General features: G+C 41.6%; 5 protein-coding genes across 7 annotated transcripts; 3 read left to right on the forward strand and 2 right to left on the reverse strand.

The window, feature by feature from the left end:
• The first annotated feature begins 15,740 nt into the window (after positions 1–15,740).
• PRKD3 (protein kinase D3) lies at positions 15,741–74,240 on the forward strand. Its single transcript, XM_035108303.2, has 19 exons — positions 15,741–15,922; positions 20,078–21,100; positions 43,181–43,319; positions 43,826–43,957; positions 44,939–45,096; positions 46,508–46,697; positions 48,001–48,078; positions 50,928–51,111; positions 52,981–53,104; positions 56,820–56,897; positions 57,689–57,965; positions 59,581–59,633; positions 61,653–61,725; positions 63,279–63,385; positions 63,776–63,937; positions 65,217–65,315; positions 65,735–66,002; positions 67,899–67,984; positions 68,953–74,240. The coding sequence occupies exons 2-19, from the start codon at positions 20,810–20,812 to the stop codon at positions 69,124–69,126; spliced, it is 2,673 nt and encodes an 890-aa protein (XP_034964194.1). The 5' UTR covers positions 15,741–15,922; positions 20,078–20,809; the 3' UTR covers positions 69,127–74,240.
• NDUFAF7 (NADH:ubiquinone oxidoreductase complex assembly factor 7) lies at positions 72,206–85,323 on the reverse strand. Of its 3 annotated transcripts, none has more exons than XM_035108304.2 (10): positions 85,217–85,323; positions 83,550–83,713; positions 81,888–81,968; positions 79,489–79,599; positions 78,164–78,371; positions 77,733–77,791; positions 76,289–76,402; positions 75,487–75,630; positions 74,929–75,102; positions 72,206–74,637 (listed from the first exon to the last, which is right to left on the reverse strand). In XM_035108304.2, exons 1-10 carry the CDS (start codon positions 85,296–85,298, stop codon positions 74,422–74,424), a joined length of 1,353 nt encoding a protein of 450 aa, XP_034964195.2. In that variant the 5' UTR covers positions 85,299–85,323; the 3' UTR covers positions 72,206–74,421. The 3 variants fall into 3 exon arrangements, 2 of the variants coding, with proteins under 2 accessions (XP_034964195.2, XP_060128879.1); XR_004692132.2 differs by having other exon boundaries at positions 74,500–74,637; positions 74,929–75,059; XM_060272896.1 differs by lacking the exon at positions 74,929–75,102.
• A 275-nt stretch (positions 85,324–85,598) lies between these two features.
• On the forward strand, positions 85,599–103,061 carry CEBPZ (CCAAT enhancer binding protein zeta). Its single transcript, XM_035110521.2, has 16 exons — positions 85,599–85,734; positions 86,502–88,039; positions 88,993–89,224; positions 89,408–89,573; positions 90,351–90,439; positions 91,713–91,766; positions 92,289–92,391; positions 92,485–92,553; positions 94,788–94,854; positions 96,244–96,344; positions 96,736–96,796; positions 98,587–98,774; positions 99,523–99,606; positions 100,605–100,666; positions 100,751–100,832; positions 102,868–103,061. The coding sequence occupies exons 1-16, from the start codon at positions 85,618–85,620 to the stop codon at positions 103,005–103,007; spliced, it is 3,153 nt and encodes a 1,050-aa protein (XP_034966412.2). The 5' UTR covers positions 85,599–85,617; the 3' UTR covers positions 103,008–103,061.
• Positions 102,665–107,022, reverse strand: CEBPZOS (CEBPZ opposite strand). The gene is made up of 5 exons (XM_035108301.2): positions 106,883–107,022; positions 104,828–104,953; positions 103,330–103,374; positions 103,055–103,139; positions 102,665–102,968 (listed from the first exon to the last, which is right to left on the reverse strand). Exons 2-4 carry the CDS (start codon positions 104,931–104,933, stop codon positions 103,057–103,059), a joined length of 234 nt encoding a protein of 77 aa, XP_034964192.1. The 5' UTR covers positions 104,934–104,953; positions 106,883–107,022; the 3' UTR covers positions 102,665–102,968; positions 103,055–103,056.
• A 1,618-nt stretch (positions 107,023–108,640) lies between these two features.
• Positions 108,641–115,352, forward strand: SULT6B1 (sulfotransferase family 6B member 1). The gene is made up of 7 exons (XM_035110641.1): positions 108,641–108,836; positions 110,587–110,699; positions 111,432–111,521; positions 112,051–112,177; positions 112,880–112,974; positions 114,193–114,349; positions 115,222–115,352. Exons 1-7 carry the CDS (start codon positions 108,641–108,643, stop codon positions 115,350–115,352), a joined length of 909 nt encoding a protein of 302 aa, XP_034966532.1.
• The last annotated feature ends 28,827 nt before the right edge of the window (positions 115,353–144,179 follow it).

Here is a 144,179-nt window from a genome sequence, read left to right on the forward strand (position 1 = left end):
CATCTGCTTTTTGTGCAGAAGGTCCCTGGTTCTCTCCTTAGCATCTTCAGATGGGGCTGGAAAATACCCTTGCATAAAATCCTGGGGATTCATTGATACTCAGTGTTAATACTGAGCTGGATGGTCTTACTTAGTATGAGACAGATTCCCAGGTTCCAATGAAACAAAGCTGGTACGATGGTCCTGGTTGTGAAATCAAGGAAGAGGAAAGTTAAGAGGCTAAGAGGAAAGTTCTGTCTCATGTCATGTCACACAAGCTTCCCACTCCTTCCCCTACTGCAGGCCAGCTGGTCCCTTAGCAGTTGGATTACCCTTTTATATGCAAATTCTGTATCATCTTTTGCAGGAGGAAGGCCCAGAAATTAATCAGGGACCACACATAATAAGATGTCTGACAGATGGACTAGCAACAGGTGAAGATTTCCCCATAATTGTATTTCCATGCTGGAAAAGGCTCTGATTTAAAAATGTCTGACTACTACCCCTGCTCTGCTTTTCTCCAATGCCACCTCTAAACCATGCCAAGAACTGAAGTTACATGAGTTGTAAAGCAGTTATTCAAAGCCTTATACTGTACACCTGCCGCCAAGATACCTGAGGAAGCACCTACCTGCTTAATTACATCCCAACTGTTGGGGCTCAGCAATTAATCTCTGCTGTGAATGTCACCTACTTTTGAGGCTAAATTGTCTCCCTACAATTTTGTCGCAACCCCATGTTTACTGCTTGAGATCCACCCATTCCAAGTGCTTGGCTCAATTAGACAGCCTATTATGTTTTCCTTTAACAGCAGGCTTTTCACCTCCAAGTCTGATGGCGTATACTTGGGTTGCCATTATTCTCCCTGCTGTGAAGATAATGCTGTTTACATTTTTTTCTTTGGGTTTTGGTTTCTATGGCAGTGGTCTCTGCTCTCAACCAGCTTTGTCAAGTCACGCAAAGCTCCTGCTTACCAACAGATTACAGTGGTACCTTGGGTTACAGACGCTTCAGGTTACAGACTCCGCTAACCCAGAAATAGTACCTTGGGTTAAGCAGCGACAGCAGGAGGCCCCATTAGCTAAAGTGGTACCTCAGGTTAAGAACAGTTTCAGGTTAAGAATGGACCTCCAGAACCCGAGGTACCACTGTACTTGTACTTCCTTAGAATGGGAAGAAAGAATGTGTGGTCCTTAATACATTGTTGGACTTCAACTCCCATCAGCCCCAGCCAGCATGGTTAATGGTCAGGGTTCATGGGATTTGGAGTCCAACCATGTTTGATGGCGACCCACAGGCTTCCCATCCTAACTGTACAATCCTTTAAAGTGAATGGAAGTCTGACATGAAATATGACCCATTGCTGTTGCTGCCAGACATAAAGTCCAACCTAAAGACATTTAACTTTATCTACAAAGTGGAAGACAGGAGTGCCTGGCGTGCTCTGGTCCATGGGGTCACAAAGAGTCAGACATGACTAAACAACTAAACAACAACAACAAATTACCTAGCAATCAATGGGCTGCAGAGGACTCATTCTATGAGTAGGGAAAGGTAGAACTAAGCAGTTAAGCATCCCCTGGAGCAGCTCTGAGACCAGGATCTGAAAAGCAATTACAGAGTAGGAAGATTTCTTTTAATGCATCACCCTAGCATAGATTATAACTAAATTGCTGCATATGCAATCTAGCATCCCTGCAAACAAGCTACAGATTATTCCATCACATCTAGTAGCTGGTGTGGGAATTGGATGCTTTCCTTCTAGGCTGATAATTCCATTTAAAGTGGGAGAATTAGGCAATCACAAAGAAGGGAGGGCCCATAACTAAGCTGCAACTAAACTGCCTGTTGTTTGTTCAGTTGTTCTGATTCAACATCCTGTTGTGGATTTGGCTGTTTTGATCTCCTTGAATGCAATCTTAAACAACTCCTCACCCACAATAATACAACCACCAGACTTAACATGGACACTGGTACCAGAGCCTGCAATAAACCCAGATGCCAACTTTGCTGCCACATACACCCGGACAACACCATTACTGGCCCCAACAACATCCAACATACCATCTCAGGACTATTTAATTGCTTATCTTCTAACATAGTGTATGCCATCAAATGCTAACAGTGCCCTTCAGCTCTCTATATTGGACAAACAGGCCAAACCCTATGCCAAAGGATAAATGGACATAAATCTAACATCAGGAATCACAAGACAGAGAAACCAGTAGGAGAACACTTCAATCTCCCAGGACATTCTATACAAGATCTCAAAGTAGCTGTCTTATTACAAAAGAATGTCAGAAATAGACTGGAAAGAGAAGTTGCTGAATTGCAACTTATTCCCAAACTTAAAACCACGGAGAGACCTGGTCTGAATAGAGACATTGGATTCTTATCTCATTTTATACATGATAAAAATGCTATTTTTAGCCATCTCACCCCTTGCTTTTTCCTGTAAGACCAACCAGTCGTTAACAGTCATTGACCTGGCATTACACAGCAGCACCTTAAGGTCATGTGGGTCACCCTTGTTGATTCTAGTATCCTTCTGGTCAGGCCCAGGCCCGGAGGCAGGGATAGTCCTCAAACAATGACTAAACCTGCCTCCTCGGCAATGACATGGTCTGGTCCTAGCGTAACTCCTCCTCCTACCCGTGGCCACTGAGATTGGGTGTCCTAGAGCATCCCCCCAGTGGAACCGGCCCCAGCCATTCCGCTGGCTAGGGCCCAGGGCAGCCCTGAGCCTATCGCCTTAAAAACAAGTCTTCTTATACAAATTAAAAAGCAAACAATAAGCCAATATAGAATAAAAAAGAAACACAGTTTGCAAGTACAAACAGATGATGGAAAATGATAAAATTATTTTTTAATTATTTTTAGTAGAAAACTAGCACAAAACATTCTTGAGTTTTAAAAATACCTTGCTTGATTGCTGTTCAGTGTAATGTTACAGTGCCACCTGATGGATACTGAACAAAACAACTCTTAGAACAAACATATTTTATATTCTTAGCCCTGAATACATTGTGGTTTAGAATTTTCTACCATCCCTGTCTGTAGGTGTAGTCAAGATTTGCTGATTAAGATGAGTCCCTGAGGTTCCACCACACTGCTGCATGACACACAGCAAAGGGACAGGCCTGCAGTTGAATGTCACACGCAGGTTCAAAAATCCGAGAGGTTGGCTGGCATATGTCTATCTCAAGAGACAATGGAAGAGTTGCCTTTGGGGGTGAAGTCAAACCATTGGAGAGTTACAGCACCTGCAGTGACTGTAGAGACCAATATGGGAGTGAACTGTTTATTACAGATGGGGCAGATGAAGGCATCTGATGCAGGTGTACCATGGCGTTTCTTCTTTCTGTGCTCTTCCCAGCTTCATTCCTCCTCTGGTCCCTGCTGTGGATGTACTTGGTATCTAAAATTAAACAGCATAATAAGTGCTTCGGCATCCCACTGATTTAAATGGGACACTTAAATACATGCAGTGATTGATTCCTAATTAAAATCAATGGGGCCCTTGACTGTACTGCTCTATAAGTCTATTTTTGCAAACACGGTTCATGCGATAGCTGTGAACTCTCAGGGTAAGAAGATACAATTCATTCACTTCTCTTTTCTTTCTATGAACTGAGACTAGGCAGAGATAACTTTTCAGTTTCAATAGACAAGTGCACTGCAGGAAACCTCAAACCGCGTCGGTGTCTTATCAGGAAGTGATACTTTACATTGCCACAAGCACATACAACAGAAAATAAATTTTCGTCTGGAGAACCAAAGGATTGTTCTAAACTTGGATACCAAAACAATTATTGATGCTATAAAGTATTTAAGTCACAGTGGCCTGAATCCTATGATAAGTTACCATAAGGAAATTTGCAGAAGGAAGCTTTAAGCTTTAAGCTGCAGTCCTAAATTTACCTCCCAGGGAACAAGCTGCATTGAATTAAATACGACATTTATGAGTGAGTAGATGTTTAAGATTGTGCTGTTACTGTCCCTTTGCTGCCTGCAAGCTAGTGAGGGAAGACCTGTCCTTGCAGAAGACATGCTGGCTCTGCTTCTATATGCTTGGATACTGTATTTTATTTTAACAGTACTTTCCATCGGTTTTCCTGGGACAGACGTTAAGCTAGCCAGCCAGCAATTTCCAGAATCCCTCCTGGATCCCTTTTTTAAAAAATTGTGCTGCATTGGCCACTTTCCAGTCCTCAGATATAGAGGCTGACCCAAAGGACTAGTTACAGATTTTTAAAGAAGATCAGCAATTTAACATTTGAGTTCATATCTGGTCCCAGTGATTTCTCAGTGATTATTTTGTCTGTTAGGCCTAGACCGTCATCTCTTATCATCACTATCTGCTTCTGTTCTTCAGACTCCCTGCCAGCAGAAGCTAGCTAAGGCTATGGGATCTGCCCCATATCTTCCTCTGTGAAGACAGATACATGTACAGGGCTGCACTGTGTGTATCTGAAGAAGTGTGCATGCACACGAAACCTCATACCAAGAACAAACTTAGTTGGTCTCTAAGATGCTACTGGAGATTATATATATATATATATATATATATATATATATATATATATATATATATATTTCTATTAGGGCTGCACTCACAGTCACCTTTATGTAAAACTATGTCGCAAGCAGCTTGTACATAGTGTGACTTGAATTAAATAACTAAATAAAACCTAAGCAAATTAAACAGTCCAAAACCAATGTTATTTAGGACCTGGGGCAAAGGGAGAGACACTGTGGAATTGTTATAAGGAACAATGCTACACTAAGTTCCATGTGAGCTGACCACTTTAATTTCACTTCCATCTAATAGAGGAAGAACACTAAAGAGCCAAAGTGTGGGAGCTATCTCCAACCTATTTGTATCATAGCAACCGAGGGGGCTTCCAGATGTGGACAATTTAGCAGTAATTATTTCTGTTCCTTAAGCTGGAAGTGAAATAGCAGCTCGGCTTTCAGACTTCTTGCACCTTTTCTCCAGCACTGGATTATTTTGGAATATGTGACTTTCCTTAGGATTTTTGTGTGTGTATATTTTGTTAAGTATTTGTTACTGAATTTCTGATCGTAATCCCTGCCTGCTGAAATTGGGGGCAAGGGGAGAAATAGGTGTAACGGTACAGTGGAACCTCGGTTTATGAACACCTCGGTTTACGAATTTTCGGTTTACAAACGCCGCAGACCCATCTGGAACAGATTAATTCACTTTCCATTACTTTTAATGGGAAAGTTCGCTTCAGTTTATGAATGCTTCAGTTTATGAACAGACTTCCGGAACCAATTATACCCATGCTTTGGGTTAAGTACGCTTCAGGTTGAGTACTCCACGGACCCGTCTGGAATGGATTAATCCACTTTCCATTACTTTCAATGGGAAAGTTCGCGTCAGTTTATGAACTCTTCAGTTTAAGTACTCCGCGGACTGTTTGGAACAGATTAATCCACTTTCCATTACTTTCAGTGGGAAAGTTTGCTTCAGTTTATGAACGCTTCAGTTTATGAACAGACTTCTGGAACCAATTGTGTTCATAAACCGAGGTACCACTGTACTGCTATTTGGAAAGGGAAGGGATAAAGTGATAAAGCTGAGAGGCAGTCCATAAAGCAGGCACCCCCAAACTTCGGCCCTGCAGATGTTTTGGACTACAATTCCCATCATCCTTGACCACTGGTCCTGTTAGCTAGGTATCATGGGAGTTGTAGGTCAAAACATCTGGAGGGCCGCAGTTTGGGGATGCCTGCCATAAAGGAAATGACTAGCTAGAGCAATCTATGGAAGCCAGAATAACAGCATGAAAGACCACACACAACAGTAGAAAGTTTGCAGGTATTGCATTGAGTTTAAAAAGCTGGATTTTTCTTAACTCTTTTTAAGTTGGAGGAAGGAAGCTGAACAGAGAAAAAAGTAAGAAACGTATGTTTTGCTCATGGCACTGTGTAGATGCCTTGTAAAAAGTGAACAAAGTGTAGGTAAAGTAAAGGTAAAAAGGGACCCCTGACCATTAGGTCCAGTCATGACTGACTCTGGGGTTGCAGCGCTCATCTGGCATTATTGGCCGAGGGAGCCGGCGTATAGCTTCCAGGTCATGTGGCCAGCATGACAAAGCCCCTTCTTGCAAACCAGAGCAGCACACGGAAACACTGTTTACCTTCCTGCTTTATAGCGGTACCTATTTATCTACTTGCACTTTTGACGTGCTTTCGAACTGCTAGGTTGGCAGGAGCTGGGACCGAGCAATGGGAGCTCACCCCATCGCGGGGCTTCGAACCACCAACCTTCTGATCGGCAAGCCCTAGGCTCAGTGGTTTAGACCACAGTGCCACCCGCGTCCCAAAGTTACTGTATTCCACAGTAAATGCCCACTGTGGAAGCAGCTCAATACAACTTGCACTACTGAAATGGGAAAAAGTTTGCCATGCTTCTCAAAGTAACTAAGGTGTGTAGTAAAGGGAAGGCTCTCAGAAAGCCACTGTTGGTGATCTGTTCATGATGTATATGAGGAACAATTAAAGGGCCATTTGTCTTGCACAGGGAAGCAAGAGACTGAAATGCATAATATGGGGAAAGGGTCAGTGGTGTGAGGGCAGTGCTAAGGACCAGCCCATGCCAACCCAGTTCCTTCCAGACATTTTGGACTCAATTCCCATCAGCCCCAGTCAGCATGGTTGGGGCTGATGGGAATTGCAGTCCAAAACATCTGGGGGCACCAGCTTGGCCAAGACGGCCTTAGGCTGTGATGTTCCTATGGCTACTCTCTTCCTTGTTGCTTGACAGTTAGTGGAAACAAATGTGAAATACTGGGTTGGTTTTCAAGGGAAAGTAAGGGGTTGGTATTGTCAGAGCACAGGGTAAAAGTAGTCTTGCCTGGTAGTGGTGATATGTGTGCACAAAGAGGAGATGTTGTATCAGGAGACAGAAGTCTATAAATATTTAAATAACTTTACATTATAATATATTTTGCCTCTGGTTTCAATGTATTCAGCAGTGTCTCCCTGAATGGTTTCATTATGGTTTCTAAAAACATTAATTTATTAAATTAATATGTAAAACTTTAAGAGGGTGGGAAGAGAGAGAAAAGGTCATTTCTACACATGCAGAAGCAAGCTCGATCAGATACTCAGAAACTGATAATGGTCAAGAATGCATTAAAAAAATAGAATATTGTAATGAGTTTTTTGAGGGGGGCTAGGTCCCCCTAAAGGTGTTATGATTTAGAATTAATCCAGGTTTGATTACCGGTAAACTTTGCCAAACACAGAAACCCCCTGGATTTAGTTATGCTAAGGAACCAAGCCAGTTGGCAGAGCAAGCTGGATGGGCCAGTAGCAGGGGGCAAAGGCTGATGGTCTGTCAAGACTGCCAGGCAAGGGGGATCTTTTGCAATAAATAATTGCTGAATATTCTCTACTAGCAAGGCTTTTCCTGCTCTGTTCCATTACATGAGGATGGATGTGACTATAACGAGTAAAAAGCTAAGAGAAAATGATATTACCTTCACAAGAAAGGACCTTTGTCTGCAAAGTAGCTCGGGCAGCAGTTAAAGTGGAGATTTTCTTCACTGGAAGTAACAAAGTAGCTTTCTGTATGTAGTCACAGTGAAGCTGTGATGTTGCAACCTGGCAGGAGCTCTGTGGGTACCAGAGGCAACTGGTGAGGGCAGACATAGGTTCGCCACAAGGACTGCTGAGACTGCAAAGAACAATGTGCTGCCAAAAGGGATTGGGATGACTTCAAACAGCAGGATACAGAAATAGAATTCTGTGGGGGGGAAATGCCAAGGAACTTAAGAAAAACAAACAAGGAGACAATAACTCTTCCATTTGAAGAGACAAGGATTGACTGATACTTCCTTGTACTGTACCGGCTCCAAGACCAAGTTGCAGATGGCCATGCTTGCTCATCTGAAGTGTTATCTCAGGTTTATTGTACATTACATTATAGTATGGTAGCATGGGAATGTCTCATCTGGCTAGCACGTGCCACAGTAGAGTTGCAATAAGGATAGCAGAAAAGGATAACCTCTGCAGGGTTTTTAAGGGGGAGGAAGTACAGTCGTACCTTGGTTTTCAAACAGCCTAGTTCTCGAATGTTTTGGCTCCTGAATGATCGAAACCTGGAAGTGAGTGTTCTGGTTTTCAAACGTTCTGTTGAAAGTCAAACATCCGACAGGGCTTCTGACTGGCTGCAGGAGCTTCCTGCAGCCAATCAGAAGCCGTGCTTTGGTTTTTGAACGTTTTGGAAGTAGAATGAACTTCTGGAATGGATTCTGTTCGACTTCCAAGGTACAACTGTAGTTTTGAAAGAAACCAAGGTAGACATTTGGAATCTTGGCCATTTAGCAAATAATGGCCATTAGTGAAGTATTTTTCCACTACAGTATGATTCACACACATCCATGTTTGAATACAGGTAGGAATCTAGCTGTTGTACTAACAGTACTAGAACCTCCTTAACCAGAAAAGTGACATTGACACTTTTTTCCACAATAGAAAGGGTGGTATAGTTTGATGGAGGGGTGTGGCAGAATATTATTTGGTGACAAACTACTCACAGCAACATGCTTAGTTATTACCAAGTCCTTTAGCAAGTGAGTGATGTTTTAGTAGAAAAATAAGTGACCAAATAATTGTATTAGAGCTTGCGGGGAGGGATTAAGGTTGCTTTATGGTTTTAGATAAAAAAAATATGCAGCCACAAAAGGGAATGGTAGGTAAATGAGCAAATATTATTGTGAAATAACCATTGTGATTTCACATCATTGAGGTTTATGTCAAACAAATAGGCTAACCATAACTCTGTGAAAAGATAACACTGCTACCAAGTATGTTTGAAGTACTTGACAAGTCACTTCATAATGTTATTACAGAGTTGAGCAACTGTGTACATTTTCAAATATGGATGGAAATATTTGTTCCCAGTGTTAATGTTAATACTACCACATACCGTAGTGGTCAGGTTTAGCATGAAGTGTGCTTGACAAGAAATAATTCTAGGGAAGTTGGAAAGAATGGGAAGCCCTCACTAACCGCTCAGACTTTGCCAGCTCTGGAAGCAAAAATGCCCCAGCCTAGTATTTGTAGTTCCAGTGATCAAATCATTAGTAGTGCCCCTCCCCATAAAATCTTGTGACAATTTGGAGTTATGTTTATTTGATTCCTGAGTCTTTAGGATATTGCACTTTCTATTGTTTGCAACAAGGTGCCAAATCATACTTTTAACAGGCAAGGCTTGCAATCTTTTCACCTGTATGTGCTCTGTGTACATAATTATATTACATTAGCTGGCCCTGCCACACGTTGCTGTGGCTTAGTCTGTGAAATGGGCCCTCAGAGTCTCCCTTCAGACCCCCCTGTAGGCCCTAAATGGGCCCTCAGTGGTTTAGTCTGTGAAATGGGTCGTCAGAGTCCCCCTTCCAACTCCCCTGTATGCCCTAAATGGTCCCTCAGAGTCCCCCTTCAACCCCCCTGTGGCTTAGTCTGTGAAATGGGCCCTCAGAGTCCCTGTAGGTCCTAAATGGGCCCTCAGACTCCCCTATAGGCCCCACTTTGGCTTAGTCTGTGAAATGGGCCCTCAGAGTCCCCCTTCAGACTCCCCTGTAGGCCCCACTGGGCTGCTTTGTGTCGGTGGGGAGATCTCCACAGAGGGCAGGGATCGTGGATTGGGCGAGATATGAGCAGAGGGCATGGATTGTGGATCGGGTAGGATGGTGAAGGCCGAGACCTATGGGGGGGAATCTCTGGGGAGTGGGGGGATCTCTGAGGTAGGTACCTCCGTGACGGGAGGGGGTCCTTGGGGAGCGGGCTACTGTTGGGGTGGCCTGGTCCCTGGCAGAGATTTATTATCCGGGGTGGGCTGTGTCCCGGGGTGGTGGGGTGGATGGAGAGTGGCCGTTATTTTGCCAGTGGGCAGGATTTAAGGTGTATGTTTGATTTTGTTTGGTGGGGTGGGTGGGGAGTGGGCGGGATTGGGTGTATGTTGGATTTTGATTGGTGGGGTGGATGGGGAGTGGGCAGGATTTTGGCAGTATGTTGGATTTTGATTGGTGGGGTGGATGGGGAGTGGGCAGGATTTTGGCAGTATGTTGGATGTTGTTTGTCCACTGGAGGGGATATTTTTTTGTATACAAATCCAGGTTTCTACCTGTCCTGGGTGTGTGTATGGACAATGTAAGTGGATAGAGACACTCTCACATGCGCTCCCAATGTTGTGGGCAAATTTAAGGACGATCGGGTTGTGGAGAAAGGTTCGTTGGAACAAACATGCACCCTCTACATTTATATATATATAGATTTACTATTATAATTTGTTATGGCCTTTGACTGTACTCTTGCTGCTCTCCTGATCTCATGGATCCTTGCATGACACAAAATTGCAAAGAGACAAAATACAAAATGATGCAACTGGATGTCTGGATTGCTCACATCCACCTGGACTTAATCCTAACTCATGTACAGTGGTCCCTTGATTTACGAAGGCACATTCGTATGTTGAAACATTCGTAAGTAGAAACGATGTTTCCCATAGGAATGCATTGGAAACGGATTAATTCGTTCCAGGGCCTTTAAAAAGGCACTTTAAAGGTAGGCAGCAGGCCCGCGAGGGGCAGCAAACGCGGGGCTGCAGAAGGCTGGCTGAGCGGCAGCAGTGGCCCGATCCGGCCATAGGGCCGATGTGCAGGTAGCGTGGGTGGCAGTAGGCGGGCGGCGGAGGCAGCGTGGGCGACGGGAGGCCAGCGGCAGCAGCGGAACCGGCGAGGGCCCGATCCCGCGAGAGGCTGGCAGAAGGTTGGTCTAGCAGCAGCGGCAGCGGAGCCAGCGAGGGCCCGATCCCACGCGAGGCCGGCAGACGCAGCGACCGGGGCAGCGAGACCGGCAGAAGGCCGGCAGAGCAGCGGCGGCGGCGAGGGCCCGATCGTAAGTCGAAGACATTCGTAAGCACGCCCCCATTTTTCCCCTTCGTAACTCGAAAAATTCGTATGTCGAGTCGTTCGTATGTCGAGGTATCACTGTAGTCTATAGGACTCCTGATTTGCTACTCATTACCAATCAGGGGAAAGAAAGTTAAATGGAGGAGTGTTGTGTCCCAACATCTTATGGAGTCAGTCCTGGACACGTTTTCAATGGACGAAAAGGAATTCCTTGTTAAAAATGTGTTTTCCAACCTCATGGGGATGGGGTGGGGCCTGGAAACAGACAATGATTGCTGATTGGATGCATGTGTCTGCTGGATTGTGGCAGATTGTCCAGCAGAGACAGCAGCAATAATGAGTGATCTGAATAAAGATTACAGGTAGAACTCGGAAAATTAGAATATAATCGAAAAGTGCATTTATTTCAGTAATGCAACATTATTTTTTATTTTTATTTTAATTTTTACAAATGCTTTCTTTTGGAAATTCCACAGTAATAAAACAAATAGTTACAATAATACAAAAATAAACATCGCTATTACATTTCATTAATTACATTCCATTTATAATTGACCCACCTAACGACAAATACAGTAATTACAATTACAACAAATAAAGGCTTGACACATGTTGCTTTGCATGTCATGCATCTATCTCATGTATTGGTTTCACCTTTTAAGTTGCATTTTCACCTGTATGTGTGCAAGAGGGTATGGAGAGTGAGCTTACCCAAAGGTAAATTTCTTGCTACCCCACCAATGAAACAGTATCCTAATAAATAGCATGATTTCAGTTACATTGTACAGTATAAGTGCATACATGACCTCTGCATTTAGTTACATGTAAAGGTGATCAAAAGCTACAATGAGATTTAATAGTAAAAACAAAATGTCCCCTCTGGTTTAGTAATTCAGAACCAGAAAATAGCCAAACATCCCAAATGGATGTGTTATTTCACAGACTATTAATAATGATTTTACCTAATCCACTCTCAGTTCTAAACTATGAAAAAGCAGCTAGCATAGTTTAGACTTAGACATAGCTGCCAAGTTATCCCTTTTTTACAGGGATTTTCCCTTATGCTGAATAGGCTTCCTCGCGAGAAAAGCGAAAACTTGGCAGCTATGGACTTAGAGCAACAAATTAAAGAAGCATTGAATCTAGTGGATGTTACATAGCTAAGCTTTACAAAGAAGCTTAATTGCAGCCCCAAAATGGTTGCAGTAATACCCAATATCCATCTGTTATTATTCATAAACTGATATACATTTGGGAGTGTCTGCAAAATATTATCTGTATACAAGAGAGATTGCTTAAAATACTGAATCCAGCTTTGCCTTTAAATCTGTTTATACAACCGACCCTGATGATGTTTCAAATGCTGGTGTGTGGGAGCCACATTCAGGGTAAAAAAGGAAAGAAACAAAGATTGCTCCAAACTATTTAGCATAGCACTTTCGAAGCAACAATAACATCTGTTCATTGAACATACATCATTAAAATGAGCCCAGAAGGCATTCACTTTTAAATGTACAAAGCAACATGCCTCTACAAATGTTATTTAGAATACATCAGGATTTCAACAGCTCAGTGATAAATTCTAGGCAAATTATCTGGTTGTATAGTTGCAACATAGGTTTGTAAACGATCTCTGACTGTGGACTGTAATGGAATAAAGTATTCTCCCCTCCAAGCTCCTTGGAATATAAAAAACCATAACTTTCTCCATTCCCTTGGTGTGACATATTTGTGAGAAAAATGGTATAATGCTGATATTTTGGGGAAGTCTTTCTTTAAATTATGCATTCACAATGCTTTGTGTTCATGATGGTACAGTACTAGGATGGCTAAAACACTGCTCTCAATTTTGTTGGTTCCTGCAAATGTTTTAGGGGACACATACTGCTTCATTTCCAATTGCTGCATGTCCTGTATCTTCCTGCTGAAATCCTGTAACCTTGCATACACAAATGTCCCAGTTTTTCTTGGTCTGCTTTCATTGCACTATGATTATAGTGCAAGAGTGCCCCTCCAGATGGCAATAATCCTGTAACAGTGGGGAAGCACCACTGGGGAAGCCCCACAGAACAACTAGTAAAGCTGAACGATGTGTGGATAGGTCAGTATAAATCCACCACTAATGCAATATTATTGAGCCAATTACATGTTGCAGAATGCACCCACAAGAAAAACCCAGTTATATTTTGCAAATATGATTTTTGCAATTGAATTTAGACTTCTAGGAGCGCAAATACAGCCATAGGCATGAGGATGAACAAAGTTATATTTGCCTACTTTCATTTTCTGCTAGGTATTTCAACTGTTAATAATTGGGAGTTTGTTTGTATTTTGTATTTTAATGGATTAGATTTAAATGGGCATATTATCAAAACATCAGAATCTATATGGAATAGCGAAGGAAAAGTTAAGATACCCTACAACAGGCATGTCAAACCTGCGGCCCTCCAGATGTTTTGGCCTACAACTCCCATGATCCCTAGCTAGCAGGACCAGTGGTTGGGGAAGATGGGAATTGTAGTCCAAAACATCTGGAGGGCCGCATGTTTGACATGCCTGCCCTACAATGTATTAAACAAAGCCTCCAGTCATTGTTAGATGGGGTAAAAAACACACATCTTTAATATTGCTCATTCCTAATTACTGTTACCTTAAGAGAATAAAAAGTCTAAAAAAGAAAGGCTTGCAACCTTGTTGGCTAAAGATTTCTCTCACCAATTAAATGTGGCCTGCAGCTATGGCCATGATCCAGAAAACCACCAAGCTAGTTCCATGATTCCAAGGTAGCTTTACACTTGCCTTTCTTAAACAGCCCTCCGCAACATGACAAATTGCTTTTGAAGCTGAAAAGTGTTTCAAAGGCTGTTTGAAACTGTGTGATGGCATGGGGTCAGCTGTTCAAATAAAAAAATACACTGGGCTAATGTAGGCTCCTGTTATGAGTCCAAGCAGCTCTTTAGATCCATGGCTAACATTGTGGAATGATTAACCTGGCAATTAAATCTTGCCACCTTTGCTTTTCATCAAGTGAAAGAGTGTCACACAGTGTACAAAAGTCCTTTTACAAAAGCAAAAACGTGCACAGAATCTGTGCAAACTTGTGAGGAAAAAGGAAACAGTGAAACATATAGAAATGGATCCCGTGACTAACACTGAGCCTTTTCTCATCATCAAACAATTCCTTCTATGGGCGGGTGCATGGAAGTGTTGTAATGGACATGTCTGGGCCATCTTATCTTAGTGTAACACAAGATAGCAGTGAGCCTTGCGCCCTTTCATGCACTCCCTTCCTCCCTCGCCTGAGGCAGCCACCTCACTCTGCCTAATAGCAGGGCTGGCCCCAGCACAGTTCCATCACCCTGGAGTGCAACAAGAGCTGGCTGATTGGAAAGCCTTTCCTATTGTGGCTGTGAAGTGAACTGCATCAATGTATTTTCATTGCTGCCAGGGCAGAGAGAGAGAGACCTTGTGGGACAGATTGCAGGATAACCCACAAGGTCTCCCTCTCTCTTTGCCCTAGTAGCCAATGAAAATCTGGGCAAGGGTTATTATTGAGATTGCAGCTGACTGCTTTGGAGGTGCTCTTATTTAACCATAATATCTTTTAATATATATTTTAAAATCTATATTAAATTTTACCCTTTTAATATGCTAAATTCTACATAGGTTACATGTGATCAATGTAATATTGTAAAGATGGTAGGTTTTATGCAGGATTCTTCCAGGCACCAATGTGATTTTTATGCAGTATTTTATACTCCTGGGTTATCTTATATGTGAATGGCCTATGACCCAAGCATTAATAAATGACATCAATGTAAAATCATTAGTAGGATTGGAATATCACTTGTAGTTTAAAGTTGAATTCTGGACATAATGGAAGAGGTAAAGGATTTGGATTATCATAAAAGATGCGGGAGGAAAGATTGAATAATAGGACCCACAAATGGGAGGGTGGAAGTCCAGGGGATTCCTTGGAATCTTGTTTTTATTATTTATGTTTGATATATCTCTGTAAAAATTTTAATTTGAAAAACCGAATAAATTTATTTTATTTAAAAAGGAACCAAAAATAATAATATAAAAAACAAACGACATAAATGTGACGAGCTGTAAGCATCAAACCTCTGGGTTGTTTTCGGGGTGGTGGTCGTGTATTTTTTTTTAAGGGTCTCGAATGACCACGAACTTAGCTTGTCCTCAACGCGGCAGTCCAGGGGAAGCAAAGGCATTTTGGTAGAGGCTCGGAAGAGAAGGGGGTGTGTGATCAAATGCGCTTGGAATTCGGGACGGGAACAAGCCGAGCGCTGCTTTCTGGCTTCCTTCACCAGAAGCCGAGCTTCTCCCGAGCAGCAATAATGTGACGGAGCCTTGGCGGGGCGCCTGCCTCAAACTTATGTCCTGAACAAAATCAAAACTTGGCGGTTCCTCCTCGCACGTTTGGTCCACATTTCACCCCCTCCTTTTTATATATATAAAAAATTGGTGCACCTCCAGCCCCCTTATAACCTCATCCCGCCCGTTTCCCTCTGCCGCTCATTACTTTTCTCCTCCGCCTCTTCCAGCGACTCCCTCCATTCCCCGCTCCCCTCACGCTCCCTCGCGCTATAGCGGTTCAGAACACCAACCGCCACAGGCACTAGAAGTAACGGAAACTCTGTCCGGCGGCCCCGCGCCTGCGCCGTCTCAGCCTCTTCTCCTCGCTCTCGCAGTGGCCCCGCGGTCGTTGTAGTTCCCTGCGCCGTTCACCTCAGGAGGGAGGAGGGGGAGGAAAAACTCCCCTTCCCAGCATGCCTCTCGGCCCCCCTCCCACCACTCCACTCCTCCTGTCCCATCTCGGGCGGCTGAGGCTTCTCAGTGTGTGTGTATGTATATGTGTGTGTGTGTGTGTTTGTGTGTACAGTAGATGGTGCGTTGCTCGAAGTGGGAGCGGCGGTAATGAGATGCGTGTGAAACCGCCCAGTCCCGGGAGGAGACGGAGTTTCGCCGAGACGCGAGTGAGTGGTCGGGAGTTGGAAGGATGAGGGGAAAGAGAGGGAGTCCGAGGGCGGGAGGAGGAGGCGGAATGGGCAGAGGGGGCAACGTGGAAAGTTCCTCCGGTCGCGTCGGGGGCAGCAACACCGCCCTTCCCGGGTGGGTGGGGAGGCGAAGTGAGGGCAGCAGGGGCGCCAGGCTCGGGCTGAGTCCCAAGTGACCCCCTCCTCCCGCGTTGAGCATCCTGTGGTCAACTGAGGTGGGGGGGGGGTCAAGAGGAGGCCGGGTATGCCCAGATGTGGAGGGGCCGGTGACTCCCTGAAGGCCACATCATCCCTGCCCCCCGCCCCAGCTGTGAGGGATGCTTCCCGTCAGAGGCTGCCCCATCTTCGGGGTGGGGGCTGGATTCGCCTCCTTTCTGAAGCAAATAACTTCTCGCCCAGAGCAGTCGGTGCCCCAGGATAGAAGTGAGCCACGCGCTCCCGTCCTCATCCTCACCTCCTCTGCAGCTGACGCCCCCACGACTTTTTCGAGCCTTCATCTGGCCACCAGCTTTCGCCTGGTGCTGCAAAGGAGGGTTCAAAACGCTGGTGAGAGGGATCTGGCTGGGGGAATGACCAATCTCCCACTCCCCGTTTCCCGCAGCAAGTTCTCAGCCTGGCAACCTGTTGGATTGCGAGGGAATTAAGTAAAGATGCCCATGTGGCTTTAATGTGACCCATGTAACACTTCAGTGCTTTTTTTAAAAAGTAAAAACAGTTGTGAACTCCTAATTTCAATGGGGGGAAATGTTCTCAAGCGAAGGGGCACTGCTGTAACTGGCTTGTGAAGCATAAAATTTAGTGTGAAGAGTGTAATTAAGAGTTTTTCACTTAGTGAAGGATTTTTGGGAATTGATGGTAATCTCATAATAAGGAAGTGGGTAATGTAGCCTTGGGGAGCAATGGAGGTGTAACTAGAGAATGAAGTGAGTCAGTTCAAATTGTGCCTGACACCCACAAACCGCTTGGGGATTATGTTGTTCCCTATGGCGATTGCTGATAGTTTGGCTTTACCAGAGGCTATCGGGGTGTCTAAACTGCAAAGAGGACCGCAGTGCCCTGGAATGCTGTGTTTTTCAGCTGGTTTCTGCAGTTGCTGAAACCTTTCTTTCTGATCTTTTGACTTTAAGCCCGACATGTACACACAGGATTTTATTAACAAAGGGGGTTCCCTTTTGGATAGGTTGCATCTGTTGCAATTAGGTCCACAATGTGTTCAGCAGTATAGAGTACAGTAGCCTGTCAGTGTGCCAAGTATCTTCCCAAAACTAAAGCATACTGTGCATGCTTTCTAGAAAGTGAGAATTGTTGAATTCCAACTTTCTTTCAAATAAATTTGCATAATTTCGGTCTGTACAGCCCCATTGTTAACTGGCACCCCTTTATTGTAAAACTTATTTCCCTGCAGCTGGTGTAGTGCTGCATTTTGATTGCTATGTGTTTCAGCTTTAGGAACATTAGGAAAAGCTTCCAGAATAATCAAGGCAAAAAGTGTGGTTGTCAGCACCCTTCTTCTGCCATTGGTGGTTTGGTCTTGTGTGGCTCCTTGCCACTCTTTCTTGCTCTAGGTGCCTTGGCCTCATAGTGGCTAAGGACACTCTCTGCCTCCCATGCCACTTTGTCTGCCTTGTGACTGAGGCATAGCAATCAAACAACAGCCATCTTTCCTCCCAGCCACAGAGCTGCAACTACGAAGACAATTTCGGCTGCACCAAGGTTTGAAGGAAGGCTGGGCATGTCATGTTTGCGAGCAGATGAGTGTGAAGAAAGAAAATATGGAAGCCTACTTGTGGCTTTTGAAAGTAGTTTAGGCAAAAGCAAATAGCAGGGCAAATAGATCAAGATCTGAACTAGAGTGATTACATAAGGATTTGCTAGCTTCTAACTTTGCAACTGATTCTTTGAAATTTAGCTGATTTTTTTCTGAAGAAGTTATTAGGAATGGTTACAAAATGATGTTTCCTAAGTTAATCATGCCTTTAGTCGTGAATGAGTCAGTTTTGGTTGCTATTGCAATTTAGAAAGTGGAAGAGAGCCATTTTTTAATTGAATGTATAGTCTGATCATTGTGGTTCTTCATCTCATAGTCCAAATTAGCTGGTACAAGATTTAGAGCTGCACTGAAAGTCCCTTTAGGTGTAAAAGTAAATCTTGGAATGGTGTAGGCAAACTCTTTCTTGACCCCATTTCTAACAATTTCTCTTTATTTGACCACTTACCTTTCTTGCTTAACTATTTTTTATTTGGTCCTTACACTTGGAGTTCCTTTCCCAAAGTTAAAACTGCTGCAATAATAACCATGGTACTTAAACTGGAGCAATTTGTGGTAATTGAAGAAGCATTCTGAAATTGTTAATTTAAATAGCACAGTGCATTCCTCCTTTCTTTTGTTCTTCGTTTATTAACTTGATATTGCCATGCCAATGAGAAATGACACTGGCTTCCATAATCCTAACAGTGTTCTCATAACCGAATTTGCAGTAAGATTCATCAGGCACTTCTTTGCATTTACCACTAAAAAGCTCTCTATATCTTCCTCCATTCTCACCTCGATTATTGCAGCCTCCACCCCTCCAGCTGGCTCCTTACGTTTTATTCAGTTCAGATTACCACTGCTAAAATCATGTTTTTCTCCTGTTGGCCAGACTCACTGTGTAGACTTTGTCATATTTTCTAGAACAGTGTGACACCAAGTAGTAGTTTGTTACTTACAAAACACTGATATTTCAGATTTTCACCTCTGGATTTGCTGGAGTTTTCACTGGCAGTTGCACAAATATGTTTCTCTGGCAGCTACTTTTGTAGTTATATTTTGTAAAGGGATGTGCCATTTTTAGAGGCCTTGAAATGTAATAATTCATAATCAGTTTGTGAAACATTTAAGAATTTACAATCTCTTCTGCTAACACTACGTAGCTTTGTCACTTAATCCGCTAAAGAGAAGCTTGTTCTAACATTGTATATAGATAGTATCAATTGAATCAGCATTTAGGATTTGATATATCTGCAGTCTTGTTCTTCTAGCGGACTTCTGTTCAGTGATGCTATTCCTGAGAGCATACTGCTGTGCCAAATACCTTGTAAACTAATATATGCCTGGTTTTCCTTTGTGTCTTAGATAAAATGGCTACTAATGAAAATACCTCTGATGCATTAGTTAGAAATTATATTAGCACTTCTTCAAAAAGGTTTAAACAAAAACATTGCCAATTAACTTTGAAAATTAAAAGTAAAAATGAACATGAAATTGCATACTGTTTTAGAAGAGACCCACCATACTTTTCTTAAGTGTGCAGGAACATTGAGCTATGGTAGGGTAAAGCAGTGGTGCTTAACAAATCCTTTGGACCCTTCAGTAGTAGTCATTGTGGGAACTTTATCAATGGTTAGCTACAAGGAGCTGAACAAAAAGAGGAAGTGTAGGTATGTTGTGTGTGACTTCCAGTGCTAGTGTAGCTCACAGCACACATGAATATGGCATGCATCTTCAATCCTTCATGATTCTCTTAACATCTGAACTACAAATGGGTGAAATGCATGTGGAGGAGAGGGATAACATCCTACTTTTTCTGCACTATTCCTTGCACTTTCTCTTTACTGCACATGCACTAGACTGAAAGCACAAGGTACTCCTTTTCAGCCCTGGATTTAGCACTGTGTTTGAGAGACACTTATAATTTCACTGAACTTTTCTACATATATTTAACTATTCCATATATCTGTACTGTATTCCAAACACCTTCACTGTGGACCTCCCACTCCCTGATGTTAAGACTTTTTGAATATAGCTGTTTTCAGTGTCCCTTCACAGCAGCATTATTTTTATCAAACAGCTCTGCAATCAGTGTGTTGAATATTATTTTTCTGCTGTTGCTATGAGCCATGCTAGATTAGATGTAGCAGTTATGTTGAGGAGGTGCAACATCTTGTTCTTGATATAATATACATGACAGCTCCCTAAAAGATAGAAGAATAAAGTCAAGTATCTATGCCTTAAGGAAATTAAAGCAGAAATAGGTTGTGGCATATGCATTTGGCCTCCCAGTATCATTTCTGCTTTAAGTACCGTAGATTGATTGTGGCGTTATGTAACATTTCTAGCATGTGTGAAATGTATCTTTTTTTCCTTTCTACTAGGCAGTACTTAACACTTCAAAATGCTGCAGACTACCACTGTGAACCCAAGAATTCTGTTCCTTTTACTTGTATTCGTAGAAATTTTGTTCCTTCATTTCGTAAGATAAACATCTTCCAAAAATGACGACTCAGAGACCATTGAGTGGAACCTTACTTTTCATCTCTATTAAATGAAACAATAACGTCTGAAAGTTGAACAAATTCATTGAAGACCGTACTTTTGATCCAGGACATTATCCACATTTTTTAAAAAACTAACAAGAATATTGACACAAATTTGTAAGTTGAATCATTGAGTGCAATACTTCGAAGTGTGCTGTTTCGCAGGTTTTTCTCCTCCCGCTGAAGCAAAGTCTAAGGTTGTCCCAGAAGTAGTGAAATGAAGAGGCTGTGTGAAAAAACAATGTCTATTTCTGTTTCTGAAGAGAACAATTTCATAATGATGTAAGCCTCTCCCAACATCTGGATGTGGTGCTAAAGGCAAAGCATTTTTGATCAGCTGACGTGAAGCTGTGCAAAGAGGACCTTCATTAAAATAGCTTCTTGCCAAAATAATCTTAAACATCATCATGCACAGTCTGAAAAGAAAAATGAAGATGACTTAGATATGAGGATGTTTCCTTGAACCTTGAAAGAGAAGTGTGAAATTACACTTGCAACATTGCAGGGTAAAGAAAGAAAACACATATTCTTGACTATTAGACAGGTCTTGACAGATTTAAATCAAGTCAAATGTCATCAAACGAATCTTCTCCTCCATCCTTACAGAAGTTTTCCCCATCTGCGTCCCATGTTGCTGCTCCACCTACCCCTTCTTTATCTTCAAGTCCACAATCTGGACTCTCAGGCCGACTGTCCAATGGCAGCTTCAGCACACAAAGTCTCACCAACTCCAGGGGCTCTGTGCATGGCATCTCCTTCCTGCTGCAGATTGGTCTCACTCGCGAGACTGTTACAGTTGATGCTCAAGATCTCTCCCTTTCTGTTGTCAAAGACCTAGTGTGCTCCATAGTTTATCAAAAGGTACAGTACAACATAGAACATTATTGATTTTGATTATATTATTCCCACCATTTTTTTGCCCTCAGGGACTTGGGGTAGATATCTTCAGGCTTAAAGTGGGGAGGGGATGTGCATGCAACCCTCCCTGTGTCTGTCACCTCCGCTTCAGACCTTCCAGTGCTGAGCAGGAATGTCTTTAGGAAAGGTCTAAGCATATTCAGGCAAACTCCTGAATAGGGCTTAAACAATCAGAAATGTCTGCATGGGAGTTCAATGTTGCTCTGAACCTAGAGTGTAATTGTTTATTTATTGAACTGTTTGTAAAATTATAATTTGTCAGAGGGAACTAATGAATGTCAGGTTTTTCATCATTAAGGTATGATTACCTCTTTTGTAATTTGAGTGTTAGCAGCAAGTTTTTACATTTAATAGCACCATCACAGTATGATTTGTTTAGAACATTTGATATTGTATCCTTTCCTTCTTCTAAGGAGCTCAGAGTGGTAAGTTAGCCTCACATCTAGCTGGGAGCTGACTCTCAAGAAGGCCTGTTTCTATTTCTGAGATGTTTCTTATTCGGTTCTCCCCCCACTCTTCTATCTGCAGAAGAATGAATTTTGGGTTATCCCTCTTTCTCTCACTGTGGAGAGAAGTTAATTTCCTAAATCATAAAATCTGACATTCTCCCATGGTGAAGGGAGAAAGAAATGGGTGCAGAAATTCAAGGTCCACTCCCAATTTCCCCCTGAATAAAATCATTGGGGAGAATATATCAACTCAACAGGGCTGTGGGGGCTTGCCAAAAACCATAGAGAAATGCTTCATAGCAAGTGGGTATTTGAATGGGAGCTTCTCACGTATGAACTTGACACTCAGATATCTGCATTAATTATGCTAGCTTTTTGTACAGATGAGAAAGACTGCAGCTTGTGTGTTTCCTAGTACCGTGAATAAATTGGGCATTGGAATTCTGGAAAACTGGGGAATGAAAATGCATTACATTGTTCTTGAATGCTTTTGACCCCCCTACATACTAGCTGTAGAAGGCTTGGATTTGCTTCCCATGTAGTGTAAATCTGCCCTGCTTATTGCACAGTATGTGGCTGATTAACCAAAATTCCATGTCCTGTGAAAAGGACCTGATGTTGCTTACTAGGATATGATTTTTGCATTGGGTTTGACTACTTGCCAATAGAATCTGAGTTGAATTCCTAGTAATTGATCTCAATTGAGTACAGCCAATACTTTCTTTTTTGATCAAAAATGTATTATCAAGCCCAGCTTTTAGAAAACGAATGAAGCAACATGAGTAATAGATATAGTGTATTGATTATTTATTTTTCTAGTTACTCTATGCTTTCCTGAATTCTTTCTGTTGTGTAGACTTGTTAAATTTAATATGCAGGTGCCTGTTCCTCCCTGCCCCCGTTTTTAAAAGTTTAAAGTGACATTGGATTTATAGAAATTCAACTCTTTTCTCTCTTAGTTAGACAATAGTTTCTTTTTTGTCAGTTTAGAAGCTTGCATCAGCATTTTGTTTAGTTTATGCCCAAACTTTGACAGCATGCTTGGTTTTTATTGTATTTTATTTGCATTGCAGGCTAATCCATATTTCTGCCTTTAGAATAGTTTATGTGTGTGCACACATGTACACTATCTTCGAACACTTGCTTGATCTGCTCTTCCTTATTTTACTGACTTCACATTTGTCTCATGTTTTTCTTTCTTGCTTAAGTCTTTTAAGTTTGTCTTCCTGTCTGTTCTTGGCAACATCTGCTTGAATCAACAGAAGCTCAAAAGTACAGTACATTATATAGGGAGCCAATTGTACTGTAAAATGACTAGGACTTCAGATTCTGGTCTTGTCCTGTCCAATTGGCTTTAGTACAGCTTTATATGAAGGAAAGCTCTGATTATGCAGAGTGAGCACATGTCCTATCCAGGCAGAAAACTACTGATCAGGAAATGGGGAGGAGGGATGCTTATTTGTGGTGGATTTCTTTTTCATAAGTACTTGTGCAGCTGGTGCACAGGTGGCAGTATTACTCCAAGAGCACCAGCAGATTTTAAAAGTGCATCTGATCCTTGGCTAGGTCTTTGAGGCACATCTATAAGTCCCAGTGCAAAGATCTAAAATCAGATTATAGGCAAGTATAATATAAAGACTCCAACTTGAAAGCATTTCTCTTCCAAAAAGAAGTTGATAGCAATTCTGTAATGTTAAAGGCTCCTATGTCTTTGCTATTCTATTGCCGGCAGAGGTCTCTTCCCCCTTGGTGCTGATTGCTTTGTCAACTTTCTGGCAATTTAGGACCTGGGGATAACATCCCTATACTTGCGTTTTTAAAAATGTATGTAATTCAATATTCATTTGTGTGCATTATACTTATAGCCCACCCTTTCTCCCAAGATCTCAGGATAAAAGTTTCCACACCTTTATCCTCACAACAACACTGTGAAGTAGATTTGGTTGAGAGAGTGTGATTGGCTCAAGGTCACCTAGGGATCTTCCTGGCTGAGTGCAGTTTGAACCCAACTCTCTGTGACCCAAATTGAACCTCTCTACTAGACTAAGCAGGGACCCAGGTGGCGCTGTGGTTAAACCACTGAGCCTAGGGCTTGCTGATCGGAAGGTTGGCGGTTCGAATCCCTGTGACGGGGTGCATGGGTGTAGACAGGGGGGGCAGGAGGGGGCAGCTGCCCCCCCTAGAAGCAAAAAATTATTGTATTTTACAGACCATAACCAATACTTTGCCCCTCCAAAAACTGAAGTGGAAAGGGCTTTGCTTTAGCAAGAGCAGCTCTCCACTTGCTGGGGGCGGGAACACAGCTGTAACAAAAACACATCAAATAAATAAAGCAAAGTGGCTACCAGTACTTAAGCAGTTAAGACAATGGAGCAGAATATCCCTTCAGGCAAGGTCCACCCTATTCACCCTATTGTTATTCAGTGGGAGTTGTTAATTGGCGATTTAATGAGGGTGCAGAGGATTCAATTTGACTAAGGTGGCCCTGCAAGGCTAAAAGGAAGTGAATAAGAAGGGGGGGGGCTGTAGCTTTGATAGACACAGTGATGTTTATAAAAAGCATTGGTGTTCCAGTCTGCCCCTCCTCCTGCATCTGTATACTGTAAATCAGGGGTGGCCACCTCCCAAGAGACTCTGATCTACTCACAGAGTTAAAAACTGGGAGTGATCTACCCCCTTTTGGGGGGTTCAGGTCAAAGCTGTTGAGTTTTTTTAAGGAAGGGAAGCCCTGTTTTGGGGGGTTTAGGTCAAACTTGTTGAGCTTCTTTTAGGAGGGAGGGAGGCCCATTTTTGTTTAGGGCTTCAGGTCATAGTTCAGCTTTTTTTAGGGAGGAGGAAAAATTTGGGTGAGCTTTTTTTAGGGGTGCCAGTGATCTAGCAGTGATCTACCACAGACATCCAGTGATCTACTGGTAGATCACAATCTACCTGTTGGACGTGCCTGCTGTAAATCAAGCAGAGAGAAAGCTGCTTACAAGGCTCCTGTACAGTTGTACCGGTATCTTCCTCTTGCTGCAGAGTTCTAGCATCACAGCGTCACCCAGAGGCACCCACAAATGTGAGTTATCCCTCTCTCTATTTCTTCCTTCCTTTCCTCCCTCTTCCATCCTCAATAAAATACTGGGGGGGGGGGCAGATAAGCCCCACATAGAAAGCCCATCAACATGGGGGGGGGGAGGACTCTTTAAAATACAGTATTTACCAGTAATTTCTTTTGGGGGGGGAGGCACCTAGGCCTCTAGGAGTTGGCTGCTATGCCTAGGACAATTCAAGAAAGCAGAATGATGCATATGCTATGGTAATATATCAATAGAATCATGGAATTGTAGTCGGAAGGGACCACAAGGGTCATCTAGTCCAACCCCCTGCAATGCAGGAATTTTTCCCCAATGTGGGGCTTGAACCCACAACATGGTTGAAATATTATGCTGATATGCAGCAACGCCTCGGAGCCATCGAGACTGCGGCCCTGTCTTGCCTCGCCCTCGCCTGCCCTGCCACCCCCTCTCCCCTGCCCGACCCTCCCATCCTCTTGCTGCAGAGTTCCAGCTTCACAGCATCACCCAGAGGCACCCACAAATATGAGGTATCCCTCTCTCTATTATTCCTTCCTTCCCTCCCTCTTCCATCCTTAATAAAATACTGGGGGGGGGCAGATAAGCCCCACATAGAAAGCCCATCAAAATGGGGGTGTGTGTGTGACTCTTTCAAATACGGTATTTACCAGTAATTGGGGGGGGGGAGAGGCACCTAGAATGATGCATATGCTATGGTAATATATCAATGGAATCATAGAATTGTAGTCGGAAGGGACCACAAGGGTCATCTAGTCCAACCCCCTGCAATGCAGGAATTTTTTCCTAAGGTGGGGCTTGAACCCACAACATGGTTGAAATATTATGCTGATATGCAGCAACGCCTCGGAGCCGTCGTGACTGCGGCCGTGCCTTGCCTTGCCCTCGCCCACCCTGTCACCCCCTCTTGCCTGCCCGACCCTCCCGTCCTCTCCAGCCAAGCAGGGTAGCCGCCGCCGTTGCCAGCCCCAGAAGCACAAGGTGGCCGCTGCCGCCACCACGATGTCGTCAGGCCAGCTGGCCCTGTAGCCCCGCCCACGTTCCCACTTTGTGGCCCCGCCCCTGAATGATCATGGCTTGCCCCCCCCTAGTTTTGATCCTGGCTACGCCCTTGACGGGGTGAGCTCCCGTTGCTTGGTCCCAGCTCCTGCCAACCTAGCAGTTCGAAAGCACGTCAAAATGTAAGTAGATAAATAGGAACCGCTACAGCGGGAAGGTAAACGGCATTTCCATGTGCTGCTCTGGTTTGCCAGAAGCGGCTTTGTCATGCTGGCCACATGACCTGGAAGCTATATGCCGGCTCCCTCGGCCAATAATGCGAGATGAGTGCGCAACCCCAGAGTCGGTCACGACTGGACCTAATGGTCAGGGGTCCCTTTACCTTTACCTTTTACTAGACTAAGCAGTTCCTCTTCACATTTTACTTCCATGGAAGGCACTGAAGGAGGAGGAGTGAGATTACACTACTGCCAACAACACATGGCCATGTTAGCTCTGGTGTCACCATTTTGAGCACCAGTGTCTGTAGAGGCATTTGTATGCATAAACAGCTACTCATGTACAGTGGTACCTCGGTTTATGAACACAATTGGTTCCGGAAGTCTGTTCATAAACTGAAGCGTTCATAAACTGAAGCAAACTTTCCCATTGAAAGTAATGGAAAGTGGATTAATCTGTTCCAGACGGTCCGCGGAGTAACCGTTCATAAACTGAAACGAACTTTTCCATTGAAAGTAATGGAAAGTGGATTAATCCGTTCCAGACGGGTCCGTGAAGTACTTAAACTGAAGCGTTCATAAACTGAAACATGGGTGTAATTGGTTCCGGAAGTCTGTTCATAAACTGAAGCGTTCATAAACTGAAGCGAACTTTCCCATTAAAAGTAATGGAAAGTGAATTAATCCGTTCCAGATGGGTCCACGGTGTTCATAAACCGAAAATTCATAAACCGAGGTGTTCATAAACCGAGGTTCCACTGTATAGTGGTTGCTTTTAGACACATACTCTGTGGTTGATTCCAGGGATAGTCCTGCCACTTCTACATGAGAGTGGTCTTCATGCAAATGAATTGTGTATCCCGTAGAAACATTTTTTTTGTAAAATGTAGGACTTCAAGTGTCTGACTTATAATTAGGAATGTGCCTCGATGGTGGCTCAATTACCTTGAACTCCATAGAATAAAACTTGCAGGCCATGTTCCCTTTAGGAGTAAAGTAATATTATTTCAGCATCATTTTTCATTATTTATATTGCTGTAATGTGTGTTGAGGTGTTTGTGTGCAACAGAGCACTCTAAATTGCAGCTGTTTTTGTTCTAGCAAGAACAAAGTTGGGGCATTCTGATGGCAATACTACAGAAGAGTTAGTGCTTAAATTCCAACCTGATCCTTGTTTTGTACATTTGCCTGAGTAGCAACAGTTGCTTTTACTTTTTTTGAAAAGGCTCCTCGCTTCTATATTTCAATCCAATATCAGTTCAATTGTCTGCTTCCACTGGTTACTCTTGCTCTTCTTTCCATTCTTCTATTTTCCTATTACTTTCACCTGCCTGTCTGCACTTTGAACCAGATTCCAATGTTCTCTGTGGTAACTCACCAAAGCTTCCTACAGGTTTCTCTACCTTTGAGAAAAAGAAGTATCAACATGGCACAGGAAAACAATGTAATACATAAATGTTTGTTGAATTCAAATACACTCAGAATAAAGTAGCCGCTGGAGTAGCTAACATGTTGCCATACAGCTGTAGTTGGACTACAGCTCCCATAATTGACCATTAGCCTTTCTAGATAGGGCTGTTGGGAGGTTGGAGTCCAGCTTCTAGGGGGCAGCATGCTGTCTACCTTGGAAGTAGAGTAACCAAAATAAAATGGAATGGATGTTTCTCTGGAACATTGGAAGCTGTTGTATACTAAGTGAGACAATTTTGCTATCTATTTCTCACTATGGTCTACATCCACTTGCAGGCTGTGACTCTCATCTTGAACTTCTGCAGAATCTTTCCTTATCCTACCTGGAGATGCCAGGACAGAATTTGGGACTTTTCGGATGCAAAACTTGTTCTTTATGACAAAGGTTCCTCCCCAACTGTGTCTTTGATCTGTGAAAGGTGAAAGCTGTAGATGTAAATTAGGAAGGTTCCAGTTTGCACTGCAGTTTGTAGTTTTAATTATACTGTACCCTAATTTGTGCAGGGTGATTAATAATCCCTTGTTGTTTGTTACTGTGGTAGACAATGGGGTTTTAATGATAGCAATCTGGTATTTCAGAATGGGAGACTTAAAAATGTGTGTGTGTGAACATTTTGGGTGTTGAGTGTCATGTGAGCAGGCTTCTGCAACTGGACTTCTCCTTCCTCTCTCCCCCCTGCAGCCCATCAAATCTGTTTTGAAGTATTTTTCAACCCTTGTTCTGATTCTGGTGCTGTGAACTATGTCATGCTTTGCCCTAGGGGCAGAGGTTTTCAACCTTTTGGGGTCCATGGCTCCCTTGACCAGCTACCGGTACATTCTTTCTGTAGCATCCCTGTGGGGCTCAGGAGCCCAGCTACGTCACCCCTTGCCTGCAGAGCTGGCAGCCTCTCGCCCCTTTTTGAACACCCTCCTTTGAGTGTTCCCTCAGCCTCCTCTCTTCTCCCCTCTCCTTGGGAGTCCTCTGAGCAGCTGCAGCTGCCACCCTTGGTCTCTGAGCTGCTCCTCTGCCCCAAAGAGAGACGCCTCCTTACACTGCCCCACAAGGGCCTGGGAAGTACCCCCTGGCCAGCCCCAGAGGCACCATTCGCCTGGGGAGCTTGTAGCCAGGGTTGCTGCAACGAACAGCTGTGCAAGCCTTTGGGAGGCAGAGATGCAAGAAGGCATCAGAGGACAGAGGGAAGGAAAGAGGGACAGAGGCCAGTGTTGCCCACGGCACCCCTGACCATTATTCAAGCTGTAAACCAGAAACAAACCTTGGTTCCAGCTCATGGTTTGTCTGGACTGAGACAAACTGGGGTTCAGACAGTATACTAAACTAAACTATACTTCTGCCAGTAGGTTCAGAGAAGGAGCAAAGTGGCCACAATCTCCTTTCTGGAAGCCCACAAACTGACACTAAGCTATGGTTTGGCTTAGTGTTATGTGCAAATCTAGGAACTGTTGGATGTCAGCCTTTATCTGCTAGCTGGCTATTCATTCTCCATCCCACCCTCCCAATCCATAATTGTTATTATCATGAAGTTAGATTACAAGTATTATTTGTTTTTCCTAAGAATTTCTGTAGCATTTTACATTACTCATCTTTCCCTGATTTGCCTTCCATTTTTCATTGCATTCTGGCTTTTCTCTTATCTTAACTAATGGCTCCTACAGTGTTTCCTTTAATAGCTCATCTTCTCATTTCTGTTTCTGGCATCCCTTAAAGTGTTTTTCTCCATTATCTGCTTTTTCGCCCAATCTTATATGTGCTCTAATTTCTTTGAACTGCCAGCACTCATCTGATTTTGCATTCTTCTGGTTTCTAGCCAGCCTCTCCCTCACGATTCAGCTTCAGCCCTGCATTGTTAGAGCAGCTTTTTGGCTTCTGCTATTTATCTTTAATTAACTTCCTCAAAAAGTTAACCTGCTTCTAATAAACTTATTTCTATATCCATTAACAATTTCTCATTATGCTGTCTTTAAGACCGGTAAGCTTCTTTTCTGCTGCTGTGCTATGTGACTCTTCCTAATTTTGCTTTTTCTCTCACCTTAATCTTAGACTAATCTTCTGAGTGAGTCTCTCTCTCTCTCTCTCTCTCTCTCTCTCTCTCTCTCTCTCTCTCTCTCCTGCTCTTGGTGTGCATATGTGAAATATAGAAATGCATTTTATTTGGTTTTAAAATTGATGGCCATAAAGGAAGATCAGTTCAGAACTTCATTTTACCCTTCCAATGTGTGCTATCATGTGGTGAACAGATGCATTCTGTGTGAACTAAAAGTTTAGTTCTAAAAGATGGAGAATTGTAAACTTTTACACATTCTAACTTCTTCTGGTAGGGAAGTGTATTTGATCATTATTAACAGGAATGGCTTCCTTACCCATTCCATGCTGTTTTCCCCTGAATGTGAGCCTCTGCCACACAAACATCTCTATCATATTGGGCTTGTGTACTCATCCCTCTTCTCTTTCCACATGTCCAAGAAGAGAGCTTTTCTTTCTGTTTTAAAGAATTTTGGCTTAGCCTTACATAAGAGCTAGTAATCCTGGTTTAAAATAAACTTGCAAGTTATTAAACAAGTCAGCTTTAAACCATGGTTTATGAACTTGCCTTGTTTTAACTAACCTTTGTTTTAAACTAGAATTCCTGGGTCATTTGTATTGCTAAGCCAAGTTTCTTTGAAATGGAAAGTAAATTTGAGAGAAGTCCTGCTCCTGGCTGAGGGGTGAGCGTACAAGCCCAGACTTGTCCATGTATGCTTTAGCATCACATGTGAACTAGGCTTTTGAATTTCAGGAAGCTTTCCTGTGTAAATGGTGAATCAGTTTGATTTCTCGGATATAAATATTTACACTCTACCTACAAAGTACAGATGGGGCTCATCAACCTTGGAAGGTAGCCCATCTAGGAGACGGAAAACTCTGATCCTAAACTTCCACTGCCTTGCAGGACGTCTTCAGGAGAGAAAAAAAAGGCTAAGGAGTAAACTCTGCACAAATCGGGAGTGGAGTCCATAAGATTTGTTTGCCTCCTTCTGGCATCCTCTGGCCAAATGTATTGCTCTGCTTTTATTTGAATCATACCAGCAAGGTTGAGAGCGGGGTCTTGTTATCTGGACTGCCCAGGACCTCCATATATACAGTAACCAGGCTTGTGCCCTGAGAAGGTCACTTTGGTGCTTCCAACATAGTGATTTGACTTCACCCCCGGAAACACACTCCATTGTCTCTTGAGACATATGTCAACAACAACAACCAGACACAGGCATTACATTTTTACCTGCTGAAAACAAAACTCCTAGTCTGCCCAGAAGCTGTCAGACTTTGCTTTGTTCTATTAATCCTGGTCTCTTCATCTTTGTTTAATATTTGCTTCTTTTGTGAGAGTAGGGCTGGACCAAGGCAGAGTAAAGCAGAAAAGAACAACACTGGAAGGAAGAAAAGACAAAATTGACCACTGAAAAGGTTCTTATGCCCCCATACTTAAGCTGCAATAGGTTCCATTGATAGGATTGCACTGTTAATACTGCAAAATGTCATAGGCTTTTGCTGGCAGACTGCATATGGGAATATTTGAGAGACATTCCCTCTGTAGGTAAAAGAAGAAAGCGTGCAAAATGTATTCAGTGAGACAAACCAAATTCAGGGCCAGGTTGTAAAAATGAAATAATACTCCAGTTGTAAACGAACCACAATTTAGTGGTTAGATTTGTACCATTTTTTAGGAAATATATCAAGAAGTATCAGTGGGAAACATATTTTAATTCAGTTATTTAAATGGGGCAACAGAAGAAATACATTTTTGGTATCTTGTATTTTCTGGAATCAATATGACAACAGCTGTCTTTATGATTGCCTCATCCTCTCAGATTTCCATTAAATGCAATGTTTTCAGATACTTTAAAGTGCTTTCTCTTCTCCTACAGAGGCATCACTCTTTTTAAAATCTATCTCACTGCATCAAAGTTGTTTCTGTGTGCTGTTTCTGCTTATGTCTGAGTATAACTTCCCTATCCATTTAGCTGTGTCTTTGAAGCTGCCTTCCATTGTTGTCTATCTTTTTGATCATAATGTCTTCGGTGCCATCTGCAAAGAATACATTTCAGACATGACCTATCTCTTTTTCATCTCATCTCATGAATGTTAAGTTTTCCCCTTAAACAAGCATTCAGCAATTTGTGTGTGTATTTGTATCTATCTATAATTGCTAGATACTTATAATTAAAATAATTTTTGCCAAAATCATAAGCAGACAAAGCTGATTTTAAATGTATGTAGTTCGGAAATAATTTAAAAAGCATAGTATAAATTAGCAGAAGTGTCATGCTTGTTTTGAGCTTGCATTTTAAGCAAGAATCGTTTCCTTTTTAAAACTGAATTAGGCATTTAGCTTAACCTGCAGTGATTTGTCATTCAATACTTTTTGTACTACAACTGCTGATTTCTATTTTATTTTTTAATGCAAAAAGCACATTCCTCTTATTGTTTTAGCTGCTGTGATCAATCAAACATGCAGAGTTGGTTTCCCCTGAAGATTGTACTTTTGAACAAATTGTGCTGAGTGTGGTTTCATGGCAGCACCCACTCTCAAACTGTGTATAGCATATACAAACGTACAGAACTACCGGTAAATGGGGATGTCTGAGAAGCTTCTTATAGTTGGTTTCAATGATGGCATGGACTCCTGAGAGTCTGAGGTAGTATACCTTCAGGAAGCAAAAAGAAAATCAGTAGCATGTATGAATGCAAGTTATGAGAATAATGATTGTTTATATATTTTTATCCAATAAAACAATTGCTTCCACCTTATTTCAAGTTAGGAGATTTTGGGGATGCTGTGCTTGCCTACATTGGCTCCCTATTTGTAGTTTACTTGGCAAGTGGTTCCTGATAGAATAAATTGTTAGAGCAAGTAAATAAACTGATATAAGGAAGGTATAGAAATGAGATATAGAAAGGAAATTTATAGATTTTTATATAGAACTAGCTTGCCAGGCCACGCGTTGCTGTGGCTCATCCCTGTGATTCCCCCCACTCTGTCCTGATCCATTACCTATCCCGTCCCCTCCTGCCTCCAACCCACACCCAGGCGAGTCCCCACTTTCATTTGGCCTAGTCTGTAAAGGCGAGACTCCATTTGGCCTAGTAGCTGCAGTATCAGTGTAGCCTTCGATAGAGGGCTAAGGTTTCTAGGTGTAGTACTAGTTTAGCCGCCGCTAGAGGGTACTGTGTTGCAACCTCTTCTGCCTTCTATTTCCCAAGTTCCCTGGCCCTCTGAGTTCAGGGTTCCAAACCAGTGGGTTTTACCTGGTTTTCGTGGCACAGGTGTGACATGTGGCCAATCTATGAGCATGGAAACACTCGCCTATACCCATGTGACGTTGTGGCCAAATTTGGCCGCGATCAGGCAAGCGGTTTGGGAGAATGCCGCGTTTTAACAAACTTGGACCCTCTCTCTCTCTCTCTCTCTCTCTCTCTCTCTCTCTCTCTCTCTCTCTCTCTATATTCTAATGTAGAAGGCATTGCTTACTAAATTCATAGATCACGAGAGCACAGACAAGTCTAATTTCAGTTTTTATGTGACACTCATTAATGCTTCACCAGTATAAATTTTTGGCTATATAAAAAGGATATTAAAAGGTACTTGTTGTATTTAGAAACAACACTTTTATGAAATGTGCTCCATGGTCTATAAATCAGCTAAGCCAAAATATATGGTTTTCAAGATAACATAATATCTTGCAACAAAACGGTCTGAAATGGAGTTGTAGGTAATTGGTTGGGGTAGCTATCATTTATTCTCAGAACTTTAGGTTGCAGTCTTAATACACATTTAACTGGAAGTTTGCCCCATTAAACTCAATGGGACTTACTTCTCAGCAGACAAGTGTAAGATTGCATTGCTAGTGTGCTTGTGTCTTTAAACAGGATCCGTGACCTCACCTGGAAAGTCTTCTGCCATATCTGATGGCATAAAATCCTCCTGGGCTCCTCCCCAGACACTGGAGTCATCTTCAACTTCCATATACGTTTTGGCCGAAATGCCTACTTCAAAATAAAAAGCAGCCCAACACTATCATTTTTTGATGTGACTCCCTAACTGAGAAGGTGTGGGAATTATTGAAACTAGAAGCTGCTTTCTCCCCAAGGCTTCTGTAGAATCCATAGCATTGTAGTTGGAAGAGACCTAGAGGGGCATCTCGTCCAGCCCCCAGCAGAAAGGAGCATAGCTACCTGCTCTGCTGTTTCAGTTGAAAGTCCAGTTAAAAAGCTGATTCTCCAGCTTCTTGCTCTGAGGAAACACCTGTGGGCCATTATAGTGAGAATTACAGCTGGTGAACAAAGAGTAGAGCTCTGGCTGATGCATTCCAGAGACTGGAGGCGGGAGAGACGGTACTGGACAGGAGGAAATACAAACAGAATCTATTGTGAAAGCAGAGAGTGCAGTTTCAGCTGAAGAGCTGAGATCACAAAGTGAACTTGACCTAGTTGTCACAGAGGCGGTAAAACCATTCCTGAACTGTACTGGTTGACATTATAGGTATCACATAATTTAATTCTGCTTGCTGCAGAAAAATGGACTGCATGTAGAAAACTAGATATTGGGAAAAGGTGTTCTAGTTTTCTAAACATAGGGGGGAAATATGGGGAAAATATGAATCCACTTTCAGTTATGTGAACCCATTCTGCACTCTCAGCGCATACAGGCTTCTCAACTCAGTGAGCGAAGGCTATTTCTTTGTTGTCCAGTAGCTGTTATTCAGACCCGTGCTGCTTCTGTCCTGGAGGCATGACTAGTAGCCATTGATAGGCATGTTCACGGAGAGTAAGGCTAATCCCTTTTATACAGTGTCTGTATTAAATTGTGGAAAATTTCATACTGCATGAAATGAATACTGCACAGGCTATTGCTGGTATGCTTGGGAGACATGTAACATGAAAAATAACAAATATAACTAAGGATTGTTTGATCTGCATTTCAAAGTGAACTGACCTCTTGGGCTAATGTGCAAATTGGAATGCAGTTATTCTCCAAATTTTGCAATGCAGTTCTCTGCTTAGAAAACTAACCAAAATGTATATTTTGGGATAAAATGTTTAGCAATGTATACACCGGGATAGAATACCTTCCAAACTATGATTTTAAAGATAATTTTTGTGCATTTTTTTTGTAGATTATACAGAAATAAGGCAGAAAGGATTTGGGAATAAATACCTACAAAACTGACATGGACTGGAGATGGATGACTCTATCCATCCCTAGATATAACCCTTAGGCAGGTAATATTTTATGATGCTCTAGAGATCTTTCAGCTTCTTATATGTTATAGGAATTATGTTCCCTTCTTAGGTTTACTGTAACTTGTTAATCTTCATGCATTTAGTGCAGTCCAACGTTGGGAACTGCTCATGTACTGTTGCTCTAGGTCAGGCATCCCCAAACTTCAGCCCTCCAGATGTTTTGGACTACAATTCCCATCTTCCCGACCACTGGTCCTGTTAGCTAGGGATCATGGGAGTTGTAGGCGAAAACATCTGGAGGGCCGCAGTTTGGGGATGCCTGCTCTAGGTTGTGAAAAGAGCTGCTCAATGAGCATCAGCTATGGACAAGTGCTACCCTCTTTTCTAAACCGAAGTTTTTGGCACTTATTTCTGAAACTCTTCAACTTAGGCAGACTAGCAGGTTTATTTACTCTGCAAGGGAAAGTGGTCAGGCTTTCTACAGGAGGCACTTCATGCAATCAACACTGCTGCTTTGGCATGGATCTGGCTTAGGACCAAATTAGACATTGCATTAAACATATGGCTGGCTCTTGGATGCTTGGCTTTCCTTTACTAAAAAAAACAGGTGAAGCTGATCCAGATTGGGAACATGGCGTGGAGGAGAATGAATTTAACCCTTTGCCCCCATTATGAATGGTGTATGGAATTAATACTCTTTGATTTCGCTTATTCCAGAGGGGCTTTCTTATTTTGTACAAATGATTCAGCTTTCAGGGTTTTCATCTGTATGTATTTAACTGAAATTCATTGTACCTAATGCACTAGCATCAAAAAAACTGATTATGAAATTATTTAACTGGGATGGGCTTGTGAACAGAGAGAGATTGGCTTGTTTTAGTTAACATGTAGCTTATTTTGGACTGTACTTTTGTTTTCCTGTTAAGGAGGGGTGTGGAAGAACGTTGGTACATAGACTTTTAGGAGTTTGGAGCTTATGAAAATAGTATCATATTTTTGCACCAAAAGAAAATTAGTATTTTGCTGTTCAGTTTCTGATGACCCAGAGTTGGTCATTAGTGTATTGTGCAACTTTGAAGCAAAACCTCACCTTGCCATTTGCCCATTTTACTGCTTTTAAGCAGAGACAGTTGTATGAGGCAATTTTACCCACCCTGGCCATTGGACTATTATATATATTTCCTGTGGAAAATGTGTGGTAGCTATACTTCCAGCAGCAAACACTGCCCCTCACAGTGTGTTCTGATGTGATCTTTGTTTGATTGAACAATATTTGGTGGCAAAGAGGACATGATACAATATGTATTTTGATTTCTTGCACTCAGTGGTTGCTCACTGAAGTGATGGTGCTTAGATGGGTGATAGTGTGTGTGTGAAACAGTAGAATTTCAGTTTAAGCAGACTGTGATTTCTGACCTCTATGTTAACTTCTGAACTTTTGAGAGAACTAAGTTTTTAAATATAGTGTGTGTACATCTAACTGTATTGGGTTCAGTTTTGAACTGAGTATCTCACTTTTGAGATACTAAATCTCCCAGTGTTGTAATACATCCTACTTGGGTGCCTTTCAGTGATGGGGGTGGAATTGCTGGCTGAACTACTTATCAAACATTACATTAAGAAAATGGTTAAAAAAATAAAACTTCTAATATCATAATATCATCATTAAAATCTATTGTGTGACTGCCCTTGGTATACTGTTGACAGTTTTGGCTACCACACCTCAAAAAAAAGATATTGTAGAGCTGGAAATGGTTCAGAAAAGGCCAGCCAAAATAATTATGGGGCTAGAACAGTCTCCCTATGTGGAAAGGTTACAAGGTGGGGACATGATAAAATTGTATAATATTATTAGGAGAAAGTTGATAGAGAACCGGATCCATCTAATGAAGCTAAATATTGGAAGATTAAAGTCAGAGAAAAGTAAGTACTTCTTTACACAGTGCATGATTTATCTGTGGAATTTGCTTCACAATATGTAGCGATGACCATTAACATGGATGGCATTAAAATAATTTAGACAAATTTAATGAGAATTTAATGTTGGGGGCAGTATGTCTCTGAATGCCAGTTGCTGAAAATCACAAGCAGGGAGACTCAATTGTGCTCATGTCCTGCTTACAAGCTTTTCATAGTTGCTTTGTCAACGTGAGAACAGAATGCTGGGCAAGATGGGCCTTTTGATTTGAACTCTTGTCTTATGTCCTTAAGTTGACTGTTGTGTCCTAGCTTGGCCTAAGACTCCCAGGGAAGGCCTGGTGGAAGAAGTAGCACCTATAGAAAATGACACAGTAATGCCCATAAAACAGTAACAAGTCTGATGGTCAAGTTGATGGTAGGCTATACCAGATCGCAATTGGCAAGAGGAGGGAAAGTATGGTGTGTCAGGACCTTGGACAGGTCACTGTGGCAGGTACTGGCTGAAACTCACCCAAGGGGAGCTGCTATCTTGGCAGCATATGAACACTGGCTGGTCTGGATTGGCTATTAATCCTGACCCCTTTGAAGAGCTACCGTATCTAGATTTTAAAAGAATATTGTCTGATTTTGCAGCTGCCGGCTCCTACAGCATGGGAGCCGTGAGGACTGCATTGTGCAGGACAGGTCATCTTCTGAGTCTGAAGAGTCTGGTCTTGATAGTTCTGTAGTGAGGGATGATTACTTCCTAGGTGATGCCTCTGAGTTAGTGCGGGGTTGATACCAGAGAACATGACATTGCATGCTGAAGAAGAAAGCAAATCAATGTTGAATTTGCACAAGAGCCATACACATTTGTTTACTGTTGTAGAATTCACTACAGATATCTTTGCATCAGTTCTTTTTTGAGCTGATGAGGAGGCGATAAAGCAACAAATGTAAGAAACTACAAATATTACACTAGGAACTGCCTTCTGCACAGCATTCTGTACACCTTCCCTGCCCATAGAGTTTACATCCTGCCTTTAACTTTCTGCCTTTTTCCTTCCCACCCTATTTAGGTTACTCTTTTACCATTTCCCCCCTTTTCTTTCCCACTTCCCCTAGTTCACAGTATTTTTTGCATTGCGGCCAGAGAGTTTATGCCACAATGAGTTTAGCTCTGCAAGAGGACCATGTCTTCATCAGTGCAGTGAAGTTTCTTGAAGCCATATTTAGTGTTTGTACATATGCAGAAAATAACTGACATGTAACTGGGGGATCTGGTAAGTGTTAATAGTGGTTTTCCTTCGTTTTCCATTTGCATGTATGCAAACTTCCAGTCTTGCAAAAGTCAAATATTTTAATATTGAACACAAGAGAAAACAGACTTTTCTAAGACATTAAATTTTGTCCTGGTGATCTGCATAAAATATGTATTAGGGGAAGACCTCAAAGTTGGAAGATACCATGATGAACCTCCTGATATTACTTGGTACTTTCCAGTTATCTGACAATGAAGAACTAAACATGTCAATATACCTGCTGGAGGTGGTTGGAAGAACAGGCTTTGTCAGTGGTGTCTTGTTAATGATCAGCATTTGGGGATCTAAGGAGTTCAAACAGTTGTTGATTACTTACAGCAGTTGCATTTCACATTGCCTGGTGAATGTCCTATTTAACTATTAGCAATATGTGTTGTTTTTCTAACTCCCTTTTCCTAGTTCTGCTTATAGGCAGCTGTGGTGAGTTGGTGTGAGAGTAAAGCATATTCTTAGCCAAAATATGCATACTTGTTAAGGCCAAAGAAAGTGCAGATGAGGTAACTCTTCTTTTCCTTACCTAAATAAATAAATAGTGATCTCATTCAAACCCCAAAATATACACAGCAACCAAGAACCAGAAGTCAAGTGGTAAAATTTCAGGAATACTTTTCCATAATTTGCAAATAGATGAGTAAAAGATGGAGAAATCAGAGTTCAGTTAGCCAAACCCAGGAAATATTCCGGTTATCCTCAGTTGCCCTGTGAGTTAAAAAGGTTTGTATCCTTTGCTGTGGGCAAAGAAAGGTGACATAGAAATATGAACTCTTTCTGTTCAACACAGATTGGGCAGCTATGTGAACATTAATGGATGGTGCAACATGATTCATAGGAAAGTACTGGTTGTTGAGTTGTATATACAGGGAGCCATTCTGAGAAGAGGAACTAGTTAGGGCAGTGGGAAGAGAAGTATAAATGAGAGAAGATTCTGGTTTTATGAACTCTGCCAAGAAGCTGGAATTTGAGTTGACCAGCCTGTTGGATGAAAACATGGTTGCAGCTGTGTCATGCTTGGGTGCCATTTTTTTAAAAGAAGGAAATGAACTGTTATACAAAAAATGCATATGTTTTTTTTAAAAAAATCATTCAAGCCTTATATCCACAATGAAAACTGCAGTAAGAAATAAAACAGAGCCATTTGTCAAGATGAATTAATTGTTAGCCGGGACCCAGTTCTTCCCTAAATTCCATCTGTTAATTTACCAATTTCTGCCAAATTAGTACATTTTGCTACCTGTACTTGAATGGAAGAAAATTGGGCCCAAACATTTCCACCAGCAGTCAATAGAAATATTTGGTATTGTTTCTTCTATTATATTGAATGACATCCTTGGAAGGTTTTAATATCCTATGTGAAATTATATTTGCTTCCAATAATTTTGGGTCACCTGACATTCCTCCCACATATGAAGCTCTGTATGGGTGGGACTATGCATGTCTAACTTATAAAAGCAGCAACTCAGAGCAGGATTTTTTATTTTGGATGTTTCTATTCTTGTTGAAATATGACGGGCACCTACTACTTGCACTTTCTGGAAACAATTGAAGACATTTTTGTTCTGAATGGCTATTCCAGCTTGTTAAATGGTCCTTTACCATGAGTGTCTACTTTGATCGAGTTTTAGTCTTTTTTTGAAGTTTTTGTGTTTTTAACTTTTTCATTATGTTATTTGTAAATCACCTTGAAATGGTTGTTTAGAAGGCAAGTAATAAATTGATGATGATGATGATGATGATGATGAGGGAACTGAGAACAAACAATTATGCCTGCCTGGTGTTGAGCATCAGCATAACAATCATTTATATTGCATCCTGGACAGAGAGACTTCAAGCTGGTAGCCTTAGAGAATGAAGAACTGTTTCATTTTGGTTCTTATATTATAATTCCCAGATCTCTTTTCTGCAGCTCCTTTAACTTTTACCTACCTTTTTCCTTCATACTGCTAGTTAGGATGTAGAATGTAGAGATTCACCACTTATATGTCAAACTTTTCGAGCTGTATAGGAAGGTCTTAATTATTCATTTGAAAACAGCAAAATTATGGGGTTGGGGGGGTAAGTGGGGAGGGGGGAAATGAAGCTATCTCTCTGGGTTTGAGCAAGCTTCTGTCCAGATTATGTCTCCCCATCTACTACCAGTTCACCAAATGCTGACACTTTATTCACTTCTCAATTGTGCAAAGCATAAAACTGACCTCTCAAATAAAACTTTTCACATCTTACCACAGGTGCTAATGGATACATCCTTGGGTGTTATTTTTTTTATATGTACCCCTTGTTTTCATAAGTTGTTGTACAATTAATCTCAACTCTTCTTGGTAATCTGTTTCATTCTTAGAGATCCAAGGGAGCACTTCTAATAGGATAGCAATGCAGTTGTTCTAATTGGTACCATGTGTTTTCAGTATTTTCTGATGTCTCTGAACATAGCCAACATAATAACTGTGTGGCTTCATACCGTAGTATACTAACAAACTTGGGACTGTAAATCCATCCTTGTGCATTGGGGCTTGTTTAGTAAGAGCCTTCCTCAATCCTGTCCAATATCCCCTGCCAATTTTCCAGCTCTTGATCATCTGAAGCAGTGAAAATATGACTACAAATAAAACTTAATAGTTGTAACATTTTAATTGTACAGATTAGATAGTTTGTTCCAAAATGGGAAGTGAAAGTTATGGCTGCTTTGTAGAAATAATATTTCTATGTAATTTTAATTTGAGTTGTGTTTACCTGAGCCCAATGGCTTGGATTCAGAGGAATGCCAGCTGAAGGGTGTTGATGGAATGTGACTTTCCCACCCCTGTAAAGCTTCTCTTAAGGATCCTGGCTGGGTTGAGGGAAAAGGTGGATTGCAAAAAATGAAGCAGAAACACTTTCCATGAGCAGGAGATTTGTGATTAGTCATTTGGTTTAGAGAAGTAGGTGTAGTTCAGGGAGATTCTAATCAGTAAATAGAACATTGCTCATTAATGCTGGGTTTTCATAACCTCCTCAAGGACAATAGAAGGCTCACCAGCTTAAGCTAGTGAACAAATTTGCGACAAACTGTTCCACCTTGCAGTGTTTCTCTTTGTCAAAAGCAACAAGGCCTTTGAGCAGCATGCATCCAAGCATTTAAAGGATGTGCTGGGGCACAGCCCATCTCCAAAAGTAGTTTAGGGAGGAGAAGAGGCATATTTCTCCAGGTCTACCTTATTGTGGGGCTGGAGTTTGGAGGAAGCTTCCTCTGGTGGGGCTGGGGATAGATAACTGGAATTCTCTTCATCTCCCACTAGCTTCAACAGTTCTCTGCTTGGGAACCATCATGAAGCTTGGCTTTTTCTGCCACTAAAATTCCTTACATCATGACTATTCAAAAGTCTCTCACTGATATTGGCATGTTCTCCTTCTCTTGAGGATTGAAATCCATGTTTTCCATTTGTTGCTGACCTTTGATGATGTACTGATTTATTTATAAAAGTACCCTGTTTCCCCTATTTTAAGACGTAGTCATAAAATAAGCCAAAGCAGGACTTTTAAGCATTCAAGGAATATAAGCCATACCCCGAAAATAAGACATAGTGATAGGCGCAGAAGCAATGCCGGCCACGGTAGAAGGAGGAGGGAAAAAAATAAGTCACCCCCTGAAAATAAGCTATAGTGGTTTTTTTAGTTTGTTTTTTTAAGGAAAAATAAATATAAGACGGTGTCTTATTTTCGGAGAAACAGGATTATTGGTTGAAACAATTTTGTAACCATAAAACCTAAATGCTCTTGTTAGTATAAATAGACCGTGATGCCAAGGGAATTAGGTAGCAACCAAGGGTGTGGTGATAACGGGGACATTCTGTTGAGGTGAGAAATGTAGTCCTATCTCATGCCCCATCAAATGGAAATGATCCCATCCCTCATGCTGAAGGGAGGAACCTCTAGAACAGCAAGTGGGCTGCAAAGGTAGTACAACATGGAACACTGCCTTGTTGCACACAGAGGAAGCAAGCCCCTCCCCCGCCCATGCGCTGCCTTCCTAAAGCTATCTAAGTGAGGTTCAGGGCTTTGGGAAGGAGGCAGAAGACTCTGGCAGGGTCCTAGAGCCCTTCTACCGTACTTCCTCCCCAAAGCTGGGAAAGCACCAATTAGGCTTTGTGAAGGAGGTGGGAGCACTCTTAAGACCCTGTCTAAGCCCTCATGCATGCTTCCCACAGCTCAGCATCTTGCTTACCTGGCTTTGGGAAGGCAGTGTGAGGGCTGGTGTGTTCTGCCAAATGTTGCTGAGGACCACCAAAAAGCCTCAAGGGACCACCCTACTCTAGAATATGGTGCAATGCAAAACACAATATTCATTCATCAAATCTGGTTGACACTTTGAAGAAATGATGCAAAAACATCTTGCCTATAGTTTTCTTTATCAGAAACAGCAGCTATTCCATCAGGCTGAAAGGCTCTTTTGGTGGCTCCTCTCCTCAAGTTTTTCCCATTCTAGCTGGTTGTTCCTCTATAGTAAGAGGTTCCCCCCCCCCCAAAAAAATTCCAACCACTTTCCTTTTTTTTTATTACGTATCTTAGGTTGTAAATTTGAGGGCAGGGATTGTTATCAGTGCCATTTGTAAGCCACTCTGGGAGTCATCTTTGGCAGAAGAGGGGGAAGAAAGTTCCTTAAATAAATAAAACTAATTTTACAGATTGTTCAGAAAGTTGTCAGGAAAGTATATGTTTTGTAATGTAGAAAGGTTCCGACCTTATCTGGAGTTCATGCACCTTATAGAATGGATCTGAACACTGGAACATTAATCATACACACTTAGCTGGCTTCTGGCTGTTTCCCTAAATAAATAAGAAATGGGGAGGGAGAGAAATCTATCTGAATCCTCTAGTCAGTATTTCTTCTGCCTGGTTCACATACCAATAGTAGTATGTGCCAGGTTTCACTTGCTATGTCTTCTATCTGAAGAGGAGAGATTATGCATGTTTATTCTATGGTTTCATTACGTATATTGAACATGGTCGTGTGTCCCATCTAACCTGTAATTAGATTTGAGTATGTTTGAGATTGAGAAAACACATTTCACCTCACTGCTTTAAAATCTTACAGTATTAGCAAGGCAAGTATATTTTTTGTATGTTGTAGTTCATCACCAACTACTCTATCAAGGCCAATGAGAAAATAGCACAGAAACTTTATATCATTCAACATTAGGCAGCCTCTATTGCAAACCTTTTAACTTTCAGCTTATCTTCATCAACACATCCATTTTTCAGAAGTTATTAAGTTATTAATAGGTTTGCTGTGTTCTAAAGAATGCATGCATTCAGGTTTCCTGTAGTAGCAATAGTTGAAGATTTGAGCAAATTATGACATGCTATAATTTGGAGTCTGCTTTTTTGTTGTTGCAGTTCCCAGAGTGTGGTTTTTTTGGCATGTATGACAAAATTCTCCTGTTCCGCCATGACCTGAACTCAGAAAATATTTTACAGCGGATTACATCAGCTGAAGAAATACGTGAAGGTGACCTCGTTGAGGTTGTTCTCTCTGGTAAATAGGTTTTCAATGTGGTTCCCTTGTTGTTACATAATTACCATTGCTACACAATGGTTGAAATTTGTGGACTGCTTTATAAATATTAAAGGTTACCTGGAATAAATTAGATGAAATGACATCTTACTGAACCAGCTTCTGCAGATGAAAATGGTTGAATTTGTGTGTAACAATTGGATAATCTTAATTATCTTCTGAATTTTTTGGAATTAGTAAATTGTCAGTTACCTGATCTACAATAGCAATCACTGTGTTCTAAATAGTGTAGAAAGTTCTTCATGCAACCTTTATTAAAAAGCAGGTTGTTTTTTTAAAAAAAATGTATATAGTTGTATGTCTTACAATGCATGCTTTGTAGGAGTTGAGCATAGTCATCAGTTTCTACCAAAGGCAGTTTGCTGAGGCTACCATTATTTAAAAAAATATTTTCAGTCAATCATACTTATAAATATTGCTGCAATCAAGTGGGACTCACTTCCGTTTTATAATGTATTTTTTAAAAGCTTTGGCTACAGTCGAAGATTTCCAGATTCGTCCTCATATGCTATATGTGCATTCTTACAAGGCTCCCACTTTTTGTGACTATTGCGGAGAGATGCTTTGGGGCTTGGTACGACAAGGGTTGAAATGTGAAGGTAAGTTTGTCAATAAGTGCATCTTAAGTATGACATGTATCTATGTCCATGTATCTATTGTCCATGACATTACACACTTTCAGTGATTTTGTGTATTGTACTTCAGTCATATTTAAAAATAAAACATAGTAGGTAACTCAAACAGCAAGACATGTTATTATTTGAATTTGTTTTTCTAAAAGTCTTACAAAGTCAGCAACCACTTCCTCTCCGATAATGGCTTTCTTCTGTGGCAAGCAAAATTTCTGTTTGACAGTGCTACAGAGATATAAACAACCCAATCCTAAGGGTTTTAGGGCTGTCATATTAGGTTCAGGGTATGCAAAGCCACTGTCAGTGCAACATTGGAAGCTGTAGCATTATGCCAATGCTGCAGACAAACATGCTGGTACAAATGTTTTGGTCTGGCATGTTGATTATAGAAATGTTTCCTTTTCTTGTCACAGCTTTTTATAACATGCAAATAAAGTTCTGAATGGGCATACCTTTTCATGTGGCCCTTGTTCAGTTGGCTGCAGTACCTTCCTCAGTTCTCCTGTCAACAGGCTGTTGTCCAGGTATTAGTAACACGACACTTCATGCTTATTGGCTTTTACTCAACTCCTGTGGTTCCAGCTGAGCCAGGAGTACATTGTTTAGATAGTCTGCCAGGGGAAAGAGAGCTGAGGAAGATCAGCAGCAACATGTATTGCATAACAGTCCCCGTTTTCAGGCTTTAGCTAGGGTGAAGCGGGGTCAGAAAAGCAAGTATTCAGGCCAAAAAAATTCCATGCATTACACAGATCTGCTGATAATTACACCACCACCCCGTTGTTCTAGGAGATTATTAAAATTATATTGAGAGTCAAATTCACCATGTTTGGGCTTGATCTGTCTTTTCTGAAAATATGTTCCTAATTTATTACTGTCAATTCTATTTAAACGAATGGTATCATTCATAATAAGTTGTTTATCTCCCTTCCCTAATGCTAATTTTATTAGGGTGTGGATTAAACTACCACAAGCGATGCGCCTTCAAGATCCCAAACAACTGCAGTGGTGTAAGAAAGAGGCGTTTATCTAATGTATCTTTACCAGGATCTGCACTTTCAGTCCCAAGATCAGTGCAAGCTGAATATACAGTCACAGTCACAGAAGAGGTATTTAGATGATTTTTTTCCTCTTAAGGTGGGATTCCATTCAAGTTGCATAAGCTACTGTCATGTGTCAAGGCACATAACCCCAAATCCTGCATTCCTAAATATGTGGGGCTCCTGGAGCTCCTTATCTGTGTTCTGATTTAATTTGTGTTGAGGTTCAGCTGCTCAAATAGCTTTAGAGTAGATTTTCAATTCCAGAGATTTGCCCTGGAAAGTTTGTTGCTAAGCTTCTAAAGCACTCTTCTACAAAATATCAAAACGGATATATATAAAAAATATAAAAGCATAATAAAATAATAACGTATAGTCTGAAGTCGTATGAGGACACCATCTTGCTGGAGCTCAGTAGGTCTGGCTCTGGTCAGTGCTTGGATGGCTGTCTTCCTGGGAACAAAATTTATGCCACCTTGGGTTTCATGATGGAAGAGAGGTGGGATATAAATGTAAGAACAAATGGTTTAATGGTTCAGATTTGTGAAGTAATTGTGACAAGATGCTAAACCTGTAAGCCATACACTTACCAATACATGACATAATTCCATTTTTAGCATGGTGCATGTTGCCATAAATCATTTGAAGAATGTGAAGCAAGGTATAATCACTAACAACTTCCCCTTTCTTATTCTACCCCTCCAAAGTACAGCAAATTTAATATGGTTTTTCTCTTTTGTGTGTTGTGTGTTTTTTTAACCAAATCAATCACTTAACACTAGGTGGTAAAGGTTAACAATGGAAATATTACATATATATTAGGTAAAAGTAGGATTTAAGAACCTGATTTATTGCTATTCTGAATGTAATAGGATGAATATATAGTTCAGCAGTGCCCTATTGCTTGAAAGGTGGATGACTTAATTCATAAATATAGATGTTACATTAAATTAAAAATCACCCTGTCTGCAATCCAGTAAGGGCTAGATCAGGTTAGATCAGGCCCTCAGTCTGACTTGAACCCTCATCTCACTCAATTTAAGGAATTAAACACCAGCTGGTGGCCATAGCAAAAACAAGGCATGGAGCTTATTAAAAGTGATGGCGGATGTCTTCTGAAGTATTAAGGAGGGCTGTTTAATATCACTGGTAAATGCCAACTATTTGGTTTCAGCTCACACCTAGGTTGGTGTAGCAATATATGGCCTCTGTGTTATTTAGATTCCTTATTATGGATACTTTTTCCAGGCTTAAGTAGAAACATAAGAGGAGTCCTACTGGATCAGACCAAAGACCCATCTAGTCCAGCATCCTGTTCTCACATTGGCCAACCAGTTGCCTTTTAGTTTGCTATAGGCTTATTGGTGAAGGAGGCCTGGAAATGATTGGGGAACTAGGAATGATAGGAGCCTAGAGAAAATATCAGGAGAATTAGGACTGCACCACAAGTTCAAGCCCTGATGTCTGCTTTTCTTTTCAGCGTCCCCTTCTAGAGCCCAGTAAAAGGATTCCTTCCTGGAGTGGGCGTCCAATATGGATGGAAAAGATGGTGCTCTGCAGGGTGAAGGTTCCACATACCTTTGCTGTTCATTCTTACACTCGACCCACCATATGTCAGTACTGCAAGCGATTGCTCAAGGGTCTCTTTCGTCAAGGAATGCAGTGTAAAGGTAAGAGTCTTCACTGCTGCAAGGTTAATATTGTTATTCGTACAGCTTTTTCATATTCTTAGCCATAAAACCAAAGCTTGAGTTAAAATTCTTTCAGCAAGAAGGGATGCAAGCTTTGAACTACTCCACTAAGTCCTCTTTGTAGTTTTTTTTAAAGAGAAGTAAAAAACCAGGCAAAACTACTGCGGTTTTTCACGAACATAGAATATCCCAAGTGCACAGAAACTCCTTCATTCTCACATTCACTCTCTTAGTATTAGACAGAGGACCACGAACTTTTCAATTGATATACATAGCATCATAGAATTGTAGAGTTGGAAGGGACCCAACCCCCTGCAATGCTGGATCACAGCTAAAGAATCCCTGACAGATGGCCATCCAACCTCTTAAAAAATCCTCCAATGGAGATGTGAGGGACCCAGATGGGAGGCTGGGGTGTGGTCCAGCAGATTAACCTCCAGTTGCAGATCCCTGTTGTAGGCTATTGGCAAAGCAAGTATTTATAAAGCCATGCCCACTTTAAAAAAGCTGTTTGCATTTAATTTATACTCTTACTAAAACTTTAAAGAGTGTATAAGATATAGTATTATTATACTTAGTTGAGAAACTCACTTATTTTCCTAAGTCTCAAATGTAACCTGTGATTCAACATGGCAGTATAGTTTTGTTGTTTATATGTCATCAATAGCCTGTGTCTCCAGATCATGGATCATCTTTTTTCTTTCCCCCCGCAGGCATATGCCTCAGTATATTTACTACTTGGTATGAACCCTTGTCTTATATTTTCTGTGTAAAGTGCTTAGTTACTTGTGGCACTCAATAATACGTTGTTTGTGTAGGGATTAGTTTTTTAGTTTCATAGCAGTAGAGATATTTTAAGGTAGAGAGTTCAGTAATGAAGTTTGCAAATTAATACACATAAATCTTTTATGTACAATTTAAAAGAAACAGTCTGGGGACATCCTTTTCAATAACATAGCAGTGGCAAATAAGCCTGCAAAAAGAACCTGCTGGGGCCAACACCCCATTGCTTTTCTGTGCTGCCTTTCCTTTGTTGGCGTTTTTCTACTGGTTTTTCTCCACTGGCAGCCCACTTGGTTTCTGTGGAAGGCAGAGAGGAGGGATGGTTCATACCCCTGCATGCAATTTCTTGTTGCACATGGCTACTTGGTGAGTGCTTAGATACAATGCTAGGCCAAATACACCCCGAAAATAAATAAAATGTAAGTGTCATGTAAGGGATATTTCAAAGGAGTTTCTCCATAAATGTGTGACTGAAAGAAACCATTTTTTCTTGCTTTAGACTGCAGATTTAACTGTCACAAACGTTGTGCTTCTAAAGTACCCAAAGATTGTCTTGGAGAAGTTGTGTTCAATGGAGGTAAGAGCAAACATGTTCTGAAATAGTAAAGAAGATGAGTAATGAAATTATTTCTATATTAATTTTCAGTGTGACTTGCAATATATTTAAAAGGTGAGATAGAAGTACTTATATATTTAAATTTGGGTACTTTGTAATGTTCTTACATACTTGAGTTGACTGAAAGTGCTCCCCTATCTTTGTTGAAGTGAAATATATTAACAACTTTGGCCTCCTCAGCAAAGTTGATAGTGACTTTCCATTGGAAGAGTATTCAGTCTTGTGGTCCCTAGGAGAGTGTCTCAGGAGCCATAGGATATTGTGCTAAGGTAGGCTGCAAGCAAGATACTCTGGGTAATTTATGCTCGGCAGCACCACCACCATTTCCCCTTTAGGTATCACTAGTTCTGGCAATAATGAAATCTAGACCTGAAGTGTTTATAGTATTCTGAGAGCGTGGAATGCTTTTCTAGACTCCTGCCTTGCTTATGGCAGCAGTCCAATATGTAATTCTCAGTTTCTCTCCTTAAAAGCATAGAGGGTGGGGAAATGCTAGGCAAGGTGAGTAGACCAGATCCCATAGCTATGCAAAAACATAACCAATCCCAGAATTCAAATTACAAGAGTAGATTTATTTAAAGCACTTGAAGAAATAGAAAGCTGTTTTAAATATAAGGAAACTTCTATTTGCTATTCAAGGCAATCTTAGTAATTTTTTTCAGCTGACATGCAAAACAGCATGGGTCATCCCAGGCAATTCATAGAAGGCATTCAAGGGAGAGATGGAGATCATTTAAATACCTTGCCTTTAAAAAACAAACAAACAACTCTGAAGATTCAGTTGGGGGTGGTGACAGTTAGCTGTCCAGGTAGGTAAGGTATCCACCAACCAAGGGAAGACAGTTCTACTTGGCATCTTTGAGATTCATCACATATGCAGATAGAAGGGATAAGAAGTGTGAATGGGCATATTACCTGATTTCCCCCAGCCCTACCCCGTGGGGTCAGAATAGGGTAAGCAATCTCATATGTATGTGAGGCAGATGTTTTAGATGTGACTTATGTGTCCTAACTAAGACCACCAAACCATCAATTTCAGTTGGGCATCTGCGCAGTTCTAAGTGGGATTCAGTGTGGGTTAAGTGGAGGATGCACAGTGGGGAATATACTGTTCCCTCCAAAGTCTTGCTGGGCTATGCAGGCCAGGGCAGGAGGTGAGGAAGGGGCAGACCTTACCCAGTGTTTTCCTTTTACACAGTTTTCCTTCACATTCTATTCTCTCTCCCTGCTCTGCCTAATTTGTTTCAATGATGGGTGTGGTTTTCTACGGGTCCCTCCTCAGGGTACCTGGGCTAACTCCTCCAACTTCTCCCACCCCTCATACTGGTCTAACCCCCCCAATGTCTCATGATATTAAGGCCCAGTCCAGGGTCTCTTTGGAGAATGAAGGGTCTTGGATCCAATGGATCCAAGCCTCTGTTGGATCCTTCAGAATCCCAAGCTTTGGGGCATAAGTTGCTTTAGGGCCTAGTTGTTAATGGAAACTGTGTTGGTAATATAAACCTATTGCGCCTCTGCAGGCATAATAGGGGCTTCTGCAGTGGTAGTGCCTGCCCCCTTGGTAGAGGTCTGTGGGGGGAACCTACCTATGTGCAGTTCTGGACCTTACCAGCCTTGGGATCTGGGGATTGGGATCGCTCCATTAAATATTGAAATTGAGGGAAGAAGATGTTTGGACAGCATATGCTTTCACTGGTGCCTTCAGCATCCCACTGCTTCACCCCTGTTGCAATAAAACTTGAAATAATTCTTCTGCTGTAGTCAGTAGAAGACTATTTTCAAGCATATTACAGTGAGTGGGTGTTTGGATTAACCTTTGTATGCTGAGCTGTGACACTCCCCTGGCCGGCTTGAAAAATCAGGGTTTTAAAATTGACTCTGATACAAGGTTTTTTTCAAGCTTAATAGTTGGGGGTGAGGCATGATCTTTATTTTGGGAGGGAAGGTTAACCCTAACAAATGGCAGGGTGGAAGTTTGAATGTGTGCAAGAGTGGTTGTGGTGCGCAAAACAGTTTCACAGGTTCTCAGATTTATCCACAGCCTGCAAAAGTTGGGCAACCCAATGCCAGAAGTTGATTCTGGAGCCTCACTGTAGCTGCCATTGATGTATTATACCCTTTGCACTCTGATGGAATTGACTTCCTAGCCTTATGTTTGACACCTCTCTCTTAATTGCTAGCATTACATAACTCCTAATTTCCTTTGTACAGGGGAGAATTTGCAGAATCTTTTCTAAAGCAGAAATGTTGGAGAGCATATCTGTAAAATTCCTTCATAATTTTGTCTCTGTGCCTGTCTAAGGATACTAGAAAAATCAACCCTGTGTGTGGCTGCCTATCCTTGACTGCCCTGCTCTGTTTGAAGCAGCAGGAAGTTGGATTTAACTTGCATTAGTATTGAACCAGGTGTAAAGGGAGTTCTGTTCTCTGATTCCCATCCTGTCCACACCCTTCCCTGGAAAGACATAGTCATGATGTTCTTGCATCAGAGGAGAGGGAGCTGGCTGGCACAGGAGGTGGAAGAACTATGATGATGCCAACTTTCCACTGATGGAGAATTGCCCTGTGTCAGGAAGTACCTACATAGCATGAAGTGGCCTTAGTAAAACAAAAACATAGCCCAATTGTTTTTACATTTTCTCCTGTTTTGGCTATGTTTGATTGTGTATATTTGATTTTGTTACATATGTACTGAGGGTTGCAACAGATTCCTAATTCATTCCTGACTAAAATTGTGATGTAAATGAATTTTCTAACAACCTGAAATGAATAAAAATATTTTGGAACCTTTTGTTTTTATATGGAATAAGAACCGGCTAGTCCAGGTCAAGATATGGATATGCCAATGGAGGTTGACAGCAGTGAAATGAACAGTGATGGAGGTAGGAGCTTGGATGATACAGAAGAACCCTCTCCCCCAGAAGACAAAATGTTTTTTATGGATCCAGCAGATCTAGATGGGGACAAAGATGAAGAGGCTGTCAAAACTATCAGGTTTGTAAAATCAAAGCACTGCATTGTAGGTCTGTGAAGCTCCCTATTAAAGACATTTTTCTGTTGAAAGGAGAATGAATTTTGCTGTTCACTTTTTATTATTTATTATTGGTTTTACAAGAGATGCTTTCTCACTCTTCAGCATAAGTGAAAAACAGCAATTAACAGAATTGATTAAATGTGAAAGTATGTAGGCTTGAACCTATTGGAAGTAGAATCCCCTGTGAGCATCAACATGGAAATAAATTACATTATTGAAGAATGCTTAGCTATACTGACTAGTTGATGGAAAATGTTATGCTGACCTAGATTTATAGGGCTACTTTATTCTCCTAACCTTAGGCCAAACTCATTCCAGTCCTAATGCAAGTCAATTGATTGAATGGGGTTACATAAGGAATCAATTTTGCTCCTTGTATGTGTTGCAAGTTAGGTTAAAGGAAACAACTTTTGGCTCATTGGATGTGACCTCTAAAGGGTCATGTGTTTTTACTTGTATATGTTCTACTAGAGTAAATTATTTGAATTACAGCTCACTGGAGGAGATCCAGTGTAGTTTATGGAAATAGAGCAATGGACTTAGAATAGTGTTCAGCCATGGACTCATTAGGTGGCCTTAAAGAAATACTGTAAAATAGGAATAATAAAGACAGATTTCACTGGGATGTAGTGAGAATGAAAGGGAGGATTGCAAGACTATTTATCTACCTAAAGGTCAATTCATGTCTACTGTGCGCTTCAAATCATTTTCCTCTGTAGCAGAGTGGGGAACCTCATGCCTGGGGGCCAGATGTGGCCCTCCATGCCTCTCTATCTGGTCCTTGAGACTCTTCCCAGCCACAGCTCCTCTCCCAAGGCCACACCCCTCTGCAGCACTGCTTTCACCCTCCTTGAGTGTTTTTGTGTGGAGGGCGTATGTCCTTAGATTCCGATGTTGCTTCCTGCTTGCCTGCATGGAGGATAGAGAAGAGTGGGTGGATGTGTGTAAAAACTAGTCTACCATACAAAAGTAAAATTCATGTTCACCATCCCCTCTTTTGCTTGTGGCCTCGCCTCCCACCAGCATGTGATTCCCAGAAGGTTGCTTAGAAGGGAATGCAGCCCTCTGACTGAGAAAGGTTCCTCACCCTCAATGTATAGACAGGGCCTGGATTCAGTACATGGCAACCAGAATGCAGGGCCCTGCTTGGTACCATCTTTCTTATGCTGTGCTTGTCCTCTCTTCCCATGAGAAGATTTCAGAGCGGAAGTAGAGCTGAGTTCCTTTCCTACTGGGCACGATTTAGGGTAGCTGCTATAGTACTTATCTCTCCCTTCAAGAAAAATAGGAGCACAGGAAGATGGTTTTAATTTAGGATAAGACTTAATTTAGGATAAGATTTTTGCTCTTTGTTACTGTCTCTGTTGCTGTTGGAGGTGTATGTATGGGGAAAGAGGACAGAGTTTATATTCAGGCTTGGTTTGATGAAAGAGATCCTCCTAGGACCCCTTGTTTTCTTGTATTGGTTCATAGGGCAGGTTTGGGCTTTACTGTGACCTGCTGCCCAAGTGTTAATAAGTCTGCCTTGGTATCTTCTATAATGTTGTAAAGGACTTTGACTTCCTTATTTAAAACTATGTCATAGCCCCTTAATAACGTGTCTTGCCTAATCTGGGTGGTGGTGGGGTTAGTGATTTTAAAAACAACTCTCTTGTCATCTGTATGATCACGATGTGCCCTACATAATGCTTTTTCTTTAGAAGATTTTTGTTTAAGATACAAGTAATAGGCAAGAATATTCTACTTGAAGTTTATCCTGAATTATAGCACAGCTATAGGGTGTGCTGAAATATGTATGATTAGAGACATGCATTTTCTTTTTCCAACAGCCCATCGACAAGCAATAATATTCCATTAATGAGGGTTGTGCAATCAATCAAGCACACAAAGAGGAAGAGCAGTACAATGGTGAAGGAAGGATGGATGGTTCATTACACTAGCAGAGACAACCTGGTCAGTAATTTTACCTCTACTTTTCAGTGTGATATTTACATTTAGTTATTTTAAGTCTGAGATGGGGAAACTGTGGCCCTCCAGATACTGTTGGGCTCCCAACTCCTTCAAAGCAAGCTAGCTTGACCAATAGCTAAGTTTATGGGAATTGTAGTCCAACATTTAGAGAACCACGGATTCCTCACCTCTGATTTTAGTTTTAAAAATTGCTTTAAAACTCTCAAGAAAGGAAATAATCTATGCTGCTCTGTTTATGCAAGCAGGGCTTCTTCAGTACCAGCTACGAGAGAAGGAACTCTCTGTGCTGGCCGAGCTCTGTCTGCCATTATAACCAACAGAAGCCTTGTTTGTATGTTGGGTTCAGGATCACAGTGATGTGGTTGTTGTTGTTGTTGTTTAGTCGTTTAGTCGTGTCCGACTCTTCGTGACCCCATGGACCATAGCACGCCAGGCACTCCTGTCTTGCACTGCCTCCCGCAGTTTGGTCAAACTCATGTTCGTAGCTTCGAGAACACTGTCCAACCATCTTGTCCTCTGTCGTCCCCTTCTCCTAGTGCCCTCAATCTTTCCCAACATCAGGGTCTTTTCCAAGGATTCTTCTCTTCTCATGAGGTGGCCAAAGTATTGGAGCCTCAGCTTCACGATCTGTCCTTCCAGGGAGCACTCAGGGCTGATTTCCTTAAGAATGGATAGGTTTGATCTTCTTGCAGTCCATGGGACTCTCAAGAGTCTCCTCCAGCACCATAATTCAAAAGCATCAATTCTTCGGCGATCAGCCTTCTTTATGGTCCAGCTCTCACTTCCATACATCACTACTGGGAAAACCATAGCTTTAACTATACGGACCTTTGTCGGCAAAGTGATGTCTCTGCTTTTTAAGATGCTGTCTAGGTTTGTCATTGCTTTTCTCCCAAGAAGCAGGCGTCTTTTAATTTCGTGACTGCTGTCACCATCTGCAGTGATCAAGGAGCCCAAGAAAGTAAAATCTCTCACTGCCTCCATTTCTTCCCCTTCTATTTGCCAGGAGGTGATGGGACCAGTGGCCATGATCTTGGTTTTTTTGATGTTGAGCTTCAGACCATATTTTGCGCTCTCCTCTTTCACCCTCATTAAAAGGTTCTTTAATTCCTCCTCGCTTTCTGCCATCAAGGTTGTGTCATCTGCATATCTGAGGTTGTTGATATTTCTTCCGGCAATCTTAATTCCGGCTTGGGATTCATCTAGTCCAGCCTTTCGCATGATGAATTCTGCATATAAGTTAAATAAGCAGGGAGACAATATACAACCTTGTCGTACTCCTTTCCCAATTTTGAACCAATCAGTTGTTCCATATCCAGTTCTAACTGTAGCTTCTTGTCCCACATAGAGATTTCTCAGGAGACAGATGAGGTGATCAGGCACTCCCATTTCTTTAAGAACTTGCCATAGTTTGCTGTGGTCGACACAGTCAAAGGCTTTTGCATAGTCAATGAAGCAGAAGTAGACGTTTTTCTGGAACTCTCTAGCTTTCTCCATAATCCAGCGCATGTTTGCTATTTGGTCTCTGGTTCCTCTGCCCTTTCGAAATCCAGCTTGCACTTCTGGGAGTTCTCGGTCCACATACTGCCTAAGCCTGCCTTGTAGAATTTTAAGCATAACCTTGCTAGCGTGTGAAATGAGCGCAATTGTGCGGTAGTTGGAGCATTCTTTGGCACTGCCCTTCTTTGGAATTGGGATGTAGACTGATCTTCTCCAATCCTCTGGCCATTGCTGAGTTTTCCAAACTTGCTGGCATATTGGGTGTAGCACCTTAACAGCATCATCTTTTAAAATTTTAAATAGTTCAGCTGGAATATCATCACTTCCACTGGCCTTGTTATTAGCAATGCTTTCTAAGGCCCATTTGACTTCACTCTCCAAGATGTCTGGCTCAAGGTCAGCAACCACACTACCTGGGGTGTATGAGACCTCCATATCTTTCTGGTATAATTCCTCTGTGTATTCTTGCCACCTCTTCTTGATGTCTTCTGCTTCTGTTAGGTCCTTACCACTTTTGTCCTTGATTATGGTAATCTTTGTACGAAATGTTCCTTTCATATCTCCAATTTTCTTGAACAGATCTCTGGTTTTCCCCAGTCTATTGTTTTCCTCTATTTCTTTGCATTGCTCATTTAAGAAGACCCTCTTGTCTCTCCTTGCTGTTTTTTGGAAATCTGCATTCAGTTTCCTGTATCTTTCCCTATCTCCCTTGCATTTTGCTTGCCTCCTCTCCTCCGCTATTTGTAAGGCCTCGTTGGATAGCCATTTTGCTTTCTTGCATTTCCTTTTCCTTGGGATGGTTTTCGTTGCTGCCTCCTGTATAATGTTACGAGCCTCCATCCATAGTTCTTCAGGCACTCTGTCCACCAAATCTAAATCCTTAAACCTGTTCCTCACTTCCACTGTGTATTCATAAGGGATTTGATTCAGATTGTATCTTACTGGCCCAGTGGTTTTTCCTACTTTCTTCAGTTTAAGCTGGAATTTTGCTATAAGAAGCTGATGATCTGAGTTACAGTCAGCTCCAGGTCTTGTTTTTGCTGACTGTATAGAGCTTCTCCATCTTTGGCTGCAGAGAATATAATCAATCTGATTTCGATGCTGCCCATTTGGTGATATCCATGTGTAGAGTCGTCTCTTGTGTTGTTGGAAGAGAGTGTTTGTGATGACCAGCTTGTTCTCTTGACAGAACTCTATTAGCCTTTGCCCTGCTTCATTTTGAACTCCAAGGCCAAACTTGCCAGTTGTTCCTTTTATCTCTTGATTCCCTACTTTAGCATTCCAATCCCCTGTAATGAGAAGAACATCCTTCTTTGGTGTCATTTCTAGAAGTTGTTGTAGGTCTTCATAGAATTGGTCAATTTCACTTTCTTCAGCACCGGTAGTTGGTGCATAAACTTGGATTACTGTGATGTTAAAAGGTCTGCCTTGGATTCGTATCGAGATCATTCTGTCATTTTTGAGATTGCATCCCATTACAGCTTTTGCCACTCTTTTGTTGACTATGAGGGCCACTCCATTTCTGCTACAGGATTCTTGCCCACAGTAGTAGATATGATAGTCACCCGAACTGAATTTGCCCATTCCCTTCCATTTTAGTTCACTGATGCCCAGGATGTCGATATTTATTCTTGTCATCTCATTTTTGACCACATCCAGCTTACCTCCACTCATGGTTCTTACATTCCAGGTTCCTATGCAATATTTTTCTTTACAGCATCGGACTTTCCTTTCGCTTCCAGGCATAGTGATGTGGTAGAGTCTCCCTTATCCAAGACAAGCTTCCTGAGCCAACTCTGTTGCAGCCTCTGAGGAGGACCTAGAAAATGGAGTCACAGTATTATCCTCCCCCTTCCACCGTTTTCCTGCTCAGATCTCTTGAGTCCTAAAGTTACCCTCTTGTGCCTGATGGGGACTGTCCCAAAGTGCTGGGACAGTGATACCTGCTGCTGCTCCCCTGGGATAGGATGTAGTCACAGAAAAAAAAGGAGGGGCACAGGAGGAACTCAGAAACATCTTGGTCCTATGCATTGCTGCACAGACTTGAACTTTAGAGTAGGCACTGTTTGAAAAAGCATAGCTGATCGTACCTTTAAATGTCATCATCAGTACAGGCCATTGAAATTGCTAACATGGATTCTGCTAGAGGGTACCAATGTCTGTGTCTTAAAGAGAAACACTCTCATATTTGTTGCAGAGAAAAAGACATTACTGGAGGCTGGATAGTAAATGTCTTACACTATTTCAGAATGAATCTGGGACAAAGTATTACAAGGTAAGTGATAATACAATTCTCATTTTTTTCTTACTTATGTCAGTTTCCATATAAAGTGTCGTTCCCCTAATGTTAATCTGTAGTTGAAATCCTTCATTTACATCCTTTTATCTGCACAAGACTCTATTTGTGTATTAACTGTTGAAACCTGAATATCATAGGTATGTTAAAATTGAGGTGTTCTTTTAATGAAACTGCACCGTGTCTCTTGTGTACAGTTCTTTATCTGTTGATTTGTGTGTTACAGTGCCCAGCAATGCATGGATATTTTATGCCCCTTGAAACCACACTAGTGAATGTTTGAGGGACTGGGGTAACAGAAGTAGAATACTTCCTGAAGAAAAGGATAGCATATATGGGAGGAGGCAAAGGATTGAGAGAGCCAAAATTGATCCTGTCCTGTGACATAGCTGGGAGTAAGAAGGCTTACAAAGCACCTGACAGGCTGTAAAATTGAAAATAAACAATTATGTCTGCTTGCTGAGTGGATGGTGAAAGGTCTTCTCACTTTGGATATGGTATGGTGATTCTGTAATGATGAACTGGGTCATCAGGCTTCTATAGAAAGATTGATTCTATGGACAATGTAGCACCAGAGATGAAAGGCAATTCTAAACTGTATCATGGGAGGAAAATGCCAGTTGGGTCCAGAGCAAAGACAAAACTTTATTAGCAGCCCTAAAGAGGGACTAAAGCTAAGGCCACTCAGTGCTATCAAAATATTTCTAGTTGAGTTCAGTAGCATACATTTTTGTTATTGTTGCATATTTAACACCTTTTGTTTCCTTTAGGAGATTCCGCTTTCTGAAATTCTTCAGGTGACTCCGCCACGGGACTTCTCAAACGTGGTACAAGGCAGCAACCCACACTGCTTTGAAATAATCACTGACACCATGGTGTACTTTGTTGGCGAGAACAATGGCAGCAATCATCATAATCCTGTTTTGGCTGCTACTGGAGTGGGACTGGATGTAGCACAGAGCTGGGAGAAAGCTATTCGTCAAGCTTTGATGCCAGTCACGCCTCAGGCTAGCATTTGCACTGCTACAGGACAAGGGAAAGATCACAGTAAGAGCAGAGAAGCACTCTCTTCTTCCTAATGGAGATCTTTGAAGTTATGGGCCCTGGTTCAACAAAATATTTTATGGGTTGCTTATGCCTGCAACATGTCATGGGGCTGGCTCTGTATTTGAATTAGACCTTCAACTGCTGCATATTTAGCATTAGTTAGTACAGTGGCACCTCGACTTACGAACTACTTGACGTCCGACGTTTTTGACTTACGAGCGGAAAAAGTGGCCACGCGCTTACGATTTTTCCGACATCCGAAAGGAAAACACGTTCACGGCTAGATGTGGTTTCCTCAACTTACGAATTTTTCCGTTTCCAATGCATTCCTATGGGAAACCGCTTTTCCTATGGGAAACTCGACTTATAAAGTTTTCGACCTACGAGTGTGCATTCGGAATGGATTAAATTCGTAAGTCGAGGTCCCACTGTACGTCAGTGCTGTGCCTCTTGGAGTTGATTCCTGTCTTGCTAATTCTACATATGTAACAATTAAGGGCCTGATTTTAAAACTGAAACTGTGTGGAACACCATATGAGTAAGTAATGCAACTCTTCCTAGCCCGGTGTTGAAAGCAGGCCTCATGCTGCTAGTGTAGCCTTTCCAAAAATTATTTCCCTTGCTGTGTGAGTTGTAGCCATTTACTAAACTCACCTGAAGTCATGCCATTTATATTCTAACTATAGAGCAAGTAGGACCCTGCTTGTAGAATGCTGACGTGTAACACAGCTTCTGTAGAGGAACTGAGAAGTCAATTTGGCTTACAGAAAAAAAACATGCAGAGAACTGTTGTCCTAGGAGCAGGAGGAACTGTGAACTGATGGCAGGAAGAGAGAGGGTGGTGACATGGGTGTTGACGGTGAAGAGGAGGATTGGGATCCTGGGAGAAAGAGAAATGAGTAGGCAGTGGGCTAAGGAAGGCATGACCTGAGGGAAGAACAGGTGGAATTACAACATGCATGCTTCATAGCCAAGAACAGTGCATTTGTGTAGGGTGGGGGACAGGTGGCTAAAAAGAAGGGTAGTGGGGTGGAACAGCTTGGACTGGATTTTTCATGATTTTCCTTGTATTAAAAATAAGGCTGAGTCCTGGCACATTGCAGCTCTGAGCTAGAGGCACAGAATGGAAAACTTGTGATGAAAAGCAGGACTGGGTTGCCTGACTGTTGAATTAAAGGAGATTCTGGCAATGCTTAATGCCCCAAAGACTGGTGTTTAGGTTCAGACCTGTGTAACAGTCAAGCAATACCTTCTGTAAGCCTATTTGACTTGTACATAAGAAAAACGTATGTGCTTACAAATTCCTTAGTTCCTTTGAGATGGAGACATAAGGAGAGAGAGCAAATGTCTTGAAGGATGGAGGAACACGGGCAATGTTGATGGCCAGGAACAAAATAGAACTGAGGAAAAAATTGTGGTAGAGTTCAGTGCAAGGGAGATTTTGAAAGCTGTCTGTTAGGGGAACACAAAGAGGTGTTTGGAAATGTGATGCAGAGTGCTAAGGCTACATTTCACATATTACTTGGAATGTCAATAAATGTTTGGCTGCTAGGACATTGGTCTTTCATTGTAATACTGCTTCCACATTAAGAACATGTATATTTTCTCATTGCAGAAGAATTATCTGTCAGCATTTCTGTTTCAAATTGCCAGATCCAAGAAAATGTGGTGAGTCACAAAATGTAAATACTATTGTAGCTGGATTGTTATCAGTTGTCCCCCGATGGCTATTTTATATCAAAATAATTGGAGATAAAGACAAATGAAAAGCTGAAGAACACATTGTTCCCATTAGGCAACCTAGCTTATTTAATACAATGACTTGTATGAAAAAAAAATCTATATATGGTAAAGTTTCTTAACCTTTTTAGTAGTGAGCAATGCAAAAAGAGAAGCCTTGTAAAGGATACTTTTTAAGTTTGATCCCTTCCCCCACTTGATATGCAGGAATTGAACCAAATACAATAAATATTACTGCCAAATTTTGAACTTATAATTTAAAGCAGTTATCAGTTGTTGGATGAGAATTAAGGCTTATTATTATTATTATTTTTAAAATACTATTGTTGGGGGCTGCCTTTTTGATAGTTATTTCCCAAAAGGAGGAATGACTTTGTTTCCCAAGCATGAAATGTGCATCCATGTTCTGATCTAAAACCATACTTCAATGCCTTCTTATAGTAGGTTATCTGGGGGAAGGGAAACCCCATAATCTAGGTAGGAAAACAAATGCTGCTGTCCTTTGCCCAGTTACTTGAAAGCAAGCCTCATTGAATTTGACAGAACGTCTAAATGAATATGTATAGGATTTGTAGTTTTGGTAGAACATTGGTAGGATAATTGAAATGTTTTGGGATGCGGGTGGCGCTGTGGTCAAAACCACTGATAAATTGCATTTCCATGCACTCTGGCTTCCATCACGGTGTTCCGTTGCTCCAGAAGCGGTTTAGTCATGCTGGCCACATGACCCAGAAAGCTGCCTGTGGACAAATGCCGGCTCCCTCAGACTGAAGCGAGATGAGTGCAGCAGCCCCATAGTCACCTTTGACTGGAGTTAACTGTCCAGGGGTCCTTTACCTTACCTTTACCTAATTGAAATGTTTTATTTTATTGGTAGTTTAGGTGATGTGTGGTTTGTACTCTGCTTCCTTAGTCTTTTGTTTATTATATTAGTGATATGCCTGCCAAGTTTGCAGGATAGAGGACCTATGTTTCTTCTTTGTGATCTCTGGGCATTCACACATGTTGGTTCAGTGCCTGTTCAGAGCTCTTTGGGAAATGTCTCTAGCTAGGCTAGAGTTTTAGTACGTGTCCTGTCCCCCACCTTTCATGTGCCCATATCAAAACAGCATGGCTTCCACCTTTGTGCTCAGTTTTCTTTCTCCCTCATCTCCAGGCTGACTTTTGTTTGCGAGGCAGACAGGTTCTTCTAGTCAAGCACTGCTTAGTGTGAGGTCAGAATGTTCTCTGGAATGTGTCCAGAAATTCTGGAATGTTTTCCTGTGGATCACCTTAGAGCAGGTCTGGTGGTGGCTAAATGAGTTTTACCCAGTGCCAGTGACATAAATGAGGTAGTGATGCCAAATCTGGGGCCCATATTACAAATATGTGTGACAATGTGCTTACTGCAAGTACAGTTGTCAGGAATCCATCATTGGTTGCAGCTCCTCTTTTGCATATAGAGATTACATCTACAATGTGGCAAATGTCCTTGATTGGCCATGCTAAAGAAACAAAGATCTATGGTTCTCATGGGATTTTCATATACAGTAGACTGGTCTTAGCATATGAGCACACCTTCATGCTGACAGAAAGGCTGGTTTGTATGCTTTATCATTACACAGCTGGAGAAAAGTTTAAGGAATACAGATTGCACTGCAGTTTGTAAATTTGCAAATAAATTACAAATAAATTTGTAAATGTTATTTTTGTATGTTGTTCCCATCTCTGTCACACAAGTTACTATATGTGGTAAACAATGCTATCATGAACAGGTTTTAACAGGTGGGAATGGACCTTTATACTCCCCTTTTTTGGAGTAATTTTTAATTGGGTTATAAACAAAGACTTACTTTCCCTTTTTGTATCCATGAAGTGTAGCTCTTAACATTCTAGCGTCTGCCTCTGTCACTGAAGTAATTGAACATAATATTTACCTTCCCCTGCCTGCACCCTCTCTTCCCCTAGGATATTAGTTCCGTATACCAGATTTTTGCTGATGAGGTGCTTGGCTCTGGTCAGTTTGGTGTTGTGTATGGAGGTAAGTTTGACTAAACAATCACTGCAAGTTCAGACTTGTGATATTTGGTTTTGCTTCATGCTAGATCTTCTCTCAATTTAGGAGAAAGTAATTCAATAGTTCCAGTCCGAGAGACACTTTCTGCCTCTTACGCAATTGCTTGCCTGGTTTACAACATTAATTCCCATTCAGTTGGTTCTTCTGTTACCTTGCAGAAGTTATGGAATGTTACTGTTGAGTTGCCTTTCTTTTTAATCTAGTGAAAATAAGCCTATATTTTTTGTACCTTTTACTTACACTTAAATCTTTAAGGCAGGTACTCTTTCTGCTTGCTCCATGCAACTATCTTCCAGAGCAGTTATTGTACCCTGACTAATTACAGAATCACCAGTACTGAATAAAGAACTCCAGGTGAGGTCTAGCTAGGCCTCTAAAATAGTAGTAGTGTGGTGTCCTTGTAGCATTTCTTTAGCATTCTTTCTGCCCCTTATGTATATTTTGTGCATATCTCAAATAAACTGATCAGCTTTTCTCATTAATGCTATGAGTTTCAAGGCTCTTGTATGTTTTATTCCATATCAGCTGAAGTGCAATGTGATAGAAGCTAGGGTTGTCCTGTAGGTAGAATCTGGATTCTGATCTTAACCCTTTTATTAACTCACTCGGTAATTCTGAGCCATTTTATTAACTCAACCTAAATTCCTCATCTGTGGAAGATAAGTAGTAATTTTATTTTATAAGTGAGTGTGGTTAAAACTGTGAATATAAGCAAGTTTCTTTGCACATTCAAAGCTATAATGTTTGTAATACATGAAGAGTCCCTGAAGGAGCAACTTTTGAAATTCTGACTTGTTTCAAGCAAACTCTGTTGCCTCTCACTTCTGCACTTTGAGAGTGGAGCTGAACAATGATTTTGTTGAATTAGGCTCTATGCCCATATTAGTAAAAGGTGTACCAAAAATATCCCCATGCAAATTAAGGACTGAAGAAGCAGCCCATCCCACTAAAATGAAAGTGTTATTCTCACCTTGGACATGCAGGGATTTTGGTCTTAAGGTGAGATTAGATCTTAACCACAGAGATCTAGGCAGCAGAGCAATACCGTAATTGCCTTAAGCAGGGGGAAGCACTTTGCTATGATACAAGCTTCAGCACTTTGCATGCTTCATCTGAGATTGTGATTAGGGTTATACTACTTCCCCATCCTCTTTCTCATGTGTCATGTAGACTTCACATTTGCATAGGAACCTGAATGCTTCAAGTGCAACAGATGCAGATGCCTTATTCATGCAAACTGTACAGTACATTCTTAATATTGTGGTGTACAGATCATCTGGCCGGAGCCCCTATGCAAGCATGAAATCTACCATGTCAGATGGGGATAAGAGGCAAGCTCTCTCCTCTCATGTGTATTGGTTGAAAATCTGTAAATGACAGATATATTTCCCTCTCTGTTTTTAATATTTAAATACATATTTATCACGAATATCTACCTTCTGTGCAAAAAGTTTGTTTCTGACTCTCCTTGTTAGGTTGCAGATACTAAAGTGTGTACTCTGTGTGTGTTTATGTAGGAAAACATAGGAAGACTGGAAGGGATGTGGCAATTAAAGTCATTGATAAAATGCGATTCCCCACAAAACAGGAAAGTCAGCTGCGCAATGAAGTGGCCATTTTGCAGGTACAAAGATTATTTGAATCTGTTATGTTACATAATAGGAATAAAATTATTATTGAAATACTGTGAGTAGGTGAGCAATCAGAGGCTTGAATCTACATGTTTTCAGAGTTGTGAACATACAGCGTTTCTCATTGTTGACATAGCTGGGTTCAATCTCTGCGAAGTCTTGCTTTTGTATATTTTAATATTCCTGCTATAGTAGTTTCTGAGCTGCACAGGAAAACTGTAAAAAGAGCCATAGCTTGTGTTTTCTATCTACAAATATTGCTAGGGACTGTGCTAGTGCTTTCTAAACAATAAAGCATAGCCAGGACCTAGGCAGATATTTTCTGATTTTCAGTTACATAATGGTGGTACATTTTTCATGACAATATTAAATATGTTTCCTAGAATTTGCACCACCCTGGGATTGTAAACCTGGAATGTATGTTTGAAACTCCAGAAAGGGTTTTTGTTGTAATGGAAAAACTTCATGGCGATATGTTGGAGATGATTCTTTCCAGTGAGAAAAGCCGGCTTCCAGAAAGAATCACCAAATTCATGGTCACTCAGGTGGGTCTGCTCTCAATAATGGCTTGTACAGTTCTGTTGTCACACATTCAGGGCAGGTTACAACTATTTAAAACAGACTGTTAAAACAATTTAAATAAAACAACAGGAAACTACATTTTCATAACATGTTGGGAAAATATTATATACAAAGTGACTAAGTAGGGCTCTGGATCTGGATCTCCTAATATTTATTACATACCAAGTAGGAATCTTGGTAGATTGAGATTCCTTTTTATTGCTGTTCACAAAGAAGCACCTTTCACAAACAAGCAGTGAAATAGTGACTCAAGTGTATTCAATATTCTGCTAATTCGTCACTTGGGGGGGGGAATTCCAAAATGAATAGCTTGTATGTGATGGAAAAGTTGTAGAGGATGGAAAAATTCAAGGTAGTTTCACAACATGTCTGGTAGGGCAGCCTCTTGCACAACAAGTGAACCTGTTGCTTTCGACTCCATGGCATGGTCCAGCTGCTGAACCCTCTGCCTCTAGAGTGCCTGACCCCTTCTTTGTGGTACCAGTCATGTTCTCTTCCCCAGCTGCTCCCTTAATTTTTTTCTGTTGACCCTAAAGTAGCAGCAGCCCTGGCACCAAAGGTCCTCTTCAGAACCAGGCACTCTGGGTAATGTGACCAGGAAAATGTCTGTTCAACTTCCATGGTTTGCCACGGCAGGGAGGTGGGAAACTTGTCAGTCCACCATGGATTGGAGTTGCGCTTGGCTTCTCAAGCAAAGCACTGCCTCCTAGGCTCAGTGGTGGGTGAGTGGGCAGCAGGTTGGGCTGGTGAGCTAGCACTGGTTTGTGGACAGCATTGAGAAATAGATCTCCACTAGTGCAATGGCCTTCATACTAGGAACCTAGGAAGCTGCCTTATACAGGAGCAAGACCATTGGTCCATCTAGCTCAGTACTGTGTACATTGATTGGCAGTGGCTCTGTAGGGTTTTAGGCAGAGTCTTTCCTAGTCATGCCTGGAAATGTTGGGGATTGAACCAGGGACCTTCTACATGCAAGGCAGATGATCTGCCACTGAACTATGGCCCTTCCCCACTAACGATTTGACAGCATCGGCTCCAACCTCAGTCTCATGTGAAGGTGGGCCTTTTCTTCCCCTCCCTAGCCCTAACATCTTTCAGAAGAGGGGCTGAGGAGGACTCCTGGTGATCCTTAAACTGAATGTAATTTCACCTGTCTTTTAGGCAGTTCTTGGACTCATAATATGTTGCATCTCTTTCTCTGTGAATGATTTTGAAAATACTTTTTTCCTTTTATTTTCTTAGATACTTGTTGCTTTGAGGAATTTACACTTCAAGAATATAGTGCACTGTGATTTAAAACCTGAAAATGTACTATTAGCATCAGCAGAGCCATTTCCTCAGGTGGGAAAGAATGAAGTATTTTTTTTAATGGTTGTGTATTCTGCAGGAGGAAATATAGGATAAAATGTTCATTAACTCTGTATTTTTATGCCATTTGGGAACAAAGCAACATCTTTTGTACTTTGAATACATCTCATAAAACAATTCTCCCCACACCAGTGTTTGTAGGTCTCTGAGAGAATTGTTACCAAGCCCTAAAGTTAGAACCATTCCTTATGATTTACCAAGTGGCCTGGTTGGACACTTCAGGTATCAGTGTGTCATTTTTCTAATGAGCAATTCTTGCAAAATTGTATGTTGGCGCACAACTCCCTACCCCCATCTGTTTTGTTTTAAAGAGTTGGCTATTAACAGTTAATGCATTTTTGATACTGATGTTCAGTTCAAGGTAATTTAATCAAGGGATATTTCTTTTACAGGTGAAGCTGTGCGATTTTGGTTTTGCACGTATTATTGGTGAGAAGTCTTTCCGGAGGTCTGTAGTGGGAACTCCAGCTTATCTCGCCCCAGAGGTGCTTAGAAGTAAGGGCTACAATAGATCTCTGGATATGTGGTCAGTGGGAGTCATCGTCTACGTGAGCCTTAGTGGTACATTTCCATTTAATGAGGATGAAGACATAAATGACCAGATTCAAAATGCAGCATTTATGTACCCACCAAATCCCTGGAAGGAAATATCTAGTGAAGGTAAAATATTTCCCATGTGGTAGTAATCTGTATTTTAGACTATAAGGCATGGCATTTAGTGTGAATGGGACCATGGAATTATAAGATAATTAGGACGAAAAAAGTGCTGTTATTCAGGAGTTATTGCAAAACATTTTACGGTAACAACAACAACAACAACAACAACAACAACAACAACAACAACAACAATTTATTATTCATACCCCGCCTATCTGGCTGGGTTTTCCCAGCCGCTCTGGGCGGTTTCCAACAGAAAAATAAAATACAATAATTTATTAAACATTAAAAGCCTCCCTAAACAGGGCTGCTTCAGATGTCTTCTAAAAATCTGGTAGCTGTTTTTCTCTTTGACATCTGGTGGGAGGGCGTTCCACAGGGCGGGCGCCACTACCAAGAAGGCCCTCTGCCTGGTTCTCTGCAACTTGGCTTCTCGCAATGAGGGAACCGCCAGAACGCCCTCGGTGCTGGACCTCAGTGTCAGGGCAGAACGATGGGGGTGAATAGAAAATATTCATTTATTGCACTTGTATTCCACCTTTCTTTCCAAGTAACTCAACATAGTGTACAGGCACCTGCCTCTACCTTGCTTTTTATCCCTTCAACAATCTTGTAGGGTTTGAGACTGACAGATAGCAAGGTCACCCAATGAGATGCACAGCTGGAAAACAGATGTGAATCTGGCTCTTCCAGATCCTGGTTGAATGCTAACCACTATACTGCAGATGGGTCTCCAGCACAGATGAATAAAAGGCTTTAATCTTCTGCTTCATGTTATAGGGCCTGGTTTGGAAGGTTGTTAGATTTTTCCTGAAAATCCTAGAGCTATGGCCCTGTCAGGCATTATATTTAGGGCTTTCCCAATGCCTGCTGTAGAAAGGAAAAGAGCCACCAATTATCATACTGGACCCTGGGAACCCTATGTGAAAACATGCCTGTAGATCAGTGTTTTTCAGTTGGTGTAATGTGTTATTCAGCAATGCACTTCTTGGTACACAGCCCTTTCCAAAGTTGTCTTGCTTCCTCCCATGCCTATAGTCGGTGTTTCCCAGAAAAAAAGAACTTTACTTGTGCTTAAAGCTTGCTAATGTCATGTTTAGTTTTCAGCACTGGTGTGTAGATATTGACAATATGGAACTTATTATTTAGGTCTGTTGCATACCTTTTGCAGCAAATGTACACTCTGAAAAACTGTTTCAATAGTAGGTGTCAATTTGTACCGAAAGCATCCAAACTTAGCATCCCATGCATGTTACTCAGAAGTAAATGCTGCTCTGTTCAAAAGTAAGGTAAAGATAAAGGGACCCTTGACCATTAGGTCCAGTCGTGACCGACTCTGGGGTTGTGGTGCTCATCTCGTGTTATTGGCTGAGGGAGCCGGCGTACAGCTTCCAGGTCATGTGGCCAGCATGACAAAGCCGCTTCTGGCGAACCAGAGCAGCGCACGGAAACACCGTTTACCTTCCTGTTTGGATCGGTACCTATTTATCTACTTGCACTTTGACGTGCTTTCGAACTGCTAGGTTGGCAGGAGCTGGGACCGAGCAACGGGAGCTCACCCCGTTGTAGGGATTCGAACTGCCGACCTTCTGATCGGCAAGCCCTAGGCTCTGTGGTTTAACCCGTCTGTTCAAAAGTACTTACTCCCAATTTAGATGTGTGTAATCTTTCAGCAGTATGATACAATTCAAAATTTCTAAAACAAATAGAAGTCTTATTGTTGACTTCAGATGAATTCCACCCGTATGACACAAACTGTGTGTGTAGTACTGTTTCACAAACTCACAAACTTTCCTTTGTCTCTTAATTACTATTTTTTCCTTCAGAATTATTATTGTGGGTGACAGGAAAGACAAAATACTTATATTTATTACTTTTTTCTCTTCCTTGCTCCTCCAGCTATCGATTTAATAAACAACCTGCTTCAAGTGAAGATGAGAAAACGTTACAGTGTTGACAAATCACTTAGTCACCCGTGGTTACAGGTATAGCTAATGCATACCAGCTTTATTGTGTTATATGTTACCCAGTTCAATTACATGAATCATAATCTGACTCAAGTAGTTGACAGGTCTTGTATAAATGAAATCTTGGAAAGTTTATTTGATTCAATTTGAGTAGAGCTATCTATTTTTCCTTCCTCTCTTTTTTTGGGCATGATGAGAGTTTGTTTAATTTGGTCTGGGTTTAGCATTATGCACTGGGTTATTTGAAATAATAGATGTTAAGAGTCATAGTTTTGGGATTTAGAGTGATGTCTCTGATACCCATTACTTTATAGCATTGGTTGTTGTTTCTAACTAGATGTCTGAAACCCACTTTTGCTGAGCTAAAGTATATGACTTGGTGATGGAGACAGTACTTGAAAGGAAGAATCAGCTGACAGAAAGAAGGGTTGTTAAACCCTTCCACTGGTTTTCCTCTGTAAAAGCTTTCCTGAACCCCCATTTTGGAATCCAGATAGAGAGTAAAAACCCAACTTAAACTGTCTTGAGGGAAAGGTACTTGGAGAGGATCTCCTGTGAGCATCCCATTTCCATATCTTGATAATTAGCTGCATTTATTTATTTTTTTGCAAAAAGCACCTCCCTCTAAGCTTGGCTCTAATTAAGTGTAAGGATGGTGAGCATTGCTACAGTGGAGGTCTATTATCTTGACCCTTGCCTGTTCTTTGTGACCCAGACAGCACTTGTATCATTGAATGTGAAAGATGTTGCGGCTTACTTTGCTGTTAGGCAGGCATGAAGGTAGGCATACTGGGGTCTTGCAAGGGTTAGAAAGTAATGTGATTAACTGGCATGAAATTAATGTGTTACATTGGTTTGATACAGAGGCTGTGGTGAGAGTGAGGAACTTGTCTACCATCAGAACTGAATATTGTTGGGTAACACACTGTGCTTTTAGAAATGAATCACTGTGTTCAGAAACAACTAATCTAAACTTTTCTTTTTAGGATTATCAAACTTGGCTTGATCTTCGGGAGTTTGAAACTCGCATCGGAGAGCGTTATATTACCCATGAAAGTGATGATGCTCGCTGGGAAGAACATGCGTATGAGCACAATCTTGTATACCCCAAACATTTCATTATGGCCCCCAATCCAGATGATATGGAGGAAGACCCATAATTGTTAACCAGGGAAAGGCACTTAACTTAAACCATTACTGATACTCTGATGGAGCGAGTATTGCTCTTTGCTCTTCAGTCTATAAAGCAGTGAAAGATCTTCCATCAGTTTTTGGGTGGACTAGATGATTTGCGAAAGGCTCCACATCTCTAGTTACTATGACTATGAATGTGATCCAGCACTGGGTTAAAAGCCATGAAATATTTGTGTAACATTGCCTTACTGGTACATCGCAGTGATGTTACTGGCCGATGAAGTGCACAGAGACTTGATGTAGTATGTGAAATTTCCAGGGTTTTTGTAGTTTACACAGTAACAAAATAATTTTAATGGTTTTCTAGTTCCTACCTACTAAGCCATAGAATACTATTTTCTGGTATTTAGATACATCTGTTATGAAGCTGTAGAGAAACCTGAAATATATACCATGACCAAATAACTACAACAGTGCTTGATTTTTAAGCCCCATACAAAACACTGGTAGAATATTTATTTAGCAGGTATGAGTTTGAAAAGCAATAAAAGTAAAGGGAGCCAATAATTTTAGGGCAGATATGTGGTCCTGCTTAACTAGAGCAGCCCCTTGATGTATGGAAGTGCAGAGCACTAAAAGTACTCCATAATCCCACTTAATACAGACAAGGTGTGTTTTCGCCTTTACACTTACATTAGGAGAACAGTAAAGCATTATGGTGAATTATCATTGTGTGGCAGATGTTAGTGTGACCTTGAGGCTTATGGAGGGCTTTCAGCCTTCATTTATCCATAGACCAGGATCCAGAGATGTGATTTGCATACTGCTGCAAAGAAAAAAGTGCTCCACTGGTTGTTTTTTGGGCGCAACAGTTCCATGTGCTAGACATAAACTTTTTAAAGCATTTGGTTTCTTCTGCAGTGGGAATTGTTGCACCAGATAGAATAAACTGCAGCTCCTGCTGTGTGTATTGTTCCCTCTCACATACCACATATTTGGCTCCAGAAAATTAGCACCCACTGCACAACTAAGATCTTCAGTTGTTGTGCTGTCATTCATTTTGGTCTGGAAGAGATTTGTCTGCTGCAGTTTGGCCCAAAAGAATATTTTAATTTCTTGAAAGGAATAAAATTTTACTTAATTTTCAATTAATTCAAGTACTGTAACTAGAATCCACAGTGTAATATATCCTTACGATCTCTGGTGTCATGGAAGAAGATGCGGTCATTTATGTTTCCAGATTGCTCTTTGCTTTCTGCTGTTTGCTTTTCTTCTGCCTTTATTAAATCCTGTAGTCTAGCAAAATCACTCTTAGCTGCTGGTGATCAGGGGGTTGTGGCCTTTTGCCTCCCACTTGCTGGGTTTGTCACTCAGAAGTTAAGGGTGGAAAGAGAGTTTGCCTCCCTCCCTCCTTCCCGTCCCACACAAAGTTACTTGTAAGGCACTCTGCTTGATGCAGTTGGCTTCTTCTTAAAAGATCTACTGATAGGAAAAGGATGGAAAGTGCCTTGAAGGGCTAAAACCTGTCACTCCTTTCTTCCTTTCCCTTCCTGCTAGCAGGTCTGCTTACAAAACACATTTAATCCACACAGTTCTCAATTACAGATGAGAATCAATTTGGCAAGCACTCCTAGATTAAGGAGTATGAATGGGTGGTACTTTATAGATAAAAAAGTTAACACAATTATATGAATTCATTTCCTGGCCACTGTTTGTTCCATCATAGTCTTAATTATTGCTGCCTGAATAGCAGCCTGTCAGTTCTGTTTTGCATCTGCTTTTCTTCTTTCTGATTTCCTGTCCATCTCCTTCCTCAGGTCGGTCTTCAGCATCTTCTCTTCTTCAACTGTCATCAGCTGACTTCTTTTCACTTTGCTTTCTCCCAGCATTTCATGCCCTCCTTTCACTTGCCCTGCATTCTGTGTCATTACAGAACTAGGCTTTACACTTGACATAAAAGTTATTCCTGTGCATGTCTGTGAATTACAACTATGTAAAGAGCAAGAGAGGAACACAGAAGAAGAATCTCAAAAATATTATCCCAATAAGAAAGGTCCAGTGCATACATTCCCTTAAATTAAACCACATTTTTTGATCCGGAGAAATGATGGAAGCAGCAGTTCAAGGACAAGCCATATGAAGATAACCTAAAGCAGTCTCAGAACATTAAAGGCTACTGGACAATCAGTGCAAACGTCACTAAAGTAAATCTAAAATAAAAACCTTGCTTAATTTTTTATTTAATCTCAACCAACTGTTCTATTTATAATAGATGACTGGCAAACAAATTAACTATCCTGGATCTAGTTATGAAGTTAACATTTTCAGGAAAATGTGGTCTACAATTGAAATAAGTTGTATATAAATGTCAGCAAGAACCAGATGTGCAGTTGAAGCGTTGTGTGAAATTTTCATGGCAACACTTGCTCTGGCCAAGGCATGTTGCTGTAGCTGTTGCAGCTGCAGGAAAAACTTCAAAGGAAGTTCCAACAGTGTGTGGCCCCATCTCTAGGATATAGCTTTATTTGATCATGACCTTTAAAAGCTGTTCATAGGCCAGTTTATTTTCCAAATCCTCTAACAGCAAAAGGATTTGGCCACCTCTCCATCTCTTCCTCTTGACCTTAAATTTATTCTGCATACTCTGTGAGCATTCAGTATAATGGAATTTTCTATGCTATACAATCTCCAATTAGATGCCGCAAGTAGAGGGAAATGTGTCGAATAATGGAGTACACTAAGATGGAGCAAGCTTTAGAAGAACCTTGTATAATTATTTAATTTGAAACAAATATTGTTGCTTGTAATGTTTTGTTGCTTTGCTGCAGTTGCCAGACAAACGTACAGACATACTCAATTTCAGTGGTAGCATTTCTCTAATGTGCAAATTTTAGATGAACAGTGCAATTCACAAACTCCTTATTTCAGTCTAGCAGGAGTGAAGCAGAACAAAGACTGCATGCCATTGGGGGTTACAGATTCAGAGTCTTATGAGGCATACGAGTTGGAATGGCGGGATATATGAAATATGGGTGTTTATTCTTCCATTTGTGTCTCCCTTGATTTATGTTCAGCTGAATGTGAGCGGCCTCATCTAAAAAATACTGAGGTAATGTGATGTGAAAATTCGGCCTGTGGCATTTTGATTTATGAAGACTATTTTGCATGTGCAACTCATCACAGGATGATGTTATCACTGAATAGAGAACATACATTTGTAAGTTCACTTAGATCCTACAATCCTTAAAGCAGTGTTTTGGACTCCAACTTTCATTAGCCCCAGCCACCACGTCTAATGGGCAAGGATAATGGGAGTAGGAATCTAGTAATATATGGAGGACCATGTGTTCACCACCATTTTAAAAAGGGGGTTGTAGTGTACCTATGGCCTGCTTCAAACCAGAATTTGATTAGGATCATGTGGATTGATTTATGATGGACTGCTGCATGGATGTTTCTGCATTGCACAGAATGTTTCACTAACTCACTGATGTTTATTTACTGTGACCCACATGAATCACTGGCCTAATTTCAGGCATACCGGTATTTGTTGAACAGATTTTGAGAGTCAGCTATGCACCTGCAGTTCTTCATTTCTTTGCTCTGTATTCAGAATACTTGGACTGAAACTTTTTGTATCTTATTTTGTTATCCCATTACAAACTCCAATTTTACATGGTAATTAATGTATGAAAGTACTGATTATGTAGGTAGAGTTACCTACATGACTGATGCTTTTATCATCGAAGTGAGTGGACAACCAAGAATCTGTTTGATGGCAGGAACTTTGCCAAAGCAGTAACATGTAAATTGGGTCAGTGGGTTGCAAGTAACATGTTGATTCGAAAAACATTCATTTCTACAACCTTGAGTTGGAAATTGTTCCAGGGAATAAAATTCTACAAGTGGGGGAGACCCTCTGAAATAATGCAGCTGTTTGGAAATGCAAAAGACAAGTTTAATGTGGATGAAGCCTTCTCCAAACCACAGAGTCCATAATAATGAGCCAGGAAATTTAGCAGATTATCCTTGTAGTTAAGCTACAAATGTATTCAAAGTAAATCTAGAAAAATTCTAGAAAAAGTTTCTCACCTATAGAAAAGGTTATTGTAATTTTATTGTCATCAGTTACTTAACCTTATCTACAGTAGCCGTTGGAAGCAGTGTTCTCAGTGGGGAGAATCCACGGCAGAGATGAGAATGACTAAGTCTCAAAGGCAGACAAAAATGTCATGGATAAGTGAAATGATTGGAAGCCCCTATCATAAATGGTCCAATCATGTTGTAAAATTATTGGAAGCTACTATTCAATTTTTTGAATATACAGCTGGAACTATTCTGTATTTATAGCATGGTATTGAACACTGAAAGTAGCTGTTCTAGCAAAGCACAATTTGTTGTGGCATAACTATTAATCCATTGGAAGTGTTCATAGATGTTTCACTGTTTTGTCTTATTGTTTCTTTGTAAACGTATGCAACAACAGAATAGGATCAATATTATTTCGGATTGACTCAGTTGTTATCCTATAGATGTCTACTCAGAAATAAGTCCCCTTGAGTTCAGTGGGGTTTGCTTCCAGGTAGGTGTATATAGGATTGCAGCCTTAAGATCGGTTGTAGCATCAGAGAGCCATATTTAAACAGCAGCAAAGCAAGTCAAGAATGTACAGTGTCAGGTATGCCCCTTGATTTAATTTCAGGTTTCAGGACAGCAAAATTTTGGACCAGTAGGGTAGGAATAAAAGCCCTGTTGTGGTTAAAGATGAGAAATAACTGGAATGTTTCTACTCTATAACAGCTGTTACACACATTTCACAAACCATAAATAAACTGCATAGCTTGCACTCTAACTTTCCTATGAATACCTACCAATATTATTAAATCAAAGCTTTAAGTCACTGAAGGTTGGCATTAAATCTGTTGCTCCAGATGAATTTGTACCCAGTGTTGCATTATCATTAATCTTTGTTTTTCAGTTAAGTTGCATTCATTGAAGAAATAGTTCTGTATTGATGCTAGAAGATATTCATGTAAAACTTGTAGCCTCAAAAAGACACTGTCAAGTACTTTTTATATTTTTATATGTCCCATTGTTTGTAAATATCCTCTAAGCTTGAAAATAAATTTTATTTCCCTATCATGTGTCTTTTCCCCACTACTGCATCCTCTGTACTTCCTCTAACTGTATCAAAATCCCTGTGTGCAGGCATTACTACAGAAAAGCAACATGATTGTTATGAGACCTATCTACATATCCCTATTTGCATGATTCACAATGGGAAGCCTGCATCATTCTGTTAAAACATTCACATTTGGGGTTCACTTCCATGAGAGTTCACCAAAGCCAGCAACACATGCTGAAGGTGATGTTGAGTCTTTTGACTTCCTTTGCTGATCTGAAGCTGTAAATCTGTAGTGAGGTAGCATGGCAAAAAAGTGGAAACGTCCTCCCATTTTATCCAAGTCCATTAGCATTTCATAACTTCGAAGCAGCTGAGTCTGAATGGCTGCATCATTGACACTTTTCAATAGTACCTAAATGGGAAAATGAATTATTTTAATCCTCTTTAAACTGCACAATTGTCCAATTGTGCTACCTGTAACTTGGCTACTTTCCATCCTAGAATTACATCAATCTCCTGCCCTTCCAAATTTGTATGTTCTGAATTTTAACTTGTTCATTTGATAAATTTATATCCCACCCTTCAAAATAAATAATACAAGTTCTGTCTCCCATTAAAATGAGACTTAAATCAGCTACAGATAATCTAAGTGTATTCAGTTAAGTAAGTAGTATTTATAAACTAGCCAGAAAGTGGCCCCTACCTGCAGTCTGATATCAATGCCCATATTTTTCAAAAAATCATGTTGCTTTATGGGACCCAAGGTTGCTACTCTTTCCTGTGCTATTTTTCGCAGGTAACTGAAGTCAACATCTGCTGTGAGGTCCGCCGTTCCTGGAGATATTAAGACATTGTGAAGTTCATGTCCACGGAATCCCTGAATAATAATAGAAATGGGAGGGGGGGAATGGTTCACTTAGACCCTGCAGCTTTTTGGGGTTGCAGACAAAAATAGAGCACAGAGGAAGGGTGACCTCCAATTATAAAAAGGGGGTTTTTAAAGTGAGGAATTATGATTTTTGAAGAATTGTATGCTGTCTTAAGATACAAATGGCTCCCTTTCCAAAACCTCACCACTTATTGCTGGCTATAACATTATTGGCAATAGATAAATGCCACAAAATGGTGCACTTCTACTCCACCTTTTACCGCAAAGCTACTTTAGTAACTGCCCCAGATAGTAGAGAAGAAATTTTAGCTTTGGAAAAAAACAGACTGTTCATGCAAACTGTCCTGTAGGAACCTGTATAAATCAACCTACCCTGAATGTGTCTGTTTTGGTTCCATTGTGGCCATAATCTACAATCAGTGCATTGCCCCCATTCTTATCAATATTATGGGCCAGCTTCTGGATGATGATACCAGCATCAGGACACACTTCCACATGAACTCTGGATTCTTTGTCCTAAATGAGAATTCAGGGGTTGAACAAACAGTTATGTAGCAGTATATGTACACATGCCTACAGCTATAAGTCCTGACACTTTCCTGCAACTTCCCTCAAGAGAATTTTGGGTTGTGAGTTTTATGGGAGGACATGACTCGTACATCAAACCTGTAATTCTCAGGATTCCCTGCAGGGAAATGATAGCAGGAAATCTGCAAGATGGGGTTTGTCACGTGTCTATCTGGATCCTACATTTGTACATTTGCTATGAAATAAAACCCCTTGTCGGAATAAACTAGATGTGATATTTGTTGCATTTTAGTAATGATCTTACTGGTTATTTTGATAAATACCAGGTAAGCTGCTAAACAAGATTCTATAAAGTTTCCTTAGGAATCTATAGCTTAATCTGTTTGTCCACCTCTTTTTCCTAAAATGAAATACAGATGTATCACACTTACTGGTCTGGTTTCACATGGCAAGTAGCCTTTCCTTACAATTTTATTGCACATAACAAATGCATACTAAGATGTTATCAATAAAAACCGCCAGATAAGTATGTTTGAAACAGTGATAATAACTGCAGTAAGTACATTTTGAAAACAGTGAGCAGCTCAAAATATGTAACACAATGGCAGTATTAGCTGGATGGAGAGGATTATATAAGCGAGCTTACATGTATGAAGGCTTTTGCAGCAGGAGTAGCAGATGGCGCAAGGACAAATCGCAGTTTGTCAGGAGTGTCTGGATCAATGTCAACCAACAACTCACACCACCCCTTTTCTGTTTTCTGTTAATTTAAAATAAGTTGGATACGGATTTTATTGAACATTGTCAGCTACACTGTTTACCATTTCATGTAAGTTTATTCAAGGATATGCTCTTGACAAAAAAAAGCTGATTAATCATTTATTATACCTCTCAGTGAAGTTCTTTAAAAGCAAACATGAACAGATTTTGCTTCACTAATTTGTACCTTTGTGGAAAAGTTCCTGCTGTATTCCTTAGTATTCTGACCAGTAGAAACAAAAAACCCAGTCAACTGTGTTGATCCATTATTACACACACCTGCAAATCTGAGAGCAGCTGTGTACTGTTTAATATCCAATTTATTAGAATCAGCATGGCAGTAATCCGGTGCATAGTTTCCTATAAGCTCTTATCAAAACTCTGTGGTACTTGCTTATGATAGGATAGATTGTAAAACACACTGGGCGTTAACAAAATATTGTGAGCCAGCTGAAATGCAAGTGTTAGCTTTTAATTAGGAACGCATTTAAGCTGGAAGCAAGAAGCAGGAAGCTCACGAAAAAGAGAGGAAGAAATCTCCAGCCTCAGCTTCACTGTTTCCTTCATTCTCTGACTTCTATGCTAATTTTTTAGAAACACCAGGAAAACTGAAAGTGACCTTACCACCACATTCACCTGCTAGCAAGAAAAATCCACCAGTAACTTTGCCATTCTAGCAGATGTCATGTTGTGTCTTCTGTTCTGAAAAAAGTCTTGGAGCAGTGCTCCCCTACATTTCTCCTCCAATACACCACTGATACTGGCCAGTAGTATTATTTATTAAATTTGTAAAAAAAGATAATATTTATACAAATCTATATGATTTGTATACCAACCTTGTAGAATAGATAAACAAGTGTATAACTAGTAGAATAAGAAAAGCACAAATCCTGCCATTGCCTATTTAAATCAATAGATGTAGTTAAAAGCAGAATCTTGTATTATTACAAGACTGCTTACACATGTCTGTGTGCAGGGCAAGTACTTGATGACTATTCCCTATGATCTCACTTTCCAAAATTAGAACACATGCACTGTGTCTAAATATAAAACTTTTGCTATATAAAAAATGCTGAGAATTCTGAAATAAACAGGATGAATTTAACTTAAAAGGATTTTACTTATTTTGTATAATATATACACTTCATTGTACAAAATACCGGTAAGTTGTTAAGTTAAATTCATTTCCGTCATTTCATGTACTTATTAAAGCATGTCAGTTCCAAGACACAGACACACTTGCTCTCTACCTCCACTGGATTGTAGTTTTGTTCTCTTTCTAAATAGTAAATACTTTTAAAGTCAAGTCACGCAATAAAGAGCTATCATACCTGAAATTTGTGTATAGGAAGAGCGTCAAAAAATTCATGTGCTAAATAAAAACTGAAGCCTAAAGGAAAAAAAAGTGTCAATCAAATTACCACATCTGAAACTAACATTTTCCACTTAAATAGCATTCAAAGTCTTCATTTGGAACTGTTGTATGAGGTATCTGTTGCACTAGATTCAAAACTAAAATTTCAAGCACAATATGAAGAACCATTAGAAAATTGTTTTACCACCACAAAAATGGAAACCTTCAAAAACAGATTTACTATAAACAATTTGCAATCAAACTATCCAAACTCACATTAAAACATACCAAGGAGAAGCAGATCTACAGTTATATAACCTCTGGACATCCCACCACTGCAAAGCTTTAAAAAAAGAACTAATGAAAGTTTAATAAACACACACACACACACACAGCACCAAACCTTACCTTCTGGCACATCATTCAGGTCTTGGTACCAGAAAATTGGCAGCCTGGTTTTAGTAATCCCTTGCATGTAGGTAGTGGGACTCTCTGTTAATTCTGTCTTTCCTTCTGTGAGTACTGATGCTTGAATCTCACTTAATTTTGGACTGATTTCCACCAAATGAACAGAAATATCACATTTACTAAGTACAGAACTCAGCTGATTAAAAACCTGTAAATGAAGAAGTTTAGTTAGAGACAAAGAACATGTAGGGATTTTATAAAATTCTTCAAGGCTGTGCTTAAAAGACTGTTTTATAGTTATTAGGTTGTATCCAATGTTGCCTGTATGTGAGCAGAATGGATTTCCACTCATGCAATGTGGCTTTGCATTCTTCTTTCCCCTCCCACACTCAAAATCCACTCCGGAGAACTGGGGGAGACACCTGAGAAGATTGGGAAGAGGGCACGGGAGGGACTGCTGAGAAGAGGAGAGAACGGTAAAGTCCTGTTACGCAAGCAAAAAAACTCTACTTGTGCAACATTGGATTCCTCCCTTTATTTTTCAAAATGATAGTGGTTTTTCTCAAGCACTTAGGGTTAAGTGGCACATCAGCTACCTTGGCATCACAATGAATTTCCTGATGTTAAACCAGAAAGGCAGGGATATAAATTTGTTTTGCAGGCCAATAAGACAGAAACTGGTAGGAATTAGGGACCAAAGAACGGTTGAAAATCAATGAGATATAGGCAGAATTTCTAAAAACCACAACTCTGCTGTGCCTCACAAAGGCTTGTTTTGAGGCCTGATAAACCAAACTTTATGAAGTCATCAAATAGCATTGGGATCAAGTACTCTTTGCCTCATTCTTCCTGTCATGCACTGGCTTTAGAGTAACAATTCTGATTTGTATTCAGCCATAGTTTTCCATTGCATTAGAACTGGGAAACTCTGGTTTAATGTTGGTTTAAAAACTAGAAAAACAAGCTACCGAAGGTCAAGTCTGGATGCAACAAAAATATTTGGCTTCATACAGACTAGTATGATGGTGATGATAGTTATGCACTCATGTTAATGATGATACATGACAGAAGGAGGACTGGGGTAAGGTGAGAACTCTAGGCCGTGACACTTGTTCAAGGCCTCGTAAACCAAGATTTATTTATGTGTCACCAGCTATTCTGCACTAGACAGAAAGCTTTGAAACAAACAAGGGTTTCCTAAAACTTGCTATCTAGTGCAGAATAGCAGGTGAAACAAAGAATTTTAAGAATTTCAGCCTGAAATATACAAAAAAGGCAGGTTTCAAACCCACTGGACCATGGAGGAAAAGGTTGTATTTACTTACCCGCAAAATATCACTAGTAAGACTACCTCTTCCTGGACCCAATTCCACCAGTTGAATTTTTTTTGGCTTGCCAGCAGCCATCCATTCACTAACAAACCAAACACCTATTAACTAGAGAAAATAATTAGAATTAATATTTTTTTCATCCTATAGAACACTTCAGTTGAAAACTGAGTGGCACATAAGCATTTCATCTCAGGGAAAAATGGAAATTTAAAAGCTTACAACCATAGTAAAAGGGCTGCAGTTTTGCACACAGTAAAATTGCTTAAACACTGTTGAAATACATATGTTTACTGTATGCAGGATGGCAGTTGATGTTTTCCTGAATCTTCATGTTCAGTGCTTAGAAGAACTCTTCCTGGGGGCACAGCCTGGGAATCATTTTGGACTCGCAGCTGTCCATGGAGGCGCAGGTCAATTCTGTGTCCAGGGCAGCTGTTTATCAGCTCCATCTGGTACGCAGGTTGAGACTGTCTCGCCAGAGTGGTGCATGCTCTAGTTATCTCCTGCTTGGACTACTGCAATGCGCTCTACGTGGGGCTACCTTTGAAGGTGACCCGGAAACTATAACTGAAGGAGCGTCTCCACCCCCATCGTTCTGCCCGGACACTGAGGTCCAGCACCGAGGGCCTTCTGGCGGTTCCCTTGTTGCGAGAAGCCAAGTTGCAGGGAACTAGGCAGAGGGCCTTCTCGGTAGTGGCACCCGCCCTGTGGAATGCCCTCCCATCTGATGTCCAAGAGAACAACAACTACCAGATTTTTAGAAGACATCTAAAGGCAGCCCTGTTTAGGGAGGTTTTTAATGTTTAATAGATTACTGTATTTTATTTTTCTGTTGGAAGCAACCCAGAGTGGCTGGGGAAACCCAGCAAGATGGGCGGGGTATAAATAAATAAATTATTTATTATTATTATTATTATTATTATTAATCCAGAAAGCGGCAGCTAGACTGATGACTGGGAGCAGCCACAGAGACCACATAACACCGGTCTTGAAAGACCTACATTGGCTCCCAGTACGTTTCTGAGCACAAGTGTTGATGCTGACCTTTAAAGCCGTAAATGGCCTCAGTCCAGTATACCTGAAGGAGTGTCTCCATCCCCATCGTTCTGCCCAGACACTGAGGTCTAGCGCCGAGAGCCTTCTGGTGGTTCCCTCACTGCAAGAAGTGAAGTTACAGGGAACCAGGCAGAGGGCCTTCTCAGTAGTGGCGCCCGCCCTTTGGAACACCCTCCCACCATATGTCAGGAAAAAACAACTACCAGACTTTTAGGAGACATCTGAAGGCAGCCCTGTTTAGGGAAGCTTTTAATATCTGATGGACTATTGTATTTTAACATTTTGTTGGAAGCTGCTCAGAGTGGCTGGGGAAACCCAGCCAGATGGGCAGGGTATAAATAAATTGTTGTTGTTGTTGTTGTTGTTGTTGTTGTTGTTATTATTATTATTATTATTATTATTATTATTATTATTATTATCATCTTCAGAATCAGACAAATCAACTGGGCAGATGGCTTGGATTATTGTATATCAAAAGAATTAACTAACAATGCAGTCTATATGTGTTAACTCAGAATCAACTCCTTCAATGGGACTAGAATTGCTGCCTAAATTCCTAATGAAAGATACTTACTTGGGAGTATCTCTTTCTTAACTTAGTGGGATTTATTACATCACTAACAATGACATCAGATTGCTTAAGCAGAAATTGTCTCCCTTATTATATACTGGAAAGAACCCAGCTGAACTTTAAGATCTTGGGGAAACTTTCCAACATATTTATTTATTACTTGTCTGTTGCTTTTCTGCATAGCTGTGTCCACAGTGGCTCACAACACAAGAATAGCAATACAATAGCAGGAATATGCATTAATATATCATTACAACAGTAAATTGCCAATTCATTAAAAAATCTAATATAGCACTCCAAACACGTAACAGTTCGTTTCAAGAGCAGCAACATCTTAAATTCGTTGCAAGTTAGACAATATCAGTCACAAAAACTAACATAATCTTAATTGTTAAAATACATAAGCCAGAGGGTATGGTGTGATAACATTTCCCACTGTTCTCAGATATTACCATAGTAAATCATATAACCAGCAGGAAGTTTCTCAAAGTATGAAGTGCAGGAAATAGTTGTCATCTTTTTTGCAACAGCTTCATTAAAAATGCTACACAAAGAAGTAGCAAGCTTAATACTGAGAAAATGCACTTTTTTGTAAATTGAACAAACATTTGGAAATTGCTTTCTGATACTTCAGAGTCAGAATGGTAACACTGCTCTGTATGGAAGAAGACTAGTATGCAAACCTTGACAGGATAATGGCTTAAATAGCAGCACCATAAAATATTACCATATCTCATCAAATAAAATGTACTTTAAAAAAATGTACCTCTCCAAAGATCTGACTTATTTCAGGTGAAGTAACAAAATCTCCTTTTTCACCTAGCATGTCACGATGCATATAGTATCCCTATAGAAGAAGAAAGACCCAATCAGTTTCCAACTCTTGATTATGTTTACTTGCTAGTTAGCTACAACACTGAAATTGTTTAATGAAAGAAACTAATAGGCCTCTTAAAATATAAACACTGTACCCATCCTTAAACATTCTTAAACTCAGCTAGGAAACTATATGGGAGGAGGGCTGAGGAGGTAGAAGAGACAGAGAGCCCTAATGCAGACTAGCTGAAGGACAGGGGGTTGAGAAGCCATGGCCTGAGGCAAGGATGGGTGGGAGAGGCATACAGCTGGTAAGAGAAAGAGCCAAGGATGAAAGAAAGCAAGAGTGAGGAAAAAACTCACTGAGGGCCAGAGACTAGGAGGCGCCACTGATGTAGGCAGAAGGGAATGAATGAGCCACAGAACAATCCTTATCCCCAGATTTGCTGGCTAGAGGGTGTTAGGATGGAGTGGGTGTGCCTCTTCTCTAGTAGATGAAGGGCATGCCTGATGCAGAGGCCCCCACTAGGATCGTGCCATAGGCATTGATCTATTGCAGGCCTCAAAATGTGGCATTCTAAGGGCAAGGCAGAGGCACTGCCATCTGATATCAAAGCCATCCTGATTATCCAGTAAGCTCCAGCACACTATCTTAAGGGGCAATTTTTGGACAACAGCCATACCTTGGATAAAATGTGATGGGTGTTTCCTACCATGACAACCTGTATAAAAGTTGTCTTTGTATGTCTAAAAAGTTAAGCATAAACAAATGAGATCATTTGAATGACAATGTAAAACAGATCACAAAGAAACTATACTACACAGTTCGGTAGTAACGATGTACAACCAAAATCTTAGTACGCAGTATAGGTCTCACCTTCTCTCTAGCCATACTACCACCTTGTCTCCTAGCCCTGCAGTTCCTCACCCTTCAAAACCCCCTTGCAATGCAGTCCTAAGTGGGGTGTGTGGAAGATCCAAAGTGGTGGAATGACCACCACTTCCATAGCCCTGCTGGGTTGCCAGAGTGGGAAGTGTGTGGGGTTGACTTACTGTTTTGCCCCCTGCATATATTGTTAGAATCATAGAGCTGGAAGAGACCACAAGGGCCATCCAGTCCAACCCCCTGCCAAGCAGGAAACACCATCAAAGCATTCTTGACATATGCCTGCCGAGCCTCTGCTTAAAGACCTCCAAAGAAGGAGACTCCACCACACTCCTTGGTGGCAAATTCCACTGCCGAACAGCTCTTACTGTCAGGAAGTTCTTCCTAATGTTTAGGTGGAATCTTATTTCTTGTAGTTTGAATCCACTGCTCTGTGTCCGCTTCACTGGAGCAGCAGAAAACAACCTTTCTCCCTCCTCTATATGACATCCTTTTATATATTTGAACATGGCCATGTTGTTTTTTATATATACTGTATTAAAAAATCCCCCATTAGTTTGAATTGAGGTCAGGGTCAGGGCTGGCATTCCTTCTCCTCTACCTCCCCTTACTCTTTGTGCAGCATCATTGGTACAAGCTTCATCTGAATAATAGACAAATATAAACTGGAGCTTCAAGTCCCAAAGTGAAATTTGAATGATGCACATTTAGTGGTACTGTTCATACCTTCACAGGATTAGTCAAAACTTCCCGCATATATTCAGCAACTGTAATGGGACCAGTTGACTTTATTTTCATCATCAGATGCTTCAGCATTGGAGTCACTGGACTGTTTTCCTCTGCTTTACTTTCTGAACTAAAGCACTGGCATTTCAATGCAGTAGAAAGACCTATGTAAAAACATAAGATTAGCCATTCACAAGTGATCCACTGAATAAATAGTATCTCTAGAAGTGGCTAATATGAGCTATGTTTGAGGAAGCATAGAAAGCAACTAAATGATGATTAGAGGAAACTTATTTTTTAAAAAATGGTGTATGTGTGGGGCCATCAGCTTGTTAAAGATCCCTGGAAAACATGGGGAACTGAACATTGCTTTATTAAGAAAGTAATATTTAAATTCTAAATGCATTACTTCGACCCAAAAAATTATCAGTCAAGATGCAGAATGTCCCAGCTGCAATTGCTGACATCAGCAGGTAGGCTAGGGAAAGACTTCTGCCTGAAACCCTGGAGAGCTGCTTGTCAATGTAGACCAGGCATATCCAAAGTCCATTTCGGGGGCCTAATCTGGTTTAATCCAATCCCTGTGGCAGTTTATTTCGTGGGGTAAAATCCTAAAAAAACCTCAACAACTTCAATCCTAAAAAAAGGTCAACAACTTCAATCCTAAAAAAAGGTCAACAACTTTGGTTGTTGGTTGGCCCTCTGGTCAGCCCTCACAGCCCTTCACTTCATCAAATCTGGCCCTCTTTGAAAAAAGTTTGGACAGTACTGTACACTGCCTGACTGAGACAAAGGGGTGACTCAAGTCACTTAATGCAACTTCCTGTGCTTCAAAGGCTTGTGAATAAATGACCTGCGGCAAACATATTAGGCAAGATCCAACCAAAATGAAGTACAGTACGGTACTTTTAAGCTCCACTGAAATCAGATTGCTCATATTTACTGATTCCTGCCTGTTCTTTTCCATCCTTGCTATTACCACTAATTGACTTTTTCTGAACAAAATAAAAAAATTCCTTCAGTAGCACCTTAAAGACCAACTAAGTTTTTATTTTGGTATGAGCTTTCATGTGCATGCACACTTCATCAGATACACTGAAACAGAAGTCGCTGACTTTTTCTGGTGATGGGCAGCGCCACCCCTTTGCATTGACTCCCTTTCCCCTTTCTTGTATAGTGGGGGGGGGGGGGAAGGTGATATAGAAGCAGTTGCTCCGAGCAAATATTTGGGGGGATGATGTGCATTTATTACCACTGCTTTCTACAGTACTTGCAACTGGAGTTGAGGTGTTAACTGGGCGGCTTCTTACATGCAAAGCTGGATAGTTTCTGCTCCAACACGACCCTCAGGGTCTCTTCAAACTCTACAATTCTGTGATTCTAGGGCTCAATACATGGAGCTGCCTGGTTTTTGGGGGAGCGTCTTTGTGGAGGGAGGCGGGTCTGTGGGGACTGACACGAGGCGCTCCTACGAGGCAAAAATTTCCTACCCCACCACCTGTCTGGGAAGTGGGGTACGAGCGAGGCACGGCTGCGAACGCTATTAGGTTGCAAGCCCCGCGCATTTACTCGGGAGTAAGTCCCACCGAAGTCAACAGGGCTTGCTTCAGAGTAAAATCAAGTGAGGTTGTGTTGTTAAGGTACGCTCCACGCATCGTTCTCGTTACCATGGAGACGGAGGAAACGGTCGCTCCGCGCGACAACGCGCATCCCCCGGAGAAAGGCTCTCCCCGGCTGCACGAGCGCCATGCTCGCTCCGTCTGCAGCTCGCGCCGCGACCTTCCCTCACCTTACGGACTTTCTTGTCCTGGCAGCGAAATAAAATGATTATTTTGCGAAGCGCCAAAGAAGTTCACCTTAGGGCCGGTGCCTGTACTACGATGCTCATTATTACAATATAGAATAGACAAACGGTGCGATCTTCATTCTGCCCCTTTCCTGTTTGTTTCCTAAATCTACGCCGTTCATATTACTTTATATGTATCTAGCAGGACCTTTCCCCTTCTGAGTGTCGTCATCACTACTACCCGGAAGCTAGGGTGACGCATGCGTGGTCTGGCCGAGGGACATGGCCGCGTTGTCGGAGTTGGAGCTCGAGAAGTCTGACGAGAGAGATGGCGAGGGAGAGGTTGATGATGGAAGCGGCTTTACTCTGGAGGAGGTGCTGCGCCTCGGGGGCACCAAAGTAAGAAAGAGACGCTGAGGCGGCCAGGAAAGGGATCCAGGGAGGTCCCTGCGCATCTTTCCTTCCACGTGGTGGGAAAGGGGTGAGAGCCATGGGTCAGCCTGGCTCCTTTTTCCTCGGAAAGGATGTGCTTTAACAGGCGGAGTTTCTCCAAAAAGGGCATTATTCGCCCTGGAAGGAGACGTGATCTGTTTAATGTTGGCTTCTCACGTGTTGCCGTCTTTTCGAACTGGTGGAAATAAATGGCAGATCCACTGCAAGTGTAGCTTGAGGGGTTACACACATAGCGGTAGTATGTGGGCAGCGAACAATTTTTGTTTTCATTTTTAAACATTTCCTCTTCCTCCCTCGCTGGGTTTTATACAAAGAGCCTTCTGGCCCCATGCGGACCAACAGATAATATTGTAACGGAAATGTGCGGCCACAAATTCTTATGTCACGACTAACCTGTTGTCCTTAATTTTTTTTATGTGCAGCCACTGATCCCCCCCCCCTTGATTTTTGTACATGGTTTTTAGTAAAACAAAAAATAAAAACCCAGCAGTTTGAGAGCAGGTGGAACATTTCTTAATACTGGATAGTCCTTACATTGGTGGATATTTCAGAGGTGTGCAAAGTAATTTAGAAGCAGTAATGGGCAATGTTGTCTGCGTATGTTATAAGCCTGTTTGCAATATGGATGTTTTATAATGCATGCACTGTCAAATGATGAACACGTTATCCATGAACACGTTGCTGAGACAACTTAATACTTTGTTTTATTGCAGCAAGATTATATCATGCTCGCTGCTTTGAATGAGACCGAAGAAATTGTAGATGGTGGAAAAAAAGGTGCCATTGATGATCTGAAGGTTGGTGAATTGGAAGCATTTATAAAATCACTGGGTGTGAGCAGCTATTCAAGTAAATTCCTGGTTGTAGCAGATGAAGAAGAAGAAGAAGAGGGAGCAGCAGTTGAAGGAGAACAAAAACTACGAGAAAAAGAGAAAGTCAACCAAAAGGAAGTAAACAGAACTACAGTAGCAAAAAAAGAAAACCAAGTGAAAGGAAGTAAAGGAAAAACAGAGTCAAGTAATGCCCAAGATAATAAGAAACAGTCAGTTCCCAATGGTGCTTTGTTGCTTGGAACAAAAAAAGACAAGGAAGTGGACACTTTTCAGTTTCATGAGCGGCAGATACTTCTTATAAAACCAGGGGGCAAATGGTATGATCTGGAGTATACAAATGAATTTTCTACTGAACCCCAAAATCAGTCCCTTGTATCCAAGTATAAGGCCTTGGCTGAAAAGCTTTACCAACAAGAGGCAGACCTCTGCAAGAGTAAGGCTAATCTATGGAAAGGATCATCATCAGCTTGGATGAAAACTGTAGTATCTTCAGGGACTCTTGCTGACAGAATGGCTGCCATGACCCTTCTTATCCAAGATGCTACTGTCCACTCACTTCAGTTTATAGAGAACCTGGTGAATCTGATCAAAAAGAAAGGTAGTAGAAGGCAGAGTTTAATGGCCTTGGATACTTTCAAAGAGCTTCTCATGACGCATCTTCTACCAGACAATCGTAAGCTGTACACTTTCTCCCAACATCCTTTTGGCTCTCTGGAGAAGCTCTCAAGTGGCAACAGAGACTCGAGGGACAGGCGCCTGATCTTGTGGTATTTTGAGCATCACCTGAAGCACTGGGTGGCTGAATTTGTGCAAGTGTTAGAATCACTGAGTCATGATCCCCTGGTGGCAACAAAAACCCGTGCTCTTGCTGTTGCACATGAACTTCTCTGTAACAAGGTAGAGGAAGAGAAAGCTTTTCTTGTGCAGTTAGTAAACAAACTGGGAGATCCTCTAAACAAAATAGCCACCAAAGCATCTTATCTCCTAGAGACTCTGCTTCATAAGCATCCCAACATGAAAGGAGTGGTGTGTAATGAAGTGGAGAGGCTTCTCTATCGATCAAACATTAGCCCCAAAGCACAATACTATGCAATCTGCTTTTTGAACCAGATAGTTCTTAGTCATGAGGAGAGTGAGCTGGCTAACAAACTCATTACACTCTACTTTTGCTTTTTTCGGTCTTGTATCAAGAAAAAAGATGTTGAGTCCAAAATGCTTAGCGCTCTCTTGACAGGGGTGAACAGAGCTTACCCTTATGCTCAGACTAGTGATGAAAAAATAAAGGAGCAGATGAATACTTTGTTTAAGGTTTTGCACCTTGCGAACTTCAGCACTAGCATCCAAGCCTTGATGTTGCTGTTTCAAGTAATGGATTCTAACCAGACTATATCTGACCGATATTACACAGCCCTATACAAGTAAGCATCACATACATTTTAATGTTTCTATTAAGTAGCGTTTTGTAGAATATTTACTGCTGATCATTTTTTATTGTTTATATTAATTTAAATTGTGAATATTGTGATGGCAAGAGAACTGCTTTGTCCCCCTTTGCATATCAGTAGTTGCCTGTCTGTTTTTGGCATTGGACAGGTAAACTGTTTTGCTTGACAATTCATGCCAATGTAGACATCTGTAATGTGGAGGGTTCTTTTTGTTATTATTGGTATTTTCCAATTGATTATCCTTTATTGAAGCAGGGTTGAGCCAAGAGCCTCCTGTTGTACCAGTTTTTCGTTTTCCTTCCTCTGAACTCAGTTTACAGAACAATCTTAAGTGGGGTGGGGATTGAAGTGGCAGATAATCCAAAGGCTTGCTGGCTTGCACCACCCATGGTGGCAGTAGAACACACTTCTTTTTGCCCCTGTACTTCTTACAAACCCTTACTTTGCCTCTCCAGTTGAAATAAATGGTAGATGTATGTCAATGGACCTTTCTGCTGGCATAGTGGAGGACTCACCAGCAAAGGTCCCATCCACTGCCCTAACCTGATTGTCAGTAGATCTGAGTGTTAGGTTGCTCTGTGAATGTTTAAATAAAACAAATGTAGAGATCTGAAGGCCTACTTTTACCCCAATTTTCAAAAACAAAAGGGGAAAAAAGAATGAAAAATAAAATAAAATGGGTTCTCCCCCCATTTTTCTGGCCCCCCATGCCTTCACATATCTAATCAAATGTGACTAATTATGGGATATTATTCATTAATCAGTGTTCCACTTTAAACTAGGGTGAGTAAAATAATAATAATTTTGTGTCGACAGTAGTAGTAAATGATGCAGCTGTCATATGTTGGTCTGTACCTCAAATTCAGAAGAATGAGTGATTTTTTGAGCAGAGGTTAATGCTGATAATGATTATTTCGCTTTTGCAGGAAGCTGCTGGATCCAGGATTAGCACTGTGTGCCAAACAGTCTATGTTTCTCAACCTTGTCTACAAATCTTTGAAGGCTGATATAGTACTGCGGCGGGTGAAAGCTTTTATAAAGCGATTGCTTCAAGTCACCTGTGGTCAAATGCCACCATTCACCTGTGGAGCTTTGTACCTTGTGTCCGAACTTCTGAAAGTAAAACCAGGGTTACGAGTACAGCTGCAGGATCATGTGGTATGATATCTGTTTTATGGAGTTGTTCTTACCCTCCCTATGTACAACTAGCTGTTGACTTCAGTTAAAAAAAATGCTTTCAATCCACAATTTTGGCTTTATAGGCTATCCCTGGAACGTAACTTATCAGAGTTTTGCATGATCACCACACTGGTTTCATCTTAAAACTGATTCATTTCCTAGGAATCTGATGATGAGGAACATTTTCATGACCTTGAAGAAGCTGAAGAAGAGGAGGAAAAACTTGTAGATGTTGATGAAGAAACAAAAATAATAAAAATAGAAGAATCTGTGAAACTTTATGACCCAGCTTCAGGAGCTTCATGGGTACATCACCAAAATCTAGCAGGTAAAAATTGAAAAAATGTGAGTGAGATTCATCTGGTAGATGTTGAGTGGAATGTTTCAGGTCCTATTAGAAGGTATTAAATTCTGCAAACTTTAATCTGAAGGGTGTTACCCAAAGGAAACTTTCCTTATCCCAACTTGTTTATGTGGGGGGGATTGAATAGAGCCAGAGGAAGGCCATCTGCTAAAAGTGTTTGGGAACAGTGTCAGTACATAGGACATTGCCAGGGTTATGGGCCATTGTTACTGCTGCTGTATTAACATCTTTCACGAGACATCCGCTACTTAAGTGGTGTCCCCCCACCTCCTCTTGGTTATATTTCTGTAAGTAAAAAGTGCTTTAAAATGTCATGTCTCATTCACTTCTCCACCCATCTTTTGAGTTAGGCTGTTGTCATTTCCATTTTACAGAATGGGAACTGAAGCCATGAGACTTTGGCTGGGCTCTCATGACTCCTCTCATGTCCAAGTCCAGAACTCATGCTTTCTTGTTCACTCTGGTTTCTCATCTGTTCTAGACATCTGGCAGCTCTGTGTAATAATGAGAGTATTCTTCTTTCAACTAATCCCACCAGATGTTGCAATTGCACTAAAAGAAACTGGCTTACCTTCCCACTCTGCTATCTAAACCAACATGCATTTTGCAGACTGGGTTGTATGAAATTGGAGCAGGGCACAGAGATTTTTATTGTACCTTTTGTGGTGTTACTAGGTGTTCCCCTTTTAAGTATCTAGATCTGTTTGTCTTTGATGATACAAAACATGTCTTCTTTTTCAGGTGGCAAGAATTTGGGTAGCTATGACCCATTACATCGAAATCCTTCATACTGTGGAGCTGATAGAACAAGTTTTTGGGAACTAAAGAAGGTACCATTTTTCATGAACACCAGGAATTTCAATATGGCTTTTGTGGGAGGGATTCCAGACAACTTTATTTTATTTTTGCAGAAGTTTCCCTTTAACAGTGGGTTTGGAGTCATTTCATTGGGTTGGATCCAGAGTTAGAGTAGGCTCATTTAAATCATTTGTGTAAGTTAAGTCTCAGACCCATTCTAAGTATGACCAAGTGTGGAATCAACCTATTGTACAAGTTTTAAGAGGAGGGGAGCCTTGTTCAAAGATTAGTGCTGGCATCTCTCTTATGACTTTACATTGGAATAGGTCTAAGATAACTTCCACCAGCCTCATCCAGCACAGACGCTGCTCAGGAATTATGGGAGTTGCAGTGCAACAACATATGGAGGTCATCACGTTGGCTATCTCAAGCCTACAGCTCTCTCTCTCTCTTCCTCCTCCCAATAGAGGTTACTTCTCAACATAGGGGATGGTAACATAGTGCTGCAAAACATTTAGATCGCCTACGTATCATGGGGAGTTTCCATATTGGCACCTGCTGCTGGAGCTACCGTGTTTCTCTGAAAATAAGCCACTGTCTTATATTTATTTTTCCTCCAAAAAACACACTATGGCTTATTTTCAGGGGATGTCTTATTTTTTCCTCCTCCTGCCACGGCTGGCATTGCTGCTGCGCCTATCACTATGTCTTATTTTCAGGGTATGGCTTATATTCCTTGAATGCATAAAAATCCTGCTATGGCTTATTTTATGACTACGTCTTATTTTCGGAGAAACAGGGTAGTGCAGAGCCTGTCTGATGAGGTAGATTAATGTGATAAAAGTGGCACTTAATGCTACATCTAATATGTGGAGAAGTCAGTTCCAGAAACTGCCACATGGAGAATCATGGACTCTTGTCATCTGGCTTCAAAGCTACTTAGGTAATTTATATACTTCAGCTACATTACAGACCAGTCAAGAAGTAAGGAATTAGGAACACGTTTATTAACAGCAGTTGGAACGGTAATAGACAGAAGTCTACTGGTATACAGTAATCAGCTGATTATTACGTACTGCAAAACAATATGTTTAGTATTTTATCCCTCTAGTGACCTGTTTTTTGTTAGTCATGTCATGTTTTATGATTTACGTGTGTACAATTTTGTAGCAAGAAAATAATAAATAAATAAGGGGGGACGGACCTGGAGTGAAAGTTAAGATTTCCATTTAATCTGTTAACATGGTGCCAAAAACTTGTATTGGAGTAAGATTTTATATTACAACATTGATTTTATTTTTCCAGCTTTCAGAACACTTTCATCCATCTGTAGCCCTCTTTGCAAAAACTATCCTAGAGGTTAGTTGAATTTCTTACTCTTTTTTTCACTACTTAGGTTGTCCTCTTGGATGTCCTGTCACATGTACTTAATGATTCGGATTGCACGTGAATAGTAGTTTCCAGACAGAAATGGGGGCAACAAGTAAATAGGGGAACTATTCTTGATACAAATATTTTTTTCCTGTAGAAAACCAGATTGGCTAGGGGTTCCACCTTGCTACAGATATTTAAATCAGGAGACAAGGCAGTCTTGTTTCTGCCTGTCTCCCACCTGTCCTATTTTCCATCCCTTTCTTCACTTGTTGTGTGGCACACCTGAAATCCTATGTAGCAGAGCAGGAATAGCCACTGCTGCCTTGCCTCCACTGAAAGGATTGTGTGTGATCCAGGTTTCAGAGAGGCAACCTATTTCATCTTTTCCTTCGTCTGAGTAACATCACTTATTTGTTTGCTGAATCCAGACACATGTGATTCTGCTGCCAATTCCATTCATGTATTTCTTGATGCAAATTGACACTATGAATGTTAACTTTGTTTCAGGGGAATTACATTGAATACACAGGTGATCCTCTGCAGGACTTCACTCTAATGAGATTCTTGGATCGTTTTGTGTACAGAAATCCCAAAGCTTCTAAGGGCAAAGGTATGGACCCTAACAACATTTGTCAGGTGTAGCAGATAGGTTAAGGTTAATAACAATTAATTTTTGGGGTGATTTCTTGACTTTCTAATGCAGAGAACACCAGTAGTGTGGTAATGCAGCCAAAGACGAAACAGTCCATGAGTGATGTACGAAATCTTGCGGGTAAGTAAAGAGCTTTCATTCTAAAGATTATAGTCAGTGGTACCCTGATCATAAATACAATGCATTGTACGATCCATCACTTTCAGTGGAAGATATTTGCACAATGGGTTTTATCCAATATTGCCATTCCATTCAGGAATGGAAGCGGGGCCAATTTTTGCTAATTCCTCCTTCCTGCAGCCCTCATGCTGTTGTGGAGGGTCCCCCATCCTCAGTAGAAGATGAGGGAGGCCTTGGAAGGGGAATTGACAAACATATTCCCCCCCAAAATGTTGTGATCCACGGCATCAAACAGAAGGGCAGTAACATTTTTTTTAGCATTTGGATGCAAGAAATAACAAGTGTTCATTTGATGTAGCTAATACTCTTCACTGTTAGATGCCAGAAACCTTATTCCTTTTATCATAAGTGTATCATAAGAGTGAGTCAGAAAGACTATGGTTTGTGCAAGCACAAACCATTCTATTTTGGGGGAAAGCAGGCAGTAAGTGACCCCCCCATGTTCTTTCACACCTGGTTTGCTGTTTCAGCAAGCAGTTGGGTAAATTAAGGTTATAATCTGCTTTTTTAACACTACATCTCCTGTTAAGGTAAAGGTAAAGGGACCCCTGACCATTAGATCCAGTCGTGACCGACTGGGGTTGCGTGTTCATCTCACATTATTGGCCGAGGGAGCCGGCGTACAGCTACCAGGTCATGTGGCCAGCATGACAAAGTTGCTTCTGGCGAACCAGAGCAGAACACGGAAACGCCGTTTACCTTCCCGCTGTAGCGGTCCCTATTTATCTACTTGCACTTTGACGTGCTTTCGAACTGCTAGGTTGGCAGGAGCTGGGACTGAGCAATGGGAGCTCACCCCGTTGCAGGGATTCGAACCTCCGACCTTCTGATCAGCAAGCCCTAGGCTCTGTGGTTTAACCCACAGCGCCACCTGCGTCCCCACATCTCCTGTTAGTTCAGCGTAAAAACATGTAAACAAATTTATATTTGTTTATATTTATAAGAAGAGCCTGCTGGATCAGGTCAGTCGTCAATCTAGTCAAGCATCTTGTTCTCTCAGTGGCCAACCAGATACCGGTGGGAAGCTCGCAAACCCTCTCCCCTCCTGTGGTTTCCAGCAACTAGAATTCAAAAGCATTACTGCTGCTAGCTGCAGAGGTAGAGCACAGCCATCGTAGCCGGTAGTCTTCTTTGGCCCTCTCCTCCATGAATTTGTCCATTCTTTTAAAGTCTTCTGGGTTGGTGGCCATCACTCACTGTCAGTTCAGAAGTCGTAAATGTATATGTGTGAAATTTGCCCAGACATGCATCACTTTACACTTGCTTACATTGAATTGCATCTGCCATTTTACTACCCATTCACTCAGTTTGGAGAGGTCCTTTTGGAGCTCTTCACAATCTCTTTTTTTGTTTGTTTTGTTTTAACGACCCTGAACAATTTAATATCATCGGCAAACTTGGCCCCTCACTGGTAACTTCTAACTCTAGATTGTTTATGAACAAATTAAAAGTCCATGTCCCGATACCAATCCACTTTCTCTGTTTGGAGAACTGTCCATTTATTCCTCCTCTGCTTCCTACAACTTAGCCAATTTGTGATCCTCAAGATGATAGCTAGTTCAGAAGGAGAGACATCACATTAAGAAAAAAGAAGGAAGGGGGAGTGATGTTATTGGATACAGAGTTCATTGTTAGACTCTCAGAAGTAGGATCCAGATGAACAGTTAAGGCTTTAACTCATTAACATTACTGCTAAGGATATCCATGTTATGTAAACACCAGTAATGATGTGATGTACAATAGTGGTTTTGTGGGACCTCTCAAATTTCCATTTGTAATCCATGTTCCCATGATATCCTATAACTACATTTCTTCTGCCTAAGTGATCTAAGCAAGAAAAATTAAACTTAGCTTGGATTATATAATAGATTTACTTGTTCTGATTCTGTTTAATATTAGGTTATTTTTTAATTTAAAAGTTAAATTCATTTTACATTCTGAACTTTTGGGCTCTGGATTACCCCCCCCCCCAATTTTTAAAGACTGGGTGGGTGAGGGAGGGGTATTCATTTTGCACAGAGAGATTTAGTTGATCTCACTGGTTTGATCGGTTTTGAAGCTAGCAGCCCTAAAGACATTGCTTAGGAAAAATGTGTGTGACATGGCATTTGAATGACCTTTATAGCAAGTTAATTTGATAAACAACCATCAGTTATCTATTATTTTATTTCCAGTGAATAGCAAGGAATTCCTTGCCCAAGATGAAAGCAAAATCCCAGTAGATGAAGTCTTTTTCCACAGGTATTGAGATCTTTGATTGATACTTCCATGTGTGCATTGCTCTTAATTTTGTTTCCTTTGGGGAGGGTTTATTCTTGGATATGCTTTCTACTGTTGTGAAAGTATTACTGCAAATCACTTCCATACATTTTTATAGGATCACGGCTGGGAAAAATGGATATTTCAACTTACTAGATAAGATAAATGGAGGAAAAAAGCTTTTAATAAAACACATCCATTTCTAGACAACAGTTCCTTGGAATGTTCCATACATTTCAGCAAAACAGCAGGGAATTTTCCCAGAATAACTGTGCTGTTATGGCTCATGTTCTTCCATCAGGTCATCAGCAGCACCTGTATTTATTATGGGATGCACTGGTTGGTTGCTGGTGATTCTGTTTCAGCCCTGGAGAAGGCAGTGTACTTACATCTGCTTGCAAATAAGACAACTGCTTATCTAGTGTTATATGACCAGAATAAGAATCTGGAAACAGCAGATTATACCCAAGCCTGTCTGGCGCATAGATAGCCCCATCTCTATCGTCTTTTGGGAATGACTTGTTTGTTAAAATGGGTATGAAGGAATGGGCTTTTTTGTGCTGAAATGGGAAAAATGCGAAGTAAGGTAGGAGATGTGAGAAGGTCATTACAGCTGTTTGAACGTAAACCAGATCAATTTTATGTTATCATTCATGACATTATGGCGCATCAGATGTTTATTCTAGTGTTTTACCATGGAGGAGAGGGAAGGATATATAACCTCCCACAAGCGCCATGTGGTAGCGTCACTTTCTGTTAGCGTTTGGAAAGAAATGCCCCCACAGTAGCCCTGAACCAAATTTGCTCTTTTTGCCAGCAAATGAATGTTGTGACACCACACTCTGATAAATCATCTTGCTACCCTGTTGTTACAGGGTGGTACTAGCCCAATTGTCTTTATAATACAGGGGTGGGAAACTTCAGGCCTAGGGACCATACATGTTCCTCTAGACCTCTCCATCTGGTCCTCAGAATGTTCCCCAGGCCACACCCTGCACTGGGCTTGCTTTGCAACCCAAATGTATTTGTTGGGCTGGAAAGTGTCCTTGAATTCTAATGCTTCTTGTCTGGATAGAACATAGAGAGGGATTTGGGAGTCTGTGTAGAAACCAGCCTAAAGCACAAAGATAAAATTTACATGAATTGCTCTGCCCACTTTTGCCTCTGGCCCTGCCCACCAATGGCCCCTGGCCCCTGAAAGGTTGTTGCAATAGGAAGTATTGACTTTAAAACAGTAGGAAATTGCTTGATGCTTAGGCAAGTTTAACGTCTCGAAATATCCTTATTTTATAAGTTCATCAAATCAGGATGTCTTAATAACCATGTTTTATATGAATGTGAAAACATTTCTTTTTTCTTTTTAATACGCAGATTTTATAAAAAGTTGGACTTGGAGAAGGAGAAAAGGAAACCTGCAAGAGATGATGAAAGTGTGGAAGATGTGGATGATGAAGAGTTTGAAAGAGCTTTAGGTGAGACTTGTCCCATTTTTCACCTCAACCAGCCTATAGTTAATCAAAGAGATGGAGAGGACTTTGGCTTCCCTTGAAGATGGGTAGTAATCCTTTGGCAGTTCTTCTAAGATTGGTCAGCAGATGGAACTCAAGTTGATGTGAATTTCCAGTTCAAAGATGTGGGTGGAGAGATGAGCCAACTCAAGCTAAACAACTGCTTACACTACAGTGTTGCCTGGTTGCTCATCTGGTATCTGCTCCTCTATTTGGTCTTGGTGGGTTGTTAGGCGACAGTTGCTTCATGCAAGAATATAGGGCACATTGCAAATTATAACAAGTTGCACTTTGAAACAATTTGTCTTAAATACCAAATCAAAATGTTTTAATTTTGCCACCTTCTTTCTTTCAGATTCATTTGAACATGATAGTTATTTTGATACACTTGTCAATGAGGACCTTAATTTTGCTGAGTAAGTTTTTTTTTTTTTAAAGGGAATAAATAGAGTTTCTGACTGGATAAAGCAAATTGAGTAAACTGAGTGTATTGTGTATGTGCATTATGTCACAAGGCTCTTCTCAAATGTATTCAGCCTCAAATGTATTCAGAATCTCCCTTCCCTCCTGAAATATGGCTACATTCTTCTGTAATTATGAATCAACCAAATTACAAGGAAGTTGATGCAATTTCTGTGTAAAAGGAACAGCCAGACTTCATCTCGCTTGATCTCCTTAGTCATGATCTAGTTTTGGGGAGGAGGTGATTTGAGAACCTGAGCTGTGACTCCTAGGGGTGCAGACAGTTGTGAAGATTAGGGCACCTTCTTCCCTTTTCCTTGGAAAGGATTTGTATTCTGCCTTATATTCTACACTGGCCTACCCAGTAACTTTTGGCCGCCAGGTGTCATTGTACTTAGCATGGCCATTGGTTGAGGATGATGGGAGTTGTAGTCCAAATGCATCTGTTGGGCTGCAGGTTCATCCTCCATACTATTAAGTATGCTGTGGATCAATATAGCTACATTCACTCTGCCACCTGGCAAATACACATCTTTATATATATATAGGAGAGATGGAAACCCTGCTGCTGAATGGGCCTGAGCTAACTTATCTTGTAGGTTCCACTCCCATTAATATTCCTTTTTCATCCGTAGGCATGTATTAGGAGGCTGGTGTAATCTATCTGTTACTTGCAATCAGGTAGTAGTTTAGAGTGATGAAAGCTGCAACCCGATACACACCAAGTGGGAATAGGCAGTACTGAAAACAATGGGGTTTAGAATTGCAGAGCCAATGGCATGATATATCTTCTGGGCGATTCAGTGTGCTGCTTTATATGTAAACACGGATTGAAATAGTTTACTCTTAAATGAAGGCATCTCGAAGAAAAGCTTAACCACATTCGGCTTCAGAGATTAGTTTTTCCACAGATGGATCACTTTGGGTTCCTTCCCCCTACGACGTTTCCACTCCCTCTTAGCTTAACAGTTTGGCAGCACACAGCACTTCCCTCTTGCTGGCTCAGAAAGCCGGCAAAGTGATTTTCACACGCTCATTGTGTGTTGGTGTTCCCACTGCCTTAAATTTCATACACTCTGAAATGTTAGTATTACAATAAAGCAGGCTTTTGGGTGGAATACTGATATGCTAGGATCTTGGTATATTATATAAGGAGTTTATAGCAGATTTCATTTAACATTTCCCTTGTTATTTAGCATTGTGAAAATATCTGTAGAATACTTTATGAACTCATTTATTGTGGAAATACTCGTGTTATGTGCCTGATAATTTTGGAGTGACTCTATGGGCATTCATCCAGTAAAACCCCATAAACCAGCTTTGCAATTTGCTATTCCTAGAGCAGGCAGTTTTACAGGTCAAGAGAGAATTGATCAAGTAATGGTCTAGTATTTTGTAAAGCTGCTAACATTCTGTGCTGTATCCAGTGGTATTGTTTTGTTTGCACAATGTCATTTGCTTCCCTAATGGAACTTACCCACCCACCCCCTGTAAAATCCACCTAAATCTATTCTGGGGCACACAAGGAAAGGAGATGAAGTGGGATTATTCTATGGATAGAAACCACCAAAACCTGTTTAGTTATGGTATGTGCATTAGTTTAACAAAATTTGAGTGTTTTGTTTATAGACTAAACTCTGTCTTGTTTGCTGTTTGTGATCTTCCTAAGCATTATGAGAAAGTTAAGTTAGATAGGTGGATTTTTAAAAAGCTTTTAAAATTGTATTTTTAAATCAAATTCTAGTAATATAAAAAGCAAAGGAAAAAAGAAAAGCCAAAGTGATGAGGCAGCATTGGACGATTCGGAGGAGGATTTTGATGATCTTGATGATGAGGAAGTGTCTCTGGGTAGTATGGATGAAGACTTTAGAGAAGATCTTGATGAAGATGGAGGGACTTTTATGGATGTCTCAGATGATGATAAAGCTCCAGGTAAAAACACAAATGCACTTACTGCCAAATTATTAAATTGCTCGCTTTTTTAAAACACAGATTTTAAATGCCATAGGTAGCTAGCTATTTTTAAACCTACTTGTTTGCCTTAGTGTTCCATCAGATAATTTATGTGATTTCGCTGGAGCAGAAGACCACATAAGTTAGGTGTTGTGGTGGACAGATACGAAGGGTGCATGTGCCAAGGCTGATAACGGATCATCAAAAATAAGTGTTGCATCTACTCTTGCATCCTGTAGAGCAGTGTTTCCCAAACTTGAGTCTCCAGCTGTTTTTGGACTATGGCTCCCATCATCCCTAGCTAGTAAGGCCAGTGGTCAAGGATGATGGGAATTGTAGTCCAAAAACAACTGGAGATCCAAGTTTAGGAAACACTGCTCTAGAGCCTAATTTCATGTTAACATTGGTCACATTAACACTGTTGACTAAACTAAAATGACAGTAATTGGACCAAGCTGTAGTATTCTTATGTGCAATGAGCATGGTTGAATAAACTGTGCCGTCCTATTGCATTTTCAATACAGTATTCAGAAACACACTGTAGAAACATGAGCTGACTAGGAGTAGCCGTTTTGTGGAGTCTGTATGTAGGAAGTGAGATAACCACAATGTTTCAGGCAGGCAGTTACTTTCTCTTCATGAAAGCTGAAAGTGTTTTCATATTGACAAATCATCCGTTTTATGATGTAGTCCGAGTAAAAGTTTTAATAGCTTTCCTTTTTGATAGATGACAATAAAGAGGAGCATGTCAAGCCTGCCAATAAGAAAGGCAAAAGAAAAAAAGAAATGGATTTTGCTGGATTGATGAAAGGTAAAATAAAGTCCTCTTAATATTTGATAAAGAAAAACAAGGCAGCCTTGGGTGTCAGAATGCCTCTCTACTAGAAATGTGACTCAAGTCACTAGTTTGCTGTCTTTCCACTCAGAATTGTGAAGAGTTTCTGAGAGGGCCAGGGGTCTGTATTAGCTGTGCTGGCTAGATATAAGGCACTTGAGCTTCAATCCTATATCCCCTTTACTGGAAGTACACCCCACTGAACTCAGTGGTATTTACTTGTGCATATATTTTTATAGGACTGCACTGGTCATTAATAGACCCATTAAAGGAAAATGATCCAAGAGACAGAATTTACTCACCTAATCACATTGACGTTTAAAATTCTGTTTTGGTTAGTGTCCGAAAATGTGCACGTCCAGTTTGAGGAAGGAGAGGCAAGGTATTAAGAAAATCAGAGCAGTGTGTAGTTGTTATGGGGGAGACAAGATGTGGTTGTGATAAAAAGTGTGATACTGTATAGAAAGTGCACTTATTCTTCGTCAATAAATAATTATTTGATTTTCGTATCAGACACAGAAAACCAGATGGAAAGGATTCGTTTTCAGCAGGATAGTTTTCTTTCAGTTGTACACCTGGTCTTATCAGAGATGACAGGATAACTGGTTTAGAACTTGATTTGAACAATGCAACGGTTAGATGATATTTGCCCAAGCTCTTAAAGAGCTAGCATGTAAAACTGCTAAGGTACTTTAAATCCATTTCTTTACCTAGAGGAATAGTAAGTGGTAGACTATTTGGTACAGGGACAGTGCTGTCAAAAAAGTTAGAGATCATTGTTTATAAAACATTGAGAAAATGTTTTTAAAAGGATGGAGTTTTGAAATTTAGCACCTTGTTGAAGATAGCATGGAAGAGGCTGAAAAGTGCTTCCTGGGAGTCTCTTCCCATTTCCTGCTCAAATCCATTCCCCACCCAACCCCCCACCCATGTTCTTCATGTGGAATAAATAATTGCATATTAATGTTTTAAAGGGTCAAAAGAAAAGAAGAAAAGAAAACTAAGAGACACTGGCATCCTTGCTACTGCAGAAGAAGTAGGTGCCACCATTTTTTCTTTTTTAAAAAATGTGTTTGGTCTGCTGGTTATCAAAGTACTAATCATCATCTTTCTTTTGCAGTTTGGTTCCTTGCTGGATGAAAACATTGGGTCCAAGTTTGATAGTATTGGGATGAATGCAATGGCTAACAAAGATAATGCAAGTAAGTGACTTTTCATATGCTCAGGCCTTCCAAATGCTCACGTGAAACAAAGGGAGGAGCATATTTATTTGATTTCTATCCTATTTCTCCCAATTGTACCTTCTCTTCCCCAGTGCCACCCCTGTGTGCACTGCACACTTCATGTCCCCACCTGTGTTGAGCAGGAAAGTCTGAAAAGAGCTTCTAAGTGTGTTCTGAAGGGTGCTTCTAAGTTCCTTTTAAGGATTCCTGCTCAAGAGGAAGTTGATTCACTCCAATGCATTTAGAATCCCTCTTCAGACCTTCATGTTCAACTTGGGAAGGTGGTTGGGGTGGAGGGGATGCATCTGGAGCACGCAAAGCCTTCCCACTTTGAGCCTCACGGGATCCTTCTGGATTCCTGGAAAGGGCTTAAGATTCCACTTATATCCTCCCATATCCAAAAATTACATGGATAACCCAATTCCAGTGTATTCCATTATTTAAAGAATGTCTAGAAACTGGCATTTGAACCTTACAGAACAAGAGAGAACTAACTCTTGATGGACTTTGAACAGTTAGTTATATACTAAAGTAGAATTAGACCTTTGTGTAATATCTCCAGCTGCTCTCTTGCAGCTTTCTCAAAAAGAGAGCAGCATGGTCATCTCCAGAATTTTGTCAATTCCCCTTTCCCCAATTACTACCTCCCACTGTGAACTTAATTTTGTGCAGATTAATAATAATAATTTATTATTTATACCCCGCCCATCTGGGATTATTATTGTTTTAGTCCTGTAGTCTAAAACACCGTTTTTAAACACCTGAAAAGCATTCTACACCTAAGAAATTACAACAGGTTCATTATGCCTGTAAAAGGTAAAGGGACCCCTGTCGCAACCCGTTCTGGGACTTCCGGGTTCGGTGTGTCCGTAACTTGAAAAGCCGCAACCCACAGCGGACGTAACATGAGGTATAACTGTAATGTTTTATGCAGCATTTTCAAGCAGATTAATGAAGCATTTATACATCCAGTAGGGCTGAGTTTGTTACTTGTAGACAAAGTGGATAACAATTGGTACTTAAGATATTATTGGAACATCCAAAAATGGAAGTGAGCTGCTAACTGCTATGTTGCCCAACACACAAAGTATTGATTGAGCTGGCAGCACAGTAACCAAACCTCCTTAAATGCCTATTCTAGGTAACCTTTTTGAACAGACTTTTCAGCATTCTATCTTAAGTGGGCATTCATACGAAGTATGTTAAATGGAATTTGAAATAAATTGCTTGGTTATGCAGTACCTAAGATTTTGGTGTGTGTGTGTGTGTGAAACAAATATTTTGCTCCATCCCTTTTATGCAAGGATTCCATCATGTGCTTTAATATACCCAAAAACATGCTTCTTTGGAAGCATTAGACAATGACTATGATCAACTTAATATGCCAATGGTACAATGGATGAAATTTACCAAAGGCAATTCATTTATTGAAATTCCAGTTCCACATGGTACTGTATATTCCTGCGTATAAGACTACCTTTTAACCCAGGAAAATCTTCTTAAAAGTCGGGGGTCGTCTTATACGCTGGGTCGTATTTGTGATACGGCGAGTATATCCCAAACTCTATATTTTAACTGGAAAAGTTGGGGGGTCGTCTTACACGCCCAGTCGTCTTATACACCAGAATATACGATATGTTGCTGGATTTTGGGTTCTTGCTAATAACGTTAAAAAAACCCTTAAGTTTGCATTTGTAGAAAAGTATATGATGATTAGCACTGAATCTTCAACTTGATAGAATTCATTCCTTATTGGCCCAAATTACATTTAAGTTTGAAAAATGTAAGCTGTTTGAGACAAGATGCAACTGTTGAAAGTGAGGAGGGAAACTTTGTATTTATTTGTACATAAAGCATTTTGTGTTTTTTAGGATAAAACATGGCAGAATGTTTGTCAGCCATGAATCTCTTTGACTCAGGCAGTATTCTTTGCATCCATAAAACTTAATGCCAGATTTTCCCAGGATGTAGTCACTCCGAACTTATCTATGTGCTCTCTGTCTTCCTTCATTAGATGTCAAACAGCTCAGGTGGGAGGAAGAACGTAACAGGTGGATTCACAATAAGGATGTGAAGAGCATCATCAAGCAGAAAAAGAAGTTTAGACACAAAATGCTGAAAAACAAACACAAAAGTAAAAAGATAAAAAAATAAATATGAAGATATTTAATGTAAACATTTAAAAAATTATTTTTACTTACATTTAGCTTTTGTTGATTAACCATGCTTTATGATCTTTCTCCCTTTTTCCGTGAAAACCAGCGTATTCATTACACTTGTAATAAACTATGAAAATAGAAGAGAGTCTTTTATCTTTTGCACAACTGAATAAAGATTGACTTTTGAAGATCTAATTTTGATTGAATATATCTTTCTGATAAAATTGTAGTAGGATTTCCTTATCTGCACTGGAATTTTTTATTTCTTATTTTAGTGCTGGGGAAGAAGAATTACACCAACATTAATGATCACGTACCTTCTAGGATAGATGGGTATCTCCTATGCATTTTTTGTCTGAAATCTGAGAAAATAAAAATGTTAAGTTTGTAACAACAGTACAGTGCACAAGATTTCAGTCACAAAAATTAAGTAGTGTACATTTTATTACATGGTGGCTACATTTCCTAGGTTTTTTTGGTCATAAATACCTGTGGTAATGTTACAGGTAATGCAGCAACTTGGTTGCTTAGCCTCCTCAGGCCATATTTCCAGTTGAAGACTTGCAGAACTTGTCACATTGGTCACAAAAGTTGAAAAAGGGAAGGCTATCAGGCTCATGTATACTTTGAAATCTCTGGTAGGAAGTCTAAGATAGCACAAATTAATCTTTTAACACATTGCATCACTGTCTAAAACATCACAGGGGGATGTATAAAGTTCTCATTGTTTGTAATGAGATCCACAGGGAGGGCAGTGCCTTGCCCTTTGGCTGCTCTCATATCCAGAATGTGCCCTACCTTTCACTTTAAGAGTGGCATATTGGGACTTGTCATGGTCTATCTCAGTTTAAGGGAGAACAGGCGGTGGTTGTTTTTTTTAAAGGTGTGCCACAGAGTTCCATTACAATAGTAACTCAAATTCTCCTTGTCTATCCTGAGCATTTCCTACCCAGATACCAATGTAATGCTCACTGCAGATAAAGCGTGGAGGAAGCTTTTTTCCGTTACATGAACATACAACTCTACCCAAAGGAGCCCTATTCTTAAGTTAGTCAGTACACAGAAATGAAAATAGGATGCCTGAACATGAAATATCTAGGTTGGGAACAAAGACCTGCACATAGCAGCAGTGCCGAATCAGCACCAGGCCTATCCATGATAAGCAGGGAAGCTTCTACACATTCTTCCTTGATTGCAAGTACATGTGTCTGTGCAAATGAACCTAGAAAAGTGTTGAATGTGCATACCTGGCATAGGCAGGGTTTGTGTGTGCAGCCCCATGACCCCTATGCAAATAGATGTTTCCTGTTCAGAGGCAATGCCTGTGAAAAACTGCTGGTGACTGGTAGTATGCTACTTTACAACCTAAACAGGCTAGATCCTGAGACCCACTGTACTGTAGTTTAAATAATTCCAAAAACTGAAGAGCTGTTCCAACAAACAGCTTAACTGCTGTATCAGGAGTTTTGCAGTAACATTAGAGAATGTCACCTTCAAGGAAAACATCCTAATAGGCAATGGATATAGTTGCTCAGTAGACAGAATGAATGTAAATGACTGAGTTCAGAAAGGGTGTGTAATTATGTTGATTATAATACAAATTCTGAAATTCCTAGTGTTCTCTAAATTTTGCAAATGGAAATACAGTATGCTACTCTGCTTAGTCCTCCACTTAAGAAATGAACTAGATTTCAATGTACACCCTACTTTTATGTGTAAATAGCACTAATATTCTTGTGACTGCAAATTCTCTTGTCAAAATGCTCTGTGGATTGACAGTTATTTGAAAAAATAATGAGACATATAGTTTGTTACCTTGATTATTATCCATTTTAGCATATAGTGCATATGCACTAGTAACTCCGATAATTTCCACAAATATAACTCCTTTGAAAATCTTCCTTGCAAGCTCGGGATTCATGGCACAGCTAGTTCCAAGTTCTAGTAACAGAGGGGGACAAACATTTCATTAATGACATTAAAACAGGAAATAAGGAGAGCACTGCAACACAGTGGGGTGCCCAGACTACTTTGCTGGCGTAGGAACAGACGTACGCCATTGCCGGATTCTGATTCAGGATGAGAGGTCATGTTTTAAGTTGTCTCTACGCTGTAAATAAATAGCACCATAAACTTCTTTGAAGACAAACTGGACTCCGGCAGTTACTCTAGAGTAGCCACAACGACCCTCTGACAGTAAGGTTCATGTCTGCTGAGGATTCCGTACATGACCTCAGACACTACTGATGAGGTAATGTATGGTTGATCCACATACATGTTTATCATACATGTTTATCATGGATTGACTGTAGAATAAAGGGATGGTGTGCATAGGTGAACCAGTTATTCAGAACAGATGACACTTTCAATTTATCCAACTTGAAGACAAATACAATATTCAATACCCTGTTTCTCATATTTTAAGACATACCCATAAAATAAGCCATAGCAGGATTTTTAAGCATTCAAGGAATATAAGCCATACCCCGAAAATAAGACATAGTGATAGGCGCAGCAGCAATGCTGGCCGCGGCAGGAGGAGGAGGAACAAAATAAAACATCACTTGAAAATAAGCCATAGTGTGTTGTTTTGAGGAAAAAATAAATATAAGACGTGTCTTATAATATGAGAAACATGGTAGACGCTTTGCAGCTTGAGCCAAGAGCTCAAATTAAGCACGTTTCCACCCCAGTGTACAGGGAAACAAACTGTAGCCACACTTCAGAGGGCTAAGTGGGATGGTAGCTTAGCAGTGTGATCCTAACCATGAATTCAAATGGGGCTTACTCCCTGGTAAATGGTGATAGGGCTGCAGCCTTGATTTCCCACACGGAATGAATTTATGTGCTGCAAATGGTATACCATCCTATGTGCAGTTTGACACAAATGGTGAAAACATGTCTGTTTTGTTGCAGAATAATAATAAATTATTTGTACCCTGTGCATCTGGCTGGGTTTCCCCAGCCACTCTGGGTGGCTCCCAAAAGAATATTAAAAACAGGATAAAACATCAAACATTGAAAACTTCCCTAAACAGGGCTGCTTCAGATGTCTCCTAAAAGTCTAATAGTTGTTTAATTCCTTGATATCTGATGGGAGGACGTTCCACAGCGTGGGTGCCACTACCTAGAAGGCACTGCTAATTGCATAGAGGGCTGCATTATTTAAGGATCTTGTAAATGATATCATTTAAAAATCTTGCAACGTTTTTTCTGTGGGTTTTGTTTGGTATTGTATATGGGTGTTATTTATTCCCCCCCTTTTCACATCTTACTTTATCCTGTGCAATTACACACACACACACACACACACAATTTTTATATAAATTTGTATATACAGTATAGTTAAATTCCTTCAGTAGCACCTTAAAGACCAACTAAGTTTTTTATTTTGGTATAGGCAAAAACTTAAGTTGGTCTTTAAGGTGCTACTAAGGAATTTTTTTATTTTGTTTTGACTCAGACCAACACGGCTACCTACCTGTAACTATATATAGTTAGTTAGACAGAACTGCAGGGGGTCAACTAGAAGCACAACCTGTGCAATTTCCCATACATAAGTCACCTGAGCAACTGGATTTTTAAAGCTGAGCTCCTCCAGCTCCTCTGTGCAGGCAGGGGAGGCTACCAGCCGCCCAGCCAATGGGCCAGTCTAGGCAGCCGAAGGCCGGACAAGAAGCACCTCTCCTCCTCCCCATGAAACTGCTATCGGCCTACCCTCGGCTGGCCACGTGACTTCAAACCCCCCCCCCCCCGTAGAGCAGACGAGCCAGGAACAGAAGGGTTTCCTCCTTTTTTTGTTTCTTCCCCTTAGAGGACGAAAGAGTCACTTTCGCTGCTCAGGTTATGACACAAAGGCTGCAGCCGTACCTCGGCGTCTCTGCTCCACTCCAAATGTGAGAGCGGCGCTTTACCGCCAGTAACAAACGCAAAGGCGCCCGGCCCGAGGCGGCTCCCAGCACCGCGTCCGCCCGCGCGTAGTCGACATCCACTTCCGGAGGGGAAGTGCCGAGGCACGCATGCGCATGGGCGCGCGGCATCTTCCTTTCGCGCATGTGCTCAGCCTTCGTTCCTTCTCGCCGGTGCTGGAGAGTTTGCGCTGTGCTCCCTCTGACGGTCCTGTTGGGACTGGTCGTGTCACTGTGCTGGCTGTAGGTGGCAGTGTAACGCAGCTGTGTCTTGCCCATTCGCATAGGAAGGGACAGCCTTCCTTGCTACCAGCGGCTTCAATCTGGAGTGTAGAATTTGTCGCCGCAGCCGAACATAGGAACGTCGGCAGCTGCCTTATGCGGAGTCAGACTTTTGGCCCACGTCATAGCTGCCCAGTTATCCCCCTTTTTTAAGGGAAATTCCCTTATGCTGAATAGGCTTCCTCGTGAGAAAAGGGAAAACTTGGCAGCTATGGCCCACGTAGAGCATATTCGTAGCCCTTCCCAGAGATACCAGGAATTGAACCTGAGATCTTCTGTGTGTCAAGCAGTTGGTCTGCTACTGCGATCTTCTGCACGTGTGTAGGAAAAATTGGGCTGTAAAGTCACTTGCAACCCCCAGCTAAAGTTAGCAGCAACTAACTAACTAGATCGAGGCCGATTAAAACATTATGTAGAAGAGAGCTTGTTTGCTTTTATTTTAAAATCTTCTTTTACGTTTCAAGGTACCCATCAAAATAACACAATTCCAGTCAACAAGTAGAATGGATATAATAGAGAAGTATCATGAGGTGGAACCAACGAACCATTAGAAAATAATTGCATGGTACATGGCACAGTTAAAGCATTAAAGACAGCTACAGAGAATTTTTGCTCTATAGTATTGGAAGGTAAAATTGAGAGCATTTCAAAGGCCCTGATCGTAAGTGTGGCCATCCTCCCTCTGCTCTGTTGGCGAGCACTTGATTTGCACGCAGAAAGTCCCAGCTTCAATCCCCAACATATTCTGGGAGAGCTGGGAAAGGTCAGTTAGCGTAGGAAGATACTGAGATAAATGGGCCAATGTTATGACTTGGTCTAAAGCAGCTTCCTATATTCTAAAAGTGAAAATACCACCAAAAAAGATTTACACACACACACACACACACACGGCGTTTCCATGCACTCTGGCACTTGTAACAGTATTCTGTTGCACCAGAAGCGGTTTAGTCATGCTGGCCACATGACCTGGAAAGGCCTCCATTCTCTCTTCTTTAACTGGACAGCCCTTGAAATAGACGACTGCCTTTGTGTGAAGTGGAACACATGGGGATCCTAGTGACCATGGTGTGAGAAACTCGACACCTGGCACTATTATGTAACTCTGAATTTAATACCTTGTTCGGTAGTACCTGTTGAGTTAGTTTTTGCATGCCTTTTGCTTTGTAGAGATGCCCATGCTGTTTGCTTTCAGCAGGGATTACCTGAAAGGATGAAAAGTATTTCCAGTACCCAAGGTGGGACAAGTGGGCTGGTTTTCATTTCAGGAGAATAGACTCAAGGAAGCTGATCTGATATGGTCGGCTTGCTCATAAAATGCAGAAAACACAAAAGGATAAGCCCAAAGCTAAATAAGGTTTACTCCGCCCTCAAAATGCCTTCTTTAAAGGCCTTTGCTGTCCTAGCGACCCAGCAGTAGCTCACAACGAAGTAGGCAAGGATGAGTGACAAAACTTTTGCCGAGGAAATAGAGAAAGCTCTGGAAAAGTCCAAAGGCCTTAGCATCCATGAGCTTCTCTTTACCTACCAAGGAAGGCTCTACCCGTCTTCTGTCTGCAGTGCAGAAACATTCCAAGCTCTGGAGAACTTCGAAGCCAGAAAAGATGACGTGGTGTTGGTGTCTTATCCCAAATGTGGTGAATACAACCTTCCATTATTTTCTACATACAGCAATGATGTCATGAGCAATGAAGCAGACTGATGGGTGGTTTTCTTAGTACTGTATAAGGAAAGATATTAACATAACTAGCATTGTTGAGGGTAGTGTGCACTAGCACAGAAGTTGCCTTTAACTGGTTTACAGAGTGGGTCACACCAATAAGCTTACTATTTTCAATCATAGCTGTCAAGTTTTCCCTTTTCTTGCAAGGAAGCCTATTCAGCATAAGGGAATTTCCCTTAAAAAAGGGGAGAACTTGACAGCTATGTTTTCAATACATCTGAAAGCTGTTGAAAACTAGACCACCTGCTCTTCCATTATTGCTACTTGTGCAAGCCATTGAAAATGCAATTAAAGCCTTAAGGCATTTCAACAAAAATGCTTTGCATTTTTTAAGGCCCTATCAAACTGAGTTTGGAGTGGACAAAGCCAGAGAGACAATGTCCTTGTTTAGATGTCACAACCAAACCATGTGTTTGTGTGTTCTTTCCTCCATTTCCTCCTTCCTTTTGTTCACACGGATTCCCCCCCCCCACTTGGTTGCTCACAGTAATCTTCCTTTCTTTATCTGAATGGTTGTCACAATCCATAGTTTGCTTCCAAATCAGAACTGGAGGCTGACTGTGGTTTGCAGTAATCATAGGGCTCAGTTATACAGCTGCAAATAAAACATTTTAAGTGTGTTTTAAGGGCAAGATACATTGTGACACTGGATGGTGAGCCAAATGGAAAATTCAATGTATTTTTTTAAAAAATGCTTTAAAAATACATTTTCAGAACATTTTTTAAAATGTGTGTATAGATTCCACCATAGTTTGACCAGGTTTGGATGCCACAGCAAATGATGCTTACCAGGAAGCATGGTTTTCACAAGTGTGAGGCAAAACTTGAGAGTTGGTGGTGTTGTTTTCTGGGAGGGGTAGTAGATTATTCAATATTTTAGGTGGCTGTATTACAAAGAAGATATTTTTTTTAAATGAACATGTAGTAGAGTAAAAGCCCAAACCAGTTTAATGTTAAAAACTGTTAAGAGGTTCGTTCTTTTTAGAGGAGGCACAATATTAAAACTGGACACTTCTATTTGAATATTTATTGATTTGAAAAACAGTTTCAACCTGTCATGATAACAAGCTTAATACAATACTGCAGAATGATTTATTTGTGAGACCTCGACCAAGCACAATCATGGTTATAAAGTTGGTCTTGAGCTTATAGGCAGGGGTAGCGACCATGGCTTCCTCCAGATGTGACTGGATCCCTGCTCCCCTCAGGCTCAGTCAGCATAGCCAATGGTCAGGGGTGGTGGGAGTTGCAGTCCAGCAACATCTGAAGGGCATCACATTTGCTACTCCTGCTATAGTTTCTCAAATATATGGCCATGCGCCTTCCATAAAGAAAAAAGGCATGAATTTCTTTCATAGGAAAGCACCTCTTGGCATGTATTGTCACTTGTCTTCTTGTCACTTGGAATTAAAGGGCTGCCTTTCCTCTGAAGGCAGACAGCACTTCTTTTGAATCTCCAGACAGCATTCTGGGAATATAGCCACCCATCAATTCTGAAATGTCAACTCTTCCATCTTATAATGGTACTTCTCTACAATCTGTAAAAGTTAAGCTGGTGTGCCAGGGCTGAGGATCCTTTGACCATAAACCTGGGGTGGTTAAATGTCTTGAAGTCCACATTAAGCATTACAACTTAATCTTTTCCACTTATTTGTTTGTTCCAGGTATTAATTGGCTCATTCTGATTGTGAATGATCTGATCTCTACCACTTTGAAAACCAAGCACGAGAACACAGAGCTACCTTTCATTGAGTGCGGGGATCCAGAAAAGTATCAGGTTAGTAAGACACAAAGCCTAGCCTTCAAAATTAGACACTTCACTCTCACACATGCGTTACTCACACTTAAAGGAAGTAAGAGAACACAGGCAAGCAGCTCTTCTGAAGCAAACCTGCCCAACTGGTGACCCACCAAGCTAGAAGTAAACCATCAGCCATGTTTGGCAGTTCACCAAGTGCTCAGTAGTGATCCTGATTTTGTTGTCATTCTGAGATTACGAAGAAGCAAGGTAGTGGTGGTGAAGAACCTGGGGCATTATGGAACATGGCTCAGCCAATGGTGATCTGTAAATTTTGCTGGTTTTTTTCTGGGAATCCCAGTTATTCCAACTGCCTTTTGATTAATATGTGTCAACAGAGCCGATCATTTTCATGAATGTCTGAGTCATCCATTTGATCAGGGCTCCATTTAGGTTTGATGAGGCCCTAAGCTACTGAAGGTAATGGGGCCCTTTATATGTCAACAACAATTTGTCGCTTTTTTTTGAATATATACTATATGGTAATTTAGGCCCATATGCAACACAAAACACTTGCTATAAGGTATGTAGGTTTAATTTTATTTGTTTTTTATCTTATATTTTGGAAATGTACATCCAGTTTATTTCCTTTAAATTTTTTTTTGGGGGGGGGCCAAGAGAGTGGGGCCCTAAGCTATAGCTTGTTTATACGTAATCCAGCACTGCATTTGATGCTACTTTTCTGTTCCTTTTTATATATATATAAAAAAGAGGATGATACAGTTCCCATCTCCCAGGATTGTGGCTACACACCTCCATTACAACCTTCTTCCCAAGTCCATCTTCAAAAATAAAGCCAAGGTAAGTGGTATAACATCAGCTTCTTTAATTTGTCAGGAAACATCTGCAGAAGTGACTCACAACTGTAAAGCAACCAATAGTTCGTCACCTTGTAAGATATTTCAGGTGCTGGATACTGGTGACAAGACAAGACAAGAGGTTAAATAGGAAGGAAGTCTTGGGTCACTCCTTTAGTCAGCCACAAATAAAGAGGGGGAAACATGCTGTAAAGTGCATAGCTCAGTCATGAATTTCTTGTGGTGTTTACCTGTACCCAGACACAATTTTTATAATACCAGATGTTTCTAGAAACATAATGTATCACAATGGGCTCATGCTTCAGGGGCTGTGAAACCAGAGAGACTGGAGTGCCTGAAAATGTGCTTTTTGAAGGGACTCACAACATAGTTCTTTCTGACTATTATTTCAGCCTGCCCTTCTCTTACAAAAGAATAGCTTACTTCAAGTTGTAGTTTAGGTAGCACAAAGTGGCATTGTTTTTGTTAATGACAGGAGGAGTTAAAAATTATGTCCTGTTTTCTCACCTCAGGTACTGCTGCTATTTCGAAATCCTAAAGATACGGCTGTATCATTTTTCCATTTTCACAACAATGCTCCAAGCATTCCCAGTTATAACTCCTGGGAGGAATTTTTCTCACTTTTTATGAATGGGCAAGGTACTCTATTAATACTTTGGAATGGATTTGGGAAATTAAACATCTTGTGAAAGCATGTGACCTATATTAAAGCTCTACCAAGTTTGCTGATAGTAGTAGTGCTAGCAGGGGAAGACTTGGGCTTTGCCCACAATAATTGTGGTTTGCAGTTTGAATGGCTTTTTAGCAATGGAGATACAATCTGAAAGGGGGAAGCATCTGTGTGCCTTGATTGGTGAACATGGGCTGAAAACTGACAATAGTTGTTGAGAGAGGTGGAATAATGATAGAGGCATTATTGTCCTTGGTGTACACAAACATTTCTTTTGTCTCAATGTCACTCCCAATCAAACAGGAGTATAAAACCATAAAAAAACTATTTGCTGTACATGAATATTGGATGAGTGTTTGCATCACAGTCATTCATGTCACCTTCAACATCCTGTTGTCTATATATAGCCGAAACCCAACTGAGGCTGTGCATGTGTGTTTTTCCCCCAAGAGCTGGCCCCATATTACCAGAGACAAAATTTAAAAGACCTTTGTTGATCATTCTTAAGAATGAATCTCTCTTTTCTTGTGATCGTATGTTATCCCTGTGGGTATAAAGAGATATTGTGTGAACAGTATGCAATGTTTTAAAAATAGCCTACTGTTAAAATTTTAACAGTCTCTTACTAGTAATAAAATCGTTCTGATGAGTTGTCTTGGTCTGACCTGCAGTTGCCTGGGGATGCTATTTTGACCATGCAGCTGTGTGGAACAAACATATAGATGATGAAAATGTTCTGGTTCTGACATATGAACAATTAAAAGAGGTGAGCATATTCATAACTACCAGCAAGGGTAGTCTAAAAATAAGACATTATCCCAACTTGCATAGGTTTTGCAAGATCTAACTAGATCAGGGTCATAGGTTGAGGGTGGGCTCACCCATGTTTCAGCTCCCTGAACTTTTTCCTGAATGTGAGGGAAGAGCCTGGAATATTTGAAGTGATAACAAAGGACAGAGAGTCTCTGATTATCTGAGGAGCAGAGTGTCCCAGTGAATAACCCCACCCCATGGCTAGAACTTATAGGCACTTGGAGATAGAGGACAGTGATCCTTGCTTCCATCCTTGATTTGGCATCTAAAGAAGAATGTGAGTGGAAGAACTCAGCCAATGCTGCCCCTTAATGTCATCAACAGTGGAATTCCTGGCTTGTTTCTGTAACTCATTTGAATAGTCAAGGAATCGCTGGCAATACAGTAGCAGCCAACACCTGTTTACCAAGCTGAGAGATGAGTATGGCTAACCAGACTAATGGAATGTATGGCTTTCCAAAGAAAGCAGGAAGAGCAAACTCTGTTATAGGTGGTTGACGTACTTCCTTTTGGATGTGCCTCAGTTGTGACATCCATTTCATTAAGAGTTTGTTCCCCAGCATTCATATTAGTGGCAAGAACACTGATTACAGTAAGGTAGTCTCATCCTCTGGATGCTTGTCATAGGAAGAGAAACAAACAAACAAAATCCTTCCAGTAATACCTTAGAGACCAACTAAGTTTGTCATTGGTATGAGTTTTCGTAGAGAGTTGAACATCCAGTACCCATTTGCCTCCTGTAGTTTTCATCTACCGTACCTTCAGCAAGATTATATGGCTAGTGTGGACCTTTCTGTTTGGTGGCATCACCAAGATTAGCCCAAAGCAACCATAACTGTGCTGGAATACTGGCAATGTATTCTGAATCCCACATTGTTTTGGTGTAGCTTACCACAGGAGAAAGAACTTTCAGTACAGTGGTACCTCTGGTTAAGAACTTAATTCATTCCGGAGGTCCGTTGTTAACCTGAAACTGTTCTTAACCTGAAGCACCACTTTAGCTAATGGGGCCTCCTGCTGCCACTGCGCCGCGGGAGCACGATTTCTGTTCTCATCCTGAAGTAAAGTTCTTAACCTGAGGTTACTATTTATGGGTTAGCGGAGTTTGTAACCTGAAGCGTTTGTAACCCGAGGTACCACTGTATTGACGTTCTCACTACATTGCTTTCAGGACCTGGTTGCTGGAGTGAAGCAAATAGCTGAATTCTTTGGTTTTACTGCTACTGCGGAGCAAATTCAGGATATTGCAAACAGGACTGCCTTCCAAGCAGTGAGGGACAAATCACAAGAGACACATGGAGCGGTTGGCCCACTGCTCTTCCGGAAAGGTTGGTGATAGCCTTCTATTTTTGCTATAGCTTGCTTTAGAGCAGTCACTTATGAGTAGTCATAGTGTCTTCCATTTTTTAATTGATTAACCATGCAGTCCTATGGATATATACCTGGGGGAAGCCAATGCCGTGCTCTCTAGGTGTTTTGAGCCACAGTATATATCATTCCTTGATCACTGGCTATGCCAGCTTGGGCTGCTGGGAGGTGTAGTTCAACAATATTAGGAGGGTGTTCCATTAGCTATCCCTAATCTGTACTCAGAACAATTAATATTTCAATGGAGCCTACCCTCAAATAAGTGCACATAGGATTACAGCATCCATCAACCATAGCCAGTAGTTGGCAATGACAGAAGTTGTAGTCCAACACACTGGGAGAACACCATGTTGGCTGTCTCTAGTCATTACTGACTGGCAGAGGCTCTCCTGAGGTCAAGACTTTCCTGGAGATACCTGAGACTTCCTACATGGAAAATGGTTTTTGTTGTTTTTATACACCACCCTGTCTGCCGAAAGTGACACCATGTGAGCTCTACCACTGAGCTAGGGCCCTTCCCCACTGTATTAGTATATAGTAAGCTACACACATCTAAAAAGAGATTCAATAAATGAATGTCACAGTCTTATAGAACAAGAAGCACTGCAGAGAAGACCGACAGATTTGACACAGGAGGACCATAGCTTTTGTGGCTCTATTCAGAGTCCTTCCTACTGGCCAACCCGAGTAAAAAATTGTACCATTTTGTTCCCGGTTACCATAACAAAACCTAAAGATTTTTACTGGGTGATCTTCATATTTCTGTCCAGCAATGTTTATATGATGTCTGTTAAGTGTCTCTTTCCTTCCCTCCATTTTCCTTTCGTTCCAGGTGTGGTTGGTGACTGGAAGAACACTTTTGATGAAGCTCAGAGCCAGAAAGTGGATACTAAAATAAAGGAGTGTTTTGAAGGAACGAAGCTGGGAGCAAAGCTGAAGTACGATGTGTACTGCAAAACCTGAAAACTGCTTCTTATGAAGTGCTTCATTCTCATGGCAGTTTTGCTTGCTATCATATATTCAAGAAAAGCTACAAGCAAGCAGAGCACACATTCCTTTGAGACAAATTTCAGATATGGTCACACTTTAGCGTCAAACTTCTAAGATACATTTTCATTAAGCTGGATCTTTTCATGCTGCTTAATAGAACACAGGGCAACCTATTTCTCCCAGGCCGTATTGGCAAGCTGCTACTATTATGTTTCTAAGAAGTAGGGGAAGGTGACGTGGGCATGCAATTGCTAGGTGCTAACCTGGGGAACTTGTCTGTCTCTTTCAAAGCTCTGAAGGAGCAGCAAAAGATGCAGTGATTGTGTGTCTAGCTCCATTGCTGCGCAGGTTTCTTTTACCCACCTGTATTTGTAGCTGAAGGCAGAGGTGGACAATGGACACATGGAACTATGGAGGCGTGGGGCGATCGGTACTGCATCTGGACCTTTTACTGTTCCCCAGACCTCTTAAAGCAGGCATGAGGAACTCCAGATGGTGTTAAAGTACAGTTCCCATCATCCTTGGCCATGCTCATGCTGCTTGGGGCTGATGGAGTCCACCAACATGTGGATGGCTCCAACTTCCTCATCCCTGCTTCAAACAGACTGCTGGGACACTTTAGTTGGCTGTGGGAAATCCTACACAAGGCCATTATTATTATTATTATTATTATTATTATTATTATTATTATTATTATTATCCCTCCCTTTACACCTTGGGGCATCACAATGATATGGTGAAACACATTGCTGTAGCCCAGGCTCCCTCAAACTTGGCCCTCCAGATGTTTTTGGCCTACAACTCCCATGATCTCTAGCTAGCAGGACCAGTGGTCAGGGATGATGGGAATTGTAGTCTCAAATCATCTGGAGGGCTGAGTTTGAGGAAGCCTGCTGTAGCCTGTAAAGAAAGTGGGACTTTTCACTCTTCATAGTTGAATAGTAGGTGCTATAGTAGGGATCAAGCACGCATATGTTTTCTGTTCCACTTACTGGTATTTAGGCTTTCTAAGTTGTTTGTGGCATGGTAGCAGACTCCTGTGACTTCAACAGCTGAGAGAAATTCAGCAAGTGAAGCTTTTCCTAGAGTGAAGATGTAGTGATGGAAAAAGCTGCATGCCATGTTACTCTGTGATGTAATAACATGAACAGAATCACAGATGGCTGAGGCTCTGTTCCAAACTAACTTTAAGGATGAGAAGGCCGTTGAAGACTAGGTTGTCTCTAGTGCTGTGTCAGTGGGTTTCTGCTGGCACAATGGGACTTTCCTCCCTCCATGCACCCCAAAATCCGCTCTGTGTCAGCAGAGAGCTGCAGGGTTGGATACGGCCCTCAGTTTTATGTTTTCTAATTTGGGGAAATTATATTTTTGATAAGCCAATCTTGATTCACATAATAAACCCCATAACAAAAGAATCATTGAACTCCATTAAAATCTTTAAGGAAGTGATCTTTATAATGGCTTTAAGCCCTTTTCATAGCAAAGCAGCATGTTGCAATAGGCTTCCAGACAGAGCACATTAGCAGAAGCAGATGCCGAAATTATTCCAACACTGATGAAATAATTTGAAATTTACTCATTACATCAAGATGATTCTTTTTTCCTCCTGTTGACATTTATTTCCTTCGACTATGAACTTCATTAATAAACTCTTGTTTGTTACTGCTGTGTTACATTCATTTGCTGGCATGTTGCAAAAGCACTCTATAGAGCTCCAAAGGAATTTCCCCATTCTTTTTTCAATCTGTGCCAAGGCTGAAATCTCTAATAGGATCACACCTATTAAAGCAACAGTGAGCAGTCTTCTGGCTTGTGGAATCCACTTTGGTCTTTTTCTTACTAGATCCCCAAGATCCACCAACTGGAGCCAAGCAATTGCATAGTGGCTCAATGGGCCACCATATGCCTGAAATAAAAATAAAAATGGGTCAGGGTAACTCTGAGCATCGTGCTCAACCTAGGAAAACACACTCCTGACTTCACTCCGCACCCAAGCTTCCTTTATGCCACTAGCCAGGACATAACTGTTGCTATCGTTGAACAGATTGAAGTTAATAAACGCTTCCTGATTACTGCATGTCACCCGGAGATTGAACAGTAGATCCTAATCTGCCCTTTGCTCATTCCTACTGTGCCCCTTCCACTGCAGACTTCCAGATGTAAATATGTGTCAATACACCATATTTCTTAAAGACACTAGCCTTAGTTGTGCCTCGATCTTCCCAAAGAAAAACACAACTCTGGGTAAGTGCCGGGAATCCCTGTGTTATAAGAAAAAACTGCTCCTTTTCCTCTTATGGGGTATCCAAGAGCCCGTATAGAGTCCTTATGTAGGTTCTCTATTGGTAGGAGAAAAAAACGGGCCAACCAGAGAATATTGAGAAGCAAAGCAGCTAGTAAGCATGATCTTTATTAAACTGTTGCAACAGGGTCCTCCGCTCACCCCATGCAGGGAGGGAGGAGAGGAACCCAGAACATTGGTGTGTAAGCTCTTATGTAGACTTTGGAAATTTCCTACCCTGTAGGCTCAAGACCACCCCCCATAACATCATACATACATCACAGAAAGAGGTGGTCCCCAGCAGAAATTTGAGTCTGTCGCTTCTTTCCTGTCTGCCAGGATACCTGATACTGCAATGCTGTATCTGATTGCCTTTTCTGGGTAGCCTGGCCTTTCCTTTGAGATGGTAAATACTTACCTAGTTCCTGAATCTCTTAAGCATATTGATAGTGTGCTCAGCTTAACAGATACTTGGCAGACTGTATTTACAGGGAGGTATAAGCCCCTACAGTCCAAAGACAATTGGAAAGCTTTTCCCATTTCCTTCCTCCTCACAGAGAAATATCAGGTCAATTTGGGAGAGTCAAAATGGCTTCAGGATTGTTCTCCCGTACTATTTCAGACACATGGTTTATATACTTATGTACAGTATGTGTTTGCCTTGAACATTTATGCACATTTATTTTATATATATAAGACCTTAGAATTCCTATAACACCTGGAATCTCACACCATTTGCATGTCGAGGTCCCCAAGCCACCCTCAAATAAAACACAATTCACCCAGAATTTTTGTTTAAGGTTTCTGGCATAATTTTTTGGCCACAACTTTATTGATTACAGAATGTGAGTGGTTGCTTAGGCATTGTTTGCGACTATCTGTTCCCACCTAGAAGTAGGAACAGAACTGACATCCGCAACCCTGCGAAAGTCATTAAAGGAAAACATATTTGGGGAGAGAATAGAGCTGAGTGCCAGGCCCTCACCTCTCCCCAAATGCTCCCAGGGGCTCTTGCGTGGCCCTAGCCCCTTGACAGGGGTTCGGACAAGAGCATGGCAAGCCCCTGGATTCCTTTAACGGAATACCCTTGCAGCAGCAGCATTGGAGGGGCAGGCACAGCCAACCCTACCCCCTCCACTAACCAAATTTAACCAATGCCTAACCACAACCTTACAAGTTGTGACGATTTTGCTACGCAGTAGGCAAAAAACCAAATGGCACTGGCCAATCAGCCAAATGGAAAAATTCATACCAGGCCCCTGCCCCAAAGCAGGCGACCCCCATGACAAGCATAGCAAGGTCTTAAGTGTCCCTGGCGCCGTGGAGCGACGGATCCCTCCGGCGCCCCCTGCCCCGTTTCCCAGCGCGGTGGGCGGGCACAGCGCAGCTACCACAGGCGCTGCTGCGCGACGGGCAGGCAGGCACAGCGGGGTTGCCGTGGGTGCAGCTGCACGTCGAACCGGCGGACCGGCCAGCCAGTGGGCGGGCGCAGCTCGCGGCACCCTCCTGACGGGCTGGCGCCGTGGTGCCCTGCGCCACCGGGGGTCTACCTAGAGCCGGCCCTGGCCCCTTGGCTGTCAATCATAAATTGCAACATCAAATTCTCCCCAATGACCAAGAGATGCCTAATAAGATTCGTGGCCATCCAAACTAACCCACCCAGCAACAGAGGGATGTTTTGTTTGCCCCCACCGCAACACGTGCTCTCCATGAAGGAGAACACGCTTTGTGGAGGTTGGGGTGTCATGCAACGATGTAGTGCTCATATCTCTATGGACATTTACAGCTCAGTCCTATCCAGAGGTAAGTCTTGTTCAGTTCAGTAGGGCATACTCACAGGTCATTGGGGTCATCCGGGTTAGGATTGAAGCAAAATAATAATAATAATAATAATAATAATAATAATAATAATAATAATAATTTATACCCCGCCCATCTGGCCGGCTTCCAACAAAACATTAAAATACAGAAATCAAACATTAAAAGCTTCCCTAAACAGGGCTGCCTTGAGATGCCTTCTAAAGGTCTGGTCATTGTTATTCTCTTTGACCTCTGGTGGGAGGGCATTCCACAGGGTGGATGCCACTACCGAGAAGGCCCTCTGCCTGGTTCCCTGTAACTTGGCTTCTTGTAGCGAGGGAACCGCCAGAAGACCCTTGGCGCTGGACCTCAGTGTCCGGGCAGAACGATGGGGGTGGAGATGCTCCTTCAGGTACACTGGTCCGAGGCCGTTTAGGGCTTTAAAGGTCAATACCAACACTTTGAATTGTGCTCGGAAACGGCTTGGAAAGCCTTTCTTCAAAGTCCCACTAAAAGCTGACATTGCAGAATAAATTATTTACCCATGGGAAGAAAGTTTGGGAAGTTTAAAAACACCGCAGAGATAAATTCCTTGCAGGTTGTGTCCATTGTCAGCAAACGGATTTCTGTTTAAGCTTGAATTTTAGATTTGATCTTTATGATGACAACAAAGAAGCAGGGAAATAGATAAACAATATATTTGGCTGCAGACAAATGGGATGTTGTTTCTGAAGAAGGGGACTCACAGTAAATTCTCCCTCTAAGAAAGATGGTTACCTCCATGAGTTCAGAGTCGAGGAGAATTATGATGCAGGCTGCTAATAAAATGAAATGGAATCAAAGCAAGCAGAGTGGCTGAGATCCATTTTCTCATTTACAAAATGTACACGGTTCAAATGGCAGCATTTTCCAATATTTTAATGGGAAATATAATTAATGTTAGATTACAATAGCAGGAACATTAAAGTACAAGGTGCAGATGACATCAAATAAATTCCGAGGGCAGCTTGGCAATTAGAACAGAAGCCAAATGGATATATAATGAAGGGGGGGCCTTGAAATACAGTTGTACCTATTATACGACTGGGGCAATTATCTGCCATTGTGTTCCCTTTAATGATGGTGCTTTGGCGAGAACACCAGCACCTTGCAATGAATTTATGATGCAAATAACTCTATGATTTCAACCCCACCTTTATTCAATTCTACCTTTATTGTAGCAGAGCTGTGGCAGTCTATTTTGGAGCACTAAAATTAAATTACTTTGCAATTATTTATGGCTGCTAATAGTCTCAGGATCTGCATTTGGGAAGGGGAGAGAATAAGTACGCTTAAGAAGGCACGTTACAGCAGGTACCCAATATTTGAGCTCACCATCAAAGTGCTTAGAGAGAATGTTTAACTTATGGGGGCCATTTTCCAAGCGATGAACATAATTACTGTTAAGCACTGCAACTGGTAATTTTTAGGCAATGGGGGTCTGCCAATATTAAGTAATGTCAGTGTAGGCACATCCATGCAGATACACCATTCTTTTTACACACCAGGAACTACTTCATGAAAAGGGTTATGCTTTTGAACGTGGAACATTTCGCAGTGCTTGAGAACAGAAATATTCAAAGTGTAGTTTGCAATTCGAAATGGATCTGTAAATCTCCATTGATCTATGCCTGCAATGATCAATTCAGAGTTGCCAACTAGCCAAAATTTTACTGATGTTTTACCATAAAATCCTGTTCTGACTGGTAACCTGGCTTCAGTAAGCTCCAGAGTCTTTGGCTTCACCCATAACTGATCAGACTGGCAGACTTCATCTTCACTTCTTCTCTTGACCTATCAAATTCTGTCGCCTACAGAACTGCTTTCTCAGACTGAACTAATAAAAACCCTGGCTCTATGTACAGATGGTGAAGACATATGGATGCATTTTCAAGGTACCTTCTGGACATGCTTAGGCAGGGTTGGCATAACAAAATAAAGTTAAAAACCTGTGGTTTTGATGACTTGCAGAAAGGATGCTTACTAGTTGTCATTTCTACAGAAATTTGTCAGGCTTTGGGGACTTGGCTTCCTCCCCCACTTTGGCTGTAGATAAGCAGGACAAAGTGAAAAGAGTCTGTTACCATTTAAAGAGTTTTTAATGATCACAGCAAAAGAACAAAGCATCCATTCTTGGAATGAAGGTGCTCCCAATTAAGGTTTCCACCCATTTCCCCCTTAGTCACCCCATCACTTCCACCTGATCTTGCAACCGCTGTGCTTTTTGTGTAGCCACCTTATCTGCTCTATGTGACCTTGGACTGATAGTCTGGACACTTTCCAGCGAGAGAGAGTCTGTTAGCTCTCTCCCTTCCAGTTCTTCTTCACTTTGCTGTTTACCCCCCAGTTCTTCTCAACTTTTGTCTTCAGAACTATGCTTCTCTGCAAACCACTGTTCCAAATCTATATTGCTCTACTGCCCCTGGGCAGCTGCAGGATCCTGGTCAGGTAAGTAACAAACCAAACCCCTATGTTGCAAGCACTGAAGTGAAACGAAAACTGGGCAACATGTGACCAAATTTCAACCGAACAGAATGTATTTACAACTGATGTAATATCAAAAACAAGACTTGAAACTAAGCATATCTAATGTGATACACATAAAACAAACATCTATCAGGTCTCAAAGTCACTGTTGACATGAATAGAACCAAATAGCAGAAAGTCATCCAATAAGAAACAAGCTGAAAAGCTTTGTATTACAAAGTTCCAAAGTAGCTGAAGTAGTACACAAATTGTCAAGATATAAATCGGTTCCTCTCTGCAAGAGAGGGCACGTGTTGTGGTGGGTCCCAGCAGACCGGGTCTAGGTGTTGGGGTGGGACAATTAGAGCAGCCACAACACATTATTGGTGGTCCATCTGACGGGGCGCAATTGGGCTGAGGGCTTGCCAATCAAGGAGTCAGATGGACCAGTATTTAAGCGCTGCACTCACCGTAGAGATCCTCCTTCTCCGGTTGAAGTGCATCGGAAAACCTGCCCACTGCTCCCTAATTTTAGTGTTTGTTGCACTTGACCTTGCTATGCCGTTGTGTGCCGCCTGCCATTGTTGCAGGAATTTCCCCCACTTGGCTGATTGGCTGTTGCCATTTGGGTTTCTCCTGCCGCGTAGCAAATCGTCACAACTTGTAAGGTTGGCGGATAGGCTCTGGTTCATGCTGATAGGGGGGGGTATGATCCCTTACCTATATATATATATATATATATATATATATATATATATATATATATTCGGGTATTCCTCTTAAGGGAATCCAAGGACCGATGGTTGGTATTCCCCCAAGCGGGGTTGCCCTAATTCAGTGTTCTGGGCACATGTGGAGGAATCAGGGCACATGTGGAGGAATCAGGACCCATCCCAGGTGTGTACCTGGCTCCTGACTCAAGGTGTGCTCTGAGTCAGTGCTACCCTAGGTAGCTAGTTGAACCAGAGTCTATGCAACCACTCACTTGATTTGTAATCAATAAAGTTGTGGCCTTAATTCTGCCAAAAACCAAACCAAAAATATGAGTCATGTCTGAATTTATTTCTAGGCCTGGGATAGAGGGTCTCTACACGCAACAAGCAAACTGCTTTGTTATGTGAAGTGCCAACGTAGCTGAAGTAGTCAACGAACTTGTCGAGGATGTACAGTGTTTCTGGATATAATCCACTGCTTTGTGAGAACTTCTTCAGCACAGCAATAGAAAATAGACATATTTCATAAACACATCCGTCATACAGATAAATATATACTTGCGGAACAGTGCTCATACACTCATGTAGTCACTGCAGGAGCAGGGGGAGGGGGAGGCTCCCACCATTCCTCATCAGAGCAGTACTCCTCAGCCTGGTCTCTGACAAGATCCTTGGAAGATAAAGGTGGTATATAAATGTAATAAATAAAAATTAAATAAATTGGGTCTTCCCTCAAAGGTGAGACCTGGAGACTGACCTCCTGGTTGTAGGTGGGTAAGATTGGTCAGTCACAACACCCGATTGGCAGGTCCCTCGATGGTGGGTTCAATCTGGCCAATGGGGTGCAGTCAAAATGGATCGAGGGACCTATTTATACCCATGCAGAGCTTCCTCTTTCAGTGTGTGCATTCGGAACACCCGCCTACTTCTCCCTACTTTTAGGGCTTTGTTGCGCTTGACCTTGCTTTGCCATCATGTGTCGTCTGTCATTGGGACAGGGGCACGGCAGGAATTGTCCCCACTTGGCTGATTGGCTGGTGCCATTTGGGTTTCACCTGCCGCGTAGCATATCGTCACAACTTGTAAGGTTGCGGATAGGCACTGGTTCAGGTGATAAGGATGGGAGAATGCTTTCGCCATCCCTATGTAAAGGGTATTCCATTAAAGCAATCCAGGGACTCAAATGGTTTGGTCAACCCGTGAGGGGGTTGTGCCCATGCCTGAGTCCAGGGGGACATCTGGGTGGTGGACATAGCCTGTTCCTGGCTTTCTGCATATCCAGGTGTTCACCCTTGGCTGACCTATGCTGGTGCCCTGGGTCAGAGCTACCTGCAAGGGTGCAGGGAGCTAGTGGAACCAGAGCCTATGCAACCACTCACTTTCTGTAATCAATAAAGTTGTGGCCTAAATTCTGCCAAAAACCAAACCAAAATTTGAGTCATGTGTGAATTTATTTAGGGGGAGGGGAGGCTTCTGGGTCTGAACACGCAAATATGGCCACACTTGCTCTATACAGTTAAAGCTCTTAGAAGACATATACTACAGCAATTAGAACACATTATTAAAAACAAGTTAAAATTAGAAAAAATAAGATGGGTCCTAAAAATATACACCCTAAAGGTCAAAAGTCAAGTTGAACAGATGCATCAGGTATGTCACAGAATGATGCTACAAAGGCACATTCGGATGCTTAAAGTGAACTCCTGGTTGCTTCTTTGCAAGTAGGGCTCACTGACAGCAAGTCCTACAGTACTTGGATTAGCTGCACTAACCAGTTTTTTTTTAAAATCAGGGCTGCATGAATCAGCTGATTGTTGCTGTCAGTGAGAACTGCTGTGTCTGCCTGCATATGTGGTTGGAATTCAAACCACACCTGCAAATGGGCCTTCTTCCTCGGCAGAAATAGCACAGCCTAGTACCTCCTATCTTTCAGGCTCCAGCTCCCACTGGAACACTCTGTTCTTTCAGCTACCACTTTCTCCATGCCCTCTGCGACGAACCCAATGACTTTGCCACCAATTAATATGCGACAAACCCAGTCCCGGCGTTGTCACTAAACTTTTGGGGATCCTTCTTAATATGTGACGAAATGTCCTCCCTCTCTATTACTAAAAATGTGACACAGGAATCCAGGGGTGAAACCACCCCCCCACTTCTCCTGCTGCCTTAAAATAAACCCCTGTTACTTGGGTTTATTAGTAAAGAGAGTCTTCCAGCTTACGTGGCCTGGTATCATGAGAAACTCTAGGCTGTTTGACGGAATAACCTCCTGCCTACAGTAAAGGGTCTCACTCAGTTTGATTCCCCACTGCAAAAGTTTGCCCTTTCCACTCTGGCAACTTTGTAGCACCCCAGGTTATCCTCCTAAGCCTCCTCAGTGTAACTCTAAGACACAAACCGTTACCTCTATTCCCGAGGTAAGTTTTGTCCTCTATTGAGCCACCACTTCTGTGAGTTTAGATACCCAGCTGGAATAACTAAGCACATCCACTAACATTTAAGAAAGCTTTATTTAGACTAGATGACTTTTAAATGCGTAATGGTTTCATGTGTACAGGCTCTTAGATCATATTCTTAGATCCAATTAACAATGGCTAGATAATATAATTCAATTAAACTCCTCTGAACACTTTAAGATCTCCTACGCCTACCCACACTCTCCCTCGCTCCCACAACCATCTCCCCCGAATTAACTGCCTCCCATTCCTTTTAAACTCCTGGCAGTCCCGCCCCTCAGGAATGGAATGCGTCATTTATCCAGGAGGTTGGGGTTTAACTCTCTGCACCCTGGAGTTCTTTTGCCCACCAGGCCAATCCGTCACACCCTCCAACTTAACTTTACGCATGCTAATCCACTGGTCTAGCCAGGTCCTAACTCTGTGTAAAATATTACCTTAGTTCATTATGCCTCTTGTTCTGTGGGGTTAATGCTATTCAAATATCTCACAAGCTGCTGTGAGCTTGACTCAGGTTTCGCCTTCCAGAACAATACATTTTGTTTGTGTGAATTAATTGGTATATTTTTTATAGTAATATATTTTTAATGCGTTCTTGAGTGCATTCTCTGAGTCACAGAGAGTGCCTCCTGCTCCATGAGTCAGGACATTTCTGCGTGATCAACAGGAAAATTTAAATCTAGGTATGTCTCTTTATGTCCTAATTACCCTTTTGCTTCACATCACACTGAATTGTCTTACTGATTACAGAGCTTCTCTACCAACCTGAAAATGGCTTTAAATTTGCCCTTCCCAATCTACTTCTGTCTTTTTTTGTTTGTTGTTTAGTCATTTAGTCGTGTCCGACTCTTTGTGACCCCATGGACCAGGCACTCCTGTCTTGTACTGCCTCCCGCAGTTTGGTCAGACTCATGTTGGTAGCTTCGAGAACACTGTCCAACCATCTCATCCTCTGTCGTCCCCTTCTCCTTGTGCCCTCAATCTTTCCCAACATCAGGGTCTTTTCCAGGGAATCTTCTCTTCTCATGAGGTGGCCAAAGTATTGGAGCCTCAGCTTCACGATCTGTCCTTCCAGTGAGCACTCAGGGGTGATTTCCTTCAGAATGGATAGGTTTGATCTTCTAGCAGTCCATGGGACCCTCAAGAGTCTCTTCCAGCACCATAATTCAAAAGCATCAATTCTTCGGGGATCAGCCTTCTTTATGGTCCAGCTCTCACTTCCATACATCACTACTGGGAAAACCATAGCTTTAACTATAGGACCTTTGTTGGCAAGGTGATGTCTCTGCTTTTTAAGATGCTGTTTAGGTTTGTCATTGCTTTTCTCCCAAGAAGCAGGCATCTCTTAATTTCGTGACTGCTGTCACCATCTGCAGTGATCAAGGAGCCCAAGAAAGTAAAATCTCTCACTGCCTCCATTTCTTCCCCTTCTATTTGCCAGGAGGTGATGGGACCAGTGGCCATGATCTTCATTTTTTTGATGTTGATCTTCAGACCATATTTTGTGCTCTCCTCTTTCACCCTCATTAAAAGGTTCTTTAATTCCTCCTCACTTTCTGCCATCAAGGTTGTGTCATCAGCATATCTGAGGTTGTTGATATTTCTTCCGGCAATCTTAATTCCGGTTTGGGATTCATCCATCCAGCCATCTTACACAAACAAAAACAAACAAACAAACAAACAAACAAACACCCACCATTGGAACCAATGTGACATAGCAAGGAGGAGAAAGAAAAACCTGACATTTCAAATGATTGTCATTCACTACCTGCATATTAAGAAGCAGCCAATACAAGCAGCAAGAAGGGACATGCATTCCAAGAAACAACTCTCTCTGTCTCTCACTTATTTTGAAAGGTGCATGTTTCTGCAGTACTTTCCCCAGAGTTATTTTTAACATTTTGGTGAATCACACTGCCCGCTTATGTAAAGTGACTCTCGGCAGGCTGGCCTGGAATACATGTAAATCTCTGGCTTAAACCACAGATCAGCCATGCATTTCATTGGCAGCTTTAAGCAAGCTATTGTCCCTTACTTAGCCTCAGCCTTGCTTCCTATCAGTAAAAGGGTGCACAGATATTTTATTCTTACAGGGCTGTGGTAGGGGTTGAGAGCCAATGCAAGCTATCATCTCACCACACATTCAGCCACACACCTGAGCCTCTTAACAGGATCCTTGGTGGGGTAGTGCAGAGAACCAAGCTAGTGATTGTGCTAGAATTTTATCTTTTCTGTAAACTGCTTTGAGGTTTTCCCCCCTACAATCAAGCATTATATAAATTTTATGAAATACATAAAAAAATAAACCATGGGATGACAGCTCTCATCTGTATAGGTTTCATCGAGCGGTGCCCTTTCACTAATGGGATTCTATCCATTTGTAGAAGGGTCTTGAATCTAGTGGAGACTTCCAGTAATGAAAGAGGGTTGATTTTCCTCCCACTTCCCCTCTCCACCCCTGCAGTCCACTTGTGTACCTCCCACCCTGTTCTGGAAGATTGTCTAAGCCACTAGTGCAGATTTTTTGAGTAGCACGGAAACCCCTTCTATTAGCAGAAGCCTTCACTGGATCAAAAGGCCTTTTACAAATGGAAAGGAACCACTTTGAGCTCTTAGGAAAAGTGCTGCATTGTTGTTACTAAGGTTCACACAACAACAACAACAACAACAACAACAACAACAACAACAACTTTTTATTTCTACCTCGCCCATTTGGCTGGGTTTCTCCAGCCACTCTGGGTGGCTTCCAACAAAAGACTAAAAATACATTAAAACACCAGTCATTAAAAACTTCCTTAAACATGGATGTTTAATTCTGAAGCTGTTTGACTGGGACTCCTGCATATCTGACTGTGGGCTTATACACACTGACCTTATACACTCTGTTCTTTCCAGGCACGGTCCATACTTTAAAGCTCCAGGTCCAAGCACCCCCCCCCTTTTTACTGTAGAGCGTTGCCCACAAAATCCCACTCTTTAAAGCTCAATTGGACTAAATGGCAATCCGACAAAAACCCAAACTGATGTTTGTGCCGACTGAGCACTAAAGAGTGGGTTTTTGTGGAGAAAGCTCAGGGGGAAAAAGAAAGATCAGCAAGACCAAGAGATACAGTCGTTTAGACCACAGCACCACCCACTGTAATCATCACCATCATGTTCAAATCTATACACTGGCATTTATGTGAGTTAAAGCCACACTTTCTCTCATCCTGCCCATCCCAACTCAGAGACTTAACTTGCATAGAGCTGGGTGAGAAAACAAATTCCTAAACCCCTGAAGAATAGTAAATCTAACAATTCACAGCAACAAAAATTTAACAAGGCATCTCCTCCAAGTAAAACTAGGAAGAGTGATTTACCCCTCTGAAAGCATTGTTTATGCTCCTTATAAAGACTTCAGGAAGTTTATATAACTTGGCTAGGTGAGTCACAGCTATTTCTGGCTTGTTACCTGTTTCCTCATGCTGTAGAAGTCTTATTAATATGATTATGGGGGCCTGCTGGGTCATAGCTCGAACCAAACCTTTCTGAAGTTATTCAGTATCTTTTCTTTGCATGCAATTATTTGGGTTCTAGCCTTTAATGGAGAGATGATATTGTTAACACAGCAGGCATTTTTTACCCATTTGCCGTGAGACACTCCAGAGCATTTTTAATCTTCCTCATGCTGCTTTGTACTTATTTACCATGTCTGCTACTCATTAATTTTCTTTTAATTCCAAAAATGGTGAATTATCTGGCTTTTCTGCTTAAGCAATCAGAGGCACGCCTGGTCTAATTAGAGGTTTAATTTCTGCGATATGCAGATTTAAATTAGATCCTGTTATATCCATAGGGAGAGTAGGGCCTGGGAAACACTGAGTGAAAAGGACAGTGCAGACATTGGACAGCTGAAGCAACAGCATTTCAGCAGAACTCTGTGGAAAACCGCTCACTAGCTCTGTAACATTCCAACTTTTTAATGTGTGTGAACATGCCAATACAGGGCTAGCACCAAAACATTTTCCTGCCCCAGGCAAAGGAGAAGATGGAGCCCTTGCTCCTTTTTTTGTATACAACCACAAATCATAGCTGCCAAGTTTTCCCTTTTCTCGCGAGGAAGCCTATTCAGCATAATGGAATTTCCCTTAAAAAAAGGGATAACTTGGCAGCTATGCCACAAATAGCAGTTGAATACTTTGTCAGCACTGGTGCTGGGGCACACATTGTCTTCCACTTCATCTGAGAGAGCAGGCTAGCTTAGGGCAGGGGTCAGCAACCTTTTGGAGAATGTGGGCAAGTGTTGTGGGCACCAGTCACAAAATGGCTGCCATGCGGTGTGTGGCATAACACAAAACAGATAAAGTGGCCTGTGCAGCATAACAAAAATGGCTGCCACATCTAAAAGAGCAGGAAGAGAGAGAAAAGCACTAAAAGTTGTGGGCAGGCAACTATATCAGCCACCACCATGCTCTCTCACAAAGGGGAAGCTCTTTGCACATCTCCTGTTCAGAACAGAAGGGAAGGTGGCTGTTTAATCCTGTTATCCAGTGAAATGTGGACATCTGAGGTAGCATGTCCAGTGTAGGAAAGACAAAGTCATTGCAAACAGGAACTGAACGAGCAGAGTAGACCTGTCTCTGATGCACAGTAGATTTTTGAGGGGATCTACACCAAGACATTTCATGGATGCCATAGCAGGTACTGGTGGTTGTACTGGTGCCCACAGCCACCATGTTGGCAACCTCTGACTTAAGGGGCTCAGCATCAGACAGCTGAACATCCTGCTAAAACAAGCCCCTGGGAGCCCTTCCTCCTGCTGACTCCAGCACCACTCCACCCACATGCAGTGCACCCAAAAATGCTATTGAAAAGGCTGCCGAAAAGAGTCTCGCCTCATAAGTAAACCAGCAAATTAGCCGCAGCTTGCTGTGCATAGCGCAGATTCAGATGTTTATTTACGGCCATAGGCCCATACAAATAAAACACATAAATGACAAACTTTTACAAAGTAGATACATCAACAGAATATCATATCACATACCACAATCGTCAAATAGCACATAAAATATCAAATGTGATCGGCCTCCTACCTGGTGCCTTAGATGGCTGCAATCTGGCCCAGCCCTCAAGAGCCTTGCGCACCACAAACTTTGCACAAGGGTCTCTGGAATAAAGGGACTTACAGAAAAAAAATGAAATGGCAGAAGACTGAATTCGGATGGGCTTCACAGCACAACCCAAAAAACACAGGTGAGCCAGATACTGCAACACCTGATGCGTGGATGGCGACTCTGAACTATCGCTAGTCAAAAGCTGTGCTCTAAAAGCTTAAAAGGGGGCAACCGCACCCGATGATGGGGTGAACGCAGGCCTGCGGTAAGCCTGGCCAAGTGTGCACAAAAGGGGCAACCAGGGGCTACCAACCTGCAGGCGAAATTCAAATTACCTAAGAGGGACTGAATCTGCCTCAAAGTAACCTTTTCCTGTGGCAAAAAATTGCATAATAAATTCACGCAAAGCCACCAATGTTATCTCAGGCAAAGCAGAAGTCTGCACCATAGGATCCAACTGAATTCCACGGTAAGATAACCTCATGACTGGGCCTTCGGTTTTATCAGCCATCAAGGGAACACCTAACTCTTCAGTTAGGTCGGTAAAAGCCTGCATTAATAGCAAGCATTCATCCGAATTGGCTGCAGAAATTAATAAAAAGTCATCAAGGTAATGGGTCACACCCGTAAAACCTGTTTTAGTACACAAGGCCCAGTGCACCTTTCCCAAAACTCCTGATTAACTTGACTGCTTGGGTGTCAGTTTCCAGGTCTCACCGCAACACTTTGAGGGAGGACCTGATTTATTATTCGGCATTTGATAATTGATGTCTTAAATCCCAATTTGGGAGAAAGGCGGGATAAAAATATGTTAAGTAATAATAATAATAAAATAAAACTCTATTCTCCGGCGGCTTGCTACTGCTGCCCCCCCAACTCCACCTGGCACTTGCTCACTGTTCGCTCAAACAGGTGCTGCAATCCTTCCTGACCATTGGCTATTCTGGCTGGGTCTGAGAAGAGTCACAGCCCAATGATGAATGGGGACTCTCACTTTCCTCACCCTTGATTTTGGTGGTTCCTTGATATAGGAGTACAGGGCAAATTGTTTGTAGGATGAAAACATTTTTTGAAAGCCAAGCACAGGGGGAAAAATGACAGCCTACCCGCTTTTTCGATCAGCTGTGTCTTGAAAAGATTCCACTTACCACCTGGGAGGGCAACTCATGCTGCCCAATCATTCCATAGGTAGCACAGTGAAAATTATCAACATGCCTGCTACTCCTGCTTTTACACTGCAGGTATAATTAAGTTGTAGGAAAAAGCCTACGAGGACATAGACTGTCAGTTGGCAATTACTCAGTCTCATTCCACAAAGAAAGAGGTTCGTTTCTATCTGACTCTCCTTGTGCAATTTCCCCTCCTAGCCTTCTGTTCCTCCTTCATGCTGTTTCATTGTAAATATTTTAAAGACATTTGATTCATCGGAGTGCTGTTGGGAAAGCCTGATTATTTGGATTGGATTTGGCAAGGATTCTTAGCTAAAGTGTCTTCCAACACACACACACACACACACACACACACACACACACACACTGCCTGCCAAACGCTGAAATCAGCAGGCAGGTATGGAGTTGGGCACAAATGCAGACCCCTATTTTTCCTCCCTTTGGCAATTTCTTTCTTTCTTTCTTTCTTTCTTTCTTTCTTTCTTTCTTTCTTTCTTTCTTTCTTTCTTTCTTTCTTTCGTCATAGTCTTCTTTTCCTTCACATCTAATTTTTCTTCTCAAATTACCCTCATGTTTTTGAGGTCAATGGTCAAGTAGAAAATCTACTACTACAATGGTCAAGACCAAAATCTTCAATGGAGGCTAGTCCACTTAGTAGGGCAGTGACTCAGTAGACAAAGTGGAATGTCAAGCAATTTTTGAAGCAGAACCTCCACAAATCTTATAGCCCATACTCTTTCCTGTCCTTTATTTAAGAGTGTCTCCTGCACCACTCAGGCAATCCCAATCCAAAAGAAATGCTATGGCCAGAAGGTCCCTCTCATCCCAACAAAATGGGATAAGCAGACTCTCTAGCCCTAGTTATGCAGGTTCACCTCCTCATCTTGTTATCATGATGTCAATCCAGCTGTAGCATATAATATTAGTAGGGCTGTTGCAATGGTAGACCAGTTAGCCCGGTAATCTGTTTGGCACATGCTCAGAGCTGTTTCCTTGAAGGCTACATCTCAGAGCCAGCCAATAGGGAGTGTCTACTACTTTGGCCAGATTTGCTCCTTTTGCTTAGTATTTGTTTGTTTTGTGATCTATCACTAGAGAGAGCACAACTAATGGTGGACACAGTGTGAGGTATCTTTCTATAAGAAGTACAGGTTATTTTGCAAGAGGTTAAATATGTCAAAATCCACGGTTGGATAATACTTTTATTCAAGGCCTTTTTTCAACCAGAACTGGAACTCAGTTCTGGCACCTCTCAGGTGGGCACCATTGACATTCTTAGAGAACAAGGGAGGTGTTCATGGTGAGTTCCAGCACCTCTTTTTCTAGAAAAACAGCACCGATTTTATTCAAGACAACCAAAATGTCACAAACTTGTGACCAGCTTTTGAGTTCTCTAGGGCTTTTCTTCACACAAGATGTTACACAAAGCAGCATTTCTACTCTGAAGCAAGGAGATGCTCCACGTATATGCTTCCGTTGCCCCAGCACTTCCATGCCATTTGGCTGCCCATCTTTCTTCCACAACAAGATCTTGTCCTTTTCACAAAACGATAGATATTTAAGAGTGGGCTGCTGAAATACCAGGCTGGAAGCAGTCATGTCTGATGCAAGGCAGAAATCCAGCTGTGTCTCTTTCTCTCTCTGCTCAAAAGAGGAAACCTATCTCTGGCAAGTTTTCAGCATGGTGGTTACTTATTTTTAATGGGAAAATTGAGTGGTGTATGGACACCGAGAGAGTGGGGCACTGCTTTTTTGAGAATTCTAAAGCCCACATAGCAAAAACATAAATTAAAACTATTTTTCTCTATTTCCAGTGTTCTGGCCATTGCCTATGTACCCCAAAGGGCCTTTGCTTATGTACCCCAAAGAGTGCCAATTCACAAAGGGGAGTTATCTGCAGGCTCAGAGGAGCCTCAAGGTTTGCAAAAGCACAAAAATTAATAGGGAAAAAACAAACGAAAAGGGGGACCTCCCTCCTAAAGAAACCCACTCTAATGAGGCCTGACATGCTCTGTGATTATGGAAGGCTGACTCCCAAGGTGTGCAGAAAGAAACTAGGGGCAGGGGAATGTCATGGAGTGCCTGGGATTCTCAACAACATCCCGCACTGCAACATTTTGTTGGAGGTCTCACTTGTATAAGAATTTAGCTCAACCCAACCCTGCCACAGAAAACAATATTGAAACAACCAAAAGCACTTGATAAAAGAACAGACAACAATCTCTTTGCAAACACTACTGTTAAGGAGAAAGCCAGACAGCAATCTTGGGATTAAACTGCAAAGGCTTTGAGTTGCGTTGGGTGGAGGTGGTATTTTAACATGTAATAAATTCATATCTCCATTAGATGGCAATGTTCCACAACCTTTTTACTCCCAATTTACTGGACTCCATTTGGTTGGAGATGTATGGTATTTCTGGATTAGGAATATGCTATTTTTTTTTTTAAGAAGAAATAATGCACAGAGTTATCCCTACTATGAGGCAAATTGAGCTGGCTCAAGCAGCATATTTTGGGCATCAGATTGCAAGCTGGTTAATAACAATTTATAACTGAGAATACAACAGTTGATATTTGGATTTTTCCCCTTGGGCACCACTGTGTCTCAGGCTGATCTCAATAATATACCTATTTCTGGAATGACGTCATAAATTGTTTCTGCTTCGTTAAAATTCCAGGCGGGTGGCTGTGTTAGGCATTATTGAGATGATGTCAATGGGTGTTTTCCCACATGAGGCTTAAGGCAGCTCTTGATTCAATCAAGTCACAGTGGGACTGGTAAACTAGAGTTGGCCTGAAGACTCATTTGCACTGCACATCTCTCTCCGCTTTGTCTTCTGCATAAGCTATATGACAAGACTTTAGCATAAAATAGCGCAAGAGAAGATCAAAGGTTCCACAAATATGAAAACAGTCAAAGTATTTCCAAATTGCATTTTGTCCTTTGTGGAATAAAGGATAAGTCTGGAAGTAAAAACACTTTTGCAATATGATCCGATCCACACATAACAAATGGTGTGTGTGTTTGTGTATGCATATGTGAGTGTGCATGTAAGAGAAGTGGATGCATACACACTTTTAAAGCGGAGATTTCAGCAGTGGAAGGCGTGAATGCACATTCTTTCAAAAGTTTTTTTTAACCTAGGGAGAAAAACAACTCCGGGCCACATCCACATCATATACTTAAAACACACGGCTTTTACAAAAGAATCCTGGGAATTGTGGTTTGTTAAGGCTGTTGGGAATCATAGCTCTGTAAGGTGGTAAACTACAGCTCCCAGGATCCTTTGGGCAAAGCCATGTGCTTTATAAGTGTAGTGTGTACATGATCCTGCTTCATAAAGTGGCAGGGCATCACATCATCACATTGGTTAGGTTTTCTTTGCTTGTTTTATTAAGCTTGCCAAGAGCTCCCTTGACTGAGTGGTAAAACACAGGAATCACAGGGCTGGGTTAGATGTTATGTTAGTCCCAAATTCTTTTAGCTCTGGCGTGTAAGATATTTTAAAATAAAAATAGCCTGTGTAGAGGAGGAGGAGGAGACCCTTTGCTTTTCGCTTCAGCTCCTTGACCCCACCTTGGGCCTGATTGGAATCAAACCCCTCACCCTTTGCTTGGTATTTGTAATGGGAAGAAAGCTCCCATTGGTACCAATGGGAGCTTTCCCCACATTATGAGAACCAAGCAGAGGGGAAGGTCCAATTCTGAATGGGATCGTTGAAGGGTTGAAGCTCCCTGCCTTATGCTATGGTTTCCTGTCCAGCTCAGCTCTCAGCTCCCTGCAATTAATTTTGGGAATGAAAACTTACAGGCCGGGGACAATTATGTAGACGATGCCCTGCCTGGTTTGGCCCTCAGCTTCTAGAGTCTTAAAGGAGGACAAAGGTTCACAAAAACAGCCTTGTTGTGTGTGGTAGTGTGAGTGTGGGGGAAAGGAAGTTGTGTTGCACAGTACAAGCACTAGCAGGACCGATAAGCTAGTTGGGGAGCAAAATTGTACTTTGTCAGTAGCAACGCATTGCATTTTGGGTGTTTGGGTGCTGGAGGGGCAGAGCATGATATCATGTGACCACATATGCCCTACCCTTGAGGAACCGTGCCTGGATCCTGGCCTCACAACCCCTGAGTTTGCTTTGCCATTTGTTATGCCAGGAGCATATTGTCTGGATAAGCTGGTGTTTGTGGCAGTGAAAATGACGTGGCACGTTGTGGCGCCTTAGAGACTAAGCGGTTTATTGCAGTACAAGCCTTTGTAGGCAACGTCCCAAGTCGCCAGCTGCATAACAAAGTGAGCTGTCATGCATCTGATAAAGTGGATTGTTTCTATGAGAGCTCATACCGCAATAAATCAGTTTGTCCCCGTGGTGCCACAGTATGGTTTGCTTTCTTACCTGAGGTAGAGCAGCGCAGATATAAAGGTAACCAAGTAGAAAGCCCCTGCTAGTCATTCCGAACGGTTTTAAAGCACAGGCAAAAAAAGAAGGGGGGAAAGAGAGCGCCTTTGAAGGGAGTCTCAAAGCATCTCCTGACATTAATCACTGCATTTGGATGGCAGTATACATTTTTGCAACTCACTGACCTGGACCAACCAATTCTGGGGTGGGAAATGCCCCTCACCTTTGAGGTGATCACAGTGCAGGGATCGCCAGCCTCCTCTGGGCCTGTGGGAAAATTTGGAGACAGAAGAAGTTGTTGTAGGCACTGCGCACACATCAAGACCAAACACACATTGCAATCCGTTCTGCTGGGCTCCCTATGAGCCCCAAGAGGGAGTAGGATCAGTATAGGTGAAGGATAGGGGACCCACACACAAAACCCAATTCTGACACTGGGACAAACAAATAGGCTGAGAAACAAAAGATCACTCTGTGGAGAATTCTAGTTCCATGCCCTCTCCAGGATCCTCCATTCCATTCCATCTCCTACTCAGTTTTCTGTTCCTCCCAGTGGTAAGTCACATTCAATCCTCTTCAGCCTGCTTTTGCTCCCCAATTTGTCTCCCACATGGGATAAAAAATAACTGCAAGCCAAAGTTGTGACTCAAATAACAAATTAGGTTTTCTGTGCCTTTTGGATTTGGAGCGAGGGAAGTCTGTTTGGAAAGCGGCTGTCTCTAGATGAGGTGTTTATTGTGCAGTCACCATGGTTTGTTTACTGTCATTTAATGGGGCTGGACTGGGGGTGTCGAGGCAACACCGTCCTGTGTTTTTCCAGGATCGAGTCCAGAATCTTAATGTAGAGATTTTGTTATGGTGGGAAAGAGCAGCAGGGCGGCACAGTCCCAATATGCACAGGAAAAGGTGCAAAACTGGGGCAAGGTGGAAAGAGTGGTTCCTGGGGAAGTTGAGTGACATGTTGATTCTTTGCCATATATGTACTTCCTTTTGTGGACACCCCCTCCCCAATGTGTGACATTTACAGTTGCCATGTAGTGGGAAACATGTTGAATGGAGCTCACTGGCTACTTTTCCAGCTTGAACACCCCCTCCCCCCTTGCTGCTGTTTCACTTGTGGTGGGGAAGTGGGGAAGATATGGGCCCCAGAGATTCCCCATATCTTTCCCAGCGACAACTTTTGAAATGAAAAAAATGAGCAGAGGTTAGCAAAGCACAATATAATGCTCAATTTGAGCCCATAGGTGCTTCCAGACATGGACAATTTAGCACACAGTGTTTCTCAAACTATCTTCGCCCTGCCCAATGTGCCAGGAACTGGTACCATATCTGGTCCCTGAAACATCCCACCCAACTTGGGCTGTGGTGGTGTTGCTGCAGGCTGGCAGCTGATGACTCTCAAACCAGCACTTGTCTGTGGACCACCACTATGAGTAGCTCTGATTTAGCAGCATGCAATCACTGCTGCTGCTTTCAAGCCTCTAACATTATGTAGCCAAATAAGCTCCAAAGAGTGGAGGGGGGCAATTCTCATAGGGACCATTGTGTGTGGGAAAGGGTTAAATATCCTCCAACACCAGTAGCACTCCCAGTGCTATTTGTCTAGAAAAAGAGTTGCCAGAACTCACTATGAATGCCCCCCTCTTTCTCCTACAATAGCAACGGCACCCACCTGAGAAGTTCCAGAACCCACCTGAGAGGTGCCGAAATTGAGTTCTGGTGAGTTCCCCCGTAAAAAAAAAAGCCCTGAGCACTCCCAAGGATGATAGCCTCTGGTTGCAGAAAAGAAGGGGAAAAGAAAAAGGCAATGATATTTGGAAAGGGAAGAGTTAAAGCGACAGATTTGATTCCTAGAAAGGTGAAACAGGCCATACAGAAGGAAGTAGCTACAGCACAATCTAGAAAACAACTAGAATAATCAAATAAGCCAGTATAACAGTGCAATAAACCATCTACACCTGGGAGACAATGTGCATTGAGGGAAAACAGAGTGGGATTTTCTGATCTTTAGTAGAAAAGAAAAGGAAGCTGAACAGGAAAAACACACACACACGAAAGGGATGTTTTTGTTATGATGGTGTACAGGTGCCCCTTAAGATATAAAGGAACAAAATGTGGTTTCTCCCCAGGACATCCCAATGTCACCAGCACATTATAGGATTCAAGGCCATGAATGGAGCCTGACCTACGTTCCTTTTCACCTATGCAAACCTGTCATGTTATCCACATGGAGGAGCCCTTTCTTTGTCGGAAAGTCCACTTCTGCAGCAAAGCTTTCTGTGCAAAATCCACAGTGGGTAACCTTGTCTTGAAGCATAATTAGTTCCGAGGAAGAATTTTATCAGCTTAGTCTTTGGGGAGTGGTAGCATGTAAACACTTATTAAAATGTTATTTGGGGGGCATAATTCTGTCATAAGTCAAACTAGGCAGATGTAAATAAAAGTAAAGGTTATCTGTCCACAGGGACTGCTTGCATTTCACTGAGAGATTTATGTCAAATTGCAGATTTTCATCCAAGTTATGAGACAGCAGCAAGGAAGAAGCACATTTTTCACAATGTGCATGGAAGCATGGAAGCTTGAGGGTCACCGAGGAATACCAGTTATAATATCCACATGGATTCTGAAGAAAAGGTCCAAAGGTAGCAGCCGGCAGGAGTGGAATATCCTGCTTGCTAATGTTTCCAAATAATTTGGTTTACGTTTTTTCACTCTGACCTAACAATTCCTTAGTAAAGGGAAGGGCCATAGCACACAAGATGGGGATCGCGAAAGTGTTCACATTAGCGAGATCTACAGAAATGTATGGATCAATGTCTGTGGTGTTGGAAACAGTTAAAACAAATTGCAATCGTAAGAATAGGGTAGGTTCTAAAACACACACGTCTCAGGTGTCAGAGGCCAAGGTAAAGCAAGTTGATGATGTGTGGAAAATTCATAGCCACTGAAATTTAAATATTATGTAGCTGTTTAAGTAAAAATTGTTTACAAGTTATTCTCCCATGTAAAGCATCACATGCCTATATAGTAACACCTGCATCTGCATTTTTATATTTATATATTTATATTACATCCCTTTTCTCTCTCTCTAAAGAACGTAAGGAGGTATATGTGGTCTCTGACCAGATCCAGGCAAAAGTTGCTCACCTTGCAGGGCGGAGGCTGGAGCTGATATGTTAGCTACCTGGCCGATGGGTCACTGCTGCTTACTGGGAGCGAAGGGAACAAGAGGAGCAAGGCAACAGGGAGTTCAGCCCAGTGCGGATGACTACCAATCACAATGGTGGTGTCTGCCTCCACTGCTAGAGGCAGGATGCCTTTGAATAGCAGCTGCTGGCAATTGCAGGTGGGAAGAACGCTGCTGTGCTCAGATTCTGTTTGTGAGCTTCCCACGGGCATCTGGTTGGCCACTGTGAAGACAGGGTGAGGGACTAGATTGGTCTGATCCAGATAGGCTTTGTCAATGCATTTGTATCATGCCAACCTCGCTGCTGCCCTCTTCCCACCCCCACCCCCCGCCAGTAAACAACAGCAACCCACCTGCCAAGAAGTGGCTCCACTCTGAGCCACTTCTGGATCCAGGCCTGCTAAGCTTCAGCAAGGCTGCTGCAGGATGTGTCCTCAAACCATGCCCTGGAGTTTTTCGGAATGGTTAAAATTCTGTGTCTAGTGAGAGGCGTTAGTTTGTCGCTATAAAATACCAGAGCAAAACAAACACAAAAAAGACCTCCCCACAGTCTTCCCCATTATTACACAATGGTTAATTTAATGAGTAATCTGAGTTATGTTTTGAAGCCAGAATAGCAGTTGAGATACCAGAGGCAAGGGGAGATCTATTCAGCATGAAGAGCAAAAATACTTGAGCTTCCATTAATGAAGCCATTTCCTCAGTGGTGTTGGACTTGGCTCGACCCTGTTTCCTCAGGGCATCTCAGATAGCTATTGATTTCACTTATACATACATTAGAATGGCAGGATTGGCTCGTATATCATTCTGTGTGAAATGAAACACATCCTCCCCCCCCCTTGTGACTTATGCACATGACCCCCTCTCTCAAGCGGCACGTGTTGATAAATCTAGCATCTTCTGGTACCCCATTCATATTCTCCCAGTGGCATTATTCCTGCCATCATGCCCCTAGGAAAAACAAAAACAGGTTCATTGTTCCGTCTGGTAATCCAATAAAAATGAACTCAAGCTGTCTTTGTTCTGCTCTATAATTTATTAGCTCTGGTTTTCAAAACTGTTGAATATGTGTGTGTATATTTCCCCCCCTCCCCCACATATAAATTTCCTGTCTAATGGCTCTTGGTGGTGCTGATGTATGGGGAAACGCTATAGCCTGCATTTCACCGACAAAGTTGATAGCGCAGAGCACAGTCTAATACAAATATGGCCATTCGTGTATATAATAAATTAAGCAATCCTGACATGGATGTGATAAGATACAAATAGGTAACAGCAAGTGGTTATGTTTACTAGGACAGTTTTTCTCCAGAAGCATAGTCAAGTAGCTGATTCTCATTCTGTGTCAGTCTCCCCTTTCCTCCCCATTTTATCTCTTTTTAGTCTTAATACTGTCTGCTTCTTATTGTTTACTTACACGCTTAAAAAAACAACAACTCCCAAACTTTTTACAGACATATATTCATGCAGCATTGTCTATGCAAACAATTCTCAGAGGTGATCGTCTGTGGTTGGGGAGATAGCTTAGAAGGCTGGAATGTCTTGCCTTCTTTCTTTCTTTTTTTAAAAAATATAAATTATGGAAAGCAACATAAGACCAAGACCCAGTGAGCTGTGGCAGTATAATCCAGCAGTGGATCAGGTGCCTACGGTAAAACAGCTTGCCTTGAAATTCTCTTTTTAAATGTAGACTTTCCCATATGCCTGTGGCTAGCGCATGGATTTCAGCTATGATCTGCTCTAGGGTAATAGCATGGAAGGCTTAGTGTGAGGATGCATACAGTCTCCAAACCATTTTTATGTTATGTTATTTTCCATTTTACTGATATAATACTTTTCATGAATTCATAAGGTAGTTCGCCCAACACAATAACTACCACTAATACTAGCTTCAGGTAGGTAGCCGTGTTGGTCTGACGCAGTCGAAATATATAAAAATAATAATAAATTGTTCAGTAGCACCTTAGAGACCAACTAAGTTTGTTCTTGGTATATGCTTTTTGTGTGCATGCACACTTACAAACTTAGTTGGTCTCTAAGGTGCTTTGTTGTTGTTGTTGTTGTTGTTGTTGTTTAGTCGTTTAGTCGTGTCCGACTCTTTGTGACCCCATGGACCATAGCACGCCAGGCACTCCTGTCTCCCACTGCCTCCTGCAGTTTGGTCAGACTCGTGTTGGTAGCTTTGAGAACACTGTCCAACCATCTCGTCCTCTGTCGTCCCCTTCTCCTTGTGCCCTCCAACATCATGGTCTTTTCCAGGGAGTCTTCTCTTCTCATGAGGTGGCCAAAGTATTGGAGCCTCAGCTTCAGAATAATTTATTTATTTATTATATATTTCTACCACTAATACTGAATGCTAGGGCGCAGCCCTGAACATAGCTGCCAAGTTATCCCTTTTTTAAAGGGATTTTCCCTTATGCTGAATAGGCTTCCTCGCGAGAAAAGGGAAAACTTGGCAGCTATGGCCCTGCACTACTTGTTTATTTTAATGATATCTGCTCCACCATTTGACCCTTAGTAATAATGCTAAGAATGAAGGGACTTTCCCCTAGAATGAGCAGACAATTTTTCTCCCCATTACTGACTAATGGCAACCAGTACTATGGTCAAAAGGGATGTCATGATTAGGACGGCATAATTGTCCAAATCTCCCCTGGGCCACAGGTTTCCTTTCCTCCACATCAGGGCTGCTGCCATCATTACCCTGTGGGGTTGATAGTGTCCAGGAAGCAGTGCTGCTGTAGAGAAATTACACTTTGCCTTTATTCACACCACCACTATCGGGTGTTTTCTGGTAAACACATAAGAACTCACAAGGAGCCCAACTAGATCAGTATTCTGTCTCCAAGTGGCCAACCAGGCCTATGCCTATGGTACACCAAGCAGTATGTAATCTCCATAGTCTCTCCCCGTCCCCCACAAGACACTGACACCAATACTGGAGGCACCATATAGATATTCATAGTTGCATGCCTAGTAGCTATTGATAACCTTACCCTTTAAGCCCCTCTAAGTGGTTGCCATCACGTAATACCGAATCCCACAGTTTAATTATACACTCCATGAAGGAAAACGTTCTTCCTTTTATCTTCTACCCTCCCACCATTCAGCTTCTTTAGGCGCCTGCCGGCTCCCTACATTCTGCCCCCTGTGTTGAGATTAGGACCTGTCTGCTTGGACTTTTAAAGCACAACACAGAATGATTACACTTTTATTAAATAAACAGGGTTGTGGGAACCTATTGGCTAGTGCTTCTGACATCACCATGACTGGAAACAAGTCTTGCCACATAACATTTTGCAGGATCTACCTCTTAAATAATATTTCAACTGCTTCCCCCCCCCAATTTTTAGTTGCATTTTAATTTTTGCAAGAGAGGGTTAAATGTGTGCCTACTCCCTTTTGCAGTTGAGTGCCTAGATTTCATAATAGAAGGGATAATAGAACCAATAATAATAATAATAATAATAATAATAATAATAATAATAAATAATAATAATAATAATAATAATAATAATAATAATAATAATAATAGGTAAAAAAGGTAAAGGCCCCTTGGATGGTTAAATCCAGTCAAAGGCAACTATGGGGTTGTGGCGCTCATCTCGCTTTCAGGCCAAGGGATCTGGTATTTGTCCACAGATAGCTTTCTGCATCATGTGGCCAGCATGACTAAATCGCTTCTGGAGCACCAGAACACCGTGACAGAAACCAGAGTGCACAGAGACACCGTTTACCTTCCCGCCACAGCAGTATCTATTTATCTACTTGCACTGGTGTGCTTTTGAACTGCTGAGTTGGCAGGAGCTGGGATAGAGCAATGGAAGCTCACCCCATCACGGGGATTAAGACCTCTAACCTTCTGATCCTTCCAGTCCTTCCCTGTCCTGGAAGGACAGATCGTGAAGCTAAGGCTCCAATACTTTGGCCACCTCATGAGAAGAGAAGAATCCTTGGAAAAGACCCTGATGTTGGGAAAGATTGAGGGCACTAGGAGAAGGGGACGACAGAGGACAAGATGGTTGGACAGTGTTCTCGAAGCTACGAACATGAGTTTGACCAAACTGCGGGAGGCAGTGCAAGACAGGAGTGCCTGGCGTGCTATGGTCCATGGGGTCACGAAGAGTCGGACACGACTAAACGACTAAACAACAACAACAACAACCTTCTGATCGGCAAGCCCAAGAGGCTCAGTGGTTTAGACTGCATACCTAATAATAATAAAAACCACCCATCTGACTGGGTTACCCTAGCCAGATCTTACAAAGGTTAGGCTTACTATAGCCCATAATTTGGATATATGGGCTAGCCAGCAACATAAAGGCTGCATTGCACCCTTTGTGTAAAGGTAAAGGGACCCCCTGTCCAGTCACGGACAACTCTGGGGTTGTGGTGCTCATCTTGCTTTACTGGCCGAGGGAGCCGGGGTACAGCTTCCAGGTCATGTGGCCAGCATGACTAAGCCGCTTCTGGTGAACCAGAGCAGCCCACGGAAATGCCGCTTACCTTCCCGCCAGAGCGGTACCTGATTATCTACTTGCACTTTGATGTCCTTTCAAACAGCTAGGTTAGCAGGAGCTGGGACCAAACACTGGGAGCTCACCCCGTTGCGGGGATTCAAACCGCCGACCTTCTGATCGGCAAGCCCTAGGCTTTATGGTTTAGACCACAGTGCCACCCAGGTCCCCTTTGTCCATAGCTGTCAAGTTCTCCCTTTTTTAAAAGGGAAATTCCCTTATGCTGAATAGGCTTCCTCGCGAGAAAAGGGAAAACTTGACAGCTATGCCTTTGTCCTACACCCTTTGTGTAGGAGCAGCCAAAAAGGAGATAAGCACTTTTGTATTGATCTGTTCCTTTCCCCTGTGTTTCTTCAAGATCTGTTGTATACTGACTGATGGCCCTAGGAAGAGTCTTGAATAGCTGAATGATTCAATTTCTACCCTGAATGGTAGGCTATGGGGGTAAATTTAGCCCTGGTGGTGATCTTACCTGACTTCATTTGATTTCCATCCATTTACATCACGAAACAATGCAGACCTCTCCATTCTGTTGCACAGTGTAAGGTTTATTTAGAAAAGTAGACATTTGACGTACAAGATGTCTGTCCAAATAAAATCTATTTGCACAGCCACCGGCTCAGAGGAGAGTCCTTTATGCAGGATGGTTCTGGACTGGCAACTAATTTAAAAGCCAGGTATTTCC

The sequence above is a fragment of the Zootoca vivipara genome, chromosome 3 (assembly GCF_963506605.1).
Source record: "Zootoca vivipara chromosome 3, rZooViv1.1, whole genome shotgun sequence".
NCBI classification, from domain to species: domain Eukaryota; kingdom Metazoa; phylum Chordata; class Lepidosauria; order Squamata; family Lacertidae; genus Zootoca; species Zootoca vivipara.

Bases quoted from the DNA above. Each gene is read 5' to 3' on its own strand.
- PRKD3 (XM_035108303.2), top strand. From the start codon at position 20,810: ATGTCATCAAACGAATCTTCTCCTCCATCCTTACAGAAGTTTTCCCCA. The intron at 21,101-43,180 runs GTACAGTACAAC...TTGTTGTTGCAG, and splicing joins GCTCCATAGTTTATCAAAAG to TTCCCAGAGTGTGGTTTTTT. The intron at 63,938-65,216 runs GTGGGTCTGCTC...TTATTTTCTTAG, and splicing joins CCAAATTCATGGTCACTCAG to ATACTTGTTGCTTTGAGGAA.
- NDUFAF7 (XM_035108304.2), bottom strand. From the start codon at position 85,298: ATGGCGCTCGTGCAGCCGGGGAGAGCCTTTCTCCGGGGGATGCGCGTT. The intron at 77,792-78,163 runs GTAAGGTTTGGT...TTTTTCCTTTAG, and splicing joins CCTGAATGATGTGCCAGAAG to GCTTCAGTTTTTATTTAGCA. The intron at 75,103-75,486 runs GTAGGTTGATTT...ATTATTATTCAG, and splicing joins CCAAAACAGACACATTCAGG to GGATTCCGTGGACATGAACT.
- CEBPZ (XM_035110521.2), top strand. From the start codon at position 85,618: ATGGCCGCGTTGTCGGAGTTGGAGCTCGAGAAGTCTGACGAGAGAGAT. The intron at 89,225-89,407 runs GTATGATATCTG...TTCATTTCCTAG, and splicing joins TACAGCTGCAGGATCATGTG to GAATCTGATGATGAGGAACA. The intron at 96,345-96,735 runs GTGAGACTTGTC...TCTTTCTTTCAG, and splicing joins AGAGTTTGAAAGAGCTTTAG to ATTCATTTGAACATGATAGT.
- CEBPZOS (XM_035108301.2), bottom strand. From the start codon at position 104,933: ATGAATCCCGAGCTTGCAAGGAAGATTTTCAAAGGAGTTATATTTGTG. The intron at 103,375-104,827 runs GTAACAAACTAT...TTATTTTCTCAG, and splicing joins TAAAATGGATAATAATCAAG to ATTTCAGACAAAAAATGCAT. The intron at 103,140-103,329 runs GTACGTGATCAT...CTATTTTCATAG, and splicing joins ATACCCATCTATCCTAGAAG to TTTATTACAAGTGTAATGAA.
- SULT6B1 (XM_035110641.1), top strand. From the start codon at position 108,641: ATGAGTGACAAAACTTTTGCCGAGGAAATAGAGAAAGCTCTGGAAAAG. The intron at 108,837-110,586 runs GTGAATACAACC...TGTTTGTTCCAG, and splicing joins GGTGTCTTATCCCAAATGTG to GTATTAATTGGCTCATTCTG. The intron at 112,975-114,192 runs GTGAGCATATTC...CATTGCTTTCAG, and splicing joins CATATGAACAATTAAAAGAG to GACCTGGTTGCTGGAGTGAA.